At 39.2% G+C, this 144,179-nt stretch overlaps 1 protein-coding gene across 2 annotated transcripts; it reads left to right on the forward strand.

Moving 5' to 3' along the window:
* The first annotated feature begins 7,391 nt into the window (after positions 1–7,391).
* On the forward strand, positions 7,392–95,717 carry SS18 (SS18 subunit of BAF chromatin remodeling complex). Of its 2 annotated transcripts, XM_075532476.1 has the most exons (11): positions 7,392–7,549; positions 10,227–10,303; positions 20,065–20,149; positions 46,009–46,162; positions 51,210–51,431; positions 68,762–68,929; positions 69,512–69,616; positions 72,425–72,517; positions 73,230–73,352; positions 76,885–77,018; positions 93,940–95,717. In XM_075532476.1, exons 1-11 carry the CDS (start codon positions 7,481–7,483, stop codon positions 93,964–93,966), a joined length of 1,257 nt encoding a protein of 418 aa, XP_075388591.1. In that variant the 5' UTR covers positions 7,392–7,480; the 3' UTR covers positions 93,967–95,717. The 2 variants fall into 2 exon arrangements, with proteins under 2 accessions (XP_075388591.1, XP_075388592.1); XM_075532477.1 differs by lacking the exon at positions 72,425–72,517.
* The last annotated feature ends 48,462 nt before the right edge of the window (positions 95,718–144,179 follow it).

The following is a 144,179-nucleotide window of genomic DNA, read 5'->3' on the forward strand; positions in this document are numbered from 1 at the left end:
GTTCTCTAGCGAAGGAAAATCAATGAAGCACATATATTGTTGCTATTGGTGCCTTGAGTTTGCTTTGATTCAATGTGACCCTTTCTTTAAAAAAAATCTTTTTATCCCCTCTCCCAGCCAGTCCTGGGGCTTTGGGGCTCAGCTCAAGGGGAGTCCCTCTGGGACATGGGGATATAATGAATGGTGTGACCCTTTGCTCGACATGCCTACACAGTAGGTATGCTGGGCCCCTCTAGGGTTTCCTGTATGGGCTCCAATAAATTTCTTCCCTTTTGCTTAAAAAAAAATCTTTTTATCTCTTATCACAATCAATATATACATCCATTGTGTCACGCACATTTGTACATTTGTTGCCAACATCATTCTCAAAACATTTGCTTTCTACTTGAGCCCTTAACAGCTCCACATTTCCCCCCTCCCTTCCCCATCCTCCCTCCTCACGAACACTTGATAAATTATAAATTATTATTATTTTGTCATGTCTTACATGACTCCCTTCACCCACTTTTCTGTTGTCTATTCCCTAGGGAGGGGGTTATATGTTGATCCTGTGATTTGCTCCCCCTGTCTCCCCCACCTTCCCCTTCCCCTCCTGGTATCACATCTCTCACTATTGGTCCTGAGGGGGTTATCTGTCCTGGATTCCCTGTGTTTCCAGCTCTGATCTGTACCAGTGTACATCCTCTGGTCTAGTCAGATTTGTAAGGTAGAATTGGGATCATGATAGTGGTGGGAGGAAGCATTTAGGAACTAGAGGAAAGTTGTATGTTTCATCATTGCTACACTGCACCCTGACTGGCTCATCTCCAGAACAAAACACTGCCCAGTCTGGCACCATCGTCACGACCATGATCATGTTGGAGTCCATTGTTGCCTCCACTGTCTCACTGAGGGCATTCCTCTTTTTGTTTCCCTTTCACTTTACCAAGCATGATGTCCTTTTTCAGGGGCTGCTCTCTTTTGATAACATGTCCAAAAAATATGAGATGAAATCTCATCATCCTTGCTTTCATAGAGCAATCTGGCTGTACTTCTTCCAAGACAGATTTGTTTGTTCTTCTGGCAGTCCATGGTACTTTCAATACACATTGCCAACATTGTCATCCAAATACATCAGTTCCTGGATTATTTGCTAAGCATACAGATTGAGGATGGCGAAGAGTGCTTGAGGAATGCTTGCCCATGCACACATGTATGTACAGAGAGAAAGAGGTTTGTATCAAGGAAATGGACACGTTTCTGGTGCGTTGGCCCAATGTCAGACTGGAGACATCTCTTGACTTAAGAAGCTTCAAGGGCTGATAACCCAAGATTAGCACATCAAATGGTAGGCTTCTGGCTGCAGGGTTGAATGAATTCATGGTTGACAGGTAAAATGGCATGCTGCTACTGATTGCCAGGATCAGCAGGCAACATGGTAGGCTTCTGTCTCAAGTCCAAAAAACCACAGCTCAGATGATGGGCCAGATGCAGGCTTCAGACCCAATAAAAAGCAAACCTTTCCATATATTGTGTTATGTCTCATTATGGGGGACTATTAGCTCTTAAATATTAAGTCACTAAGAATCTAGGCCCAGCCAAGATGACACAAAATCTTAACTCTTACATCATTTATTTGTCAACATTATTCAGAATTTGTTATGATTTGTATACTCAAATGCTTTGTGTAGCCAGTAATACATAGGGAAACATCTTAACCTTAAGTTTATTTTTATATGTGTCAAAGACTAGTCTAAATAATGGGACTGATTTTCCTAGATACTCAGATACCTCATTTTAAAGCCACCAGAATTATTTCCCAGATGTACTTCTTTCTTCCTATCCGAGCTCCATTTCTTTCTTAACTAAATGCTGGGGATTCCAGTACTCTTTCCCTCTCACTCTTGCTATCACTCAGTCTGTGCTTTAGCTTCCTCTCTCTTAAGAAATATAAGTGAAGAAGAAAATGATGTCATAGGTTAGTTATCTTTCCCCCATATCGGGGTTTTTTAATTGAAAAAAATTTAAGAAATCATTTTATTGGAGGCTCCTACAGATATTTTAACAATCCATACATCGGTTGTATTAATCAATTTGTATGTATGTTGCCATCATCATTTCCAAAAGGGCTCCTAAATTTTGAAAGCCTCCTGTGTTAGCTAGGTTTATTGTGCCAACCTGGCCAATAAGAACGTGTGGGAATAATAAGGTCACAGTTTGAGTGGAAGGCAGAGAGATAAATGGATCGGCGAGCCCCTCCTCTCTCTCTTGCTCTCTGGTGATTGGATCAGTGTGCGGCGACTAGTTCTCTGCCTCGACTCATGAGGTACAGTACTTGTGGGATGCCAACCTGTGGATGGTGTCACTAGAGCTAGAGATTCCTTCGAGCCCTGCTTTGCCAGCTGCTGGTGTATACATCTTTGAGTTTGGGACTGTCAGACCTTGTCATCTTCCTGACTGGTGGTCACCCACCCTGTTGTTTGCTGCCTGTGACTGGACTGCCTGCATTGCCCTATGGGAGACTCAGCCATCTGCTTCCTTGACCTTGGATCCAGTGGCCTTCATCAGTTGAAGGACTTCCAGAATATTAACTGTTCCATCAAAGTGAGTTGAACTGAGCCCTTTGTACTGCTGTGTTGGCTAATAGCTTTTATATTCCTTCCTGTTGTATATATCTATTCATATATATAAAATTATAAGTGTCCTGGTTTTGTTTCTCTAGAGAACCCTAACACACTTCCATCATATAATCTGGTTTCTCTGAGGATTTACACAGCATAAAGTTGAATAAATTAGTGAGAGGATACACTCTGACACACACTTTCCCTACTTTTAAACCATGAAGTATTTCCTTGTTTTGTCTGCAAGCTGCACAATGAAATGTTCTGAAATTCTCATTCTTCTGGTTATTCATAGTTATTTTTTTTCATGATCCACACAGTTGAATGCCTTAGTTTTTCAATAAAATACAAGCAAATAAACACCTTTCTGGTAGTCTCTGCTTTCAGCAAAGTTTCATCTGCCATCAGCAATGATATTATCCCTTGTTCCTCATCCTCTTCTGAATCTTCCCTGAACCTCTGGTAGCTCCATCAATATACTGCTGCAACCATTGTTGGGTGATCTTCAGTAAAATTTGACTTGCGTGTGATATTAATGATATTGTCCTATAATTTGAGCATTTTGTTGGTCACCTTTCTTTGGAATGGTGGATCTCAGTATGGATCTCTTCCAGTCAATTGGCCAAGTAGCTGTCTTCTAAATTGATGACTGAGTGCTCGCAGTGCTTCATCAGCCTGTTGAAATTTTTCACTGAGTAGTCAACCAATTCCTGGAGTCTTGTTTTTGGTTAATGCCTTCAGTGAAGCTGAATTTCTTTCCATTTTTCCAATACCATTGGTTCTTGCTCAGTTGTTACCTCCTGAAATGGTGGAATGTTGACTAGTTCTTTTTGGTGCAGTGACTCTGTGGACTCTTTTGCATCTTCTTTTGATGTTTACTGCATTAGGCAACATTTGTCCATAGAATCTGAAAATATTGCAGCTTGAGGCTTGAATTTTTCTTGAGGTCTTTCAGTTTTAGATAGGTTGAGTGTGTTCTTTCTTTTTGGTTTTCTAACTCTAGGTCTCTTTGCACATTTCATAATATTTTACTTTGCCTTCATGAGCTGGCTTTCAAATTTTCTATTCAGTTCTTTGACTTCATAATTTCTGCCATTTGCTTTAGCTCCTGTTCAATTAAGATGTTATAAATATCCAAATAGCCTTTGACAGGATAAGGTCACCCACTCCTGCAAGGAATAAATTCCTCAGGGGAACTTGTGCAATGTTCCCAGTTGAATTCCATTCATGGTGTTGGTAAAATCTCATTTGAACAAAAGAGGAACACTAGAGACATTTCTGGAAAAAAAGTCCTGCTTGGAATTTTTTAAAGCTGGAATATAGAAATATAGATGAATGCCCTCACTGATTCATGTTGCTCTTAAAAATGTAAATATCATATAGACCTTGACTTTGGAGGCATATTGTAAGCAGATATGCGATCTACGCTGATAGTTCCTGTCAGAGTCCTGGATGGTACAAATAATGATGCACTCAACTAAAGAAAGGCTATTGGCTCAAATCCAGCCAGCAGTATCTCTGGAGAAAGGCTTGGTGATTTGTTATGAAAGGTCAGAGCATTCTCAACCCCGTGGAACACAGTTTCTTGCACACATGGGGTTGCCGTGAGCCAGAATCGATTACACAGCAACTGTCTTGTTTGCTTGTTTTAAAAGCAGTTTTTGTGTTACAGGTAATCCAATAAGAGGAAAGGTATTTTACCTATTGGTTCATTTTGTAATTTATTTTATTTTTTATTTTTTTTCATTTTGTAATTTAAAAGGACACAAAAAGTCCGGGAAATTTTATTTTTCATATTGGCTTGAAAAAAGCAAAGTGGACTGTTCTGGGGTGGTAAAATTTTTCCTAGTGAAAAAATTGCTCAAAGGAACTCAACTTAGACATCAAGACAGAATGAAGGATACCAAAGGTGATAGTTAAAGGTTTGTGTCAACTTGGCTGAGCCAGGATTCTCAGGATTGCTGGCAGTTAAGGCCCAGCAATCTCCATAATGAGATCTCCCTAAGGGTGTGGGCTGCTTCCAATAAGACGCGGTGGAGAAGCTTCCTTACTTTGGGTAGGTCTTGATTCTACAGCTGGCTCATCATCTAACCTCTGGTTCTTTGGACTTGAGCCAAATTTAATAACAGCGGCATGCTGTATTGCTTGCTGATACTGGGAATTGTCAGCAGCCTATCATCATATTTGCTAGCTTTGGATCTTATTGCCTCTGCAGCCAGAAGTCTGCCTATGACCTGGTGATCTTGGGTTTGTCAGCCCCTGTAGCTGTGTGAGTCAGGAGAAGCCTCCAGCCTGACATCTGGCCCATTAACTTGGAACTTTCCCACCTCTACAACTATGTGAGCTGTTTCCTTGATATACTCCTCTCTGTATATATACATAGGTAAGTTTCAGTGGTTTTGCTTCTCTAGAGAATCCAGTCAAAGACAGCTGGTATTGGACAAATGGTGATGGAAGAGACTTGTTTTTTTTCTGAAATCAATAGAAATTCTTTCCAATTTGATATTATACTAAATTCAAATATACCAGATTTCCTTCTTCAAGAGTTTGGGTAGTACAGAATTAAATTTATTAGAATAATTATACTCATTGCTAGAGTTATTAGTTATCTTCCCCTTATTCTTAGGGTATACTGGGTCTTTCCATCCTTTAGTCTTAGTTTAATGATAATCCTGAGAACTTCCCATCTTCACTCCTGCTAGTCTCTCTCAATATCTTGTGTTTCATAGGACTTTATAGACATAGAAAGTATATATACATATATATGAACATATGTAAAATCATTTACCCATATATATCCTATGAAAGATGGATGTTTGTAAAGTCGTACATATATATATTTATAAATGTAATTCTCTGCTTTTTTAACCCTTGAAGTATTCTGGTATATTTGAATTTAATGTAATCATATAAAAATTAAGAAGAATTTCTATTAATTTCAGAATAGGCACCAAGTTTCTTCCATAAGTAAATATATATATGTGTGTGTGTAAAGTCATATATATACATTTAAGTGTGCCTATATATATGTATATATATACTTTTATGCTTCTGTCAGCCCTAATAGAATATTCGTTCTTTGAAAGCAAATTCTATGTCGAAGTTGTGTGGACTTGTTTGATAGGTGGTTATTTTAGAGCCTAGCACAAACTGAGTACTTGTTGAATTAATGAAACTCATAACTTTTGTAAAGAACATCTATTGGAAATGTTTAAAAATATAATTTTTAAGTTTATTCTGTATAATAAATTGAAGGGCTGGTTTTTGAGCCACATTAATATTTTACATAAAATTGTCTTCTAGGTTATAAACCCAAGAATCAAACTTCTTGCTGTTACGATGATTTCAACTCATAGCGACCCCTGTGAACGTTCGCGTTGACAGAGTAAAAACCAACTACAGCAACGTATTATTCACATTTACTTTTGTTGCTTCCATAACTTGAAAACGTTTTTTACCCCCACTGTTGACTTGAAGCTTGGCACATTCGACCTAATTTACAAATCATTAGATCAGGGCAGCGGTCAAGTTGTTAAATATTTGGTTACTGGGGTTTGAATCGCTAAGCCATTGTTGACCATTTGGTGAAATACAGATGGAGTCCCAGGTAGAACCCCACCGGGTGTTGCACACTAGCCTCCTTGGCAGGGAGAAAGATATGGCAGTCGGCTTTCATCACGATTATAGCCTGGGTAATCTTATGGCACTGTCCTGTAGGGTCCCCATGAGTCAGAATCCTCTCAACAGTGGCTAAATGGCAAAAGCTGTTTCCATAACTCCGTGTGTCAAGACAACACTGCTTATCTGACCCTGAAAGGTCAGAGCCTTGAAAACGCTAAGGAACAATTCTATTCTGCACACTTTTGAGTCTCCATTAGTTGGAATGAACTCCAGGGCAACTAACAACAACGAAATATACCTTTAAAGAGGAGCCCTTGCAGGTGCCCCGTTTCAAAAATTAATTACAAATGCTTCAGTGGGAATCACTTCGCCCAAGGGCTTGTCCCAAGTGATGCTTTCCTCTGGCCTCTCTAGTCAAGTTGCTCGATCGCCCTTGAGTTCCTCATTTTGAGTCAGGTTCACTTTCTAGCTGTAAGTTAAGCTACACTTTGTGTGAGTGCGAGACCGTGGACTTGGAGGTGCGCGTTTGGGGCGTCGCCCAGCCGTTTAAACCAGCGAATCCGCGGCCACGGAGCCCATCGATCTCTGCTTCATCTCGGGGGATGCTGTCCAAGTTTGAGCCAACTCCGAGGTCCAGGTCCCCTCTTTCCGATTCCGCGGGATGCTCGCCTCGCCCGGTGGCCAGGACCCGGACAGGTCCGGGCGGCCACTTCCCTCGGGGGGTGGGGTGAGAAGGGAGTTGGGAAAACGAAGCTAGGTCGAGGGCAGAGCACAGAACGCAGTCAGTCGGCAGGTCTCTCGGGCGCGCCGGGGAGGGAGGCCAGTTGCCAGCGCGCGCGAGGGGCGGGCCGGCCGGGCCGCTCGCATTTCCTGTGACAGGGGCTGCCCGGCCTCGCTCGCCCGCCCGCGGCGGCGGGACCATTTCCTGAATCGCTGGAGCGGAGGGGGGGCTGGGGCGCGACGCTACCATTGGCGCCAGAGCGCGGGGGAGGCGCGGGGAAAAGAGCTTGCGGGATGCAGGGAAGCTCCAGAACTAGGGCGTTTCCACTGTCCCCGCGGTGGCCAGCGACCAACGGAGAGAAGACGTTCACGGGCCCCGCTTTCTTCTTGGGCCCGGGCCGGCTGACGGGCTGTTCGGGATGGAAGCCTCCCCCCTGTTCTTTCCCGAGGTGGTTCGGCCCGGGGAGGCCGGCGTCTTTCCCCAGTTTGCTGTCCCCGCGGAGCGCTCGGGACTCGGCGGTAGTGGTGACGGCGGCAACATGTCCGTGGCGTTCGCAGCCCCGAGGCAGCGAGGCAAGGGCGAGATCACCCCCGCCGCCATTCAGAAGGTGAAGCCTCGCGGGCCGGGGGTGCCAGGGCCGGCCGCCCCGTCTTTGGGAGCGGCCGGGGCCGGGGCCCGGGCCGGCGGGAGTCGGCCGGGCCGGGGGCGGAGGCGGGCCTTCGGGGAAGCAGTTGTGCGGGAGCCGGAGCCGCGAGCCGAGCCGCCGAGCCCCGAGTGCGCGGCGAACTGGGCGAGCGCGGCTTCTGGCGGAGTCCTCGCGCGCTTAGGCCCTTTCCTCCGGGCACAAAAGCCCGCGGAGCCGCTGCCCGGTTTCTCCGGGGATGGGGCGGCGTTCGGGCGGCGGGGCGCGTGCGCCCGGCGGCGGGGCCGGGCGGGGCCGGCCTGTTCCTGGGGGTCGGCGCCCCCCGCGCCCCTGCCCCTCGCTCCCGAGTTACTTTGGCGTCGCCGCCGCCGCCGCTCTGCAGTCCCGACCTGGGGTCGCCCGAGGCCGGGGTAAAGTCAGCACACTGATCGCACCCCCGCCCCTCGCGCCCCCCAAACTGCGACCGAGTTGGGGAGGTCCCTGGAGAACCCCGGGGCCGCCGCTGGGCACCTGAGGGGTCCTCGAGGGAGAGCCTGCGGACTTCGGGGTTCCCTTGGGAGTCCTCTGGACGGAGGTGCATCAGGAGCAAATACTGAGTCCCCGTTTGGGTCGCTGAAGCTGCCTCGGCGGGGCACGATCCTTGCCCACATGGAGCATACAGTCTAGGGGTACAAACTCAAGATAATCGTGGCAAATGCTAATTTGTGACAAATAACTGCGTCCCCCTTGGATGGGTAATGCGACCACTGTCGCTGTCGGGTGGCCGCCAGTTGGGGACACAAAGGTTCTTTATTGTGCTCTGCCCCTGGTTACCTATGACCGAGGCAGCATTCTAAATTTAATTCAGCCAGCCAGACACATTACTACTGAAAATTAGCAGCTTACCATAACTTTCACCTTGGCCTTAAGCACCGAAGTGAGAATGAAAGTAGAAGAAAAGTGTATCTCAGGACACATTGTATCCGCATTATAGTATGCTAATCGGCTTTTGTTTACTGTCAGGTCTTTGTAGCTGGGCATTTGACATTTGCCCAACTGTTGCTTTAGTTTATGAATAAACGATTTGGCTGTGAATGGAAATGCAGGGCTCCTTAACGAATACAGGGCTAAGTCTGCAGCCCGGCAGACACGTGCGCATACACATACGCACATCCTGTATCTGAAGGAATTCCCATTTCTTTTTCTTTCAGGGATGTAGAAGGTCTGAGTTTTTCTAGATTTTTTTCCCAATAAATTTTACAGGTTTTTCCTATAAATTTCTCTTTTAAAAGAGAGTTTAAAAAATTATTTTATTGGGGGCTCTTTCAACTCTTGTTACAATCTATACATTAAACGATATTTTTTTTCATTTAAAGATGTCGATCATTTATTTTTCATCCTTAGATGAGAAGACAAAATGGATTTCGAATTGTCGTTTTCTACAATGTGAGGGATTGGTTTGTAAAGGTGAAATATGTTAGGTTGAGGAATACACTGAAAAGATAAATTGTGAAGTTGTTAGTAATGCGTTGTAGTAGGGGCAACTTTTGGGGAACATCCTAGAATTCTATGTAAGACATAACTGTAGTTATTAGATGAGCATATTAATATTTTTTCTAGCAAGTGAAGACATACATGTAGAAAAAGTTAAGGTTAAATAGATCTTACTTATTAAGAGAGTTACTACCTATTATTGTGAGAGAATGATTATGGTGTTTTGTTCTACCTCGGTTTTTCATTGATGGGTATCTGGAAGTTTACAAGAAATACTATTTTTAGCCCCTTATTTTACAGAAAAATGAGTTTAGGAAGTTAAGTGTATCATTCTGGTAGTAAAGCTGGTACTGAAATGAACTGGCTTTCCAGATAGGACCATTTCCTCAATGCCTCTTCACGTGGATGAGTTAAATAAAGTCATACCTTAAATAAAGTCATACCCTTAAATAAAGTCATACCTCCTAGATGGAATTTTTCATGCATGTGATGCAAAGCTTACTTTGTCTCTTAACTTGTCATAACTAGCTAAATCTTCTCATATGACAAGGAGAATTAAGTATTCGAGAATCTTGGAATAGAGTTATTAAAAGAATTGTGGATTTAACAAGCTCTCATCCTAAGGTGTAAGATAACCATTTTCTGTGGTGAACTACATATTAAGAAGATGAAAGGCCCGAGTGGATTCGGCTTTTTCATAGGTATAGTGTTTCAAGAAATCTGAAGGAAAAAAATAAACTTTGAAAGTGTTGTACTTACAGTACATTTTGTTATTTTTTCAGTAGATTTTTAAAAGTTTAGTATATAATATTTGGTATGATAAAATGGAATTCATTCATCTTCCTATAAGTTATTAAAATGAATTAAAATATATGTTACATGTGTATTTGCTTTATAACACACATGTAATATGTATATGTTGCAGCAGCTGATAGCAATATTTAATGAAAAGTAATATTAAGGAAATTTAATTTTTGTATTACCATGTTTAATGTTTTTAAAATTTTGTGTATTGATTCCTTTGGGATAACAGGATATTGTTAGGGTATCTTTATACTCTAAAGTTCTTTTAAAATACATTAATTATCCCCCTACCTCCCAATTTTCTAGTTTTTATTTTACTTGATGTATTAAACTTGTAATAAACTATTTTTTCATTTTATTTCAGATGTTGGATGAAAATAACCATCTTATTCAGTGTATAATGGACTATCAAAATAAAGGAAAGACCTCAGAGTGTTCTCAGTAAGATTACTATGAAATTTCATATTGATTTTTCTGGGTTTTTTTCACTTTACTTAAACCATCAAGCTTGAGGTATAGTTTATATACCTACAGCTCATTTGTTTAATGTATGCAATTTAGTAACTCTCTGTCCTTGAGTTGATTCCAACTCACAGTGACCCTGTAGGACAGGGTAGAACTGCCCCTGTGGGTTTCCCAGACTATAGTTCTCTATGGGAATATAAAGCCTTAGATTCACAGAGTTGTGTAACTATTACCACAGTAAATTATTTACCATTTTCCTCTCAAACTTCCTCTGCCCAATCTCCAACCCATTAGCAACAATTCTCATTTCATTCCCTCTGTTCCTCAGACCCAGGCAACCACTAATCTCCTTTTGGCGTAGATTTACCCGTTGTGTATGTTTTATATAAATAGAGAATGTGTCTGACTTCATGTTTCCCAATTCATCCAGGTGGTAGCTTTTATCAGTAACGTATTCATTTTGTGAGACTTTCTATTGTATGGGTAAACCGCACTTATAGGTCAGTTCATACGCATCTGTTTTCACTTTACGCCTCGCAAACAATGTCATGTTTTTTTAAAAAAAAATCATTTTATTAGGGACTCTTAAAGCTCAATAACAATCCATACATAGATTATATCAAGCACATTTGTACGTTTGTTGCCATCATCATCCTCAAAACATTTGCTTTCTGCTTTAGCCCTTGGTATCATATCTTTATTTCCCCCCCTCTCCCCATTCCTCCCTCCCTCATGAACCCTTGATGATTTATAAATTATACGCAGTGTAGCAACTGTGAAACATACAACTTTCCTCTAGTTCTTAAATGCTTCCTCCCCCCCAACTATCATAATCCCAGTTCTACCTTACAAATCTGGCTAGACCAGAGGATGTACACTGGTACAGAAAGGAACTGGAAACACAGGAAATCTAGGATGGATGATTCCTTCAGGACCAGTGCTAAGAGTGGTGATACCAGGAGGATGGATGAGGGTGGGGTGGGAAGGGGGAATCGATGACAAGCAAGCATATATATAACCTCCCTGGGGGACGGACAACAGAAAAATGGGTGAAAAGAGACATCGGACAGTGTGAGTTATGACAAAGCAATGTCATGTTTTTAATTTTTTTCATGCAAAAATTTTTCTCTTTAGGATTGAACAAGTATTAGTTTTTTGCCTTGTAAAATAAGGACATTACATTGTATATGGAATCTAACGTGGAAAAGTTAAATCACATATGGTGTTGATATATATATATATATATATACACATATAGATATAGATATATACGTGGTTGAAAAAACAATGCTTTTATTTAAGAAGTATGGAATTGAATATCGTTCATAAGGACCAGAGTCTTATTTTGAAATGGTTTGTCTTAAGTAAATGGTATCTCCTAATAGAATCTGATATTGTGCAATACGTTGAATGTTTTATCAAAAATTTCTACATTAGCACTGTCTAAAAGAAATAGTATGTGAACTACACATCCAATGATAATTTAATTAAAGAATGCAGATGCTATTAATGGCCATCAAATCAGATTCATATCATGGCAACCCATGTACCACTTGAAGTTGTGACCTCTCCATGATTTGTTGAGAATAGACTACTCTGATCCATACGATTTTCATTGAATGATTTTCTGAAGAAGATAGTCTGTGTGTCTGGAAGCTCACCTGAAACCTGCTCTAGATCATGGCAACACTCAAGCCTTTGCTGAAAGATGGGTGGTGACTGTCCATGAGGGACATAGGCAGAGACTCAAACCTGGGGCCCTGCTTGGAAAGGGAGGATTCTACCAAAGAATAGCTACTGCCCCAAATTTTCTTAGAGCAATATTAAAAAAAAGAAAGAGAAACCATTACAATCAATTTTAATAATACAGTTTATCTAGTCCAGGACTTCCAAAATGCATTTCTTTCTGCAATCATCATAACACGAAGGAGTCCTGGTGGTGCCATGCTTCAAACATTCCCCCGGCTGCTAACTGAAAGTGTGGCACCTCGCACCCACGGGCTGCTGTGCCTTGGAAGCCTTTTGGGGGCATTTCTACTCTGTCCAATTGGGTTGCTATGAGTCACAGGTAAACTGGATAACAGTTTAAAAAAATACTTACATAAAAATGTTAATGAGCTATTCGCTGTTCTTCTCATCCTACAAAGTCTTTGGAATTCACAGCGGACTAGCCACCTTTAGGTGCAGAATAACCAATGTATCTGGTGGCGGTTAGTGCAGCCATGGAATATTTTATTCTCCCCGTTGTTGGAGGCAATGTGTTTTTCCTAGAGCGCTCACTGGGAGTCTCCTCGCAGACTGAAGTTTCCAGCCAACCTCACTTGTTCTGCAGGCTTTCATGGTTATGCTGGTGTCTTGCTATTATTTGAGTTACCCTTTTTCTAATTTTCACTCTCGCTTAATGGTTCCTAGGCGGAGCTGATAATTGAAAAGGTTGGAGATTCAACTTTTGCCAGAGTATTGAAAGAAAGACACTAGTTTTTGAAAACCTGTGGACCACAGGTTTTCTGCCCTGACTCAGATGAGATAGCCATGAGCTGGAGTTGATTGATTTTTTTTCCTGATAACTGGTTTAGGTGGTTATCTAATTTAGAATCTCTCCTCATTACTTCGTCTAGAAATTATTTAAAATTAAAAATGTATAGGGTCACTATAAAAAACACACTTTGTAGAGTTAAAATTAGGTCACGGCTTTTCAATCTTATTTCTCCTCTACAGGGCAACTATTAAAAAGATTTTATTATGTGTGTGTGAAAGTTGAATAGCTATGCTCCCATTTAACAGTTGTTAGCGTGCATTGGTGCATTATGTTGGTTATATCTTCCACAGTGTGTTCATGTTCTCATCATTTCCTTTCTGTTAGGTCAGCTTCCATTAGTTTAGCTTTCCTTGCCCTTTCTAAGCATCTTTGTTTTAGGGTAAATGTGGACGGATTTGGTCACATGTATTTGATTATTTAAGGGAGCGTAGTATTCATTGCACAGGGTTACTTGCCCCCCTGTTCTCATTGTAAACTGGGTGAAGGTTGACAGAGCTTATTCGTTTTGCGTTCAATAATCATACACAGTTTATTTCATCGTATTCATTGCAATCCCACTTGTTCCCTGTGTTTCTTATTTTCTTTCCTAAACCTTCTATATTGTGTGTACTTGCATATAAGCTGACCCGAATATCAACTGAGGCACCTAATTTTACCACAAAACTGCAAAATAATCCTGAAAATCTCCACGTATACACGAGTACATGTGGTACGTTGTGGGTAAATGCTGCTCTTTTGATCTCAAATGGCTGATTATTCTAAGGTGTGTGCACCTTACTAGCGTTCCTGTTCCCTTAGAGACCTGTCTGTTGTTGGCTGAAATTGGGGGTGATTTCATTTCTAGAGGGTTAGTGGAACTAAGGGGTATAGTCTTGGGGTTTCACTACTTGAGTTCATGCAACTTAATTTTTTAATGGGGTCACCTTATTTATGTCAGGAGCCCTTGTGGCATAAAGGTTATGCATTGGGGCTGCTAACCATAGGTCAGCAGTTCGAAACTACCAACTGCTCCATGGGAGAAAGATGAGGCTTTGTACTCTGAGAAAGAGTTATAGTCTTGGAAACCCACAGGGGCAGTTGTATGCTGTCCTATAGGGTTTCTCTGAGTCCTAATGGACCCAATGGCAGTGAATGAGCGACCTTACTTAGGGGTAATACTCTTTATTCACTGGGCCAATATGTTACTTCACAAGGAGGTGATCTTGGCATAGTTTTGATTCAGGGTTTAAGAGTATCTCAGGTTGGTAATTTCAGGGAACCTGGTAGTCTCACGTGGTCCAAGTCTGGACTTTTAAAGAATTGGATTTCTGTGTTTTTTTTGTTGCATAGCTTACAAAACACTACACACTTTATATATCAAGATGTTATATATTTAAAATTAGGGCCCATTCTATTTGGCTCACTTAACACAATCAGCAGTGCTAGTCAAGCACAGGCTACTGTTCTGATTAGTTTCCTTTCTGAGACTTTGATTTCTTTGTCCTTTGCTCTTGACTAGTAGAGACTATTAGTTATATTCTCTTTCTTACATTAGTGTGTATTTCCTAAAAGCAAGTATACATTTTTAAAAAACCCAGTGTAATTGTTAAGGTATTTAGCTTGTGCCATTTATCCCATTAATGTATTCTTTGTTTCCCTCCCTCCCTCCCTCCCCTCCTTCCTTCTCTGTGGTACAGCATAGGTTCTGAGTGACATTTAGTTGTCCTGTCTCTTTAGTGTGCTTTTATCTGAGTCTCTTTTGTGATGTAGACATTCTGTGGACTGCTCTTCATTGACTGGTGTTTCCCTGTGGTTAGATTTTGATCATGCATTTTTGGTAGGTAGTGCCATAGACGATGTGTCTTCAGTGCATCCCCAGTAGCTGCCTTTATATCAGTATATTCCAATCTTGGTTATATTTATGATCTTTTCATTAAGGTGATGCATGTCAGTTTCCCCATGGCAAAGTTACTAATTTTTTCCCTTTTCCCTTTAAATATGTATCTTGTTGAGGAGACGTCACTAGATCTTCACATGGCTTCAAACCAATTCTGTGATAGCCAATGAAACAGAAAACATGAGGATTTAAAATTTTTGAGTGATCCAGAAGGAGAGCCAAAGTGGAAATAATTACAGGTTGAAGACCTGCAATGTGAAGCTGAGAAGAGTAAAATGAGTCCTTTCATGAGTCTGATGCATGAGCGTGGATTCTTGGCAGGACTGTGGAGAACAACACTCATCACAGGGTAGTGATTGGCCACCATCTTTTAGCTGCTCCTGTTTCCGACTCTGCTCAACATACTAAATACTTTGGGCAAGAGATTTGATTGCTATGCAACATGTATACTGTCCTTGTTTTCGAAAAGGGAGATTGAGTTTCTAGCAACATTTTAAATAGTAATACTTCTTGTTCTGGTTATCATTCTGGTTCTACCCCAATTTAAAAAAAAAAAAGTTTGGTTTCTTCAAACCACTGACCCGTGTATAAATGAGCTTGAAAGAACTGGTTTTTGAAGCCCTGCTTGAAAATCACTGTTTCTCATCATACTTTCCTTCCCATTTTAGCATCCACTAATGATTATTGCATGAAGCAGTACTACTTTGTTTGTTGCTAAATGCCAATTAAATCCATCATTCCTTTTATATTTATTTGGAATCATATATGTAGAAGCAATTTCTCATTCCTTACCTCCTAATTAATTACTGTATGTACTCGAATATAAGCCGACCCAAGTATAAGCCGAGGTACCTAATGATTACCTGGGAAACCAGAAAAACTGATTGACTCGAGTATAAGCCTAGGGTGGAAAATGCAGAAGCTATTGGTGAGTTTCAATAATCAAAACAAATGAAAATAAAATTACTAAACATTGAGACATCAGTGGGGTAATGTATTTAAATATTTATTTTAAATAAAAAACATAAATAAAAGGACAGCAAGTCATTTAACATTAGTAAACCAGCACAGTAAGTGGAAAATAGGTTCAACAAAAACAATAAGGTATCAACAATGAACTCCCTGAGCTCAATCAGCAACCAAGCTAAAATGTAAAGAGTTAAAATCCTTCAAAATTGGACTCCTCATCATCATCCATATCCCAATGCAGAGCTTCAGCTGGTGTGAAGTCATCATAGACTCTGTCCTCACTGAGATCGCTGTCATCACCATCACTGCTGTCATTTTCATACAAAGCGCAGTCTTCACTGCCATGCATAGCATTACTAATACTACATTTCTGGAAGGCACGTCGCACCATGTCTTCTGAAATGTCTTTCCATGCATCTCAAACCCACTTTGCTATGAACTCTATGTCAGGTTTCATGAGATTTCCACCTTTTGTTAGTTGGGCTTGACCAGATGACATCCATTCATGCCACATCCTTCACAAACAGGCTTTAAAAGACTTATTCAAAGATACATCCAGAGGCTGCAGTACAGATGTAAGCCCACCTGGAATAACAGCTAAAGTACCGTAACTTTACTAGATTTTGCCAATATTTTTTATGTCATCCTATAGGTGGGCTCTGAACATATGCCAAATAAGTAACGATGGCTTTTTCTTTAAGGCTGCCCCTGGTCGGTTCCAAATTTCTTCCAGCCAATTTTTTGTTCCGTCTTCATCCATCTAGCCTTTAACATGTGCACTCACAGTAATTCTTGGTGGGAAATTGATCTTTTTAGGCAAGCTCTTTCTTTTTAAAATAATGACAGGATGCAGCTTAGTTCCATTAGCCAAATATGATAGAAAAACTGTAAAGTGTTTTCTTTCATTTCCTGTGGTTTTGAGAAAAATGTTTTTTTCTCCTAAACTTGCCACAGTTCTGTTGCTTGGAAGATCAAAAGTCATGGCAGTTTCATCCATATTCCCAATACCTGCCAGGTCATAATTATAAATCCTTTGTTTTATAATAAATGACTGGAATGACATAATTTTTCTTTAAGGTCTTGTGGCAATTTCTGGGAAATCCTTGTTCTTTGTCTCAAACTTAGTAGGCCAAATCTATTCATGAAGCGGGTACACCATCCTGCTGACACAGCAAATTTTTCAATGTCTGGTGCTTTATATTTGTCATCCTTAGCCATTTGTAGAGCATGTATGCGGATTCCCTTGCGTGTTATGCAGTAACTATTTTGACGACAACTCAATAATCCATGTATACAATTCTCTCTCTAGAGCCCCATAAAAAGACGTTAAACCATGACTAGCTTCTTTAACTTTTAGAATCTGTTCCAAGTCAGCCTTCATTTTCCACCACTCCCTCATTTGCTTTTCGTCAACACAAAATTCCCTACTTGCAATACTGTTATTGCTGTCTTCTGCTCTTGACACAACCGTCATTTTGAAACCAGCCTCATATGACTGGCATTTTTGTTTTGGTTCAAGAATATCCATTTCTCATAGGATAAAAAACAAAACTTTGAAAAAGAACTTTCATGGTAATGTCCCCCCTCCTCGACATGTTAGCTAGGAGGAAGGGGGGGGGGGGTCCATGCAGGTGGGGGATGCAGGATGTGAATTAACACAGAGCAGAGGGAAGAGACGAAGTGCAGCCACAGACACATCCTTACCAGTTCAGCTGCCGGCGCAAGGGAATCAGTACAGTGCTTCTGCGAATTGGAGGTGTCCACGTCATAGGATGGCTCTGATTGGTTAGATGTGAGTAAACAAACATTCAAAGCCCTGCAGTGTTAGCGGGGCTTTGAATGAACAGTGGAGAAACGGCAATCACCCGCCAGATAGCGTGCACTTGTCCATTACATCGGGGTGGGGGGGGCAGTGAGATGTTACACTTTGCTGGGGTACCACTGACCCGTGTATAAGCCAAACCCTTTGTGCTGAAAAACTCGGCTTATACATGAGTATATATGGTATGTACCTGTGAAGGGAAGTAGAGATTCTTACTATATTATGTAGGCTATTCCATTATTTCTATTCTGAAATTGAGAGTTTGGCACTCGGAATCCTTCAAGCTTTTTGATGTATCTTGATTATTTTTTGAACATTTTCTTGAACCATGAAAATGTTTTTTCCGTATTCCTTTTGAACATTTTTGTGCTTCAACCTAGAATTTTCTATTTATTTTTCTAAGACCTGATTCTTTTTATTGTAGAATGACGAGAAGCTAAGATCTTAGTGCAAGGTTGACAATTTAGAGTCACTTATACATTGTGCATGACTTTCTGTATATTGTCTTTCTTAGAAACTCTAGCGGTGCCACCACTGCTCCTCAACTTCTCTCCACGGCTTACTTGAGGCAGTGATCTCTGTAACACTAACGGTTACCTTTAGTGAGGCCAGAAAGTGGGTACACTAGTTCATTCATTTTCAATCATAGGATCAAATACAAGCAGACAATATTCTTTAGGCAACAATATAAAACCAGGTACCAAGGACTCTTTTCTTTAAAAAAAATTTTTTTAAGGACACCTTTCTTTTTTAAAAATCATTTTATTAGGGACTCATACAGTTCTTATCACGGTCCATACATACATCAATTGTGTAAATCACATTTGAACATTCATTGCCCTCATCATTCTCAAAACGTTTGCTCTCCACTTAAGCCCCAGGCATCAGGTCCTTATTTTCCCCCTCCCTCCCTTCTCCCTCATGAACCCTTGATATAATTTATAAATTATTATTATGTCATATTTTGCCCTGTCTGACGTCTCCTTTCACTCACTTTTCTGTTGTCCATCCCCCAGGGAGGAGGTCACATGTAGATCCTTAAAACTGGTTCCCCCTTTCCAGCCCACCCTCCCTCTACCCTCCAGAATCGCCACTCACACCACTGGTCCCGAAGGTATCATCTGTCCTGGATCCTCTGTGTTTCCAGTTCCTATCTGTACCAGTGTACATCCTCTGGTCTAGCCAGATTTGTAAGGTAGAACTGAGATCATGGTAGTTGGGGGTGGAGGGTGGGGGGAGGAAGAATTTACGAGCTAGAGGAAAGTTGTATGTTTCATCGTTGCTACATCACACCCTGACTGGATCATCTCCTCCCCAAGAAGGACTCCTTTCTTATTCTCGGTGACCCTATGTGTTGAAAAGTAGAACTGCTGATACCAACGGCTCAAATAGGAAGGAGCAACTTTGAAACGGATGATGCAACACTTATACAAATGTCATCGGTACAATTGATGTACGGATCAATTACATCTTAAGAGCTGTAAGAGCCCTCAATAAAACAATAAAAAAGAAGGAAAAGTAGATGTGCACCCTATAGGTTTTTCAATGGTTGTGACTTTTTAGAAGAGATCACTATTAATTTTCATCTTGTTTAACTTAAACTTCTGAAGAAAGGTTTGTTGTTGCTGGTGACTGCCATGGAGTGGGTCTTTGCTTCATGGTGACCCCATGTGTCTCGGAGTAGAACTGCTCCATAAAGCTTTCCTGGTTGTAAGTTTTACCGAAAAAAATTGCATGTCTTGAAGGCTTAGGTAAGCTGCTGTAATGTAATGTATCTAAGATTACAATAATCATGATTAATCACTTGAAGCTTGAGGATTTTGCTGTATTTTTAATCTTTGCTTTATTGTATAATAATTATTTCCTTTGGAAGTGGAGGGGTTATCTGTTTATTGCCTTCTCTGTGTGATGAGCCCTACCTACTAGTTGTGTAGTGTAACTGCATTGACAAATGTAAGTTGTTGATCACTTTTGCAAGAGTGGGGTGTCCTGGTGACACTTTGGGTAAGGCATTTGGCCGCGAACTGCAAAGCCAGTGTTTCAATTTCAGATCCATCAGCTGTTCTGTGAGGGAGGAAAATGAGGCTGTCTGTTCCTGTAAAAATATACAGTTTCAAAAACCCTTTGTAAGACTTGATGATTTGGAAACCATCTCAATAGCAGTGGATTTATTTTCTGCTGCAAGACTCAGGAAAAAATGTATAACTCTTACTCCCCTTCTAGCAGTTTATCAAAACATACTGATTATCCTTGGGTTTGAGATTCTTAGCAACATGAAAATGGCAGCGGAATGGAAAAAGTCATCAATTTTGTTTAATTCCTTCCCTTTAGTTCTCTTTATACAAATGAACTATGTGTAGAGCTAGACTATCTCAGTTTACTGAGTTGTCTGCATCTCCATTTCTTAGCTATGGAATCTTGGACAAGTAAATTTTTCATCCCATGGTAGACGTGATGAGAGTGCTGTTTGTATTTAAATACCCAGGAAGAAAATTATTTTCTAATAATTGACATTTCTTTTGTTTTAATAGGTATCAGCAGATGTTGCATACAAATTTGGTCTACCTTGCTACAATAGCAGATTCTAATCAAAATATGCAGTCTCTTTTACCAGCAGTAAGTACTATTGAAATAGTGTGAAGCTGCCAATATTTGTAGGATTGTGTTACATGGTACAACTCAATTTTATTTAATGATTTTTGAGATTTATTTAATATATCCTTTCTGTTCTGATGTTATGAAGCCTTTCTCCTTTATTATCTAAAAATTTTGTTGTGCTTTCATATTTAATTTTAATTAATTCATCTACAAATGATTTCCTCCCAGAGAAGTTAATAACCATCCTTCCACATACGAACCCACCTACGTACGTACTTAATTACTTTTCATTTTAATTGTAAAGTATTTCAAAGCAAATACCAAACATCATGATTTTACCAGTAAATGCTTCAATATACATTCCTAGCATTTAATCACAATCATTCTCTTCAACAAAATTAACCATAATTTCTTGGTAATTTAACAATAACCAATTTTCTCCTGATTTCATTAAAAAAAGAAAACCTCTTTTAATTGTTGATTATTTGCCTCAGGATCCAAACAAGATCTATGTGTGTAGCACATTAGTTGATTTTCTTCAGTATCATTTAAACTTTATCAATTACTCATTTTATTTTCCATTTATCTCAAGAACTTGGGGCACATGCTCTAGTGTTTTTCACATGCTGCATTTGGCTGATTGGCATTCTCGTGGTCCTTTACCATGTTTTTCTTCCTCTTATAACCTATAAGCTGAGAGTCTTGATGGTCAAGTTAAGCTTCCTTTTTTGTCAAGAGTATTTTCCTGGTGGCGCTGAATGGCTGTTCTATGTTCAGTAATGTTACAATTAACCAATGGCACAGTTGACTTCAGCCAGGTCAGCCCACTATAAAATCTCCTTACTGGTTTTGGCAATTATTGATGCCTGTTGACACCATCTCGGGATTCTGTTGTCACCATTACTCTTGCAACATTGTAACAAAAACTTTTCTTTCATCAGATACTTGGTTATCTTGAAAAGTTTCTACTAGAAAACTTCCCCTCTTGAAAAATCAGTTTTCAGAGTAATAAGTTGGTCTTTAAACACCTGTAAAGGTGACCAGTTTTTTTTAAAAAGAATTATATGAGTTTACAGATGTTGGGTTTAAAACCCATTGCAGTCATTCTTTTAAAATGACGGAATGATCTTAATTTGGAGCCTCATCTTTTGACTTTTGGCATGCCTCCTGAATTCTTAATCTCATCTCCTTTGCTCTAGAATTTGAAAGGGATCAGTCTGACTTTTTATGCGTTTTCTACCCTAGAACTGGAATCCTTTTTCTAAGGAATATTTTAAATTTTATTTTATGGGAATTAGTATGAAGAGACCACAGTGTGGGTGTGTGGGGTATTTATTATTACAGAACTTTCATTGTTTCTAGGCCTTTAGTGGGCAAAACTGTAAACTTTTTCTTTTCGTTTTTAAAATGAGCAGTAAAATAATTGAATTTTTTTAGTATTCTTTCCACTTTAAATGAAAGATTACAGAGTTTTTAATTTTTTAAAAAAATGCTTAATCATTTTATTGGGAGCTCTTACAGATATCATAGCATTCCATAGCTCAGTCACATCAAGTTACCACGATCAGTTTCAAAACATTTTCTTTCTTCTTGAACAGAGTTTTTTTTAAGCAACATTCTAAGATAGATTTTTTTTAATTAAAAAAAATTTATTGGGAGCTCTTACATATATCATAACATTCCATCAATCACATAGAACAGTATTGTACAATTGCTACCACAGTCGGTTTCACAACATTTTCTTTTTTTTTTTTTACATTTTATTAGGGACTCATACAACTCTTATCACAATCCATACATATACATACATCGATTGTATAAAGCACATCCATGCATTCTTTGTCCTTGTCCTAGTCATTTTCAAAGCATTTGCTCTCCACTTAAGCCCTTTGCATCAGGTCCTCTTTTTTTCCCTTCCCTCCCCTCTCCCCCTCCCTCATGAGCCCTTGATAATGTATAGATTGTTATTTTGTCATATCTTGCCCTATTCAGAGTCTCCCTTCACCCCCTTCTCTGCTGTCCGTCTCCCAGGGAGGAGGTCACATGTGGATCCTTGTAATCGTTGAACAGAGTTTGTAATTTTGATTTTATGTCTTAATATCTCTTCTTTCTCTAAAATACCTAGGTTCCTTAATGATATTTCTGTACTGCTTTGTATATATCAAACAATTCTATAACTGCTAATATGAAAGACGTTACTAATTGCTTTAGATTTGATCTGATCCATGGTGACTCCCTGTGTGTCAGAGTCGAGCTGTGTGGCAGAAGGTTCTCAGTGACTGCGTCTTAGTAAGTAGATTCTTAGGTCTTTCTTCAGGATCCCTCTGGGTGGACTTGAAGCGTTGGGCGTTTTGTTTAGCAGTCAAGTGTGGTTTCAATTCTCGTTGCCCAGGAATCCCATTACTGCTGACAGTACGTTATTTGTTTTCAAGGTGTATCGCACTAGAGATAATCAGTTAACCTTTTTCTCTACTTAAAGTTGTTCTTTTTTATGTGTTTATTGTCCTGAACTTGATTTACCAGTACATATTGTGTGCCATTGAGTCAGTTTTAACCTATAGTCACCCTAGACAACAGGGTAGAACTGACCATCGACTTGTCTAGTTGTGAATTTTCAAGCAGATACCCAGGTCTTTTTCCCTGCAGAGGTGCTGGTGGGTTTGGAACACTCTCTCAGCTAGCTCCGCAGCACTTAACATTTGGGTAGTCTTTAATTTTGTGAATGATTTAACTTATAAGTTCACTAATTAGTTTGCATGTGAATAGTTCTCATTTCAGCATTATTTGTCTGAAACACAAAACATGGTATCTCTATGCATGTTTTTTGTATTGAATGTTTATGTGTGGATTTGTTTTATCTTCATTCTGTTCAATTGTTTTTTTAATAAATGTTCTCTCGCTTTTTGTAGTCTTGTAAATCCTGATATATTTCAGAGAAGTTTCTTACTTAGTCCTTTTATAAAATTTTTTATAGTCCTTATTTTTCAAGACTATCTTGGCCTGCTAGCCTTGTGCATTTCCATATGTACGCATACTTAAACCAGGAACGCATAAACTTAAGTACATATACATCACCTTGTTGTTTTTTCATTGAGATTACCTTGGCTCTAAATCACTTTGGGAAGAGTGGCTGTCTTTACAACAGTGCATCTTCCAAATCTTGATGATTGTACATCTTCTCACTTATTTCGTGTTTAGTGTCTGTAAAGACAGTTTTATGACTTTCCCTTCAGAGAATTTGCACATCTATCATTGAATTTATTGATAGTTATTTCAAAAAAAGTGTTGTAACAGTTTTATTGGCACATCATTTACATGCATATAATTCAGTGGCTCAGTCATTCAATCATATCAAAGAGAATGTGCAGTCATTACTGTTATCAATTTTAGGACATTTCCCCCCCCCATGGTTAAATTGCCTTTCCAATGAGTTGTGCAGCCCGTCATTCTAGTGCTGTTTCCTCCCATTTCAAAAATGTTGCAGCCACTATCCTTCAAGTTTCACATTCTAACTGCTACTGATGTTTATGTGGACATCCTAGTGTTTGAATCTTCTCAGCTCTTAGTTCTAACAGTTTTTCTTTGGGTGCTTTCAGTTTTCTGTATTCATAATCAGACATTTTTGGATAATGAATGTTGTTTCTTTCCTGCCTATCCTTCCACCTTTTATTTCTTTCTCTGGCCTTACTTCTCTGGCTAGGACCTCCAGTACAGTCCTGACTAGAAGTGGTGATAGAGGACATGCTTGTCTTGTTCCTGATCTCAGAGGGAAAGCTTTCAGTGTTTGACCATGAAGTATGATGTTGGCTGTAGTTCTGTGTAGATAACGTTTCATCAGATTAAGAAAGTGCCCTTTTTCTGGTATACTACTAATAAGTAAGAGTTTATGTTTGAATAGTTGTTAAATGTTACCTCATTCTATAATGAGATAATATGGCATTTCTTTTTAAATCTGGTAAATTATATTGATTTACTTTCCAAGGCTCAGTCAACGTTGCATTCTTTTAACTAACTCACTTGGTTATAGTGTTTTAAAAATATTGCTATATTCAACTTGTTAAAATCTTGATCAGGATTTTAGCATCTTTGTTCATGAATGTGATTAACCTCTAATTTTCCTTTCTTTATAATGCCTTTGACTAGTTTTATTTTGGGTCTGTGCTAAAGAGAGCTGCCTATCTTTCCCAGTTTCTTCTGTGCAAGGATTTGCATAAATTTTATGTATCTGTCGCTTCCTTAAATGATTGTCATCATTCATGGGAAAGCCATCTGAACCCGGCCCTTTCTTTGTGAGAAGGGTTTTATTCACTCATTAATAATTATCAGAGTTCATATATATCTAAATTTTATATATTGCCTATTTTAGTAAGTTGAATTGTTTGTGCATTCTCTCAAATTTATTACTATTAAGTTCAATAATCTTTCTAGTCTATAAGATCTATGCTGATAATTTCTTTTAAAATTTTTTTAAATTTTTTAAAACAATTTATTAGGGGCTCATACAACTCTTATCACAGTCCATGCATACATCAATTGTGTAAAGCACATCTGTACATTCATTGCCCTCATCATTCTCAAAACATTTGCTCTCCACTTAAGCCCCTGGCTTCAGGCCCTCACTTTTTCCCCTCCCTCCCCGCTGTCCCCTCCATCATGAACCCTTGATAATTTATACATTATTATTTTGTCATATCTTGCCTTGGCCAACATCTCCCTCCACCCACTTTTCTGTTGTCCATCCCCCAGGGAGGAGGTCACATGTAGATCCTTGTGATCGGTTCCCCCTTTCCTACCCACTCTCCCTCTACCCTCCAATATCTCCACTCACACCACTGATCCTGAAGGGATCATCACCCTGGATTCCCTGAAACACTAGTTTGCTGTTTCTCTGTTGTAACCATTTTTAGGCTTCTTGGTGTCAGAACCTATTCATGTTCTTAAAAATTACTGAAGAGTCTGAAAATCGTCATATAGATTATATTAATTGACACAGATGATATACTTTATATATATATATATATATATATATATATATATATATATACATTCATCTATAAAAATTAACCTCTATATAGATAGGTTTGATGAATAATTTACTTATATAAAATATTATATTTTTCTTAGCTTCCAAATTAAAACTTAGAAATTTAAAAATGTTAATTAATTAAAAAAAATCAAGAATTAACTCATTGCATGTTAATATACTTTTTATGTAATAAAAGATAGCTATATCTTTGAGAACAGTTACTAAGTTGACTGGCATTCTTTTACGTGTTTGCCCGTCTCTTTTCAATGTAGGATTTCAATAATCTGTGTTCTCGTAATTCGTTTCTGTACTTGATCTATTGTAGTGTTTTGTTTGGTTAAAGTAGAAGTAGTTCTAGTCAATTTAATAACCTTTTCAGGACCTGATGCAAGGGGCTTAAGTGGAGAGCAAATGCTTTGAGAATGATTGGGGCAGGGAATGTATGGATGTGCTTTATACAATTGATGTATGTATATGTATGGATTGTGATAAGAGTTGTATGAGTCCCTAATAAAATGTAAAAAGAAAAGATGAGAAAAAAATGATTAGGGCAAAGAATGTACAGATGTGCTTTATACAATTGATGTATGTATATGTATGGACTGTGATAAGAGTTGTATGAGCCCCTAATAAATTGTTAAAAAAAAAAAAGATACAATAGAAAAAAAAAAGAAAATAACATTTTCAGATTCTTATGGGTAATCTTTTTAGTTACGCAAATTACAAAAAGGTTTTTGTTTTCCCCAGTTGTTTGTAGTATGGAATCTGGAATTATATCAGTAAATTTTTGCAGTCTGGTACATTAAAGTCCACTGGTCTGTCTTGTTCTTTGGATGGATTATTTACTCACGCATGATTTTATAGCATCATTCTTTGGCCATTAGGTCAAATTCAGTGAGCTTTGCAGATCTTTTTTTTTTTTAAGCTGAGTAACCATTTTATTTAATCAATTACAAGTCAACACAATAGAGAAGAAAACAAGAAGTGAGATGTAATTACAGAAAATAAGAGTGTTTTCTCCACAATATAACACCTTCAGTGTTGATGAAGTATGAAGGCATTGTCTAAATATTCTGAGTAATAATAACAACTAGGAGATACTATTTATCCTTTTACTTAGCTAGCTAGCTAAGGTAGATCCCATATAAACATCTGATCAGATGTAATAGTTATTGCTTATATGATGAAAAGAATTTATAGAGCGATTTTTTAAAAACATTTTATTAGGGGCTCATACAACTCTTATCACAATCCATACATATACATACATCAATTGTCTAAAGCACATCTGCACATTCCCTGCCCCAATCATTCTCAAAGCATTTGCTCTCCACTTAAGCCCTTTGCATCAGGTGAGCTTTGCAGATCTTTTAAACGTTGACCTATTACATAGTTCATTATACCCATAGCCATTGAGTCTATTTTGATTCCTAGATATCCTGTAAAAGGTTATCAAGACTGTTCATCCTTACTAGAATATTCAGCCTCATCATTCTCCTGTGAGGTAGTATGTGGGATATGATATAAGAAATCATTACCAGTCTCATCAGAAAAGCCTGTATTTAATAGGATGCCTTCAGTTCTTAGGTAGTAGATACAAATTTGCCAAATTTCCAGTGCTTGCTTAAAACATGGACTTGATTACTAGTAATAAATGCTCTAGGTTGTTTTTCTTCAAAAGATAGTCTCATTTTGAGAAAGTCTGCCACACACCTAAGTTTAAATAAATCTAGTGTGTCTATCATGCGCATGTTTTCAGGTAAATATGGTGTATTATGAAAATGAGGCCCTGGGTCGCTAGCAACTTGCTCACAAAATGCCTTTCCTAGAGCATCTTGGTTTCTGTTTCCATTTGCCACATAGAATATTTAAATGACATGTAAAATTCAATAAGTTGTGTTATTTTTCTGTTTTATTGGGGCACCCTAAGTGAAAGACATTATTCATTTATGTTAATTGTTATAGTGTGGTAGTAAAAATTACCTCTATTACCTTGATTATTATATATATATATATATATGGCAGCAGCAGTCACTACAGTTTTATGCGAGCAACGTGCTTAAGGAGCCCTGTGTTTGGCTACTAATTGCAGGGTCAGCAGCTCGAATCCAGGCTAGAGGAGAAAGATGAGACTTTCTATTCCTATAAAGATAGACAGCCTTGGAAACTCAAAGGGGCAGTTCTGCTCTGTGCTGAAGGCCCTCAAACCTGCTTGCTGGTTTAACATGTGCTTTATGCGTTTTGTGTGCCTGGCTATCCCACATGTGTTCTTTTAATAAGCATGCTCACCTATAGCTTTGACATGTTCTGACTTGAGTTTCACTTTTTTCCTGTTCAGTGAATTTGATAAGGAGTTTTTGTCATGCTGCTTGTCACAGAGGTTTCGTTCCCAATAGCAGATCCTCCTACCTTTACGTTTCTAAAGAATCCTCTCTCGGTGGGATTCCGGTCCAGTTCTGCAAATCTCTTTCTCCAGTGCAGGAAGTCACTTTTCTGCCCTAGAAACAGCCCTTGCCAAAGTCAGGCCTGGGCTTGCGAGGCCACTGAGGCGGATGAGGCTGGGGCACCATGGTTGCACTCATTTTGGCCTGCCCTCCAGCTGTGCTCAGGCTGTTTGATTTTTCCACCTGCAGTCAGTCAGGCTGCAGAAAACTAGTCTTGGAGGGCGGGTCTGCCCTTTCCTCAGAGGAGCCTGAGCCCTTGGCTGTCTGCCGCACCTCCTGGCCAAATGTTGCGATGACCTGGGAGCAGATCCGCTACATGGAATTACGCTGATCTCAGCCCTGCCCTGGAGCAGTCACACAATTGCTTTCAGTCGTTTATTTTCTGTTTACTGGGCTACTCCCTAACTAGATCTGTGACTTCCTGATCATGCCCTATACCTTTAATGGGCAAATAAAACTGTGGAAAAGAAATGAACAGATAATGGAATTTTTCTATGAACGTTTTGGAGTTTCCTAATAATCAAAAGTAACATTTTCAGACTGTTGAATGAGGTGAAATTAGTTTGAAATATTCGAACTGTATATGCTCATGGTGGAATATGCCAGAATTCTTTAAAGCATAATTTTGTCATTTTCCTTATTAATGTGGGTGGTGTGCTATTTTCAGAAAATGGGCTACTTGGCTCTTGTTCTTAAATTCTTGACATAGGCAGATGTAAGTTTGGGTAAATAAAGACTCTTATTTGTTTAATTGAAAAGGGCTATTTAAGAGTAGTTTAGTATTTGAGTTTGCTGGACCTGAGGGCTTTTTAATCCTTTAAATAAAGTATTAGTTATATCACTAGTGTCCATGCATAAGCTGGGCAATGATTGAGGAAGATTGAAAAAGAACTTATACCTTTGCATTACAGTGTTGGTGAAGATTATTAAATAAACTGTAGACTATCAGAGGACCAAACAAGTCTGTTGGAAGAAATATAGCCAAGATGTTCCTTAGAAGTGAGGATGGGATATCCTGGAGGCCCTATATTGCCTCGCATGGACTTGTTTTACTTTTCTTCAACTTCAACTGGAACTTAAACATACGAGCATTTTATAGTCTGTTCTCCAGTCAGCCTCATTGCCTGCCATCGAGTTTCTCCATTGCCTCTTCTCACAGATGGAGTCCGTGTGACTTCTCTGTATTCTGTCAGCTGAAGTCCATGTGCACAGTCACTCTTTGTGTTTAAAGAAGTCATTTTCAATGAAGTTATTGGTCTTGCAAAATTCTGTCATGTGTACTGCAACCTGGTTTCAATCATAAAACCCTCTGTTCCAACCACTGTCCCTCTTTGTTTCCAACTTTTGCATTCCATTCATCAATAACTTTTCATTACATCTTGATTACATGTTTTATCAATTTCAGACTGAGGAAATTGGTGAAATTCTTCAGTTTTTTCATCACTGTCTTTTGTGGTTGGCGTATACATTTGAGTAACACTTGTGTTATTAGTACTAGATTTCCTTGTATGTGTATCGATATTGTTGTGTCACAGACAGCATTGCACTTCAAGATCTTGAAATGTCATTTTTCATGATGAATAGGATGCTATTCCTCTTGAATTTGTCATTCCTAGCATAGTAAATGATCTGATTTTCTGATCAGTTGACCAATTGCAGTCCTTTTCAGCCTGCTACTGCCTAGGATATTGATCTTTATGTATTCCGTTTCATTTTTACTACTTCCAGTTGCCCTAGATTCATACTTTGTACATTCCAACTCCAATTATTGATCAATGTTTGCAGCTGTTCTCAATTTGAGTTGTGTCCCCTCAGCAAGTGGAGGTCCTCAAAGCTTTAGGCTGTCCACACCGGTATGGTCCACTCTGCTTTGAGAAGGTAGTCCTTCCACAGCCGCATTTTGTGTGCTTTCCAACCCGAGGGACTCATCTTTGGGACCCTCGCTGTCGTTGTTCTGCTGCTAGTCAGGAGGTTTGCAGTGTCTGACAGTGTTGTGCTACTATTCATAAGGCTTTCTGTGGCTAATTCCTCAGAAATGGACAGCCTGTTCCGTTTTCGTAGTCTGTCAGCCTGGGAGCTGTGCTGAAGCGTGTTTATTTTGGGAGAGGCTGCTAGTTTGAAAATATCAGTGACATAGCTTCCAGCATCACAGCAACAAAGAAGCCGCCATTGTGGAGCAAACTGACAGCTGTCAAGATAGCACAGGCTGTAGTGCATGGACAAGCCTGTTGAAAAGACCTCTTTAAAGTATTAGAAAGCAAAGATGTCATTTTGTTTGAGGACTAACATGCACCTGACCCATGTCTCAATAACCACCTTATATCCATGTGTGAATAAGGAAGACTATAGAAAAATTGATATCTTTTCATAATGTTGCTTGCAAAGAATATTGAATATACCATGGGCTGTCAGAACAATTCTATCTTGAAAGACACATTGCTGGAGTGCTCCTAACAACACATATTTTCGACATGTTACCAAGAGAAACCAATCTCTGAAGAAGAATATCAGGCTTGGAAGAGTAGAAGGTGAGAAGAGGAAGACGTTCACTGTGATGGACTGACGTGGCTACACAGTGTACTCGAGCATAGCAACAACTGAGTATGGGGCAGGTCTGGAGAGCTTTTAGATTCACTGGCACCAAATGGCAACAGAACAAATTGACAGCTAAAGCATGGTTTGGTAAAAAGAATTGCGTACACAGGGTCCAAACTAAGAAGTAAAAGGCCTAAGTGTGAATCTGCTGACTTTATAATAGTCATCTTTCTCCTCCTTAGATATTAATTCTTGGTTTTGTGATGTTCGGCTTTCTTTCAAACAGGAAAAGCTGTCACATCTAGTCAACTCCAGATATAGGAAATATAAATGCATAATTCTTCTTTTGGAGGAACATAGGAAAACATTGAAAGCTGAAGTTTCATATGGTGATAAGCATGTTTTGAACTGTCACAGTCATTTAATGGAGTAACTACAATTTGACAAACTTCAGTAGAATCAACCCGAAGCATTTTCAGGGCCAGTAAGTGGTAGTCCCTCCACTCCCTTTTGGTAGATTGAGTGTGCTCACAGTACATTATGTTAGCTTCATTTGCCCTTTCTCCTGATTTCACTTTTAAACATTAGCTAGTTTACCTTCTTTAGTCCCACTTTTATTTTCCTGGTTCAGCCCTCTGTTCTTACTTCTACTAGGAGGATATATTTGTTTTGTAAGCATTGTAAAATTTCTTCTCCTTTGTTGACTCAGCTCCCCAAACAATGTGATTTACAAAATGCCTACATTCTTGGTGATTTTTTTTTTACAATTTATTGGGGCTCATACAACTCTTATCACAGTCCATACATATACATACATCAATTGTATAAAGCACATCTGTACAGTCTTAGCCCTAATCATTTTTTTCTCCTCTTTTCTTTTTTTACATTTTATTAGGGACTCATACAACTCTTATCACAATCCATACATATACATACATCAATTGTATAAAGCACATCCATACATTCCCTGCCCCAATCATTCTCAAAGCATTTGCTCTCCACTTAAGCCCCTTGCATCAGGTCCTCTTCCCCCCCCCTCCCCTTTGCCCCCTCCCTCATGTGCCCTTGGTAATTTATACATCGTTATTTTGTCATATCTTGCCCTTTTCGGAGTCTCACTTCCCCTCCTTCTCTGCTGTCCCTCTCCCAGGGAAGAGGTCGCATGTGGATCCTTGTAATCAGTTCCCCCTTTCCAACCCACTCACCCTCCACTCTCCCAGCATCGCCCCTCACACCCTTGGTCCTGAAGGTATCATCCACCCTGGATTCCCTGTACCTCCAGCCCTCATATGTACCAGTGTACAGCCTCTGTCCTATCCAGCCCTGCAAGGTAGAATTCAGATCATGGTAGTTGGGGGGAGGAAGCATCCAGGATCTGGGGGAAAGCTGTGTTCTTCATCGGTACTACCTCGCACCCTAATTAACCCATCTCCTCTCCTAAACCCCTCTATGAGAGGATCTCCATTGGCCGACACTTGGGCCTTTTTTTGTTTGCTTTTTGGTGCATGATCTGCTGTGTATATTCTCAGCAACAAGAGTGATTATTAAAAACTAGCAGCCAACCATGAAAGGGCATTGCATGTGTACAGCCAACCTCCTGTCCTTCAAATATTTCTCCTACAATGAGAAGGTTCAATCCTGTTAGTCGCCATTTGGATGTCTGAGAGGATCTGATTGGCTGAGCCTGGACAGGTGCTCCTTTTGCTGTCCAATCAGATATGAGCCATGTTGGTCACATGATTTGTCAGCCCAGGGTCAACATGGTGGTTCTTTTTGATTTTGTTCTTAATTTTTATTTTATTTTATCTATTTTTAATTTACATTTTTTAGGGGCTCATATAACTCTTATCACAATCCATACATACATCAGTTGTGTAAAGCACATCTGTACATTCATTGCCCTCATCATTTTCAAAGCATTTGCTCTCCACTTAAGCCCTTTGCATCAGGTCCTCTTTCATTTCGCCTCCCCCCCTGCTCCATCCTCTCTCATGAACCCTTGATAATTTATAAATTATTTTCTCATTTCTTACCCTGTCTGACGTCTCCCTTCACCCCTTTTTCTGTTGTCCGGCCCCCAGGAGTTCACATGTAGATCCTTGTAATCGGTTCCCTGCCAACATGGTTCTTTGGGAAATTTTGACAACATATTTTAAACTAAACTTTGAACAATTTTAAAATAAAAAATTTATTTTGAAATATACCAAGCAAATCATAAAAGAATATATAAACTGTTATTCTATATTAAATAGATCTCAGAAATGCGGATGGTGACATTGTGCCTCACATGCTTTAGACACGTTAGCAGGAGAGACCAGGCCCTGGAGAAGGACCTCATGCTTGGTAAAGCAGAAGGGCAGTGGAAAAAAGGAAGATGCTTTCAGGAGTTGAATTGAGATAGTGGCTGTAAAGCTGGGCTCAAATATAACAATCATGAAGACAGTGCAGGATTGGACAGTGTTTCGTTCCTTTGTACACAGGGTTGCTAAGCAATTTGATGGCACCTAACAGCAGCTTCGATGGGCATTGATACAAGTAAATTAATCTTGAACATCATGTTACTGCTTATTTGTCTAGTTGTGATGATTTTTCCCCCCTTTATGTTGAGGTGTAAATCACACTGAAAACTGGATTCTCTGATCTTTATTCTGAAGTGCTTCAAGTGCTCCTCACAATCAACAAGCAAGGTGATATCATCTTCCCTTGTTTGATATCTCAGTTGATATTCCATCAATTCCTGGAGTCCCTTTTTTTTTCACTTAAGCAGCTCCATCTGTGGTCAAAAGCAAGTTTCAAGATTCTCTTCTGACGTTGATGTTGATTTTTCCCTTTCTTTGCTGTGTTTTTAATGGGTCTTTCCTGGCTTCATATATGATGTCATCCCACAACTTGTTTATCTTGGTCATTAGTGTTCACCGTGTTAAATCTGCCTTTAAAATTGACAGTAAGTCAAGGTGGGCTATCCTCAAGCTATTTCTTTAGCTTCTATTTGAACTTATATAGGAGTGATTTTGTTCTGTTCCACAGCTAGTACCTGATCTGGTTCTAATCGATGATCATGAGCTTCTCCATTGTTCTTTTCCAGAGATGTAGTTGAGTTGATTTTGGATATTCCACTCTTTGACATGGTTTCTGTTAACAAGACCTTATTTTCCAACTACTGATCCTCTTTATTTTAAAATTTTTGCCCCATTGGTTTAGGAAAGAATTAGGAGTAAGCAGTTTAAAATTAGAGAATTTTATATATTTAATTTCTTTGATTGAAAGTTTTGGGGAAAATAGGCTTTCTTCTTTAGTTCACATTGCAGTGGTTCACTTTAGGCACATAGTCAAGAAATATTTTTTATAGAAAAAAATGTTAGAGCTGAAGGAAAGATAGCATAGTGCTTCTCAATTGTGGCTGCATGAGAACTGTCAAAACGTACCAGTAACTAAATTGATCTGCAGGGTTGTTTGTGTCTCATAGTGTTTTCAGAACTTCCCAGCATCTTACATTTCCATGCTTTACATAAACGGCCTAATATCTCTGTGGATATGCAAAAGTTCATAAAAGTAGTTCATACTCTTGATGCTGAGCAGCATGAATCATTATCTTTATAACAGGAGAAAGAGGAGACTCATGTAAAGTCATTTTATGAGATTAAGTGAAATTTTTAATAGTGCATGTGGAAGAACTCGGCAAATGCGAATGATAAAGATGAAGGTAGTGCACAATTAGAAAATAGAAATGGAGAAAGGAGCCTGATTGGAGATTTATTTGAAGTGGAAATAGCATGAATTATAACTCAATGGATATGGACGTAAGTCAAAAGAAAGCATTTGGAAGACTTGGCTGATTCTGTTGCCGTCCGCTAAGCTTGAACAGGTTTCGAGGTTATGTGATGAGTTTAGTTTTGACATAATAGGTTTGAATGGCTGAGGAGCGTGTAAGTAGACCAAGGGATAGGTGAAAGGATTGCTAACCTGCTGTGCGTGACCAGCTAACGGCTGCATTTGGTACTCGTAATCACTTTGTCTTTTTTTCACAACTCTATGGTGTTTATTGCTACAGGCAGAAGATTGAATTAATTTATTTGTGTTGAGTTGGAAGTTGGCAGTGGCAAAATTCAGAGATCTGTTTCTTTAGATTAACTGGTTAATGAAATTGGTGCAGGCAATATTCCAGTGTTACAAGACCGCTTCTTGAAATTTGAAGAATAAGGAACAGCCTTGGATGTGGAGTATGTGGTGTAAGCATTTAAGGGTTAGTTTAATGAGAATGCAGACTAGTTGCTGACGGAACAGTGGTATAATATGGAAATGCTTTAAAAAAGTTTTGCTACATAAGTGTTAAGAAAGTCTCATTAGCAAGAAGTTGTTTTGAGAAGTGCACGGAAACAGTGGTGATGTCGGGGCTGGAGGAATTAACCTGCCAGGGCTTTGCTGTGTAGAGTATTTCCTTTACTTTTCATGACCTGTTAAAGTTGATTTTTTTCCAATGAGAAAATGGAGACTTATAGATGTTAAGTAACTCCCCCTGGATACTCCTCTACCACTGATGGGGCTTTTGTCTTTCCTTTTTATTAATTTGGGTTTACTTATTTGGCAATCAGGAGCCCCAGTGGCGGAGTGGGTACATGTTGGGCTGCTAACTTCAAGGTCAGTTTGAAGTCACTAGCTGCTCTTCGGAAGAAAAGGCTTTCTGCTCCCATAAAGAGTTAAGCTCAGTACATGCTTTGAAAATGATGAGGGTAAAGAATGTACAGATGTGCTTTACACAATTGATGTAGGTATGGAGTGTGACCAGAGTTGTATTGAGTCCGTAATAAAATGTTAAAAAAAAAAAAAAGAGTTTAGCTCCGAACCCACAGGCGCACTTCTACCCTGTCCTATAAGGTTGCTGTGAGTCAGATTGACTTTACAACCATGAGGTTGGTTTTTCAGTTGGAAATAGTACATGCTGTGTGATTTTATTTAATGAAGGATATATAGCGTCTTTAAGTAATTTTGTTTCTTTGTACAGAAGAGCACTAACCATTGGGAGGCATTTTAAAGTAGTATGTATTGCTTAGTATGTATTAGGGTCTAGGCTTTGCCGTTGTAACAAGACCTTATATAAGAGTAACTTATTTTTGAAAATTCATTTCTCTGTAAAGTATTGGTCTCATTGTAGTATTTTAGGATTGAGTGTGAGGCTCTGGTTCTTTGCATTACCATTGTTTGCATGATTGAAACTGTTACCATGGAATGCACACTTCTAAGTAATAGAAAGGGGGCTACAGGAAGTAGATGCATTTTGCTTCACTTTTAAGAGTTTGTACTTCATTGTACAAGAGTCCTGGTGGCATAGTAGGTTATGCTTTGGGTTGCTAACCACCAGGTCAGTGGTTCGAACTCAGCAGTGGCGTTGAGGGTAAAAAAATGAGTTTATATAATCAGAGATGGAACATATTTTAAAAACCAAACTCACTCCCATTGAATCAATTCTAACTCATGACGACCCTATAGGAAGGGGTTGATGGACCCACAGATTTCCAAGACTGCAATGTAAGTCTGCGGAGTAGAAAGCCCAGTCTTTCTCCCATGGAGTAGGTGGCGGTTTTGAACTGCAGACCTTGCAGGTCACAGCCCAACCTGTAACCACTATGCCACCAGGGCCCCTTGGAACATATAAAAAGGAACATAAATGTTAGCACGTACACACACTCTTGCACATTTTATTACATGGTTATATTACAATTAGTGAAAGTATCATAGAAAAGTATGAGGGTCACCTAAAGATTATTCCTTTGATATTAGTTGAAAATTTGTATGGCTCACTTCCACTGCATACTGGAAGTTGAGTAGATCTTATTTGCACAAGTTCACCTAAGTACTGTATATACATATTTGTACAGGGTCACTTATTGAAGCATTATATTAACAAAAAATATTAGAAACAGATAATAGTATTGGGAATGGGTTAAAACCTATTGTGGCTATTCATTGGACCCTACACTTTTAACAAGTATGTATTGTGCTTGCAAATGATAGTCTATTTTTTATTTTGAAATGTACCTATTGAAACATCTACCAATCCAACAGTATTTCCATGAACAAGCCGTCGACATCAATTATGTTCATCATACACTGGAAATGTGACTACAGCTGTTTTCCAGAAATTTGCTCTTCCTTAAGCAATAATTCCTTCTCATCCTTGATAGCTACTAATAATCTTTGGTCTCTGTACGTTTGCCTGTTTCATGTAAGTGGGATCATAACGAGGTTGCCCTCTTGTGACTGACTGATTTAACTGAGCATGAGTTTTTAATGGCGATCCATTTCGTAGCATTTATCAGGACTTTATTTCTCTATAGCAGAGGAATATTTCATTTTATGTGTGTGCCATATTTTGTTTATCTATTCACCTATTGACAAATGAATAAGCACATACTACTTTTATGATTTGATTTTATTAGTAGCTCAATAAAAATTCTAGGAAAGTAACTTCAAAATTTAAAAAATATCTTTTTGTTTCTTCATAGATAATGCTGTTACAAACAAATAAAAGGTTTAGAGTCTTAACAATATTTCTGGAGTTGATTAGTAATTTTAAAGTATATTCCAGAGAATATAGTGTGAGGAGAGGAACACATGTACTTTTTGTTAAAGGTTTATGGATCTGGAGTAACTGTTGAGCAATTACATTATCCAGATTGTGTAGATTTGATTTTTCTGACTGAGATAAACTGTAACTGGTGGACTTATTTAGGATCTCTAGTTTCTCATAAAATAGGGAAAGTCGAATAAATGGGGAACCAGATAGTTGGACTCTTAATAATAAAATTGGAGAGAGCATAATTAGTAGTTAATTAAATTCTTGGGATCTACTATCTCAAACTCACTACCATCCAGTTGATTCTGATTCATAGTGATCTTATAGGACAGGGTAGAACAGCACCTGTGGGTTTCTGAGATTAGCTTTATGGGAGTAGAAAGCCGCCGCTTTCTCCTGAGGAATGACATGATTTCGAACTGGTAACCTTGTGGTTTGCAGCGTAACTCATAACCACTGTACCACCAGGCTTCCTTTGTTAGAGCCTGTGTCCTTAGGAAATTTGAGTAAGCCTGTTTCCTTGGAAATTTGTGGCGGCTTCAAAAAGTTCCTGGAGAAATTCTGTTACATTTCAATTGCACTTTTCCACAACTTTTTTTTTTCACAAGAGAAAAGCTTGTAGTTAGTTCAGGGATCGTTTGCTGGCCCTTAGGAGCGTTTTCCAGTCCAGTCTGTTGGGGCACCACGCCCTGGCCCCACAGTTCACTTTCCACAACTTTTTAAAGCCCTCTTGTTCGTGGAAAGTGCTATTGATGCAAGGTAATTTAGTCAGGTGTTTTAGTCTGGGTAGACTAGAGAAACAAATTCAGAGACACAAAGATCTTTATATAAAGAGTAATTTTAAAGAAAGCATCCAAGCACAGTCCAGATCAAGTCCATAAGTCCGATATAAGCCCGTATGTCTGATAGCAGTCTATAATTTCCTCACACAACTCATGCAATGATGTCGAATGCAGGAAGATCACAGGCCAGTGGGTGGAAAGTCTTGTGGATTCAGTGGCAGTGGAAGCATCTCAGTGCTGGCTTGGAGCTCTTTGTGGCTCCTCAAGCTCCAGGGCTCTGGTTCCGTTAGCATAGCTCCATGTGACTTGACAGCAGGAAGACAAAGCAGACTGTATGGGTCTGACTTTCAGTGAGCTATTTATCTCCTTAGTGCCTCCAAATGAGGTCATCAAGCTGCAACCTGACTGACAGATTAAATTCCACCCCTTTACTCTTAATAGTCTGAAGTTAACACCAAATTATGTAACTACCACATCAGGTTTTTTGGTACAACTGAGTTCTCTCTTAGCTACAGTTGATGATTATTAAATTAGGAAAATCAGTGGGCGTTATTTATTACCTGCCTGAATTTTAGACTAATAATGATGGTATCTTGAATTTCTTGTGAAAATCAGTGAGGTATATGAGAGCTTCTAACCTATTTGAGATATGTATAGATATTTTGGGGTACTGATTACGGACTAGAAAGTAAGGTAGCTAGAACACCTCACAGGGCTTTTGGAACCAGTCTTACTTAACTAATCAAGACTTTGTGTATATTGATGCCTTTTATTTATCAGCCTTAGTAAGTTTTGTTTATATCTTATTTGAAATAACATATCTTTCTGAATGTCCTGTGTGTTTCTCTGTGTCATTACAGAGCCTCCTTGTGGAGAACTACACCATCTACAGCTTTAGTGATTATTACACAAATGAATGATTATTAAAATTTCTGTAGGAATTTTTTTTACATTTTAAAGAGGATCATTTTATAATCATAGTCATTTTTAGTTTTATGACAAACATTTGAGTTTATTTATTTACTAAAATCTTAAGTGGCTTCTGTTTCAGGCAATATATAGCCATTTTTGATAACACCAGTAAACAAATCAAATAGGGGACTTCAAAAGGGAGGTTAAAAAAATGGAATGAGAAGGTAACAGGATTTTGTTGCATACTGCTAAGGAGCCCCTTTGAGTTTCTAGTTTATGAAAGTCAGGAATATAAATATGTAAATTCTATGTTAGATGATAAAAGATAAGGAAAAGAAAAACTAAATAAGCAGATGAAGTGGGCTAGGAATGCTGAATGAGAAAGGGACTTTGTAGTGTGAAATAGGGAGTGGTCAGCATAGACCTTTGAACAAAAACTTGAAAATGCGTGTTTTCAGCAGAAGAAACAAGCAGTAGAAAGGTCTCTGGACTGTAACTATGCCTGGGGTGTTTAAGGACAGCAGGAAGGTAATTGTGGTTGGGGCAGAATTGGGTAAGGGGGGATGGATGACATGGCCAAATGCTGAAAGGATTCCTGGTGGGCTGTGAATTGGCTGGCTAACCACAAGGCCAGCTGTTTGAACCCACTAGCTGCTTGACTGGAGAACAATGAGGATGTCTGATGTCATTAAGATTTATGATCTCCGAAAAAGCACAAGAGCTCTTGTACTCTGTCCTACGAAGTAGGGATTGACTTGATGGCAGTAAGTGGAGTTACTGTTGTAAGGACTTTTCATTCTGAGATATGAAGCCATTGAAGGATTTTGAGCAGGAAAATCAATTGAAGGTTATTCTGACTACATGCATTGTGGAGAATATAATAAAGAGGCACATGTGTCAAAGCATGTAAGCCAGTTAGGTGAGAAATCAAATGATCAGGAGAGAGAGATGATAGCTTATAAACTTTTCACAAGCAGAGGAGATGGAAGTGGTCAAATTATGGGTATGTGTTAAAGTTAGCACTTAAAGACCTGCTGAAATTGGATATGTGTGGTGAGTATGAGAGAAATAAGGGTTTCATGGTTTTCAGTAGAACAACTGGACAGAGGGAATTGCCATTAACTGACTATGACTAGGGGGAACAGTGGGGAGTCCTAAGATTAGTTTTGTAGATAGTAAGTTTGAGATGTCTGAAAGAAATCCAAATAGAGATGTAAATGTAGAGTGGGCAATATGACAATTAAAACATTTGGAAGATATAAAAAGGACACATTTACTTTTGAAATGTTCATATTTCAAAATCATTCATTAGCAACTATTTAGTACTTCTGTTTGATAATAAGTGATTAGATCTAAAGAGACAATGCAGATATAAATAATTACTTACCTTCTATTAACTGTCAGCTTGTTTTGAAAAAAATTAAAAAAAAATCTTTATTGGGGGCTCGTACAACTCCTATCACAATCCATACATACATCCATTGTGTCCAGCACGATTGTACATTCATTGCCATCATCATTCTCAAAATATTTAAAAAATATTTTTTAATTGTTGGGGCTATGATATTAAGCTTGTGTTAGACAGGGTTCTCTAGAGAGACAAAACCAGATTGCTAATAATTTTATATATATTTATATAGAGAGATAACACAAGAATAAACAATTAAATTATAAAGCAGTTATGCAGATAAATATATAACACAAGAAATAAACAGTTAAATTATAAAGCAGTACAAATGGCTCAGTTCAATTCAAATGTGTTAGACAGTTGTGAGACACTGGCAATACCGCCACAGGCAGCAAACAGCAAGGCAGGTCAACAGTCAGCCAGGTCACCAACAGTCAGTCCCCAGCTCAAGAGATGTAAATTCCAATTGTGTGGCGAAGCAGGTCTTAAAGGAGCCTCAAATTGTTTTTTTCCCCTCTTGCTGATTTGTAATTTTATAGTGTTGTGATTTAAGGAGATGCTTTGTAGTATTTTGATGTTTTAAAATTTATTGAGGCTTTGTGGCATGACATGCGGTCTGTTTTGGAGAATGCTCCATGCATACAGGAAAATAATGTGTATTGTGTTGTTGGGTAGAATGTTCTATCTATGTTGGTGATGTTTAAGGGTGATGATGTTCAGTTTTTTTGAGTCTAGATGAATTTAGCATATCTGTGTATCTGCTACTAATACTCAAGATATAAAACAATTCTATTACCTAAAAACTTTCTAATACCTTTTTTTACAATTTTAAAATTGAGTTTTTTTTCTTAAAGACTTGTAGGAATTATAGATATATATTCTAGATATGTTATTTGTTGATGACTATATATATGTATACATAGTATATATGTGTATACACACACACACACACACACACACACACACTCACTCATATACTACCCCCGCCCCCCGCCAAAATGGGAAAAAGCTTCACTGGGCAGAGCTTTTACAGTACGCATTTTCCCCGCTAGGGGAGCATCCAGCAACTTGCTTTGAGTTAGTGCATCCAGTAGCATTGCCTGGGAAGATTCTTTCTGGTCACAGCGAATTTTTTTTGTAAAAGCAATTTTACTTCAATCTTGTTTTTTTGATGACCAATTTAAAAGTACAGTGTGCAGTTGTGAAATTTTATTCCCTGCTTGGGAAAAATGCCACAACCTATTTTGATGTTGAACACAGCTTATAAGGATAGCGCTATGCAAAAAACTCAATTGTATGAGTGGTTTTCTTGTTTCAAAAATGGCGAAATGCCAACATGACAAACCTCATTCTGGATGTGGATCAACTACCTGAATGGACACAAAATGTCAACTCATAGTGTATTTTAAGTTCTTTCCACCAGGTCTATTTAGAGCAATGATTACCAACATTCCTAATGCCACAACCTTTTAATACAGTTCCTCATGTTGGTGTGGCACCCCCAATCATAAAATTATTTTCGTGGCTACTTCATAATTTTGCTACTGTTATGAATCGGATGACCCCTCTGAAAGGGTTGTTTGACCCCAAAGGGGTTACAATGCACAGATTGAGAACTGCTGATTTAGAGGTTCTGAAAATATAGTATAACCGCATTTGCCACAAAAGACCTGATTTGTGGCAGATTGGGGACTACTTTTGCCACCACAACAATGCACCTACTCATGCAGCCATCTCGGTGTGCCAGTTTTTGGCAAAAGACAACATGCTTCTCTTGCCCCACACACTTGACTCACCTAACCTCATTCTGTGTTACTTCTTTTTGTTTCCATGAATGTATATATATACATACACTTGGATGTGGGTGTGTGCATATTTCAAGCACCTTTTCCCAATTTGAAAATTAGTTTTTATTAATAGTGCCTTTAGATGAACACAGTCCTTAATTTATCAAGTGTTTTTCTACTGTGTGCAATTCTTTCGGTATCCTGGGTAGGAGGTATTTTCCTATCATAGTGTGATAAAGATTAGCTTGTGTCTTTTTTTCAAGAAACTTGTTTCCCTGTTCTATCACAAATTAATTTTGAGTAGGATTTCAGCTGGGATTTTTTTATATATGACATGTAGTTGACCTGGCACCATTTATTTGATAGATTTTCCTTTCCTCTTTGTCATTTTTCCTGTAAGTTGAATGTTTGTTTAGATGTGTTTCACGAATGTATTCTGTGCCAGAGATATCTTTGTCTGTGTTTGGTGTTAGCCACATGCCCCAGTTACTGTTGCTTTAAAGTAAATATATCTGAGAGTGTTCTTAAAGATTGTCCTTGCTATTTTTAGTCGTTTGCATTTCCATATAAATTTTGGAATCAGTTTGTGAATTTTTGCAAAACTCCTGTTGGGATTTTGTTACAGGATTTCATGGAATCTCTAATCAGCATGAAGGAAATGACAATTTCATCATATGGAATTGTCCATTTGATGAAAAGTTAGATCCTTTACTTTTAGTCAAATTCTCTGATCAATATTTCAGTGTAGAAGTTTGTACATTTTTTGTTATATATATTTATAGCTATGTTACTTTTGATGGTATTATTAATGCTTTTGGTTCTTAAATATTTTTCAATTTGAAATTTTTTTATTGGGGGCTCATACAGCTCTTATCACAATCCATCCATCCATTGTGTCAAGCACACTTGTACATATTTTGCCATCATCATTTTCAAAACATTTTCTATCTACTTGAGCCCTTGGTGTCGGCTTCTCATCCCCCCTCCCCACTCTCACTCCTTCATGAACCCTTGATAATTTATAAATTATTGTTTTGTCATGTCTTACACTGACTGTTGTTTCCCTTCACTCACTTTTCTGTTTTCCGTCCCCTTGGGAGGGTTGTATTTAGATCATTGTGATGGGTTCACCCTTTCTTCTTCCACCTGACCTTTCCCCTCCTGGTATCACCATTCTCTTTATTGGTCCTGAGGATTCCCTGTGTTCCCAGCTCTTATCTGTACCTGTGTATATGCTCTGGTTTAGTCACATTTGTAAGGTAGAATTGGAATCATGATAGTAAGGGGGTGGGGGTGGAGGAAGCATTAAAAAACTAGAGGAAAGTTGTAAGTTGTATGTTTAATTGATGTTATACTGCACTCTGAATGGCTCATCTCTTCTTTGTGGCCCTTCTGTGAGGTGATGTCCAATTGTCTACAGTTGGGCTTTGGGTCTCCACTCCTCTCCTGCTCATTCACATTGATATGATTCTTTTGTTCTGGGTCTTTTTTGATGCCTGCGAAACCTTGATCCCATTATTTTCTATTTTTCAAAGTATATAGGAATACCATTGGTTTTTACATACTGACTTTCTAACAACCTATAAACCTTTTCTGCTTTCTGTTATTTCTCTTGGCTATTCATTTATTATTTTATTACTGAGACTAAATGTCTATTACATAAAAGACACCATTTTAACCAGGTTCATCTCTGGTTTTTAGTATACTTAAAATGTGAAACCATCACTACTATCTAGTTAATAGTCCGTTCTGGTTTCTCCTCTTCTACCCATCTCAAACAACTGCTTTCTCTCTTTATGGATTTGTCTATTCTGGCCATTTCTTTAAAATGGGATCAAACAATATAAGGCCTTTTTTGGTCAGGCTTATTTTATTTCGCTCATCTGTGTTACAGCATCAGTACCTCGTTTCTTTTTGGGATACATTAATCCATTATGTAGCTCTGTACTACATTTTGCATATCCTTTTTGTCATTGTTGATAGAACCGGAATTGGCTCTATTGACTAGAGCTCCTGTGAACTCTCATGACCATGCTTTCCTGTGTGTTCATTTCCCTTCCATGTATAATATGAGCAGAGTTGCTGGTTATTTGCTGTCTCCATGTTTAACTTTTGAGAAACTGCCAAACGGTAGACGAACAAGTCTCCTGTTGGTGATATTTTCCTTTAAGAAAGATGAAGCTTATCATTTGGCAGGCAGATTAGTTCCAGGAGATGATCTTGAAACTGCTGTTGGGAGGTGATTTATAAACTGTACTGTAGTAGGGATGAGCTCTTCAGTTTTGCCCTGAGTCTTCTGCTCTTTAAACTGTTCATTGAAGAAATCTAAGTTGGACTCTGCGTTCCTCTGTTTGTCTCCCTAGCACAAGGCAGCATTTGAACTCTGCATTTCGCTAGGCCCCCAGTCTGCTGGTGTTCTTGTACATCCTTTTCCTAGTGATTTTCCTGTTTGGAATTCCCAATTCTGGCAGCCCCAAATGGACTCCTTTTCTCCCTAGTCTAGTAGGACTGCTGCTTTCTTCCTCTGTAACAAAGCAGAAGAAAGAAGAAAGCCCAGGTAATTGTGGAGCTGATCTTAGAAACAGTCCTTCTTAAAATAATTGTAGTTCCCCTCTTGCCTATTTTAGTTGCTGTTCAATACCTTTGAACAGTTTAATATATATTTTATTTCCATTTTATAATTTTTATTAGCCAGCGATTTTGTTTTGTACAAACTACTCTATCACAATATGGGAAGTGTGGATTATGATATTTTATAAATTGAGTTAAAAAAATAAAGACTGATAGCTGTTGAGAATGAGAATATGGGGTTTCAAATTGTCCAAAAGAGAGAATATTTGGACTAGATTTTAGGGGGAAGATTTTCATTTTGAAACAGACTTATCGAGGTCAGCCAGGTTTAAAGGATGATGATGAAGCAAGGAAAATTTAAAGTAAGCCATTAGTTGATTTGATACTTTGTTTTTAAACTGAATGTTATTAGCTATGTAAAGAGTACAAGTTGGGTACAGAATTTAAGATGAGAATTGAAGTGTTAATACTGATTTTTGAGAAAACCTTTAGTAAAGTTACTGTGTCGGATTTAATTAATGAAGAAATTAAGTTTCTGGACTTGAAATGGGACCATCAGACTATCCTAAACCAAACCCATTCCTAGTAACCCAGTATTGTAGAGTAGAACTGTCTATCAGATTTCTAAGGCTGTGCTTTTTATGGAAGCAGACTGCCACATCTTCCTCCCATGGTGTTGCTTGTGGGTCTGAATCAACCTTTTGGTTGGCAGCTAATGTTTCAGCCCCTGTGGTGTCAGGCCCCCTTGCTATTAGAGGGTATTACTTGGTTATTTCTGCAAATACCACAGTTATTTCTCTTAGTGCTTATGAGAGGTTTAAGTATTTACATGTGATGGCTGTAAGCAATGTACATATGTTAAGTGTGCCAGAAGGAATTGTATTTGCAGATATGGACAGGTACAGATACAATAAATAACTCACTATCTAAAATACAATCTAAAATTAGTAGTGTATATTTTATTCAGATCATAGAGAAGAAGGCAGAAATAGATGCCTTCTTGCAGGTTTAAACATGGAGGTTTGGAAAGAAACCATTTGCTTTTTCTACCAAAATATCTCCCAAGAAGAAAGCCAGGTTGCAGACCCCCTTGCATCTGGTTTTTTCCTTTTGCCCTTTTTTGAACTCTCAAGGTTAGTCAGTTATTTTCTTCACAATTTCATTAGGAAATTTGCCAAAGGCATCCTTTTGAGGCAGCTGTCTCTGCACCCTTGGAGGCCATCAGTAACGTTGCCAGTCTAGGAATATTCAGCACAAAATTGTTATACTGAGCTTGAGCTGGGTCTTCATGTTTGAAAGCACTTCTCTGCCGCCACCACTGTGTTTTCCCCTTCAAACAATATGGAGTATATATTTTAAGACTACTGAAATCTTTTGTTTTGCTTTATTTTTACTTTATTGTTCCTTTTTAAGTAGAATCCATCACTAGTAAAAACATTGGCATGTTAATAATTTAAATTAAAATTTAAAACTAATTATAATAAAATATATTTATTAAGACTTTCTAATATTCAAATAAATGACAATTTCTTCTGAACAGGATATTGAGAATATTATTTTCACTCTTGAGTGTATAAAGTAAAATGTGCTGTAATTATGCTATTCTTTTGGTCTGTCTAAGGTACTTTGAGGCCGTGTTCATGTTACCCATCTTGTGAAGTCTAAAGGATATTAAATAATGATGCTAATAAGTCTATGATTAAACTGTATTAGAATATGTTGAAGTGCTTTTGTGTTTTTGTTCCTATCCAATTTAATAATATAGGCAACTGTTATACCATCCGCATCTTTAATGCATTAGTCTATTTCTCTTGTTTTACTAAACTGTTTCCTTTCAGCCACCCACACAGAATATGCCTATGGGTCTTGGAGGGATGAATCAGAGCGGCCCTCCCCCACCTCCTCGTGCTCACAACATGTCTTCAGATGGAATTGTAGGTGGGGGTCCTCCTGCACCACACATGCAGAACCAGATGAACGGCCAGATGCCTGGTAAGTTTTTCTCTTCTAAGACATTAACACCAGAGTTGCTTAGCAACTGAAACGACATGGGGGCTCAAGGGATACTAGATTGTTGATGACAAAACTGCTTTGAATGCCCCGGAGTACAAGCTCTCTTAGAGTTTGTTAGCTACAGAGCTACGTGACCTGTATTCAGTGTTTATCAGGCTGCCCTTGGGCTTTGATGTAGCTGACACACAGCATTCCTCTGATGAACAGAACTGGCTAAATTTAGTCTGTCTGGAACTATGTAATACAGCTGGCTTTAGAAGGGTTTTGGAGAAAAAGCATAGTACCATGTCTTAAGATTTCAGATCTGTTTATGAAAAGGTATTAACAACATTTCCCTTAGTTTTGTTATTTACTGAAATATTTATTGAGCTAATAAATGGTATCACTGGGAAAAATCTATGAAGAAAAGAAACAAACCATTCTCTAAAGTGGTAATGTGTTTAGTATTTCCTCATTAATGTAATTGAAGCTGAATATATTTTTTATGAATATGTATTTGTATATCATAACAAGTACAAAATTGATCATAGGTAAGCTTAAAACCTGAAAAACACTGTGTCCTTTCTTAGAGGAGGATGCTGAGGCACTCCTTTGATCAATTATCCATCTTAGGTTTAGAGCCATTAGAATATCTTTCGGGCTATTGAATGCCTGTTTAGTTACATTTTACGGGTGTGGATTTTTAATCTTAAAAATATAGTTAAACTTTTGCTTTTGTAGCAACAGCAACAACCCACACATGTCCTTGATTTTTAGTGCAGCATAGTCACTACATTAAGTATGAGAATAGTTTTACTTTCTAAAGGAAATTTTTGTTTGTTAATAAGAAAAAAGGAATCTATAGACAACAAGGGAAATACTTAAAAACAATTTATTTTTAGAATTAGTAGTTAACAGTTTTAATGGTGGTGTCTTTCTCTAGCTGATTTTGTTGATTTGGTTACATTGGTCTTCAGGAATGATGGTGCAGAAGGAGGCAAAGGGCAGTCTCTGGCTGAGCGGCCTGGCAGCCAGGCTTAGGGAAGACGGCAGTTGGGTCTCGGTTATTTTCTATTTCTTGCTAAGGTTTTTCCCGTTCATGATCCATATCCAACATGGAATAAAACCATAAGTATTTTTCCGGTTCTAGACAGGAGAAAGCTGCTTGCTGAAGCCACAATTACCTCATCAGAGCATGTTTGTTAGAAGATGTTGGGAGACTTTTTATGGTAGTACCTTTAATTAAGATTTTGACATCTCCATGTACTTGAACCCAAGATTCAGGAGGCAGTTGAGTAGCTATAGTTATTGATAAAGTTTTGGTTTTTATGGAAAGCCGTCTAAAACATTACATTCTTTTAGAAGCCAAAAATGAACCACCATGCATGACCTAACTCGTCTAGAACACTGTATAGCTCCCAGAAGTTGGAGAGTGACCTGATTTCTTTTCCTTACAGCGTTTCCCAAGAGATTTTCTTATACTACAAATTTGCATCTAGTCTCCTATTTTAGTTTTTTAAATATCCCACTTTGTAATCTTAAGTGGCAGAGTTACGTAAATGCTATTTGATTTTGGACAAATCTTGCAGTCTTAATGCCTTTTCAAAGCAGTTCATTGATTTTTCAAAACTAGATAATACATGCACATGATACTCAAATAGCCTTATCTGCAGATACTTGAGGGGCATTGGCTTCTAGTTAATATCATGCTATATTTGAAAGCATAGAAATATATGTATACTTTTTCATTTCATCACAAATTGTAGTAGACATTAAGTACTCCATGTATATTTTTTCCCTCTCATGGTAGTGTTTTACAGTCGTTCCTTTTTTGGGTGGTGTTGACATATTTTTTACAGGTGTGCTCTAATTTAATTGAGAGGTTTGATGGAGGCATAGGTTGTGTTAAGTCCTGCTATGTACATTTATATATACTGGGATCTATGTCTAATTTGTGTGTGTACTGTATGTATATATATATATACACACATATATACAAATATACATGAACACATAGACATATATCTATAGGATAAACTCCTCAAACCAAAATTCCTGTTTCAAAAGTGTATCCTTTCACATATTTTATTGGTATTTACATTTATACCCTCAACAATGTGTCAGAGTGCTTTTTGTTACAATATGGTTGAATCCAACCTCCCTCTCTTTCTTTTTTGAACACCTTCTTTAAAACTTTTAATTGTAAATTGAGTGAAGGTGTACAGAACAAATCAGTTTTCCATTCAGCAATTCACATACATCTTGTTTCGTGTCTTTGTAATCTCCACAGTGGAACATCACTGACTCTATTTCCGGTTTCCTGTTTTCATTCTTCCTTTTTCCTAACCCTTTTGAATTTTATCCTTGGGTGAAACCTTTTGATCTAAAATGGCTGATTATTTAAAGCTACACATACCTCCCCGTGTTACTGTTTGCTTTGACTGATATGTCTGTTGTCTGACTGAACATTGTGCCATGGGTGAGAGTTGAGTTCCGGCTCCGAAGGGTGACTGAGGGGCCAGAGTCTTGGAGAGGTTCCAGGAACCTATCTGACGAGTAAGCCTGCCCTTTTCCGGTCTTTTTTATGTGGATCAAAACTGTTGATCTCTGCAAAACTGAGAAATGAAAAGTTGACTTCATTATTTGAATTTTCCTTTTGTTATGGACGCAGTCCATCTTTACATGTGTGTGTGTGAACCTCTTATCCATTTTGCATTGTTCTTCTCCTTTGTTTATTCTTTTACTGGTGGTGTGTGTGTAAGTAAATTATAGTTTTTTATTTAACTTTTTATAGTGAATTAGGTGGGGGTTTACAGTTCTGTATTTAACAAACTAAACAACTTATCAAAATTCTCAATAGCTGGTCCAGTCCCCCCACCTTTTTTCCTCTCTCTTCTCCCTCTTAAACATGTTGCCTTCCTTTCCTACCCTCTAGCCTGTTCCTTCCCCTTCCTGCCCTGTCCCCCTTACCTCTGCTAACCATCAAAGTCTCTTTTTTTTCCTGATTATTTGTAAGAATATCTTTTGATATGAAAACCTTTATTTTGATTTTTTTCCTTTGATAACCATGATCTCATACAATATTTGTCCTTTTGTGGATGATTACCGTATATACTCGAGTATAAACCGACCCAAATACCAGCCAACGTACCTAATTTTACCACAAAAACTGCATTAAAAATGTCCTGAAAATTCCATGATGCTCACCTTCCCGACACTATTCCTGAAGACAAATGGGTGCAAATTTGGTGAAGAAAGCTGATGGTACCTGGCTATCAAAAGAAGCGTCTGTGGTCTTAAAAGGCTTGAAGGTAAACAAGCTGCCATCTAGCTCAGAAGCAACAAAACCCACATGGAAGAAGCACACCAGTCTGTGTGATCATGAGGTGTCAATGGGATCAGGTACCAGACATCAAAGAAGAAAAAATCAGATCATTGCATATGAGGGGTAGTGGGGAGTGGAGACCCAAAGCTCATCTGTAGGAAACTGAACATCCCCTTACAGAAGGGTCGCGGGGAGGAGACGAGCCTGTCAGGGTGCAGTGTAGCAACGATGAAACACAACTTTCCTCTAGTTCTTAAATGCTTCCTCCCCCCACTATCATGATCCCATTCTAGCTTACAAATCTGGCTAGACCAGAGGATGTACACTGGTACAGATAGAACTGGAAACACAGGGAGTCCAGGACATGATCCCTTCAGGACCAGTGGTGAGAGTGGTGATACCGGGATGGTGGAGGGAAGGTGTGGTAGAATGTGGGAACTGATTTCAAGGATCTACATGTGACCTCCTCCCTGGGGGATGGATACTAGAACAGTGGATGGAGGGAGACATCGGACAGTGTAAGATAGGACAAAATAATAATAATTTATAAATTATCAAGGGTTCATGAGGGACAGGACTGGGGAGGGAGGGGGAAAATGAGCTGATACCAAGGGCTCAAGTAGAAAGCAAATGTTTTGAGAATGATGAGGGCAATAAATGTATAAATGTGCTTGAAAAAAAATGTATTTGATGAGGGCAAGAAAAGTACAGATGTGCTTGACCCAATGGATGTATATATGGATTGTAATGAAATGTGTATGAGCCCCCAATAAAATGATTTTTTTAAGTGCTGTAAAACCTTGGCTTATACATGAGTATATACAGTAACTTCACTCAGCATAATGGCCTTCAAGTCCATTCATATCATGAGGAATTTCACAGTTTGACCATTAGATATACTTTCTACATTAAGCATTTAGTCCAGTCTGCTCAGCTATGTCTGCTAAGGCGCCCTGGTAGTGCTCTTGGGTAAGTGTTGGGATGCTAACCTCATAGTTTCTCTTCATGTTTTTAGTATTGCATATTATCCATCTGAAATTAATTTTACTGGAAGGAATAAGATAAATCAATTTAGTCCCCCCCCCATTGTTAGTATTTATTGAATCACCTTTTGTCCCAAACCAAACCCACTGCCATCAAGTTGATAACCAACTCACAGTGACCATATAGGACACAGTCGAAAGAATTGTTTCATAGGGTTTTTTTGACTGCTTCATAGCATTACCAGAGCAGACTCACATCTTCCAGTGGAATGACTGGTGGACTTGAACTGCTAACCTTGTGGTTAGCAACTAAGTGTTTAATCCAGAAGGCCCATTTTTCTTTTTCACAACTTACATTACCATTGTTACCATCTATTACATGATGTATCTGGCTCTGTTTTCCAGACTGTCTGTTCTATTGATGTGTTAGTTGTTCTATTTGTGTGCAATATTACACTTACTTAGTCTAGCGCTGCGATGTTTTACTGTCTTGTAAAACTCTTCTTTGTTTCAGAATGTTCCGGGTTTTTCAGCGTATGTTTCTTAATCTGTAAAGTGGAATTATAAATGACTTTCTCAGAGGTTTGGTGTCACCCATGTAAAGCATTTACTTTACTACTGATTGAGTACTATTGATGTTGTCAGATTTCTATTATAACAGTAGTGCCAAAATAGAAAGCTTCCTTAGGTGCACACGACTTAACTTTCATGTTTTGCTTCTGATCATTTTTCTTCAAAGGGCCTAACCATATGCCTATGCAGGGACCTGGACCCAATCAACTCAATATGACAAATAGTTCCATGAACATGCCTGCAAGTAGCCATGGATCCATGGGAGGTTATAACCATTCCGTGCCATCATCACAGAGTATGCCAGTACAGAGTCAGATGACCATGAGTCAAGGACAGCCAATGGGTAATTACGGCCCAAGACCAAATATGAACATGCAACCAAACCAAGGTAAATATATCATCTTTGATTAATTACCATGTCTTTGAAAGTAAGACAGTTTTATGTAGTTGTTAGCTGATAAAAATATACCAGTTTGAAATGATATCCTTAAAAAGGGAAAGTACACTTTGGAAATAGTTAATTTACTATTTTTTTAGTAATTAAAAATTTTGCTTACTTTGGTTTTTAAAGCTCATTTATTTTTATTTCAATTCCATACTGTTGTTTATTAAAGCTAGCCAGTGAATAATGAAATGTTTGGATAGTAGGTAAAAACATTGAGAAAATAGAATTTTAAAGTAACTTGGTTTATGCATTATATTTGCAAGTATAATCTCTTTAAAAATGTCTACTTTATGGTTAAGTTACTTTTGAAAATTGTGTTAATTTATATGTATTTCCCTTGATTCCTAAGTATGTTTTCTGATGCTAAGGTTTAGCACTGAAAGGTAATTCTAGCATAATTTGCTGTTAGATGTGCAGTGGAGGGATTGCTCTATTCTGGTTTTCCTAGAGTGGTATGAGTCTATTAAATTTACTACCAGTCTCTGAATGATAGTGTTATCTTGCTTCTCTTAAGTATTCATGTGACTAATAACTAAAAACCAGTAAGTGGCGCTCTGTTCTGCTAAGTGCTTGTTAGGATGTTTGGCATATTGCCAGACTAAATCTATTTCAATTACAAAATGTGGTGAGGTTAAGAGTATAAAATATAATTAAATGTATTTGTAATACAGTCGTCTAGATTTTGCTTATGATAAACAAATCACTAAAGTGCACTCAGATAAAGAAAAATTAAATTCTTTTGTTGATAATACTCATGATGAGATACAATATTCTATTTTGGCAGTATTAACACAGATAAGTTTTTCTGATTTTGATAATACATATGGAAAACAAAAGGAGAGAAAAGAACAAATGGTCAGGAATTGTAACGTCACAAAACTGCCTCGAGCACCAGGTTTTTCTCTTTCTTTTTTCCCTAACTGCACTACATTTATTGAAGATTACTAATAAAGACCAATAAGAACTAATACATTTCTCTGGGAAATAACAGTAAAGCATGAACAGTCTTCTAAATTAAAAATTTAGATTATTTAAAAAAAACTGACAGGTACACTAAAAGGCATATCCCACACAGGTGATAGAAATCTTTTGTGTGGTAAAGTTCTACGGGGAAGCAATTTAGCAGTAAGTATGAGAAGTTTTCGAGCCATGGAGAATAAGATTCAGTGCTTTGATCTAGTCGTTCCACTTCTAGGCAGCACAATGTATTTGGAAACAGATGCTGGTGCAGGTGAAAGGACAGTTTCTGCAGGAATAGGAGGAGGGCCTGATGTTGCTAAGACTCCTCCTGGTCCAGGTTCATCCAATTGTAAACGTTCATCAGTAGCTAGTTGGGCTGCATTAGATTGAGACTGCTTTTCATTTTGCCCCTGTCCAGTCTTGCATAGAATACCATCCACCACAGCACAACATGCTGTGCTGGACATGCTCCCGTAACATTACCTGTTGGTACAGTTCCCTTAAAGGTCAAGTTTGCATCTGGCAAACTGGTGCAAAGCAGACATAGGCTTCATTTATTTTGTAAAGGGGAAAAATGGTCATTTTTTAAGCTTTTCATATTAAAATAAAATGAACTCAAATCTAAGTATTGGAAATTGAAACTTTTCGTTGAAAAACCCCGTGTTTCTGCATACTTATTTCTATATCAAGAGATATTGGAGGGTGGGAATTACTTACCATCTTTAAATCATACTAGGATCAGGAAAGGAAATATTCGTGAATTACTTAAATTAAGCAAAAAATGGAAAAATACTAATTCAGATAAATTTTTTGATAATTAAAAAATAAGTTAAGTGACAAGTATGTAAGACATTTTAATTTAAGTGGCATTTCAAAATAAATTTGAGCTGATTATATATTACTAGTTTTCCAAATAAAACATTGTAAGTCCAAATCTAGATGCATTAGTTTTGGTACTTTTGGGATGGGTTTGTGTTCTTGTCACCCTTCCCAACTCCCATCCTTACAACACAGACTCTCTGTCTCTCTCATTTTCTGCCCACCCACACTCCCCTTACCACTTGCAAATGGAAATGTTTGTTTTTTCTTTTGCTTACCTTTAAAAATGAAATTAAGGGTAAATAATTACCTATTTAAAATCTTTTCTTTGTAATTAGGGATTTGATTGAAATGAATCAAAGAGCCCTGGTGGTAGAGTTGTTTTATGTATTGGGCTGTTAACAGCAAGGTCAGCAGTTCAAAACCACCAGCTGCTCCACTGATGACACCTGAGGCTTTACACTCTCATAAAGAGTTATGGTCTGCATTTTACCCTTTCCTATAGGGTCACTGTGAGTCAGAATTCACCTTATGGCAGTGACCTGGGATTTGAAGTTGAAATTAATCTTAATCTATAGGGCAGATATTAACACATATTTGTAATTTAGCATTCTGATTTTTTAGAGAATCTGTTAATTTATGCCACCACCTCTACTATAATAAGGCACATTGTATATTAGTACTATTTTTAGGATTATAATTTTAAAAGCCTTTTGGAATTTATTCAAAGCTATTTTTAACTTACAAATTTGTATTCAAAATAAAAAACAAACCAGAGATCTTTGCAAACTGTATATAATTAAAACATACAGACTGATCACCCAACATAATTTCGTTTTAAAAAGGTGCACAGATATTTCCTCACCATTAAATTTACTAATTATATATTACTGTGTTTATCAGTATTCTCTTTTTGTTTGCTTTTAAATCAATATTTACAGTTTCTTGAACTTAAAAAAATGAGCTGTGTGTCAATGACATAATAGTTGGTATTGATTTTACGTGACTTGTAGTGTTTTATATATCTGAATTGAGAAGACTCAATTTTTGTTTTCGTCTTCCAGTAACAGCTAGTAGTATGGCAGAATCTCTTTCTGTACTGATTTAAAAGGGCTACTGCTTCTAAGTGAAAGATTTAATAATTTTTGAATGTTTTGCTTTTTAAACAACTGGCAAAATGTTGCTCTAAAAGTATGGAAGTCAGTCCAGCATAAACTCTGCTATGTGATTTATTTTCACTGTTATGCAGACAAAGCTCATCAGTTATCACTTTGAACCTTCATAGTAAGAACTGTGTTCAGAATGAACCACCGGTTTCCTATATTCTCAGTGTATGTAAATATTGCCATGGGCATGCGTGTTTGCATAAGATCCCCTGCACACTGTTCTGTAAGTGCCAAGTGTGCGCTGCTGTTGGGTGCTGTCAGCTGTCAAGTCACCTCTGACTCGGAGAGCACCTTTGTACAACTCAGTGGCAGCATGTTTTCTTCTCTTTTTTCTTTGTGCCTAGAAAATTACCGGAGAGTAGTCATTCAAAATGTGTTTCTGGAATGACTAGGAAATAAAAAACAATGTCATATAGTAAACTGGAAAGTCAGAAGGAGTGTTTAATAAATTAACAAGTATTAAAATATAAAAAAACAAGTTAGAATAGACTTTCTGGAGACAGCCAGTGGTTGTTAGACTCAATATATTTTTTTATTCCTTTCAATTAGTTATTGTAGTTTTCTCATAAGCAGAATTGCTAACTTTAATCTCAAATACAAGGAATTTCACATACTGTACCAGGGTAAGTCGAAAATATTGCTACAAATATGTATAGACACTTTTATTAAACAAGACTATTAAAATGTGAAGCTATTGCTTCTGACATTTCCTCAATGTAGGGTCTTCTACTTTTGAAGGTGATGATTACTTATCTCTAACCTTTTGCATGGAAACTGGTGGCACTGTGGGTAAAACACTGGGCTGCGAACTACAAGGTTGGTTTTTCAAATCCACCAGCCATTCCTCGGGAGAAAGAGGAGGCTGTCTGTTAAAGATTTACAGCCTTAGAAACACTGAACATCAGCTTTACTTTGTCCTATAGTATGAGCTGGTATCAACTCAAGGACAGTGTATTTTTTTTAAACAATTTATTAGGGGCTCATACAACTCTTATCACAGTCCATACATATACATACATCGATTGTATGAAACACATCTGTACATTCTTTGCCCTAATTTTCTTTTTTTCTCCTCTTTTCTTTTTTTACATTTTATTAGGGACTCATACAACTCTTATCACAATCCATACATATACATACATCAATTGTATAAAGCACATCCATACATTCCCTGCCCCAATCATTCTCAAAGCATTTGCTCTCCACTTAAGCCCTTTGCATCAGGTCCTCTTTTTTTTCCCCCTCCCTCCCCCCCCCTTATGTGCCCTTGATAATTTATACATCGTTATTTTGTCATATCTTGCCCTATCCGGAGTCTCCCTTCCCCTCCTTCTCTGCCGTCCCTCTCCCAGGGAGGAGGTCACATGTGGATCCTTATAATCAGTTCCCCCTTTCCAACCCACTCACCCTCCACTCTCCCAGCATCGCCCCTCACAACCCTGGTCCTGAAGGTATCATCCACCCTGGATTCCCTGTGCCTTCAGCCCTCATATGTACCAGTGTACAACCTCTGCCCTATCCAGCCCTGCAAGGTAGAATTTGGATCATGGTAGTTGGGGGGAGGAAGCATCCAGGATCTGGGGGAAAGCTGTGTTCTTCATCGGTACTACCTCGCACCCTAATTAACCCATCTCCTCTCCAAAACCCCTTTGTGAGGGAATCTCCATTGGCCGACACTTGGGCCTTGGGCCTCCACTCTGCACTTCCCCCTTCATTCAATATGGTATATATACACACACACACACACATATACATACACACACATATACACACACACACATATACATATACACACATGTATCTTTTTTTTTGTTGCATGATGCCTTATACCTGGTCCCTTGGCACCTCGTGATTGCACTGGCCAGTGTGCTTCTTCCATGTGGGCTTTTTTGCTTCTGAGCTAGATGGCCGCTTGTTCACCTTCAAGCCTTTAAGACCCCAGACACTATGTCTTTTGATAGCCGGGCACCATCAGCTTTCTTCACCACATTTGCTTATGCACCCATTTAAGGACAGTGTATTTTTTTTAACATTTTATTAGGGGCTCATACAACTCTTACCACAATCCATACATATACATACATCAATTGTACAAAGCACACCTGTACATTCTTTGCCCTATTCATTTTCTTTTTTTTTTAAACAATTTATTAGGGGCTCATACAACTCTTATCACAGTTCACACATATACATACATCAGTTGTATAAAGCACATCTGTACATTCTTTGCCCTAATCATTTTTTTTCTCCTCTTTTCTTTTTTTACATTTTATTAGGGACTCATACAACTCTTATCACAATCCATACATATACATACATCAATTGTATAAAGCACATCCATACATTCCCTGCTCCAATCATTCTCAAAGCATTTGCTCTCCACTTAAGCCCTTTGTATCAGGTCCTCTTTTTTTTTCCCCTCCCTCCCTGCTTCCCCCTCCCTCATGTGCCCTTGATAATTTATACATCGTTATTTTGTCATATCTTGCCCTACCCGGAGTCTCCCTTCCCCCCTTCTCTGCCGTCCCTCTACCAGGGAGGAGGTCACATGTGGATCCTTGTAATCAGTTCCCCCTTTCCAACCCACTCACCCTCCACTTTCCCAGCATCGCCCCTCACACCCTTGGTCCTGAAGGTATCATCCACCCTGGATTCCCTGTGCCTTCAGCCCTCATATGTACCAGTGTACAGCCTCTGCCCTATCCAGCCCTGCAAGGTAGAATTTGGATTATGGTCGTTGGGGGGAGGAAGCATCCAGGATCTGGGGGAAAGCTGTGTTCTTCATCGGTACTACCTTGCACCCTAATTCACCCATCTCCTCTCCAAAACCCCTCTGTCAGGGGATCTCCAGTGGCCGACACTTCGGCCTTGGGTCTCCACTCTGCACTTCCCCCTTCATTTAATATGGTATATATATATATATATGTACATATATACACACACACACACACAGACATATACATACATACACACACATATATCTTTTTTTTTTTTTTGCATGATGCCTTATACCTGGTCCCTTGGCACCTCGTGATCGCACTGGCCGGTGTACTTCTTCGATGTGGGCTTTTTTGCTTCTGAGCTAGATGGCCGCTTGTTCACCTTCAAGCCTTTAAGACCCCAGACACTATGTCTTTTGATAGCCGGGCACCATCAGCTTTCTTCACCACATTTGCTTATGCACCCATTTAAGGGCAGTGTATTTTAAAAAAATACTTTTCCTTAAATAATTTTGCACTAGTTGTTTAATACCATTAGAAAATGACACTTTTGGCACACTGAGTTTTTGGCAAAAAAGTCTGAAGGGGCACTGTGACGGCTATCTGATAAGGTTTTCCCAGGGAATTCTTGTAGAACAGCTCTTGCTACTGCCAGGGAAGGAGCAGCTGCATTGTGGGGATGAAAAATAATTTATTGGAACAACTTTCCCGGCTGTTTTCTCACTAATTCAATTTTCTTTAAAGCCCCTTACCCCCTTTTTTCCATGATTTTTTAGTGTCCTTTGAGAAATACCAGATTGCGCCTATGAAATCCCCAAATACAATTGCTGCATCCTTTTGAGCTGACCTCTGTACTTAGATTCATCTTTAGATCTACCTGACCTTCCTTAAAACATTTGATTCATCAGAAAATTGCTTTGTGTGATGGAGCAGCATTCCTGTAAACCTACAGCAAAAAGCGTCAATGATTGGGAAATTTGAAATAATTGGCAATATTGGTAATACTGGAAGTAAACCTAAAATCAAATAAAAGAAGTTTAGATATTGCCTATCCTTGATAACACAAAGGACAAAATGTTGGCAGTTGATCCATACTGTTATGGATCCAAATGAATGTTACTTACCCAGGTCATAAAATGATGCTCATTTGTTGTCATCATTATATTATAAAAAGACTACTCCCAATCAAATGATATTTACCAAAAATGAACCCAAACCAACAGTAGTTTTCAATCTTTCTAGTGTTTTAACTCCTAGGACTTTAGTGTTCTACTCTAATACTAAAGAAATACTAGCTTATATTTTTCATTCCCCTCTGCGTATATAATGGACAGTAGTAGAGGTTTAAATATTTTGAGAAAATTAACATTGCTTCTTGCCATTGAGCAAGTCATAGGCCATTGAGCAATTATAATTTCCCCTACTGATCATTAAGATTGTTTCCCATAGTTAGTTTGCACAGGCATTCATGTGCTACTGTGCCAAGTCAGAACTTCTGATAATGTTTTATAGCTTCAAGATATGCTATTGAGTTTCTTACTTTTTACGAATGTTTTTAGATAAATGGCTTCTGTTTTGTTTTTAATGAAAACTTCACGTACTCATCGAGTTGACAAACAGGAAGGTGAGGATGTATGTGCTGCATCGGGGCGCGGAGGCTGTGAGTAGATAGGAGAGAAAGAACAGAAAGTCAGAGCGCTGCGGTTGGAGAATACTTGGTGTAGAGTAAAGAGACCAGTCTAGCTGATGCTTGAGGGAAAGTGGGGGCCGGTCTCATGAGATTAGATCCAAGAGGTAGCTGAAGGCCAGACCATGAAAGACCTTATATTATATCTCATAATATAATCCCATCAGGAATTTAGATTTAAATCTGAGGGAGCAAAAACTGCTTAAGAGTTTTGAATGAAGGAATAATACAATACAAGGGAGCTTCTAAAAGCTCTAAAATGGAGTAAACGATAGTGAAATTTTCCTGAGAACTTTTTGAAGGCTCTTAAGATACCTTTGGTTGCTGTGTGGACTGTGGTTGAGTAAGGCTAGAAAGCATGGGAACATACCCACGGTCTCTCATGCCACTGAATTATCCATGCAAAAACTCCCTCACTGGCAAATAAATAGTTTATTACTTAACATTTAAAACAAGATTTATGCTTTAAAATACTTCGATAAGGGTTGTGAAATCTTAATATTTTCTATTTTATCACTCTGGGTTCTAATATCCATTGCAATGGCTATGCAGAATTCAACAGGCAAAATTTGTGTTTAACGGGTTTACTAAGGAAGTTAACAAGTTGTAATGTCAGTCATCATTGCTCAGTGTGTTGTTTATCAGGACGCATTAACAAGGTTTTGTCTAGTCTGCTAACGTCTCAAAGCGCCTGCCACTCTACTGTAAGCCTCAACCTGGAGGCATTTATTGTAAGCTCTGTAGGTTAGCAAACTCAGCTCCCTGAATTATGTGCCCAGAGGCACCCCACTCCAGGAAGTCACCCTAAAGGTATTCAGCTCCACTTCTGTGGGCTAGTAAGCCCAATTTCCCAAATTAGGTACCCAGAGGCACCCCATTCCACAAATCAGATTCCTTTGCGGAAAGCACTCCCCTTACTTGCACCATGGATTGGGAAGGCTATCACTTTGTTCCATGCTCTGGTCCTGCTACTCCAAAGTTGTAGCTGTCATCTGGATCCAGGAGGGTCACTGCGTTGGAATCTCGGTTCCAGAGATGAGCTCCATTCCTGGCTCTTGCTGTAATGTGATCCCTCCCCCTGATTCTCAGAGGGCTCATTTTATACACAACAGGATGCCTCTTAAGGAATCCTGTTGGAAATTACTCACAGGTGAATTTTATCAAATGTCTTCCCCCACCTCCTTATAAGACCCATGCAGGGAAAAGTCATTTGGTAATAAGAAATAGTTGGGGGATATTTAGTATATATTTTGAAACTAGAGCTGTTAGGATTTGTTGCAGAGTCAGGATGTTTAAAGCCATGGGATTAGAAGACATCTGGTAGAAGTAAAGGAGAAAAAGGTCTGAATTCATTCTCTGACCTCGTCTGCATTAGGCAAAGATGAGAGACTCAGGAATACTGGGTAGATTGAGCAGCAATCGCAGGAAGTTTGGAGAGAAGCCAAGCAAGTGTAGTATCTTAAAAGCCACCCAAAGGAAATTGTTTAGAAATGAGAGAATCATCAAATGGTGAAATTCTCCTGATAAGTAACCTGAGGACTGAGAACTAATCATGGAATGTGGTGGCCTTTAGCAGTTTGGGTGGAGGGAAGGAGACCTGGTTGGAATGTGTTTTGAGAGAAAATGGGAGGGAAACTATAAACAACCTTTTCCAATGGTTTTTAGACAGGAAACCAAAGAGGAAAATGTAAAGCCAAGGTTTTATTTTTTTAAGATAGAATGTATTCAATTGTGTTTGTGTGACACTAGGAATGATCCATTGTTCCTCCTCATACCATCAAGTCAATCCATGATGTAAGAGAGGGGGAAAGGGTTAACAGTGGCGGCAGAGCTTCTGAGTTGCTGTGAGTAGTTAGTACAATCCCACAGCTTGCCTTTGCCGCTGGCATTAGCTGTGAGGGTTTAGGCAACTGCACCATTAAAAGGCTCAGTCCACAAGTGCACCTTTACTGCAGGAACAAGGGGCACTTTCAGGCACAGTGCATGGGGCAGATGCAGGTGGGTTGGTTGATTTTATTGGCAGGGGTGCTTTTCATGTTCTCATGGAAATAAGCAAGATCATTGGCGGAAATTGTAAAGAGGGTGGAATAAATGTTGGAAGTTTGAGCCTCTTATTGAGTATTGAGAGAGTTGACCAGGAATGTATGGAATTTTGATCCAGCTCAATTATCTTGAGGTTTGTTAATATATTTAAGGATTTCTCAGTGTCTTCCTGTTTGATATTTGCATTTAAAATAGTCATTTAAAAGTTTATAAAAGGTCTATTAGTTAATTGATAATCTTAAAGTTCCTAATGTGAATGCAAGAAGCAGTGGAGGGTAAGAGTTAAGAGTTGAGACTCTTATTTGTCAGAGATCAAGGTTCAAATTCCTATTGCCAACTTACTTGCTATGTGACTTGGTTGTTACTTTTTAATTTTTTTAATCATTTAATTGGGAGCTCTTACAGATTTTATAACAATCCATAATTCAATTAGATCAAACATAATTGTACAATTGCTGCCACCATCAGTTTCAAAACATTTTCTTTTTTCTTGAACTCTGATATCATCTCTACTTTATCACTTCCCCACCCTATTCCCCAGGAACCCTTATTTTATATATATATATAATTATTTTTTTGCCATATCTTAAACCATCCAATGTGTTCGTTCCCCTATAATTCTGTTATTCATCATGAGTGGGGTTATACAGTCATCATTGCTATCAGTTCCCTTTTCTCCCTCCCCCCTTCCCATATCCTGAGAGAATCCTTACTCTCGTTGCTGCTTAAGGGTTTATCTTTGACTTAATGCATCGAATGATCTTAATTATACAAAGGAAGTTACACAAGCTTAATAAGATTAATGAGGTAAAACTCAGGCCACAATAATAGTTCTCTAAAGAATTAGAGGATAGTCAAGTGTTTGATCAGCGCTGTCCTGCAACCTGGATACGTCATCCTTCTGTGTGGCCCTTCTGTGAGGGACTGTCCAGTTAGCTCACAGGTGGGTTTTGGGCCTCCACTTTGTCTATGTTCCTTCATGTCAATTTGATTGCTTGATTTTGAACTTCTGATACCTCTTCTCATGGACACCTCATGATCACACAGGTTGGTGTGCTTCTTCCATGTGGGCTTTGTTGCTTCCCTGTTTTGGCTGCTTGTTTAACTTCAAGCTTTAAGACTCTAGTCATTATGTCTTTTAATAGCTGGGCAGCATCAGCTTTCTCCACCATATTTGCTTATGCATCCATTTTGTCTTAAGCAATCGTTTTGGGAATGTATCATATATTTCCACATTATTAGGACAAACCGTTCTTCTACGGAGGTAAGATATAAGTATAGGCCCAAAGTCTGTCTGCTTCCTTAATTGTATTTACATATATGTGTGCGAATATATATGTATATATACAGACGTAGACAAAAACACCTCTTTATATATTTATATATTTACATCATACATATCTATATACCTATACACACACACACACACACATATATAAGATTTTTACTTTCTTTACTCTTTCTCTTTGCTCGTGCTCCACTATCATGTTTAACCATTGGTCACCTCTCAGTAGTTCCTCTCGCATACATTTCAATTTCTCAGTCACGAGCAGGAACACTATACCCTCTTTACTGTCAATTTTAGATCCCCTGCTATTCCCCTGTCCCTGCCCCTTCCTCCTCTCCCATGCCCCCAGAACCGTTGGTCCCATTGGTCCTGTTGCTATCTCCTTGGGATTACTTATCCTGCCTGGTTTATGTGGATTGACACTGAAAGAAAAAGGAAAAAAAGAGAGAGACCCATACTAATAGTTCCAATAATAGTTCCAAGTCTAACAGAGTCAATGAGTATGTTGTTACTTCTTTAAGCCTTCCTGCCCCCTTTTTATTAATTGAAGAGGTTAAATAGTATCTGACAGGTAATGCTCTAAGGATTAAATGTCAAAAATACCTGTCTATTCTGAACACCTGGTGTGCAGAAAGTGATGGGTGAGAGTAAAAGCCCATTTTCAGGCTCTCCTAGGTGGATTTAAGCCTCTGTTGAATCCCCTATGACTGTGGGCGGGGACGAGAGTAGCCTTCTAATCCGACAGATCATTGTAGGGTGGATTACTGTAGTTGTAGTTAGGTTCAAATGTGACACCATGGGGCTTGATCGCACGTTGGATCCAGTGTCCATTCTAATGTCTGCTTTTTCCGTTGAGGTTTTTCTCTGTTATTGTTGGGCTGGTTTTGCTCGTTTCTTTTGATTATTGTATGTTTTTCTGTATATGAAACACCCAAGATCATTAGATCTAGCAAGTGGGTAAGTCATTTCTTAGAGACGTTGGTGGATAATGGGGAGCTAACAACGAGTATAAGGAAATGCCGTAAATTGTGGTGGTATATGCACAACTGTCTTGTATATGATATGTTAAAATGTATGATATATGATTATATGCCAATAAAACTGTTAAGCATGCATTTTGAAATGCCTATTGAGAATTTACCAGGTATTTTTCCCAGTAACTATTTGACATGTAGTAAGTACTGGGTTGTTCAGGGATGAGAGCATCCACTATTTTTATTATTTGTCAGTGATATACTTTTGGAATAAAATGAGTCAAATTAATTTTCATCTATTTTGAAAAATAAATGATCTTTTATTATGTTTATGACATGCGGTTATATACTATAAAATAGAATATCATGGAAGTGGTTAACTAAACTCCCTGGCATCAGATCTAGTTTCTTCACATAATAGGAGTATAACTTTGGAAAAATTAAAATCTCTCAGTTTCAGTTTCTCTAGCTTAAAATGAGATAAATCTTCATGGTGGTATTGTGAATATTCAGTGAGTGAATACAAGAATATATAGTTAATGTTCAGTAATATTAGTGTTTATTATTATTACTAGTAAGTAAAATAGGTAATAAAAGATTCTCAATAGAAATACAGTTCTTTGATCTGGGCCCAGGAGCAATAGGAATTGCTAATGGGGGATAAGTCTTCAAAAATAAAAAAATACCAAGCATACTATTAAATGTTTTTTATCCTCCACTACAATATAAACCCATTCCAAGCTAAGAGATTGTCTTAGATTTCTAGTGCTGTTGGGAGTGCTATGTAAATGGAATCATATGTTGTCTGTCCATGTCAACTAGGCTTTTATTAACCCCTCAACATAAAGCCCTTAAGATCAACCCAGCTTTCTCTGTGTCTTAATTCATCCCTCCTTATTGCTGAGTAGTGTTCCATGGTGTTGGTGTATCACAGTTCACTCATTCACCTAAGTGAGACATTTTGCTTGTTTTCAGTGTGGGGCCAGAGACAATCTTGTATTGGGATTATAGGCTTTCTCTGGGGTAAGTACTCTGAGGTGCAGGTGTTGTGTAAATGTACACTTTGTTTTGTAATTTTCTTCAGAAAATACTGAGCTACTTTCCAGGGTGGCTCTACCATTATACCACTAGCGTGGGTAGAAAGGTCCGCCGTCTCCCTGTTTCTGCCGTAATTGGATTGTTACTACAGCTCGAAGGCAGTGGGGTGTGCAATGGCTAGTGCTGGGAGCACTTTTCACGCGTCTGGTTCCATCTATGTTAGGGTTTGCAGTGCATCGTCTCTTGGTGATTTTACCCTTTTCCTAGTTGGCACGTTTAGCTTTCTACTGTTGAGTTTGAAAAAGTATTCATATATCTTAGATAAGAGTCTTAAGGACTGATTTAAAAATGTAAAACTTCTTTTAGGTACAATTTCAAACATGGAAAATTTTGAATTATCCCTGTATCCGCGCCTATCCTGTATCCTACAGTTCATAGTTTATCGTACCACATATACCCGAGTATAAGCCGACCCGAATATCAGCCGAGGCACCTAATTTTACCACAAAAACTGCAATTAAAAATGTGCTGAAAACCTCGGCTTATCCACGAGTATATTGGTATTTGTCCTTCCATCTACTTGTCCAGTGGGTGCAATGCACAGACTTTGCAGTTATCAACACACTTCATCCTTAGAAACTTCAGCCTACTTTTTGTTAGAGTTTTAATATTTTAAAATATTTTGCTTTTCCCCTCACCTTTGGTGGACACAATGGTTATGTTTCTAACTGGAAGGCTGGCCGTTTGAGCCCACCAGGCACTTAGTGGCAATCTGCTTCTGTGAAAGAGTCTTCGCCCTTGGAAACGCCGTGGGCAGTTCTACTCTGTCCTGTAGGACTGCTGTGAGTTAGATCCCTCCTGAGTGTTGTGTGTTTGGATGTTTTTTGGTTTGTTTTTCCTTAGTAAAATTTTCATAAAACCCCTTAGAATTCATTTTGTAGCTAATTTATCACAGGATAATACCCGACTTAAACATTTTATATGAACTATAATCTAGAAGGGGTAACTCTCCCGTAGAAGACCATATTAATGCATGTTTCTAGGACTGTCTGGGTCAGAATCATCTTGGGTACTTATTAAAACAAAGCTTTGTTTGTCCTGCCACATGACTGCTAAACTAGAATCTGTAGAGGTAGGTTTTAAAAGGTATATTTTAACAAATACTGCAAATGATGTTATTCCTAATTCAGTCTCTCAAAAAATGTCAGGATCATCTTTGTGCCAGATGGTTCATAATGCTTCAGCTTTCGTGTTGAGGGGCCAAAGCCTGCCTGTTCTAACGCAGCCCCTCCCCGTGGCTTTCTGCTGGGTGGGCGAGGGGTTTTACTCACACAGCCTGTTGTTACCTGCGCCATATAAATCCATAGCTCTTTGCAGTTCTCTTCAGTCTGAAGTAGACATATACCAATGATGTGGGTTTGAGCTTTTCTTACTGTATAATGGAAACAATTGCCTCTTAGGAGGGAGTGTTTCAGGAATTGCCTAAACTTGTGGTTTGTTGGATTCATTAATCCACAGGATTCCTTCTCCAATTTTTGATCTCAAAAAGCTGAATATATAATCTAGTTCCCTGAATAGTTAGTAGAAATGCCTGTGATCTAAAATTATCCTCTGGAGAAACCCAGGATTTCTTAACCTTGCCACTCTTGACATTTTGGGCTGCATAATTTGTTGGAGTGCATTGTAGGATACGTGTAGCCGTATTTCTGGACTCTACCACTAGATGTCAGTAGCAGCCTCTGTCCTTCGTAGGACAGCCAAAAATGTTCCCACACTTTGCTAACTGTCCTGTGGTGGCACAATTGCCCACGATTGAGAACTACCACATTTATCAGTGTTTAATGTGAGTAAATACATAGAAAAGTCATCTGTATTACTAACGAAACAAATGATACTGACAAACTGCTATTGTGTAATGGTAAGTCAGAAAGTATTGCCACTAGAGGTCTAGTTCATACACGAGCAGACTTATTCCAAGCAAAACATGCTTAAATGTCTCTGCCATCAGGGGATGGCTGTGGATAAGCTCTCCCAGTAATATACTTTTCTTATTCTAGTTAGGGTGTCTTTAATAAAAAGTCCAATAAGCCTAGTGACTTTTGAACCAGTTACATTTAAGGAGAGGTCAGTTAAGAAAATGACTCTTTTTTTAATTCTGAAGGAGTAATCTGCATATATATTTTTAAGGGACATAGGGCAATCACAGGGGCATACCATGAAGAAGAAGGTGTAAGAAATTGAAAACTGCATTGGTGAGGAAAAGGCCAGGAAAATGGTGCTGAAGAATTGTTTCCCTCCCACAGAGCACCTGAGCATTCTACATGAGTAGCAAGGACTGTCTTATGGGAACTTCGTTGGGAAACCTTACCCATCTACCATACAGCCATAGTCCTACCTCTTTATTTCTTTTCCCCTTCAAAACCAAAGAACATTTCAAGGACACTGATTTGAGCCTCCAAGGAGTCAAAAGTATCATTTTTGATGTGGTGCAAATCATAGAGCAGAGAGTTCTTCAGGGAAGGAGTAGAGAGATGGAAACAATGCCTCTAGAAGTGTATAGACCTAGATGGAAGATATATCCAGCAACTGTAGCCTCACATTCTTGATGTTTATGTTTAATAAAGGGCTCTGTAATTTCTATAGCAATACTTTTTTGATACACCCTAGTATGTGTGTATGTAGGTGTTGTGTATTTAGTGGATAAGTCTTCAACGAAAGAACGAGAGGGCCTTCCTGTGGTCGCGCTTCCATCCTGCACTCTCTGGGCTCAGGTTAAATTCTGCGCGGTGTCGGGGCCCTTCCAGGGAAGGGGAGCGGCGGAAGGGACAGAAGGCTGGTGCTTGAGCTCCTTGGCGTGAAACTGCTGGCAGTCCCAGAAGGTGCAGCGCGCGGCACTGTCTTGTCTAAGTCTTCAACTAAAGTGACATTTCGCATTGAGAGGAAGCTTAGAATTTTATTATTACTTAGAAAAATCCCCCCACCCCCATGGCTACTGTGTTTTTGCCTTCTCCTTAGTTCCAATGTGTTTTATGTACTCAGTTTTATAGTTATGTTCTGTTAAATCAGGTATCATTTAGTATTCTTGGTGCTTTTGCACAAAACCCTAATTTACTGAAAAGTCTGTGAATGCCCAATCACGTCACTTATGAAATTATGAATTGGAATGTCCTCTAGTGAAATATCTGTTCAGATCCACTTCCCATTTTGTTATAGCTTATCTTTGAGTAAAGATAGTGAAGGATAGAGGAATACATAATTGTGTTAGGATCAAACCTGAGTTTTGTCTGATACTGGGTTCTTGGTTTCCTCCATTGGTAACTTAAAAATAGGATACTTACCTCTGGTTGTAGTTAGTGATTTACATGAAATAAATATCTTACTTGAGTGTAGGTAAGTTCTCTTCCATTTCCCACTGCGCCTCCTTATCTCTACTAGTAAGAGTATCTTTCCTCTAACGATCCCAGAGCAACCCTTGAACAGTGTATATTCCTAACAATAAAATTAGAAGTAAAAAGGAGTATGAAAAGAACAGGAGAAGGTAAATAGGGAAAGAGCTCAGCTAAAGCACTGTAGCCAAACCAGTTCTTCAGGTTGAAACCATGACGGTCTTTCTGCTCACATTGCGCTGTTGTGGGCCAATAAGACATTTCAGGAGCGGGGCTTTTGCTTTGTTTCTAATTGCTTGTTTGAATAGTCTTTCGGCTCTCTCAGTGACTCTGCCTAGAAAACTTTCCCAGTGTTTCTTTTCTGTGTGTTCTTTACTTTTTCCTTCAATTGTCCCCAAGTTAGTAAAGGGGAAGTCTGTAGCTGTCTTAGCAGTGAGCTGGGAGATGACTCGTCCGTACTTTGAGACAGTAATGGTTATAATGGCAGAAGGATGAGCTCCCCCCCCCCCCCCACAGTAGCTCGGACCAGTCCATCTCTGAGGAGCTGGTTACATTGTTAGATGCAGCACAGAACTTTATGACCATTGTTGATCATTTCATGGGATGGACGTTTACGGTTGCCAGTGTGGAACTAGCGGTGATGGTTGGGTGCTTCTGGTATTGCTCACTTTGGAAGGGGCGTAGAGCTGGTTTCTGAGCCTCTGGTTTTTATGATGGTGTGTTTGATTCATTGTGCGCGTGTGAGAGAAACTAAGAAGAGCTGCAGCTCTTTGAGGTGAAGAAAACCCGTTTGGCTTTTAAGGTATAGTCGTAAAGGGGAAAAAAGACCCTGGAAGTTTTACCCTCAAGTTAAGGTTTATGAAATTCTGCTGCAGAAATAATCCTTGTAAAACGTTGAAGATTTCCCTGTATACCTCAGATTGGAGTTTGATAAGGGGAACAAAATGGAAAACCCAGAAATTTGTTTTCTTTTGCTTGGTTTGACTGCTCATTTTGCTGTGTATCTACCATGTGTTTTTAGTTGTTTTAGTTTTTTGTTTACAGCATATTTCAGATTTAATGAATTTTTTAAATTTAAAGCTGACTTTTATTTTATTTCATTTTATTTTTTTGGATTATATATTTGATTTCTCTTAAAATTTAACATTTATATGGAAAAATATTGTATGTGTAATGCTGTATCTGTTTTCAGGTCCAATGATGCATCAGCAGCCTCCATCTCAACAATATAATATGCCGCAGGGAGGTGGACAACATTACCAAGGGCAGCAGCCACCTATGGGAATGATGGGTCAAGTTAATCAAGGAAATCATATGATGGGTCAGAGACAGATCCCTCCTTATAGACCACCTCAACAGGGTAAGATTCCATTTTGAAAATGTCCTGTTTAATATAAGGAAGGCCTTATGTTTTAATAAACTTTTGGTTTTTAAACATAATTAGATGCAAAGTTGGGGTCTTTTTCCCTGACTCCCTCTCCCCCCAAAAGATAGTCAATAGAGTAGGTACAAAGGGTCATGTAATGGTTCGGAACTTTATAGCTTTATTTTATTTATCCTTTTCTTGGGAAAATTTATATACCCATATACTCGAGTATAAGCCAAGTTTTTCAGCACAGTTTTAGTGCAGTTTTTGTGGTGAAATTAGATGCCTTGGCAGATATTCGGGTCGGCTTATACTGGAGTATATATGGTTTTTCTGAATTGGTATTGTTTGATACTGCATGTATGGTCTTCACATTAATTTTAGTGAAATGTGGTTTTGGAGCTATGTGTGTATGTATGAATGCGCATAAGAAGAGTTTAAAATGTTTGAAATGGCAGAGAATGGGCGGGGAGGCTACAGCTGAGAACTAACCTCTCATAACATCAGCTTAGAAAGCAAGCCTTTGATGACATAGAGAACAAATTATTTACATCTTGACTGGTTGTGGTTTTTCAGGCCCACCACAGCAGTACTCAGGCCAGGAAGACTATTATGGGGACCAATACAGTCATGGTGGACAAGGTCCTCCAGAAGGCATGAACCAGCAATATTACCCTGATGGTAATTTCTCCTAATGTTAACTTTCCCATTTTCTATCCCTGCCCAATATTAATGGAGATAGCTATTCAAAACATTGTAAGGGGGATGAAGAAACTAAGTATCTGTTTCTTCTAAATTTAGAAAAACTTTTAAGTAATCGACAACATCAATGATAGCATTTGTTTATAAACTATATTTTGTGTAGCTATTCCATATTAGTACCATCAGGAATCATCTTCTCATTAGAATCCTTTCCTATATCAAAGAGGGCCCTTTTATATGATTTCTTCATTTCAAGCAAAGCAAGTATTAATTTACTGTTGTTTTAAATAACCATATTATTCAGAAATTGTTTTTATGTACCATTCATTTACATTTATTTATGCATTGTATGAACACATAAAGAATATAATCCTTGCATAGTTTCCAAAATTTATGTTATATACGTCTCAAAGAACAATGACTTAAATACATTAACCGTTGAGGAAAAAAATTGGAAGCTAAATCATATGTGCAGCAGGATGGGAAAGGCATTTAGAAACCAGATTTCAATATTTAATTTTCTAGAATTTTATTTTCAGTGACTTGTGAAAAGTGGTCAGTAAAAGTGTATGCTACACTTTAAGAAAATCTTTAGCGGTAATACATCAATACACATAAGAGGTTTTCATTGTATAGTTCTTTACATTTTCTTATGTTTTGAAAAATTTAAACAAAATGTTGAACAAAAATGATTTGATTCAAACATATAGAACTGCTAAGCGTTGATTGTACAAAGTGAAAAAGAGCTCACACTGCTTTGAAAGTGATTGCCAAAGCTTTCTCTAGCTAGCTCCCTGGGTGCATTTCCTTAACAGAAACACTTGGGAAACTAAGAACTTTTAAGGTGTTGGGAGCCATTGATAAGAAGTTAATATAAGGCAGCAAGATATAATTTGGTGTATTTAAAAAGTAATTTTGCCCACCATTTTTTATAAATGCATAAAGGATAATGGTGTATTAGTTTACTTGTTTTTCCTGCAGAGGCTGTGACCAGTTAGCAGAGCAGACGCTCACTTGTAAAAGTTGTTTGCTCACAGTAGAAGTTTATTAGTAGTGGTGATGATAGGTAAGGGATAGTAGTGGTTTGAGAACCGATGCATATTTTTACAGAGTTTTTATAACACTGAATTATTCAGGATGTTTTTTCTTTGCTTTTTTCCCTTCCCATGTAGATATGCTATTAAGCTTTTGGAAAGAGTAGATTACAGATATTTGAAAGAGACAAAATTTACTGTGTTAAATTATATATATGTTAGAAAGTCTTCTGAAAACTTAATGCTTAATTGTTTAATTATTAAAATGCATATTAAGTAATTGAGTTAAGCTTGATATTGTTATTTTAGTCCTACCTCCTGATATATGTATTGTTATGAATGTACTCTTTTGGTTAAAATAGATACTATTTTCCTAAACGTAATAACTTTGTCTATTACAATAGTTCATATTATCTTATAGTCAAGGATTATTGATTTAAAAGTTATCTTTTTGTATAGGTGTTCATTCTTCTATATCTGACATTTATTATATTAACATCAAGTAATTTTCATAAATGGCTATTATCTCTCATTTTGTCTAGATATTTATAATAAAATATTTGGAGTTAGTAGGTCTTTGCTGTAAAGAACTAGATAGTATATTTTTAGTGTTTTCAGCCTATCCTTTTGGTCTCAACGACTAAACTCTATACTTGTTAGTGGAAAACAGCTATAGACAATATATAAGTGAACAAACATGCGTACATGCTAATAAAACTGTATAAGAACAGAACAGCTACTATTTAATGTACTGGTTATAGTTTATAAACTCTTGCAAAGATATTTATCAGGTGATTTGGGAATGTTCAGGCTCTAGGATACTGTGACGTGTGCGTATCACATTCCTCATCGTCACCACGGTCAGAGGTGGCTTGACGACAGTGGGTGTCCCTCCTCAGGCATTTTTGTAACATTCTGACTTAGTTAAGTGCATGGTTTCCTGAATTTTCTTTGGGAAGTTTAATTAAAAATCTAAGAGGACTATTTTTTAAAATCAATTTCTAGATTATCTTGCCGATGGCATTTATTGGTCTTGGAAGCAGCATATAAGGGGTTTTTCTTTTTTGGGCTTTTTCTTAGGTGTTGGAGTGACTAAGCTAAAGGTATATGCTAGTACTTAAAAATATTAATTTTATAAAATTGTATGCTTATGGTACTTAAAAAACCTTTTCTAATGACAAAATGGCAACATTAAAACTAGTTTTTGCATCAGAAAATACTTTGGTGTGTATATATATATATATATACTTTATGCAGGTAAATAGAATGTAAAAAATATGTTTTAGTTTCTTTCAGGGGAAAAAACTTTCAGAGCTCTTTTATATTTTGCATTGTTTTTAGCATATGCTGTGGAATTGGAGATCAGCAGAACAGGTGTTTGACAAAATATGATAATTGCTTCCTTTGTTCATTTTAATTTAATTCAGGTTATTTACATGTGAAAGGCTTAGATGCTTTCATTCTCTTCTTTAAAAATGGAGGATAAGGCCCCCCTTGAGTGAGGCTTATCATAGTTAAGACAATAAGTACAATGTTTCTAAAACTAGTGAGTGCTCTTTGCTAAAAAAAAAAAATGCACGTTGTCTCTATATGAAAACAATCACATTGGTAAATATTTGGCTAATGCAATTGAAATTTTTAAAATGTATTTCCAGTTCATTTTCTCAATTTTATCTGAAAAGTTTAAATATTGTTAGGGTTTTCACTCAGTGGCCATTAACGTTTCTTCCTGTCTCTTGTCGAATTGATGTAGGTCATAATGATTACGGTTATCAGCAACCGTCGTATCCTGAACAAGGCTACGATAGGCCTTATGAGGATTCCTCACAACATTACTACGAAGGAGGTATCTATATACCTTCACACACACACACACACACACACACACACACACACACACACACACACACGCCCCCCCTTCTATAGGAACGCAAACTTGCATAAGACCACTTCTCCCGTGCAAGCCTCCTGTATAGTATAGCGCTGGCTCTCTCTACAACCAAAACCATGTCCTTACACATATTTACGTCTGTAACCATAACTTGTCATTTCTAACAACAGTAAAAAGACTAAAACATTTACAAATAATTTTCCTCAGTGGAAATTTTCTGTTTGAACATAAACCCATTGATCCAATTTATTTTTCTCGTGTGTGTTTACATATATATAATTTTGCATACAAGTATAGTGCCTTTAGGAAACAGCTTGCTGATCTTGTGTAGCTAGTGTGTGCTCTTGTAGCTGTCTTTAATTTTGTCTTTTTTATTTTATTTAGCATAGTCATGATCTTATGACTGTGATGTTCCAGTAAATGTAATGCTCGTATGGCAGAGGCGCTGAAAATGCTGCAGTTCAACCTTGCAAAATTGGCTTTAACTGCAGTTTGTTTGGCCGAAATCCTTCTGTTTGGTTTGAGTTTTTCCTTTGTTTTGTTAACTTTTAAAAATCAGTATGGCATCTCATTTTGTTCTTGTGTTGTTGGCTATGCATTCTAGAAGAAGAGAGTTAATTAAGCAACTTTCTCAGGTTGTTTTTCCTCTTCTCCGATTATCCTGTAGGAAACTCACAATATGGCCAACAGCAAGATGCCTACCAGGGACCACCTCCACAACAGGGTTACCCGCCCCAGCAGCAGCAGTATCCAGGGCAGCAGGGCTACCCAGGCCAGCAGCAGGGCTATGGTGAGTAGCTTTCTGCAGTTCATTTTTGTCACAGGAACTGTGGTCACTATTGATGTAAGATAATGGAAATAGATAGTATTTCTTTTTCTAAGAATTACCACTTTGGAAAATGCACAAGTTTAGTTAGCTTATAATTCGAATATTTACTTAAAATGCTATTCTTAGGTAAAATGGATAGTTCATTTTCAAAGAACCATAAACTACAGTTGGATAATTGACCAAGAGTAGGTGTATAGTTACTTAAAAACAAGGGAGGGAAAAAAATCCTCAAACCAATTGGTCATTCATGACCCAGCAGTACCTTTGTATGTTCTGAGAAAACATTGACAATTTGGGTGAGTGTTAACCACATCTATATAATCTGCTTAGCAAAATTTTTTACTGTTAATATGAAAACACAACATTGCTTTTATTTTAAGTGTAAATAAACATTCTATTCAGAAAGCATAAAGAAAATGGTTTTATCATCTGTAGGTAGAAAACACTATACATCTGTAAGTTACTTTTCTTGCAGAATGTGGGGGGAAGTGTAGCCATATCTTTAATACACTCACAATGCCCTGGTTGCACAATGGGTAACAAGTTGGACTGCTAACCACAAGATCGGTAGTTCGAAACCACCAGCAATTGAACCGGAGAAATATGAGGCTTTCTGTTCCTGTAAAGACAGCCTCAGAAACCCATAGAGATAGTTCTGCTTTGTGTTATAAGGTATTATAATTTTAAATATGTGTTGTATTATAACTTTGTATTATAACTATGTGTTGTAATTGACTGAATACAGTGTGAATGGATAAGTGAGAATGTCTGTTTAAGGACTTGGCTTTGCTGTCAGGTAAGTGTTGGACTGTTAACTGCTGTCGGCGCTTTAGATTCATCAGCCACTGTAGGTTATCTGCACCTGTAAAGGTTTAAAGCCTCAGTAGCTGTGTTAGTCCGGGTTGACTAGAGAAACACATTCATAGACACTCCTGTGTATAAGAAAGAGCTTTAGGTAAAAGTGTAATTGTCTATTAGGAAAACATCCCAGCCCAGTCCAGATCAAGTCCATAAGTCCATTATTACCCCATTTGTCAATACTAGTCCATAAATTCCCCTTTTAGACTCACGCAGCCATGCAATGATGCTGAATGCAGGAAGATCACAGGCTAGTGGGTGGAAAGTCTTATGGATCCAGTGGTGGTGGAAGCATCTCATCGCTGGCATGGGTTTCCATGTGGCTTCTCTAGGTCCAGGGCTCTGGCTGCATCAGTGGCTGTTAGCAGGAAGACACAGTAGAGAGTATCTCCAGTCTCCAGGGAGGGATTCCAGAGAAGGCCATGCCCACACAGAGGCCTCATTGGCTATGGCCTGATTGACAGGCTAGACCCCACCCCTTTGCAACTTGATAGGAGATTATCTGCCACAGATGCCCTACCTAAGGTGGGTCCCTATGAATGAGAATTGACTTGTTGGCAGTGGGTTATAATGTTTACTAGCTGGACATAAGTGGCTTTGTTTTAAAATGATTTCTAATGTATGAGGTAGGGTGAATGATGCACTATGGGGGAATTACCTGAGCTTCCAATCTCAGGCTCCTGAAAGCAATGTAGAGATAGGAAATGCAGTTCTAATGATAGTGAAATATCTGCTTACTAACACTGACACCTTCTTTTGGTAACTTGATCTCATTCATAACAGCAGTGTCTTATTTATCTTTGATTGAAGCTCAGGTGTTTAAATGTTTGTTTAAATGTTATAAAAGTGTTTCAGATCACTTTTGTCTACTTATGATCAAATTACTAAACTAACTGCCATTGAGTCCATGCTGACTCATAGTGACTCTGTAGGACAGGGTAGAACTGCCCCCTGTGAATTTCCAAGACTGTAACTCTTTATGGGAGTAGAGCAGAAAGCCCCGGCTTTCTCCAGAGGAGTGCCCGGTGGTTACTAACCGCTCACCTGGGGTTAGCAGCCCAGCTTACAACTGCTACGCCACTAGGGCTCTTTCTGCCTATGCCAGCAACTACATGAATCAATGCCAGGCAGATGTTCTTCTGCCCCCTCATAAACACATTGAATGTATTTCCTGAAAGATGAGTTCTGCTTCTTAGATTATTGATAGAGCTTTAGAAATATGCCATGGATATTTTGTTTTCACAATGAACATTTACATTTTTCACTCTTTTCAAATAGCATTTCCATTTCATGACTGTTTAATATTATACTTTTAAATACATAGGGTGTTCTGGTTTTATTGCATTTGCTTGAAAACAAATATGTGACTAAATCAGATAAACTCACTTGACTGAAGAGAAATATCTTCAGTGGGAAGAAAGGGTAAAAGAGAAGGTAATGTTTTTTTTTGTTTGAATAGTTAAATGATGTTTTAAAGGAGAGAAGTGTCCATTTTGTTTCTCCACAGGCTTTCTTTTTGTTGTTGACCTTCTCATAGGAGAAAATGTACTTTTAACAATTAAGACTATTGGAGCTTATTTAAGGTTTAAAATGTATTTAAAAAAAGAAAGAAAATATATGTGCATTTCTTGTTTCCCTGAGAGCTATATTTTTGTGCATATGTTTGAATACCAATGTTAAAACTTTCCAGTTTACACTTTCTAAAGCATTTGCTTTTATTTTAGATATTACGTTATTTGTTTGGAAAACCAAATCAGTCTCTTGCCATCTCTGAATTTTGAAATAGTTTTTTTTCCCCAAAAAAGTTTTATTGGCACTTCATCCACATATCAAACAATTCAATATTTCAGTCATATCAAGAAGAGTTGGACAATCATTATTTAAAATCACAATTGATTTTAAAACATTTTCTTCTTCCTTTTATTGATTGTTACTAGTGTCATTATTGTTTGTTTTTTAATTGTGGCAAAAATACACACAACAAAACATTCTCTAATTCAACAACATCTACATGTAGTTTTGATGGGTGAAGTATAAAAGATCATCTTTTTTTATTACAGTGTAACTTTTAAATTTAGTCTTTTTCTTCACATGCATCCTTGGGCTTTTGCAGGTTCCCTCAGTCTTTAGTTTGAATGATTATAATAGAAAGTTAGTTTGTACAGAGCATAGCCATGCTCTTCTTTTGGTAATTTCAAAATTCAATCTCATGGACTCCAGAGTTTTCGGGAATTATTTCATTATTTTCATTTGATTTACTCTTTGCTTTTTGCTACCCTGGTTAACTCCCCAATCAGAGCATCAATGAATTCTGTTAATATCACGGAGTTGACCTACTTCACGGCTCTTGAATCCCTCTTACTGTTTTGATATGTAAGTTTTTAATGGCTAGATGATGATAGCACAGTAGTTACAGTGCATCAAAGCATCCGGCGTATGGTAGTGGCATTACAGTATTTTTATTCTTAAAACCACAAGAATTATTCTAAAAAGTCCTGATAAAATTGAGGTGTACTAAGCTATCTGTTTAAATTTAGAAATAAAAGTATAGTGACATCTAGATCTAAATTTTTGCCAGTTCTAGGGACTTCTTTTTTGTCTGTTTGGACATTTGTTTGTGTTGATTATTCTGCAGGTCCTTCACAGGGTGGTCCAGGTCCTCAGTATCCCAACTATTCACAGGGACAAGGTCAACAGTATGGGGGATATAGACCAACACAGCCTGGACCACCACAACCGCCCCAACAGAGGCCTTATGGTTATGACCAGGTAAGTTATTTAGTTGTCTTGTGAGAGTAAGGGCTTGTTTGCTCCTGATGAGGTTAAGTATTTTTTTTCATGGAGGCCTCATTGTCTCTCCATGAAGCATGAGTTAAAATAGAAAGTACATTGAAGTCTCTTTAGTGCAATGTTGGCAGAGTCCATTCGTGTTTCTCCAACATGTAAACATGCATCACCTCTAAACACCAGCATTCATCTTCTTTTTGTCTCTCAGTCTCTCACTCTTGTCTTCATTCCTCAGACTATTCCCGTAACGATGCTAAGCATCATTCTCTCTCCTAAAGCCCCCAATTTCTCAGTTTTCTCTTGTTTATTGTTAGAGACTGTGCCTTAAGTTCTAGAAATATGGAGTCCAAATATGGAGCACTCATCTTCATTTCACCATATTTGCCACACTTCCTATCTGCTGATCCATTTCTTTAAATTCATTTTCATCTCTCTCTTACACTGCCTTCCATACACATAAGTACTCTCAAGTATTAACCTTTCTCCCTTATTATCATTCTTTTTAAATATGTAGAGATGAACTTCATCCTAAGACAACCATATTTAACCATTGACAGAGTTCAGAGGGTTAGGAAAGGAGACAGAAAAGCAGGAAGCACAGGGAGGAAATGGAGTAAGTTACCCTGGAGAATGCCATTAATGACCTGAAACAAAATGTGTATGAATTGCCAAGTTTAAAACTTATCTGCTCTTTACACCTCTCAATTCATAATAGAAAGAAACAAAACACACCATTCATGAAAACAAAACGAAACCTCTTATCTTTTCATCCATTTTTCCATGAACTTTTTGAAACTCTCTCATAGCCGTGTCACTGAGTTATCTGTGTAAACATTGCTGAACTGGTGTATAATGTGCTATGTGTAGATTTATATAGTTTTTCTATTGCCTTGATCATCTTCAGGGTGGTTTCTGTCTTTCAAATGAAGAGCTCAGTAGATGTTTGTGCACCATAGGTGCATACAGTTAAACATAAGGCCACTGTGGGAGACTACTGATAAGGCAGTAACGAGGCCTTCTTTGGTAATGTCTTTTTTTTTTTTTAACAATTTATTAGGGGCTCATACAACTCTTTATCACAGTTCATACATATACATACATCAATTGTATAAAGCACATCTGTACATTCTTTGCCCTAATCATTTTTTTCTCTTTTCTTTTTTTACATTTTATTAGGGACTCATACAACTCTTATCACAATCCATACATATACATACATCAATTGTATAAAGCACATCCATACATTCCCTGCCCCAATCATTCTCAAAGCATTTGCTCTCCACTTAAGTCCTTTGCATCAGGTCCTCTTTTTTTTCCCCCTCCCTCCCCTCTCCCCCCTCCCTCATGTGCCCTTGGTAATTTATACATCGTTGTTTTGTCATATCTTGCCCTATCCGGAGTCTCCCTTCCCCCCTTTCTCTGCTGTCCCTCTCCCAGGGAGGAGGTCACATGTGGATCCTTGTAATCAGTTCCCCCTTTCCAACCCACTCACCCTCCATTCTCCTAGCATCGCCCCTCACACCCTTGGTCCTGAAGGTATCATCCACCCTTGATTCCCTGTGCCTCCAGCCCTCATATGTACCAGTGTACAACCTCTGCCCTATCCAGCCCTGCAAGGTAGAATTCGGATCATGGTAGTTGGGGGGAGGAAGCATCCAGGATCTGGGGGAAAGCTGTGTTCTTCATCGGTACTACCTCGCACCCTAATTAACCCATCTCCTCTCCTAAACCCCTCTATGAGGGGATCTCCATTGGCCGACACTTGGGCCTTGGGTCTCCACTCTGCACTTCCCCCTTCATTTAATGTGGTATATATACACACACACACACACACACACATATATACATATACACATATATACACACACATATATATACACACACACATATATATATTTTTTGCACGATGCCTTATACCTGGTCCCTTGGCACCTCATGATCGCACTGGCCGGTGTGCTTCTTCCGTGTGGGCTTTTTTGCTTCTGAGCTAGATGGCCGCTTGTTCACCTTCAAGCCTTTTAGACCCCAGAGACAATCTCTTTTGATAGCCGGGCCCCATCAGCTTTCTTCACCACATTTGCTTATGCACCCATTTGTCTTCAGCGATCCTATCATGGAGGTGTGCAGCCAATGATATGATTTTTTGTTCTTTGATACCTGGTAACTGATCCCTTCGGACCACTCGATCACACAGGCTGGTGTGTTCTTCCATGTGGACTTTGTTGCTTCTGAGCTAGATGGCCGCTTGTTTATCTTCAAGCCTTTAAGACCCCAGTCACTATCTCTTTTGATAGCCGGGCACCATCAGCTTTCTTCACCACATTTACTTGTTCACCCACTTTGGCTCCAGCAGTTGTGTCGGGAGAGTGAGCATCATAGAGTTCCAATTTAATAAAAGAAAGTATTCATGCATTGAGGGAGTGTTTGAGTAGAGGTCCAAGGTCCTTCCGCCACCGTAATACTTAACCTATAAATATAGACACATAGATCTATTTCCCCATCCTCCTATATATATTTGCATGTACATGTCTTTGTCTAGACCTCCATAAATGCCCTTTGACTCCTAGCTCTTTCCTCCATCTCCCGGTAATGTCTTTCTAATGCAGTAGGAGATAGACCGGCAGCCATCCAAACTCCATGACTTTTTATTCACAGCACAGCCCCAAATTCCTGACAACTTGACTAAAGTGACGGTGACCATCAAAGGAGAATGAAACCATATGGCTATTCACCACTGCCAGGTGTCTTACAAACATTGTTTACAACTCTTCACAGTTTCCATATTGATCTCAGGATTAAATCTAAGACCCTGAGGATGGTTCTTTAGAGCCTTGATCTAGCCCGAACATCTCTCTTCAGTCTTAACCTCTTCTTCTCCAGGCTTTCCGTGAGTCCTTTGTAAATGTTCTGCTTTCTGACTGGACTGCCCTTTGCTCCTTCATTTCTACCTGGTTCGTGCTCCTAAAATACTACTGTCCTTTGGATCTCATGCTCATGGTTTGTAATACTGCGACCCAAGGAATATTTTCTCTCAGTATTTACCACACTACAATATAATCATATATCATCACATAGGAATTTGCAAAGGTAGAATCCATGTCAACCCAATATAGTCTCTATTTTTAGCATAGTAACTGGTGTTAATTACTGCTCAGTAAACATTTGCTTAATTAATCAGGAATTTAAAGTTAGATTGATTTAAGAAGCAAAATGGTCATTTGAGTCCGTATCATGCTGACGTTGAGTGGATAACAGGAGATCCAAAGAGAGATCAGTTGGAAAAGGAAGCTGAAATTGGATTGAAAAATGAAGTACAAAATAAATAAATAAATAGATAAATAAAAATAAAGTACAGATTCTAAAAGTATAAGACAGCATAAAAAAACAGACATGAAAAACAGGATCAAGGATTAATATTTGGTAATAAAAAGAAGAGAAGCCAGTTAAAAAAAATCACAAGAAACATCTTTATCTTGTTTGTTATTAAGATTAAAATGACCTCATAAAATTGGGAAGAATTCTACCTTTTTAGATTTATGGAGGAGTTTGTATAAAACTAGTATTCTTTCAACTATATGTAGGCCAATAGTGTTCTTTATGGACAGGTTTTTGATTGAAACCTGTAGTTCTTTATTGCCTACAAGGATATTTAGGCTGTTTCTTTTTTGAGTAAACTTTTCTTGTAATTTTCAAGGAATTTTGTTTGTGTTGCTGAATAATTTCCGTGTTATCCCTTTACTGTTTCTAGATTCAGTAGAGGTGCCACGTATCTCACTTCTCATACTGGTAATTTGTGTCTTCTTTCTCATTTTAATCAATTGTCCTAAACTTCTCAAAACACCAGCTTTTGTTTTTATGACACTTTCCTCTACTTGTTTGTTTATTTCACTGATTTCTATTCTGATCATAATTAATTCTTTTCTTCTGCATGTTTTGGATTTCATTTGCTCTTTTCCAATTTCTTAGAGTGGAAGCTGGAGATCTATTGGTTTAAGATCTCCCTTTCTAATGCTAGTTTATTGCTATAAATTTCCCTCCAACTACACTTTAATTTTTATGAGTTGTTGAAAAAGTGGTAGTAGGGCTACTTTAAAAAAAAATTTTTTATTGGGGGATCGTACAACTCTTATCACAATCCATACATCCATCCATTGTGTCAAGCATATTCATCATCATTCTCAAAAAATTTGCTTTCTCCTTGAGCTCTTGTGATCAGCTTCTCATTTTATCCCTCCCTCCCTGCCTCCTGTCCCTTTTGAGTCCTTGATAATTTATAAGTAGTTATTATTTTGTCATGTCTTGCACTGTCTGACGTCTCCATCCACCCACTCTTTTGTTGTGTGTCCCTCAGGGAGGCGGTTATACGTAAGTCCTTGTCATCGGTTCCCCCTTTCTAGCCCACCTTCCCTCCATCCTCCTGGTATCGCCACTCTCACCACTGGTCCTGAGGGGTCATCTGTCTTGGATTTCCTGTGTTTCCAGTTCTTATCTGTACCAGTGTACATGCTCTGGTCTACAGTAGGGCTACTTTGGCTATACAAAGGCGAAGGAGAATTCTCTTCCAACCCAAGGTTGATTGGTCAGACATGCCTCTACTCTCCATCCCTGTTTTACCTACTCTTCTGATACCAACCATTCCTGCTGGGTTAGACAATCCATTACAGTGGCCACACAGAACTCACAGACAATACTCATGCATATGTGGCTTATGAAGGAAGTTAACAGACTACCATAATCCAGGCTCAGAAAACATTAAGGATAGAGCCATTGGTCTACAGCAGAGACTCTTTGCAGCTTGCAGGCCTGTCTTTCTGGTTCTCTGCCTTCATGGACAGGAAGCCCACCTGCTATTCTGTCACACCGTCTCAGTGGTGCTGCTACTCTGCTCTAGTGCCTCTGCTGCCTCTGTCACTTCAAACAGGAATCTGATAACTCACTCCACTGGTGACTCATCCGAACCCTGAGTTAGGATCCTCTATACCATGTTTTCGTGATCTTACTCAAATCATTTGGTGGGAGTTAGAAAAGCCATGAATAATTAATTTCACTTCACCGTGGTTGCATTTTTATTTCCAGTCACTTTTAAATACATTCTGACTTCTCTTTAATTTGACCCAAGAGTAAGTTGTTTTTCAATTATCTGGAGATTTTACAGATATTTTTCAGTTACTGATTTCTAATTTAACTTAGCATCATAATAGAACATACTTAATAATTTGAATTTTTTTTACATTTTTGAGACATTCTTTACAGTGTAGAATATGGCCTCTGTGGTAGTGTTCAATAATATCAATTAGATCAAGTTGGGGATAGTGTTTTCAAGTTTTTGTTATCTTAGATGACTTTTCTTTTTCTTATTTTTAATCATTTTATTGGGAGCTCGTACAGTTCTTATCACAATCCATACATTCATCCATTGTATCAAGAACAAATATTATTCTCAAAACATTTGCCTTCTACTTGAGCCCTTAATATCGGCTGCTCATTTTCCCACTCTCCCCTACCTCATGAACCCTTCATCATCCATAAATTATTATTATTTTGTCATATATTACACTGTTCGACATCTCCCCCCGCCTTCTTCTCTGTTGTCCCTACCCCCAGGGAGGAGGCTATACGTAGATTCTTGTAATTAATTCCCGCTTTCTACCCCACATTCTCTCCACCCTCCATGCATCGCCACTCTCACCACTGGTCTTGAAGGAGTCATCTGTCCTGGATTCCCTGTGTTTCCAGTTGCTATCTGTGCCTGTGTACATTCTCTGGTCTAGCCAGATTTGTAAGGTAGAACTGGGATCATGATAGTGGGGGGAGGAAGCATTTAAGAACTAGAGGAACGTTTTATGTTTACTCGTTGCTACCCTGCACCCTGCCTGGTTCATCTCCCCACAACCCTTCAGTAAGGGGGTGTCCGGTTGGCTACCATTGGGCTTTGAGTCTCCACTCTGCACTCACCCACATTTTCAATGATAAGATTGTTTTGTTCTTTGATGCTTGATTCCTGATCCCTTTGACAGCTCGTGGTCATACAGGCTGGTGTGTTTCTTCCATGTGGGCTTTGTTGCTTCTGAGCTAGATGGCCACTTGTTTATCTTCGAGCCTTTAAGACTCCAGATGCTATATCTTTTGATAGCCGGGCCCCATCAGCTTTCTTCACCACATTTGCTTATGCACCCATTTGTCTTCAGCGATCCTATCATGGAGGTATGCAGCCAATGATATGATTTTTAGTTCTTTGATGTCTGATAACTGGTCACTTCTGCACCTTGTGGTCAGACAAGCTGGTTTGCTTCTTCCATGTGGGCTTTGATGCTTCTCAGCTAGATGGCTACTTGTTTATTTTCAAGCCTTTAAGACCCCAGACGCTATTTCTTTTGATACTGGGCACCATCAGCTTTCTTCACCACATTTGCTTATGCACACGTTTTTCTTCAGCAATTGTGTCGGGAAGGTGTGCATCCTGGAATGCCAATTTAATAGAGTAAAGTTTTCTTGCATTGAGTAAGTGCTTGAGTGGAGGCCCAATGTCCATCTGCTGCCTTAGTACTAAACCTGTAAATACATGCATATAGATCTGTTTCCCTACACTCATATAAATATATTTACATATGTACATTCCAGTAGATGACTTTTCTTTGTAGTCCATTAGTTTTCGAGAAAGGGATGTTAAATCCCCGATGAGAATTGTGTATTTATCTATATTACTTGAAGTTCTATTTGTTTTGTTTCATGTGTCTTAAAGCTATGTTATTTGGTGTTTAAGTGGTTAGAATTTTTATGTTCTCTTAATGAATTATTCCTTTACCATTATAAAATGCCATTCCTTCGTCTTTATTCCTGGTAATATTCTTTGCTCTGAAATCTGTCTGATATTGTTGTAGGTACACCAGCTTTCTTTAGTGTAACATTAGCATGATGTGAATCTATTTCATGTAAGCAGCGTATAATTGGGTCTTACTTTTTTATCCAGTCTGACAGTATCTGCCTTTTAATTGGTTGTTGTGAACATTATGTTTAATATGATTATTGGTATGGTTAAGTCTTCTCCTGATATTTTTTATGTTATGTTATTTATTTTTATTTTTCTCTTCTTAGTGGTTTGGTATTTAAAAAAACAAAAGTTTTGAGATGTAATTCACACATTATACAATTTACCATTTTAAATTACATGTACAATTCACTAATTTTTATATTCACAAAGTTTTTCAACTATTACTGAAGTCTAAGCTTAGATCATTTCACCATTTGGAAAAACAAAACAAAACGGATAGTTACTAGCACTCATGTCTCACTTCCCACAAATATATTAGGCAACAACTAGTTCACTTTCTGTCTCTATTGGTGTGCCCATTGTGGACATTTAAGAGAAATGGAATCTATAAAGCGTAGTGTTCTGTGATAAGCTTCCTTCATTTAGCATAGTATTTTTATTCACCCATGCTTTCACATATATCAGAACTTCATTTCTTTTTATGGTCTGTAATAGTCTATTGTATAGATAGACCACATTTTGTTTATCCGTTCATCTGTTGGTGGACATTTGGATTACTTTAATCATTTGGCTATTTGTGCTGCTGTGAACACCGATGTACAAATTTTTATTTGAGCGCCTGTTTTTAATTCTTTTTGTTTGTTTGTTTATTGTTTTATTTTTTGTGTGGTGATGATTTTATAACTTTTATTTTAATTAGGGGCTCATACAAATCTTATTACAGTCCATGCATACATCAATTGTGTAAAGCACATTTGTACATTTATTGCCCTCATCATTCTCAAAGCATTTGCTCTCTACTTAAGCCCCTAGCATCAGGTCCTCATTTTTCCCCCTCCCTCCCTATTCCCCCCTCTCTTGTGAACCCTTGATAATTTATAAATTATTACTTTGTCATATCTTGCCCTGTCCGACATCTTGCTTCACCCACTTTTCTGTTGGCCGTCCCCCAGGGAGGAGGTCACATGTAATTGGCTCCCCCTTTCCAACCCACCCTCTCTCTACCCTCCCAGTATCGCCACTCTCACCACTGGTCCTGAATGGATCATCCGCCCTGGATTCCTTGTGTTTCCAGTTCCTATCTGTACCAGTGTACATCCTCTGATCTAGCACCTGTTTTTAATTCTGTGGGTTTATATACTTGCAAGTGGTATATAACCACTAGGTCCTATGGTAATTGTATATTTAAATTTTTAAGGAAATATAAAATGCTTAGCTCCAGTGACTGCACCATTTTTACAACCCAGCCAGTAATGTACAAATGTTCCAGTTTCAACTCATTGTTACAAGCACTTGTTTGCTGTTTTTCTGACCATAGCCATCCTTGTGGGGCAAGTGTTTTTTTATTGTACTTTTGATGTATATTTCTCTAGTGTATAATGAATAGGAGCATTGGTGACAATGTGGGTTAGGCATTGAGCTGCTAAACTCAAGTGTGGCAGTTCAAAACCTAACAGCTGCTCAAATGGAAAAAGATCAGGCTGTCTGCACCCATAAATATGTAGTCTCGGAAACCTCACAGAGCATTTCAACTCTATCCTACATAGAGTCTCTGTGAGTTTGAATCAACTTGATGACAGTAGCTTAGTGTCTAATTACCCTGCGCATGTTTTTGTGAGCTCATTGATCATCTGTATATGACCTCGATATTAAATTCTTCACTACTATTTAGTCCCTCAAACTTCTCTGATCTTTAGGTTGACTCTTCACTCAACTGATGAAGTTGTGTGGTGCACAAATATTTTTAATTTAGATAAAGTTTAATTATTTTGTTGCTCTTGCTTTTGTTGTCATACCAAAGAATTAGCTATTACAAACTAGTCTTTGAACCAGAACCCTTTTGTTTTATTTTAATCATTTTATGGTTTTAATGCTTACCTTTAGGTCCTTGAAATATTTTGAGTTAGTTTTGTGCATGATATAGAGTGTGGATCTTGTGTTTTTTTGCCCACTGAAATTTAGCTGCCCTAGCATAATTTGTTACAGAGATTATTTTTTCACCATTGAATGGACTTAGCATCCTTGTTGAAAATCAATGGATCATATATATCTGATTTCATTTCTGAACTGAAACTCTCTGCCATTGTCCTGTATGTTTATCTGTATATCAGTACTAGATTTCTTGTTCCTGTAGTTTTACATTACGCTTTGAAATCAAGAAGTGTGAATTCTTCTACTTGGTTCCTTTTTTTCCAGGATTGTTTTTGGTTGTTCAAGGGTATTGCTGTCTTATATAAACTCGATAATTGACTTTTCCATTTTGAGAATGCTATTAGAATTTTAATGGAAGTCACATAGTGAATCTTATGGATTGCTTTTTGTTGTATCAACATCTTAGCAATGTTAAGATTTTCAATCTTGAACCTGGCATTGTCCCTCTATTTAGGTGTTCTTTAATTTATTTCAGCATTGTTTTGTAGTGTTCAGTATACACATTTTTCATGCTCTTGGTTAAATGCATTTCTTCTGTTGCTAAGTAAGTAAAGCACCCGAATTAATTTCCCTACTTGACCTAATGCCCTGCGACTTTGCTGAGTTCATGTATGAGCTGAAGTAGCTTTCTTGGAGATGTTTTCTGGTTTTTCTCTATAGGCTAACTTTATCTACAAATAAACATAGTCTTACTTTTCCCTTCCAGATTTGGATACCCTTCATCCATCATCCATTTATTTATATTTTCTATCTGCTCTGGCTAGGGCCTTTTAAACATTATTTATATTAATGGCTAAGATTTTAATATAGTATTGTTAAGGGCAGGAATCCTTGTTTTGTTCTTGATCCCTAAGACAAAAACATTTTCTCTTTTGAGTGTGTTAGCTGTATACTTTTCCTAAATAACCCTTCCTTATATTAAAATTTTTCCTTTTACTTCTTGAATAGTTTTATTAGGAAAGGGTCTTGGCAACTTAATTTTTTAAAGCTCCTTTCCTGGGTGTACAATTCTAATTTGACAGCTTCTCCACACCGTCATTAGGATGTTGCTTCATTGTCTTCTTGCTTACATTGTTTCTAAGGCCATGCCTGCTTTTCATTCATATCTTTGTTTTCTTGTTGTTAGTATATCTTTTTTCTTTGACAGCCTGTTAGATTTTTTTTTTCTTGATCATATGGTTGGATTGGGGACAAAATTCCATTCTCAAATTGCTTTGAGCTGCCTATGCCAATTCCTTGGCGCATCTTTCTTCATATTTCCTATGCTTTGGATATATTGAAGTTCTTGAACCTATGAGATTATATTTTTAATCAAATTTGGAAAATTTGGACATCAGCGAAAAGATTCGTTTTTATTTATTTTTTTGTTTCTTTTTCCCAAAATGCTTTTCCAGTTAAGGCTGCTGAGGTTCCGTCATCGTTCCTGACCTGCTGTTCAATTTAAAAAGTGTTCTTCCTGCCCGAGCTCCTTTCCAGTTCCTTTTGGGTAGTGTATTATGTTGTATATTGAAGTTAAGTAATATTTTCCAGGTCACTATGATCTGTGTGTGTGTGTGTGTGTATTTTTTTTCTGACAATCTGGGTTCCTTCTCTTGAATTCAATTTAGGTCTGTCTTTTATCTTCCATGTTCCTGCTTAAGTTTTGTTTTTTTTAATGTATGGTATTCAAAAAGAAATATGACAGCTTCTTTTTCTAATTTTAACAACTGTATCAGTTTCTAGTCTTATTTCAATTATTGATTCTCTCCACCCCCACCCCCCCTTCAGTATGGGTCATATTTTCTTCCTCTCTGGTAATCTTTGATTGGATACTAGACATTGTGAATTTTAATTTGTTGGATGGTAGTTGTATTCCTAGAAATATTGTTGAGCATTGTTTTTGGGTGAAGTTAAATAAGTTTCCAACAGGTGAGTCCTTTCAAAAAACAGTTTTTTACTTTTATGTCTTTGTATTGAGACTTTTTATTGTATTGTTGGTTCTTAAGGAAAGGTGCTTTGCCTACAAATCATGGTGGTCTGGACTTAATAACACTAACCTATTTTTGGCCAATTGAAAAGCAGGCCAACTGTTAGTTAAGAGGCACTTAACTAATGATTTCTTACATATAATCTTGAAGAACTCATCACCTGCATTGATTATGTCCTTAGAGGTGAGGAATTGGTGGTAATTCAGATGGACAGCTCTGAAAACATTTGTCAGATTCCTGTCTCACTTTTGCCAGACTTAAAAAAAAAATCTTGGGGAAAGACAGAACCCTGTGGGGTAATGCATTGGGCTGTTACCACAAGGCCAGCAGTTCTAGATTTGCTGGCCACTCTTTGGGGGAAAGGTGAGGCTGTCTGCTCCCAGAAATAGTTATAGCCTAGAAAACTCCAGGGAGCAGGCTTTCTTTGTGCTATAGGGTCATTATGAGTCAAATTCAAATTGATTGCATTAGGCTTGGTTTTAGTTTTTAGAGAAAGACTGAAATTCTCCATCAGTCTGATACTGCATTTGAATTTTTAAATTATTATTTGGAAAAAATAAAGATTCCCAACCTGGTGCCAAATAGGCTCTCACAGATAAAAATCACTGGCTAAATGAGTAGTATGAGTCATTGCAGTAGACAAATACCTTTTTATGGACTTCAAAACCAAAACAAATAGACACTGCTTAATCTATTTTGGAAACTTTAAGGGTCACCATGCCTTGGTAATACGGTCTAATTTCAAAACACTTCAGGACCTGGAAATTGTAAGTGTTAATTTCTCTTGATGCTTATGGTTTTGAAACAGTATTTGAAGTCTTTCCAGTAATTTCTATTCATGTAAACACAATGGCCACAGTGTAAGTTGCAAACTCTGGGCACTGACATGGTTGCAGAGAAGGCGTGACAAATCCTCCCATAGACCAAACGTTAGGTGCCAGAATAGTTGTGAGCCTCAGTGGGGCTATATATGGTTTTTTTTGGAGGGGGGTGGGCTGGGGGGGGTGTAGACAATAGATTTCTTGATGCAAGTTTCAGAGTCTAGCTTGCTTGGACTTCATTTTAGATCCCCAGATTTGATTCTATACAAGTGGTGCTAAAAGACTTTATGAATAGGAAATGTTACTGCTATGTTTTTGAAAGCTGCATAGTAGCTAACACGAAGTCACGCTTTATTTGACTAACATTTAAACCTCTTTTCATGAACTCCGGAATAGATCTTCTTGCTTAAGGTCTTTGTTCTTGCAGATTTTTATTTAAACCTGTAATACCATCTGGGTGTTTGGCAAATGTGATAACTTTTGGATACTGTCTCAACTTTTCTCTTTGTTATGTATCTGTTGAGTTCTCGCTTGATCCAGTTTTAGTAACTGGATTTCACGTGGCTGTAGGTGTCCTGGCTCTGTGCCTCATAGTCACTAGTGTCAGGTTGGTTTCTAAGAAAATCCATGAGTCAGTGCCCACATAGGGATTGTTTTTAAGATTTGTTAGGCAGGCACCAGAGTATATTAAGTCAAAGGTCGAAATGTCCCCATCTCTGAGATAAGCCTTATTGAGTCCCTAGTAATCCTGCAAATTATGAGGTTTTTTAATCTGCCTGGTGGGGGTAGGAACTATTTTCTTTTCATATGAGTACCAAGTATTATTTCTTCTAATAATTCTGGGTATTTTTCTCCAGTCTGGTGTATTTTTCTCACCCATATCTACAACTCCTTTGTATATTCCTTATCAAAGAGAAGGGTATTACCACCGTGCAGGATTGCCACGTGTTATAGTCAATTTTTAAGTCTCTATAACTCACCCTTACAGACCTAATAAAAGGCAAAATCTTGTTGATCCTCCTTTCTCCAAAACTCATTTTACCTGTAACCTGCTGCCTGGTCTTCGTTTGGCAATTTCTCATCTCTTGTCTTCCTCTCAGCAGGATTTGCCATGCTCTGCTCACTGTACCCTTTGCTGGAGTCATATTAATGGGTACTTGTCACTTGCAAACCATTTTCATGTTTTTGAATAAGTTTCTGGGTTGCGATACTCATTACTCCCACTTCTGTGAGGAAACATACACCCAAGAAGGCATATTTAAGGCTACTTTTCCCAGGACAGTATGCTGTTAAGTAGTAGAAATTGTTTTTTGGCTTCCAAACCCATACTTTTAACCTTCAATACTACACGAGAATTTGCCAATGGTTGCAGATGCTTCTGGTTTGATCATGGTTTAGTCCTATAGTATGATCAACTGTGCATAAGTCAAGTTATTTAATCTCTCAGTGCCTCAGTTTCTTCATCTGTAAAATAGGGACAGTGATTACTGTATAGATTACATAAGGGGGCTTCAAAAATGTTTGGAAAAGACTTTTTTTATTTTGACACACTCCCCCCACAGTTTTTATTGACATATATGTCAAATATGATACAATAATTTAATCATTCAGTCATATTAAGAGTTGCACAGTCATTGCCACAGTCAATTTCCGAACATTTTCTTCTCTTAATCTTACTGTTGTTAGCTCCATATTTCCCCCCATCTCCTTCTGCCATGCTCCTAGGTAATTATTAATTCAGTTAATCTCTCTAATAGATTTACTATACTGGATTTTATATACAGGAAATCATACAAAACACAAACAGTAAGCAAACAAACAAAAACCCCAACAATAATGACTAAACAACCATCAATAAAAGAAAAACCTCAATAGAAAATAAAGCAGAAAATAATAAGTGAAGCTCAAATGATAGGTGTTAAATTTTAACTGCATCTGCTGCCATACTCCACCTCACAGTGCTCCCTGTCTCATACCAAGGCTGTTCATGTCCCTGTACGATGTTCAGAGGGGTTCACTGGGGCTTAATCCATGCACACACACATTTAGAAACTCCTGTGTAGACGCATAGGAAACACTAGTACAGCGGCCAACACCTGCTTGAGCTCTTAATTGCTGTGATGGATGAGGATGGTGTGTGGAGTTACATGTTGGACGCGAAGATCAGTGTTTCAAATCCACCAGCTACTCCTCAGGAGAAATAAGCAGTTTTCTCTGCCCCTGTAAAGATTTACCTAGATAGAAACGTAAAAGGGCAGTCTTCCTTGTCTTATATGGTTGCTATGAGTTGAAAGAGTTTTTAATATTGCTAATATTAACAAGCCTTCTTATATTCTATAAAATTCTAAACTTATTTGGTTTACCACTCCCTTTTCAGGGGGAAAAAAATTACTTGGTGCCCCTCTGGCAATTTAAAAAGCTTTATGCTATAGCCCATAATCGAGAATTAAGTTGAAATGTCTGCTTTTGCAGCCTTTCCGAATCATTCCAGGCTCCCCCCCAACCCCCCACCCCCGTAAGGTGGTGTCACACTTTGGGGAACACTGTTTTATTCCATTGTGCATATTCTTGCATAATCTGGATTCATTCTTCATATGCTTAATATTTTTTTCTCCATGCCTATTTCTTGTTTGATTTGACCTTTTCTCTTTGTTCTTCAAACCTTACTATTCGCTCAAATATTTTTCTAATTATTATATCCCTTGTTAACCTTTTCTTCTCTGAACTCTCATAGTACTCTATGTTCTGTCATTGCTATTTGATTTTTTAAAACAAATTTTATCCTCCTTTTCAAGTTTATTGTTATGATTTTGAGCATATAATATTTGCTCAAAAATGTATAACCCAAAAAAATGTATAACCACTTGAGTTTTATTTGGCATACACGCTGAAGGCATCGTATGTGTCAGGGATATTTGAGGCATGAGGATGGGTAGGATGTGTTCCCTGCCCTCATGATTCAAAGCTGAGTTGAAAAATTACAGCTGGACTTTGTCTCACTCCTTAGCTCTCCACCTCTCTGCTGCTTTCACGTCACTTGTGTGTGTGCACAACTCACTCTCCGTGGGCGTATTTCACTGAACACATTCACGCTTTCCTTCAAGATTGACATTCACTAATTATGGTTTCCAATTAAAAAAAAACCCTTTCTTGTGTTCTCTTTTAAGTGGTATAACAAACAAATTAAGTAGGAAATAAATATAGGCATTAATAAGAAGGAAATTGAAATCCAGAGAGGTAGATGCTATTATCTCACATTATAAGTGAAGAAACTGCTTCCCAAAAAGGTTTTTCTGTTCAGAGTTAAATAGAAAGCAGTAATGTTGTAACTCAAACTCAGCTTTAGCATCTAGGTAATCTAGGAATTGAATAAGTTCCTATTTGTGTCAGCTAACAGCAAAGTAAACACTGACTCATTTAAACGCTCTATTTTAGAAGCATGTAAGCGGATACCAAACCTGAGGGTTAGAATAATGACGGTGTTGACCACTCCACCAGTTAGCAATGTTGTGCCAATGTTGTTGTATTTATCCACTTCTCTCTCACACATTTTTTGAAGACTACTTTAAAGCAAATCCAAGATATGATACCATTTTACCTACCAAGATGTCAAAATGCATTGATTTCAGATTTGGCTGACTACAACTGTATAAAGTACATGAATATAAAATCCCCTAATTCTATGAATAGGGCATTCTTTTTAGATATAGCATGCTAATCCACAGATTTCCAAGTGTGTTTACTGTGTAGGATTGTAAGTCTTTTTTAAAAGTGTAGTTTCTTATGGTACAGGAATAGTTTAACTCTAGAATATTTTCTTGATATAAAACAATTAATCTCTGAAGGCAATTTATCCTGTGGAAACAATGTGCTAGTTTGTGCTCCTGGTAAGCACTTTTCTTGAAGAATAGGTGCTATTCACAGGACTAGAGGGTTGCTTGGTTATGTGAACGGAACATTGCCCTAAGTGGGAGCCCACTCAGCTGCAACTAACAATAGTTCTAAACACTTTGAAGAAATAGTGGATGAAATATATTTGTATATCTCTCTCTCTCTCTTATTGTACCTCTGTGGTGGAGAAAATGTTCCTGCTCTCCTCCCTCTCAAAGCTAACTAACATATGCATATTAGGTATTATTTACCTCCTATAAGGGACTTTTTAAAAGTTCTATTTAAAAAAATTTTTATCAGCATATAAGTTACATCTCATACAATTTAATAGTTCATTCACATCAAGAAAGGTTGAAACATCATCACCAAAATGAAATTTAGAACATTTTCTTCATTCCTATATTCATTGATATTAGCTCCCCTTTTCCCCCAACCTTCCTTGCCATTTCCTCAAGGAACCATTAACCCAGTTACTATCTCTATAAATGTAACCTGTCATGGATTTCATATACAGAAAAACACAAAACTAACAATAATAACAAAGTATAGCAGATATGAAACTCAATTAGAAAAAAAGGCAGAAATATTAAAAACGAATACAAACTGAAATGTATCATTAGGGAGGTCAGTTGATAGGGTGCTAAATTTTAACGTAACTGTATCTTTAACAATCCTGTTTCCAACTCCTGTGTGGGATTTGCTATTTCACACAACATCTGTACTCTCTTTTTCTTTCCTGTCCTGTCAGTTTATGGACTTTCAAGTGCACTCTTGTTGGTCTCAGGGAAAGGCCCAAATTCTTTAGTATGAATAAAAATTTTTATCCTCAGCCTCCAAACCCCCTTCCCATTCTGACGTTCCACTTACCGTTGCTATTACACCTTTCCATTGTTAATGCATAATGGCAATTACGACATGCAGTAAAAATACTGTCACAGCAACAGATACGTACTAACATGTACCACATCACTGCTGAGAAGTTCAGCTTCTCATTTACTCCTGCTTAATTCAAATCCACAGAATTCACCAAGCAATCAAATTATGCCATGTGGTGGACCTTTGCTAGTCTCTTGCATGTTTACAATTATGATGTCAATAATTAATTTGCAGTTTAACGTAGTTTCATAGGAAATTAGAATGATCCTGTATACCAGAATACCTAAAGTTCTTGTTTTTGTTGTAGGTGCAATTGTTTTCAATAGTATGACAGTGCTAGAAATACTGTTTTATGACTTAGGATTTTCTGTGCTAAACTATTATGATCAAACTATTGTTTAATGATATTTTAATTTACTTTTTAGGGACAGTACGGGAATTACCAGCAGTGAAAAAGTACTTACATTCCAATAGCCAGTACCTGTTAGCAGCCCTGTTGCCACCTCAACACTGTGGACACCTCCCTGTGACGAGACCCTTTCATTCCGTCTAGTTTTTTGGAAAAACTGTGGATAAGTGGCTGTTCCTTCAGTAAGCGGCCTTTGTGGCTTAGTTGTAAAAGGCTTTAGTAGCTCAAAAGTACTCCTGACTTCACATTTCTACTCTAGATGGCAACATTGGACAGAAAATACAATGACATAACCAATTTGCAACGATTCCGGAACTGTTTCAAATAGACTGTTACAGACTGAAAGGTGGGAACAGCTTTGTATGTTTGTGAAGGTTAAGGGGATTTAATACTTTTCCACAGATTCTTTTGTAAGGGGAAGAGGGAAATGTACACTTTTTACAGCAGCAATATTTTGTATATTATGTTTATTTCTTGTGAATATGCAAGGCAGTACACTACGCACTGGGCAGAATCAGAGATCCTCTGTTGATGTGGATTGGAACATGGTAGATGCTGGACTGTGTTGGTTCAAGATGGTGTACTATAAAGAGCGAGGTGAGGGAGAAGACAAAGCACACCATATGTCCACTAGTGTGTTCTTAAAAGAGGAACTTTAAATCCCTTTATCTGTCAGATAGTCAAGGGCACTGTGATACCGTTTCAAGTAAAAGGACATTTTTAAAAAGCCTTCCATTTTTGTGGATTAAAGATCTTTTTTATAGAGCTCATTTATAGTGCAGTTTTAAAATGTGAGGCAATAATTACTTCATATTGGACCTGAAGAAGCTTTGGTAATCATTTCATGTAAGTGAAATGGTAATCCTCCCCTAAAATAGCAATAACTGAAAACAAAGGATGAATTTTACTTTGAGCAATCAGGGAATTTAGTAAGTAATATCAAATAATTTTATAAGTACTATCAAAGAAGAGTCAACATTGAGTAATTTTATCTTTTAACATTACAAGGATAATTGGTTTATATAATAAAATAGTATAGAAGACTTCTTTAAAACCTTTGTTTCAACTTTTTTAACTGGAACGAATGCCATTTATAGAGGGGCATTTTTATACTTTTCCCTTTTTTATGTTGGTTCATGTAAGACAAAGATGTTGATAAGGTTTTTACCTTGATCTGTATTAAAAGCATGTAGGCCGCATGTTAGATCACTGTGTTTATTAACATGGCATCTTTAATCATTATTTGAGATCATACTGTGCCTGATTATTTTAACTAAATTCAGGGATGTTGAAATGAGCAGGAGAGCGCGCATAGAGAAGTTTTGAAAACACAGTTATTTAGGCATAATTTGAAAACATCCATCCCAAAGGTAAGTTGCTATTTTCATCACAGTTGCCTATGCCCAGGGAATAGATCTTCTTTATAATTGAATTTGTTTTCCCCCACTTCTAACTGGAAATGAAACAAAAGGGGTGCCATAAATTTGAATAAGTGAAATGTTCTGGCCTCAACATTCTGTAATCAGAAGGAAGGATTTCAGTATGTCTGTGTGTATGTGTGTGTGGGAGAAGTTTCTGTATGGGTTTTAAGATCAGAATAGGTTTGCTCCCCACCCCTCAGCCCCCAAGTTGGTCAGTAGAAAATGACATCAAGGTTTGAACAGATAGAGCATAGACAGCCTTATTGTGATTGAAGTACTTGTAGGGTCTGTGCCAAGTTTCCACCACTGTGTACTTTGTTGCTATTTAAACTGTATCAACTCTAATGGAAGAATAAATTATTTGTGATTTTAATTTTCTCATTTGTTTCTTTAAATTAGATCTCTTTAACTGTCTTGTTGCATCTGGAGATTATACTGTGGATTTTTAAAAAAATTAGTCCAGTATAAGCAGACAATATTTGTATTCTAGGACTTTATCAAAATTCTCTTGCCATGCCCAAGTTAATTAGAATTAACTGTTCTGTAATCAGCATGTTGTGTAGGCTGTTTGTTATAGAATTCTTTCTCTGAAAATGAAGTCCGTGAGGCTATAATCAAGATGACTGAATTAGATAAATGAGTTGAGGAGACAAAATTGTACTGAACCCAACCTGGTGTAGCTATGTTATCTCATTTGAAATAAGCTCAACTGACATTAAGAAATAATTTGTCTTGCCAGCCCATCTTCTGTTGTCTTATTCTCCTTTTAATGGAAACTAAAATTGCAATTTTAATAAACAGAATTTCCTCTAGGACTTTGTTCCCGGAGATGAGTGCATTGGCAAGGTTTAATTGTTTTGTAACAGTCCTATTTTGTGAAAGTTTTTAATTGGTGGCGACAAAAATTACCTTACTCCTCTGATACCTGGTAAGCAAGGAACTTTACCAGTAGCTTTCTACAGAACATGACATTTCCATATAGATGATATATTCTAAAGCTGTTTCTTTTCCTGAAATTTAAATTTTATCAAAGCGTATTATAATAAGTATTACACATTCCCTCAACTTTGATCAGCAGATTAATAGATTACTAAGAAAAAAGCCAGGCAATCATTGTTCAAAATTTTAAAATACTTAACTATGCTAATTATTGCTCACATTTAAAAGTACTTAACTGTGTTAGTTTAGTTGTTTGATAAATAAATTAGTATTATCTTTTAGCACTATGGTGACAGATTATTTTTTGTTTTTTTTTTTTCAACTGCTTTGTGGATTTTTCAGACATACACCAAAGTGGAGAATGCCTCATGTCACACTTAGCAACTTGTGACCAATCTTGTGACATCTGTGCACACCCACAAACTAAATATCTTTACTGGGATCTCTAAAAGATAAGTACTCTTTTAAAAAACTTTATCTTGGAAGACCTGAAAGAACATTCCTATTCCCCAAATTCTGCATTTTCAATGTTATCATTGAGCGAGACACCATTGTGAAATCTGCAGAATCCTGATAATCTTCCAATATTCTTTCGTTAGTAACCCCCAATTAATACCCGCCCAGATTTTAGGTGGATTCTCAGATGCCCGGAGACCATACTTAACAGCTTCCTTTGTAGCAGGTATGACTTTTTAAGTGTAGATTGATGAGCTGAAGTGGTTGTTGGCAACATTGAAAGCATGCTTCATTTTCATTCCATGACCTGGAACGTGATAAATTGGTTGGGCGTTTGGGCCTTACAGCGTTTTAAAAGTAGTCTAGAAATTGGCAATAGAAAAAACTTGGAAGTCTGTTGGATGACCTCATAAAGTCTTTTCGTCTGTACTGTCCACTAACTTCGGACTTTCACAGGGGAGAAAAATAACACCTCTTAATAAGTTCCTGTGTTTTGGGGGCCTTTGATTATATTAGCAAAGACTATACACTAATGTGGGGTCATGTAGTGGAGAATCAGCTCATACTACCATCTGACATAACCTGTATGGTATCATATTTAATAGAAATAGTATATTGTATATATGATGTGCTTCATAACAGTTCATATTCTTTATAATAAAGTGGAGCAGAGTGGCTTAGCATTTCAACATAACCATCACCACCATCCCTGTCATCACTTGAATGAAGCAGAATGCTATAAGACCAATTAATTTAGTTAATTTCAGAATATTGGCCAACTATATGCTTAATGTTTTTAATAGTTTTGGCATCTGTATACTTTTTTCTACATGGCATGTTTTCTAAGCACTTATATGAGAATTGGGTGAAAATACCTTCTAAAGTCTCTTATTTTGTTTTTGTTTATAAATTTATATATATACACACACACACACACACACACACACATATATAATGCTTTGTGATTTGTCCTCAAACACTTCTTGTTGTTTTTGTTTTTTACTATGTGATGTGTATATTTTGATTTTCATTTCCCTGTAATTTTTGGGGGGACGGGGTGCAGAATTGATATACTAAAAGTATTTTTATACCTTTAGTAACTAAAAAAGTACTCCTTTGAGTTGATGCCAACTTACAGCCCCCCAGTAGCACTGTGAGTTTCCGAGACTAGCTGTTACAAGGGTAGGAAGCCCCCATGTCTTTCGCTCCTTGAGCTGTTAGTGGTTTCCAACTGCTGACCTTGCAGTTAGCAACCAAACTTTTAATCACTACCCCACCAGGGTATACCTGTTATGGCCCTTACTATTTAGCTTGTATCCATGTAGGGAGGTTTGTATTGGTTTTATCTAAAGAGCTATAATACTATTAGCTATGGAATGATTTGTTTTGGAATAAATATTTTCGCCGACTACTGTACACATTTGGGAAGCTCAGGTAGTATAGTGAGTAAGCATTTGGCTGCTAACCCCAAGGTCAATTGTTTGAACCCAGTAGCTCCTCTACTGGAGAAAAGTGTGTCACTTTGTGTCCATAAGAATTGTAGTCTTGGAAACCCATGGGGCCAGGTCTAGCCTGCCCTGTCGTGCTGCTCTGAGTCAGTATTGTGTCGATGTGGCCAAACTAACTCCGGAATTCCTGACATCAGTGTATCAAATTCTGTTTATAGCTAGCTAGGTAGGATTTTATCTTCTCTTGTATGAATATGGTTATCCGAGGGAATGGTTTCTGTTAATGTTTAGTAAATTAAGAGCAAGGAAGAATGGTTGCACCTGTTTTTTCAGTACTAAATAGGGTTCTGTCCATCGGAATCCTATTTCCTGCTCAATTTCAGTTTCCCATTCTTTCCCAAGATCTTGCTTCACAGCAGCTTTCATACTCCAGGTTCCACATGTCAGTGCTCATTCCCACACAAGCACACCATCCTGAAACCATGAACGGATATTCATTACCCCCTCGGCACCAAAACGTCAGCATTTCCTGATGCGGCACGCTAATGTAAAATGCATTAGTGCAAATGCTGGCTCCGAGGGGTAATACTCTCTAAATAAACACAGCACTGTTTTCCTTATTCACAACTCTCAGGCTATTCTGAAAGCCGTTCATCCTCCACACCCTCAAAAAAGAATTTTGAGTTTTAATAAGCCATAACTGGATTTTCAGAAGAAGGAATTAAATTTCAAGCTGCAAATCAGTGGTACTTAAGTCTTTTTGGTTCCTTGAAATAAAATCTTCCTAAATGTTCTGGTGATTAAATGACCTTGAACTGTAATTTGCAATAATCCATTGGAGGGGAATAATAATGTTTTATGTTTAATCATTAATATCACTAAAAATGTAATACATGGTCTGACTTAATTTATTTGGAAATGGAAAATTAACTTTTGTTCAATTTTTATTTCACTCACTTAAACCCAGAAACTATGTGTATGGGTTTTATTTATTTTGTCTTGTGTGTGTGTGTGTGTGTGTTTGATATTCCATATAGACTCTGGTCAAGAAGGTTTTATTTTATGCTTTCTCTCTCTCTCTCTAGTCTGGGTTCTTTAGAGAAACAAAAACAGCGATATATTTAGCGAATGAGAGAAACAGTTTCATCTGAAGGAAATGGTTCACATGATTGTGGAGGCTGTCATGCCCCAAATCCGTACATCAGGTGTCAGACTGGAGGCTTCTCCAGACTCACATGGTTGCAGAGGCTGACGGACCCACAAATGGCTGGTTAGATGACACACCCTTTATTTACAGGTCTGTAGACATGGGCAAATCCCAAAGTCAGCCGGTCAGATGTTAGGTTAATGGCTCAGAGAGTGGCAGAAATTGGCAAATTCTAGAAGTCCTGGAACTTCTAGATCAGATAATGATGAGCTGTATGCCAGATCCAGAACAAGAGAGGATCTTGCTAGGCCACACACCTGAAGGTTTTCTCCATACATCAGAGTTAAGGTGGGACTTGAGCAAGGATAGGATTAATAAGGCTACAGTTCCAGATGCACTCAACACTAATCCTACCTCACTACCATGTTATAGAGGATTTATAACATGGAATGGGAGATAATTTCATCAGATCACTAGAGGACCATCATACAGCACAGTGAATCATGGCTTACCAATTTGACATGGTAGCTAACACACCTCTACTAATGCATAGTGGAGTAATAGATAAAGCTAAAAGATCAAGTCTAATCGGTAATTAGACTCAAACAAGCTAAACATCCTTATGGAACAGAAATGAAATTTAAAAATATGAATTGTTAAGACTAAATACCTCTCCAGGGTTCTGACTCTAGACACTGATAGTCTAGAAGCACTTGGAAAATTAGTTCCTTGGAATAATACCAAAATAAAACAAAACCCATTGCCATTGAGTTAAATGTCAACTCACAGCAGTCTTCTATAGGATATATGACACTGTTAACCAACAACTAGGGGATTTGAACCACTGTCTTGGTACACTCACAGTGCCACCAGAGATCCTGTGGAGTAGAAGAGACTACAAATATGCAAACTCAAATACTGGAGTTAGTTTTACACCTTGAAGCCAGAGGGTAGAATGGAGAGTTCCCTTTACAGTTTCCATTTATTAAAACAGAAGCTTTAAAAAACCTTGCTGCTGCTAACCACTACAATGAGACCTTGTTTTGAATTCTGAGCCTAATGATGCTTGTTGCTCACCGCTGTTGGGTTGGCCCTTAACTCACTGTGTCTCTGCGTACAATGACAGGAAATGCTTCCCAGTTCGTCCACATTACATGATATATGCTGTACAGTGGAGCATTATGATCCACAGGTTTCCACTGGCTGGTTTCTGGAAGTAGTTCATCAGACATTTCTTCCTAATCTGCTTTAGCCAGGGAGATCTTCTGAAGCCTGTTCTTCATGACTAAACACAGTCCACCACTGATAGAAAGGTGGTCATTGTGCATGGAATGAATTGCCAGGGGTCGAACTTGGGCTTCTGTGGGAGGTGGTGAGCATTCTATTGAGCTTCGCAGGGATTATTCACTCACTGCTTTGGAGTTGGTTCTGTCTCATCACAACCCTCCTGGACAGAGTAGAACCGGCCTTTGGGTTATTTCTCCATATTGATGATACAAGATATGTGTTTATTCTGTTGGCCAGCAGCTGAACCAAACTGTTCTGAGGGGCTCTGTAATTAGGTCTAAGCTATTGGTAAAAACAATGCAGTGTTCAATAATTTGGTTCTGGAGTTGGTCGGGGTCCTGGGGACAGTTGGAAGCACAGAAGCAAGGGTGGGCATGAAAAAAGAAAAATCAGATTGGAGCTTACTTTTCAAATATAAGTTCATGAGCCAGGTTTTCAAAATATGTTAACAAAATTGTTTTGTGAAAAGTACATTCGTGCTAGGTAAATTTAATTTTATGGAACGGACTGATAGCCTTTAAAATATGTATGTTTAGGGTGCTCAAAGGGAGATTCATCCATCAACAGTGGTTCTCAAACAGATTGGAATTACAAAGCAGAAACAAGGAGAACGTCAGCCACAGGTGCATCTGAAGATCATTTATAAATCTCAATAAATTAAAAATTAGTCAATAAAACAAGTTCAACTGGTGGCAAAAGCTGTAAGCTGAACACAGTTGAAAAGGGAACCTGTGAGTTAGATGATAACAAAGGAAATTTTTCCAGAGTCCAAAGAAACAAAAAGATAAATATTGAAGGAACAGTTGAGAACTATGGCAGTGAATTCAGTACTCTTACTATGAGATCTCAAGGAAAACAAGAAGAGATTGGTGGCAAAGCAACATATATATGTTTAATATGTAAATTAAAGCTGATTGTTTCTCACAATCCATATAAGTCCATCTAGTTAAGCAAGACAAATAAATATTTATCTTGACACATTTATTACTGGCTGTTCAGGAAAGAAAAGGAAAAAACCCAAACCTGAGAGAATAACAGTCAAAAGAAAATGGGAATTGTCTTCAAAGTATTGAGCAAAAATGGTATACCCAGCTAAACTAATCTTTTTTTTTTTAATTTTAACAATTTATTAGGGGCTCATACAATTCTTATCACAGTTCATACATATACATACATCAATTGTATAAAGCACATCTGTACAGTCTTTGCCCTAATCATTTTTTTCTCCTCTTTTCTTTTTTTACATTTTATTAGGGACCCATACAACTCTTATCACAATCCATACATATACATACATCAATTGTATAAAGCGCATCCATACATTCCCTGCCCCAATCATTCTCAAGGCATTTGCTCTCCACTTAAGCCCTTTGCATCAGGTCCTCTTTTTTTTTCCCCCCTCCCTCCCCTTTCCCCCCTCCCTCATGTGCCCTTGGTAATTTATACCTCGTTATTTTGTCATATCTTGCCCTATCCGGAGTCTCCCTTCCCCCCTTCTCTGCTGTCCCTCTCCCAGGGAAGAGGTCACATGTGGATCCTTGTAATCAGTTCCCCCTTTCCAACCCACTCACCCTTCACTCTCCCAGCATCGTCCCTCACACCCTTGGTCCTGAAGGTATCATCCACCCTGGATTCCCTGTACCTCTAGCCCTCATATGTACCAGTGTACAGCCTCTGTCCTATCCAGGCCTGCAAGGTAGAATTCGGATCATGGTAGTTGGGGGGAGGAAGCATCCAGGATCTGGGGGAAAGCTGTGTTCTTCATTGGTACTACCTCGCACCCTAATTAACCCAGCTAAACTAATCTTAAAGTGAGGGCAAAACACAAACATTTTCAGGTTTACAAAGAAATGTGAAGAAAGCTGATGGTGCCTGGCTACTAAAAGATACAGCGTCTGGGTCTTAAAGGCTTGAAGATAAACAAGTGACCATCTAGCTGAGAAGCAACAAAACCCACGTGGAAGAAGCACACCAGTCTGTTTGATCACGAGGTGTTGATGGGATCAGGTATCAGGCATCAAAGAACAAAAAATCATATTATGAATGAGAGGGAGTCCAGATTGGGGACCCAAAGCCCATCTCTAGGCGACTGAACATCCCCTTACAGAAGGGTTGTGGGGAGGAGACGAGCCAGGGTGCAGTACAGCAGTGATGAAACATACAACTTTCCTCTAATTCCTAAAAGCTTCCTTTCCCCACCCCTCATGATCCCAATTCTACCTTACCAATCTGGCTAGACCAGAGGATGTACACTGGTACAGATAGGAACTGGAAACACAGGGAATCCAGGGTAGATGAACCCCTCAGGACCAATGGTGAGAATGGCGACACCGGGAGGGGGGAGGAAAGGTGGAGTAGAAAGGGGGAACCGATCACAAGGATCTACATAAAACCTCTCTAGGGATGGACAACAGAAAAGTGGGTGAAGGGAGATGTCAGTGCAAGACATGAAAAAATAATAATTTATAAATTATCAAGGGTTCGTGAGGGAGGTGGATAGTGAGATGGGAGGGGAGAAATGAGCTGATACCACGGGCCCAAGTAGAAAGCAAATGTTTTGAGAATGATAATGGCAACAAATGTACAGATGTACTTGACATAATGGACGTATGTATGGATTGTGACGAGTTTTACGAGCCCCCAATAAAATTATTTTTTTAAATGACAGTGTATCATTCATCGGAGATGTGTTTCAACAAAAAGGAAAGGTATATGATGCAAAACTTGCCAAATATAATTCTTGATAGAAAACATTTTCTTTTGGGTGAGGACAACAGGTAATGTGATGGGTTGATGATTGCATTAACCTATCATGCATAATTGCATGAATGGCTTCCATTCTGTCCCCTCCAAAAGTCGGTGTCTGTGCCCTGCAGTGATGTAGTGAGCTATGTGGGATCAGTGGTTGGAGCCTCCCTCTCCAAACTAGATTGGTGCTTCTCTAGCTGCTGCTTCATCTCCCACACTCATTTTCCACTGCCCTTTCAATGCTGATTTATCTGCCAGGCTTTCCCTTTCAGATACTTTCTCTCCCCTGCTTCATCAGTGAGCCCTGCAGGGTTCTCACCTCTGTCCCTCCTTTTGACTGCAGTCTATTCAAACCCCAGCTCACTCTGGTTCACATCAAACCAGTGGTGAGAGTTTGTAATAGCATATGAAAGTTGATTGGCAAGATTTCAGGAATTTTGTTAACATTAAAGCAGCATAAACTTATGTTTAAATATTATATTAAAGGCGACAAATATCACAAACTCATAGCTTTCTATTTTCCTACATTTTTCTATGTATACTCCTAGAATTATTAATGTCTGTTATATCTAGATGGTGGAAATACTATATACTAGAAAATTTCAAGAAAATGTTAGTGTGCATTAGATTTGAATAATGTGTGTTATTTGGTGCTTATAGTTGTTACATTCTAAATAACACAAAGCATTGGGGAAGTATTTTAAAATCTGCACCATCAAAAAAATTGGTTTATGATCTTGATGAATGAGTAAAGATGTCTGACCCCTTTTGTTGTTTCATGGCTTTCTGTGCTCTTTAAAGTATTATCAACAGAATTACCAGTTACACTCATTTGTCCGGTGCAGCCATAGGCTGGCCATTGGCGATGTGAATTGGCAATAATCAGCAAAAACATTTTGGGTGAATTGATTGGTGGTATGGAATTAAAATGTATTATTAACTGGATACCACATATCTTTTATGACTGAAATGAATGAAAAAATATATGCATACATTTACCCCACAGAGTCAGTCATTAAAAATTTACCAGTACACCACTAGTTGAGACCCTCAGGATACTGCGTATTGACAGTTTAGACTCAGTATGATAGGCATCTCCGACTGAACAACATGCCCCCAACAATGCCACGTTCTCCCAACATCTTTACTAGAGAATGGTGCAAGTAGTTCCACGCTCAGCTGCTCACTGCAAAGTTGGTGGTTCAAGTTCCCCCAGCGGCACCTTGGAAGAAAACCTGGTGCCCTACTTCTGAAAAAACAGCCATTGAAAACGATGGAGCACAGTTGATGACACACAGCAGGAGTTGGGTCAATTTCATAGCATCTTTTCCTTTGTAATGACGGCCAGAAAGAGAACTTTTAAGATTGCGCTTGAATATGCACCTATGAGTTGCTTAACAACCACAGTGTATTTTGAAATAAAACGTTATGTGATTTGGACATTGTATAAACCGTATTAAAATCTTTTGGGATTTTGAGAGAAATGGTGAGGGCAATGAATGTACAAATGTGCTTTACACAATTGATCTATGTATGGATGGATTATGATAAAAGTTGTATGCGCCCCTAATAAAATGATTAAAATTTAAAGAAAAGCCAAACAAAAAAACTTTTGGGAGCCTGCTTGCAGTCATCCTGGTGTCCTCTGCTGCTGCTGGAACTGCTGGTGGGGGCTGGAAGAAGGGAGCAAAGTGAAAGGAAGCGGGCATTGGAGCAGAGCGCATCTAGCCCAGACTGCTGTTTATAACCAACCACCTGGTGCAAGTCAAAAAGCTTGAGATTTGCACCCAGACCCATCCCCTCCAACTCAACTGCATGTATCTCACTGGTGGTCCAGTGAGCAAATCTGCATTTCGAGGGTCTTTAAAACCATTCTAGGAAAATCGTGCAAGAAGAGCAGTGTTCCCCTTTAAAAACAAGCAAACCAATCTTGTGGAACCATAGTACATGAGGTGGAATGTTGTGCCTGAAGAGACCTTCAGTGGTCCATACCTGTATTCATAGGGCAAGAGGTGATGGAAATGAGCACATTTTTGAAGATGCATGAGAGTGATAGTTGACAGCTCCAGGTCTCTGATGAGAGCAGGATCCAGAGTGCGTATTGGCCTCAGACAAGGGGAGCAATGTTTTTGACAGGATTGATCTATGTCTTAGGTCGCTTCCTCTGTATTAAAGCAAAGAGGCAGAAATGCATGCTCAAGTGGTTGGAGGGGCAGTACTCAAAGGGCAATGAAGCAGCTAGCCTTGGACAGAAAAATGCTAAGCAGGAATGTGAAACTAACATTAGTTTCTAACTAACATAGTTAGAAACTAACTCCAGGCTGATCCTGGAGCAAAGCTGAATAGCAAAATGCACTGAAGGTTATTCCCAGGTGGAGGCAGAAGACCAGCCTTTTCATCCTGTGCTGACACTCTGCCCACCAGTAGCGTGGGACATAGTCTTCTGGGCCGGTTGGTTCCTATTAGGTGGAAAGCAGTTCTCTAGTGAAGTGTAGCAGAGTTTAAGACCATCAGAACAAGTGGCACTTGATCGACAGCAGCACCTGGTAGTAAAGAGGAGTTGTAGGATGGGTATCAGAGAGAGTTACAAGTGAGGTGGGATGGAAAAGAAGGAATTGAGGCTGTTCTTGATGACTGGTCTATCTTTCTTTTGAAGCATAACCAAAAATAACTACAGGCAGTCCCCAGGCTGCAAAGGATATATGTTAAGTGCGCTTTTAAGTGCAAGAATTTCCTAAGCCTTTTCAGTGATTCAACTCAATGGCAGTGAGTTTGCTCTTTTGAGTATATGTACAGCAAGTGATTGTTAGAAGGCACTGAAAATACTCTTAGAGCTGCCTCTTCCAAGTAGAGTCACCCCTAGCGAGCAGAGCTTAGGGGGGGGGGGGCTTCATTTGCTTTTGGGGAATGACTAATAGAAGAACTGCAAAAGTGGATTAATAATTACAACATGAAATGTACAAAGTATGAATGTAGGAAATTTGGAAGTCATCAAACGGGAACACCTGAAGATCAATACCCCAGGCATTAGCTGAAATGGACATGTATTGTCCATTTTGAATCAGATAATACTGTGTTTGCTGAGAATGTCAAATTCAAGATGAATGGAGTTGCATTCATCAGAACTATTTAGAGGGAGGGGGCAAATGAGCTGATGCCAAGGGCTTAAGTGGAGAGCAAATGTTCTGAGAGCGTTCAGGGCAACGAATGCACAAACGTGCTTGATACAGTTGATGTATGTATGGATTGTGATAAGAGTTGTACAAGCCCCCAATAAAATGATTAAAACAAAAACTATTTCAGTACCTTTTCTCCACTATTTTGTGTTATGCCCCTTAGGCTTCTTTTATAGTAGGAGTCAACACATTGTTTCTGTAAAGGGCCAGTGGTAAATAATTTTAGGCTTTTCAGCTACACAGACTGACAGGTTTTCAACTTTGTGGTTGTAATATAAAAGCAACCATAAACTCTGCCATTGAGTTGATTCTCACTCATAGCGACCCTGTAGACAGAGTAGAACTATTTCTTCTGGGTTACTAAAGTTTTAAATCTTTGTGGGTACCAAAGTCTCATCTGTTTCCCTCACAGTGAATGGTGGGTTTGAACCTCTGACCTGTAGTTGGCAGCTCATTTTGTAGTCCACTGCATCACTAGGACTGAGTATAGCTATGTTTCAGTGAAACATTAGTTAGGGATCCTGAAAACGGGGGGGGGGGAGGGAAATGAAGCTGGTGATCACTTGTTAGAATTTGAAAAACTGACTACTTCATTGCAAATTATCTTTTCCCAACAACAAAATGGGTTACTGTACACATGGACCTCGCCACAAGATGCACAAGAATAAAATGGATTCAATCTGTGAAGAGGCGACGGGAAGCCCAGTATCACCAGCCAAAGCAAGGCCAGGGGATAACTGGACCAGATCATCAACTGTTCATAGGCAAGTCCATGTCGAAGCTGAAGGAAAAACGAGGCCGTGAGAGCCAAATATCACGTTGAGTCTGTCTCACAGTAATTTAAAGACCATCTCAAAGACAGACTTGACACATTGAACACTAACGACCCAAGACTAGCTGTGGGATGACATCAAGAACATTATGCATGAAAGCAAAAGGTCCATTAAAAAGAGGAAAGAAAGGCCAAAGTGACTGTCAGAAGAGTCTGGAACTTACTCTTAAACGTAGAGCAGTTAAAGCAAATGGAAGAAACGAGGAGTAAAAGATCTGAACAGATTTCAAAGGGCAACATGAGATGCAGGACACGGAAGGAATACAGTCACATACCAACCACTGGAGAAAGGTGGGCTTAGTTCTTCACTCTTCCCAGCATTCCCACTTTAATGGATACTCATCTTGGGCAGTGTACTTCACCTCACTTGGCCATGTTCCTCACCTTGGGTAACAGTAAGTGGTGGAATTTCTAGTGTGTGCCTGCACTGAGGAGGAAAGCATATTTTGATGTGAGAAAGGTAAGAGATACATGGAGTAGATCTGATCTCACATGTCACCAGAACCGGGCCAACTGATGGAGAGATTGGTTAAAAATAAGCACTAATGGGTACATTCCATTGTTTTTTTCAATTGTTGGTTATGCATCATTATTTTGGTAATCCTTTAATTTTGTTTTGTTAAGTTTGTGCTCCTATAGTTTTGTCACTGAGTTTAAGATTTGGCATACCTACATCTAATGTGTTTTCTATTTATCCCACACAGTTTGTATTTTGTACAAGAGTTCCTTAGTCAAATCACAGCCCAAGAGCAAATTCACTGAACTCTGTTACCTCATAGTATCATTTTTCCAAAAAATGATAAAGTAAGCTTAACTTTATTTTCCTCAAATTCCTGTTTAATTGTAAATAAACTTTTGCCCTTTGAAATTTCCCCTTAGAGTCACATTCATGAAAAGTGATACTGGGATTCTTTGTATGTCTCCTCCTTGCATTTAGTTTCCGAATTTTTTGTATGTCAGGCAGATCTGAAAGGTTAAAAATAAGTGTCTCTCCAGAGACAACTTCTGGGTCTGTGTACCTCCTAAGGATCCTAGAAGCTTTGTCCACCCAAACTGGCTCATCATCCTAATTTTAAAATTTCCCAGATCCAATGCTCTACAAAAATCAATGAGATCTTTCTCACCAGATAATTCCAGCAGCCACACATCTATTCTCTGGTTTGGTTCTGCATGAGTTTGATTTTATATAGTCTATTGTCATAATTTATTAACTTGATAAAATCTGCTGACTCCTCATGGAAAATATTGTTTATATTTTATGTTTCCCATGGCTTTCTTTCCATAGCCTTTATTATTGTGATTATTTACATGAAAAAGGGTCTTTGTTTTCCTGAAAGTTATTCTGTGCCTGCTGTTTCTCATCTCCCTGGAAGCCACAGCCCTCTGTTACATCCGTCGTGCTTACCATACTGAAAGCACTCAGTGAGCGCTGAATAATTAATCTTCCCATCATGCCTATGTGTTACTTAGATGAGCGGAATTAGCCCCATTTTACAGGCAGGACAAATGCAAGAGATACAGAAAGTGGTCACTTGAAGATGTCCGAGAACATCTCTCTTTGATGAAAGCCCTTTGCCGTGGCTGCCGTTAGTGGTATGGGATAGTTGTCCAATGTATTAAAGTCAGCTTGCTTTTTCCTATAACATTTCTGAAGGAAAGTGGGTGGGGAAAGATAACCACAGATGGTCACTACAAATTTTGTCAGGGAATTATTTGCTAGAAAGATGAAGCTGTCTGCACCCGTAAAGACTGAAAAGCTCAAAAGTCAAAGGGGGTAGTTTCTACTCTGTCCATCAGAGTTTTTATGAGTTGGAATCAACTTGGTGCCAGAGGTGGATTAGCTGGAGAAGTGGTTGGTAAATCTTGACAAATCTTAGGCTTTACCTAAGATCATGTTTTCATGTTCTGAGGAGCAAATTCTGACTTGGCATATGCCTTCAACCAATTGTTGAGTTGACTCACAGGTGCTAAAGTAGAAGTGTACTCCATACGGTTTTTAAGGGCTGGATTTTTGGAAGTAGATTAACAACCTTTCCATCTGAAGCACCTCTGGGTGAGTTTGAACTGACAACCTTTTGGGTCGCAGCAGAACACTTAACTCTTTGTATCACCCAGGAACTCTTGGATTTTCTTTGTGCTTTGTCTATTGGAGGGATTATAACTCTGGGGTGAATTGGTAAATAACAAAATGAATCATGAACAGAAAATTTAGTTTATTCATGGTAACCATTTAGCTAGCTTGATTCATTCAAGTTATTTTGATTGTTATGCTTAAATGTTGCTGTTCTTGTTAACTGCTATTGAGATGACCCCTGACTCTTAGCAGCCTCACAGAGTATGTGTTAGCTTGACTGTCAGGAGTAGATGACTAGGCATTTCTTTCTAATTGATCTTAGTGTGGAAGCTGTGCAGACACCTGCTCAGCGTCATAATAACACCCAAGCCTCCACTGACAGATGAGTGGTGGCTACACTGAAGGTGTGTTGGCCAGGATCAAACACAGGACTACTGTGTGGACAGTCAACCCCCGAATCACCACTGTCCCCTTTGCCTAGGTAATATCAAAGTCTTACTTACTGATTGGTGATCAACAGCAATGAGGATTAAAACAAAACAAGATAAAGCCAAATAAAAATCCATGGAGGAGTTTTTAATTCAGTTTGGTTTTGCAGAGAAGTCCTGGACTTCTAGATAGATGTTCAGGACCATGAACAAGAGGGTGGAGAGTGGTGCTTTTCTGCCTTCTGGAATGCCCTACATAACTCTCTATTCTTCCCTCTCCCCATGATATCTTCCTATGAAGGTCTCCCTTCTTGACTGCAACAGCCTTGCTCTGCTCACTCCTACCCCATTGTTTCTGGAACTACTGAAGTTTTATTGATGTAGCTTACACAATTCTATATATCTGTTCACATACAATTCTGTTGTTCAGTCCCCTCGAGAGGAGTTAATACAATCATCACTGCTATCAGCTCCCCACCCCCTCCCCTTCTCCTCCTGTACCCTCAGCACCATTACGCCTGTGAATGTTTCTGAGGGGTTATCTAAAGGTTCATGTACCGAACGAACAATCTTACATATACAAATGAACATGCAGGAGCCTAACATTAGTAATAAGGTAAGACAAATAAATACATCGACAGTAAGGGGAGGAAATATGAGGAGCTGGAAGATAATTATAAGGTTCATCAGTACCATACCACATTCTGTATTTATTATTATTATCTTTTCAAGGTGGCCCTTCTGAGAGGGACTGTCCAATTACTTTGCAGATGAACTTTGGGTCTCTATTGCCTCCATGCCCCTGTACATCAAGTTGGCTGAGTGTTTTATACAGCCTCAGAAACCCCATGTAAGGGCCACAATGAGTCAGAGTTGACCCAGTGGCTTTTATGTTCCCTAGTCATCAGGGCCACCACTTGTCTGTCACTCAATTGTACTGTGGTGGCTTGTGTGTTGCTATGATGCTGGAAGCTATGTCACTGGTATTTCAAATGCCAGCAGGGCCACCCGAAGTGAAGGTTTCAGCAGAGCTTCCAGATTAAGGACAGACTACGATGAAGGAATAAACCATCCACTGCTCAGGAACTTGTCACTGAACATCTTATGGATAATTACACCAAAACCTTGTCAGATGCTCACCTTCTTGGCACGATCTCTGAAGACAAACGGGTGCACAAGCTAATGTGGCGAAAAAGCTGCTGGTGCCCAGCTATTCAAAGATGTAGCAGCCGTAGTCTTAAAGGCCTGAAGTTAACTAAGCGGCCACCTAGCAGGGAAGGACCAAAGTTCACATGGAAGAAGCACACCAGCCTATGTTATAACAATGTGTTGACAGGATCAGGCATCAGAAGACCCCCCAAAATCATACCAATATGAACGAGTGATGTCTGAGTGGAGACTCAAACCCTACCTGTCGACAATTGGACATCCCCCTCAGAGAAAGGTCACAAGAAAGGGACGAGTCAGCCAGAGTGCAGTATAACACCAACAAAGCACACATTTCTCTAGTTCTTTAATGCTTCCTCCCCTCTACTATCATGACTCCAGTTCTACCTTACAAACCCAGCTAGACCGGAGCATGCACACTGATAAAGGTAAGTGCTCTTGACACACAGAATCCAGGACAGATACCTTCCCCCACCCTGCCCCTCGGGACAATAATGGGAGTAGTGATACCATGAGGGTAGGAGGAAGGTAGGGAAAGATGGGGGAGAAAGGGGAAACCAATTACCGATTGCAAAGATTGATGTTTCCCCCACCCCCCATCAGGGGGATGAACAACAGAAATACAGGTAAAGGGAGACAGTGGATGATGTAAGATATGAAAACGATTATTATAATTTATCAAAGATGGGAGAGTGGGAGAGGGAAGGGGGGGGAAAGGAGCAGATACCAAGGGCTCAAGTAGAAAATGTTTTGAAAAGGATGATGGTAACTATAAATGTGCTTGATACAATTGATGTATGGATTATTATAAGAGCTGTAAGAGCACCCAATAAAACAATTTATAATTAAAAAACCCCAAAATAAAACATTTTCGGATCCTGAAAACCTCATGAATAAAAGCAGAGCATTGTCTGTCAGAGATGTTCCAGAAGGTGAGCCCCTCACGTCAGAAGGCACTCAATCTATGACTGAGGAAGAGCTGCCTTCTCAAAGTAAAGAGCTGCCTTCTTAAAGTTGACCCTAATGACATGGATGGAATGTAAATAAAGCCCATGGGGCCTTCATTCACTGATGGAGCGTTACTCAACATGAGACTATGTAGCTGAAAACATCATTAATACTTGCAACTTGGAATGTATGAAGTATGAATCTAAATGGAACGGGTAATGATTGATATTCTGGGTATTAGTGAGCTGCAATGGATTGTTATTGACCATTTTGAATTAGAAAATCATATGATTTACTATGTTGAGAATGACACAATCAAGGGGAATGGCATTGCATTCATCCTCAAAAAGGACATTTCAAGATCTATCTTGAAGTACAAGGCTCTCTGGATAGGATAATGTCATTCCAAATAAAAGGAAAGCCAATCAATACAACTATTATTCAGATTTGTGCAGCAACTGAAGAATTCTAAGGTCTTCAGTATGGAATCTATCAAATATGTAATCAAGATGTGTTGATAATTATTGGTGATTGACGTGCAAAAGTTGGAAACAGAGGAAGGAACAGTAGTTGGGAAATATGGTCTTGCTGATAGAAATTAAACTGGCGGTCACATGATAGGATTTTGCAAGAACAAGGACTTCTTTGCAAATACCTTTTCCAACAACACCAAGGGCCACTATACACGTGGATACACAGTAATCAAATCAAATGGACTACATCCGTGGGAAGAAATGGCAGAGATGCTTGATATCTCCAGTTAAAACCAGGCTATGTGCCAACTGTGGAACAGACCACCAATTGCTCATATGTAAGTTCAGGTTGATGCTGGAGAAAATTAAAACGAGGTCAGAGCAAGCCAAAATATGACCTTGAGTATATTCCACCTGAATTTTTAGAGTATTTCAAGAACAGGTTTGACTTAATTAGTAGTTATGACAGAATACCTGATGGGCTGAGAAATAAAAACACCATGAATAATGAAAGCAAAAGGTCATTAGGAGACAAGAAGGAAGATATCAAAATGGATGTCAGAAGAGACTCTGAAATTTGCATTTAATCATAGACTAGCCAAGGCAAATGGAAGACATGCTGAAGCAAAAGAGCCAACAGAACATTTTGAAGGACCGCCCAAGAAGACAAAGTCAAGTATTATAATGAAATGTACAAAGACAGAGTTAGGAAACCAAACACGAAGAACATGCAGCATATTTAAATGGAAAGAACTAAAGAAAAGATTCAATCTCCAGTTGCAATATTAAAAGATTCTATGGGCAAAATATTGAACGATGTAGGATGCATTCAAAGTAGATGGAAAGAATATATAGAGAATGTGTATCAAGCTCACCTTCCCGACACAATCGCTAAAGACAAAGCGAGTGCATAAGCAAATATGCTCACGAGGTGCCGAAGGGATCATTTATTAGGCATTAATGAACAAAAAAATCATATTGTATGCTCACCTCCCTGATACGATTGTTGAAAACAAATGGGTGCATAAGCAAATGTGAAGAAAGCTGATGGTGCCCGGCTATCAAAAGATACAGCATCTGGGGTCTTAAAGGCTTGAAGGTAAACAAATGGCTATCTAACTCAGAAGCAACAAAGTCCATATGGAAGAAGCACACCAGCCTGTGCGATCAAAGAGGTGTCGAAGGGATGAGGTATCAGGCATCATCATTATCATTGTGAATAAGGGGTGTGCAAAGTGGAGACCCAAAGCCCATCTGTAAGTAATTGGACATCCCCTAATGGAAGGGTTGCGGGGAGGAGATGAGCCAGTCAGGGTCCAATGTAACAACAATGAAACATAAAACAAACATACAACTTTCCTCTAGTTCCTAAATTCCCTCTCCCCTCCCCACTATCTGCCTTACAAATCTGGCTAGACCAGAGGATATACACTGGTACAGATAGGAACTGGAAATCCAGGGAATCCAGGGCAGATGATCCCTTCAGGACCAGTGGTGAGAATAGCAATACCAGGAGGGTGGAGGGAGGGTGGGGTGGAAAGGAGGAACCAATTACAAGGATCTACATACAACCTCCTCCCTGGGGAATGGACAACAGAAAAGTGGGTGAAGGGAGAAGTTGGACAGTGCAAGATATGACAAAATAATAATTTATAAATTATCAAGAGTTCATGAGGAAGGGGGGAGCAGGGAGGAAGGGGAAAATGAGGAGCTGATGCCAGGGGCTTAAATGGAGAGCAAATGTTTTGAGAATGATGAGGGCAATGAATGTACAAATGTGCTTTACATAATTGATATATGTATGGATTGTGATAATAGTTATATGAGCCCCTAATATAATGATTTTAAAAAGAATCTGTATCAAAAAGAACTAATATCGATATTCAACCATATCAATAGGTAGCATATGAACAAGAACCAATGATACTGAAGGCAAAAGTTCAAACTATTGAAAGTTTAGCCAAAAAACAAGGCTCCAGGAATTGATGGAATGCCAATGAAATGTTTCAAGCAGCTGATGAACCAGTGGAAGCACTCATTCTTCTATGCCAAGGAATTTGGAAGACAGCTGCCTGGCCAACTGCCTGGAGGAGATCCATATTTGTACTAAACAAAATGCTAAAATTACAGAACAATATCTATTATTAATGATCACATTCAAGTAAAATGTTGCATAAGATCACCCAACAATGGCTGCAGCCATGCATTGACAGAAGTTGTCAGTGGTTCAGACTGGGTTCAGAAGAACTGAAACAAAGGATACTATCACTGCTGATACCAGATGGATCTTGACTAAAAGCAGAGAATAGCAAAGCTATGTTTACTTGTGTTTTATTGACTACATTAAGGGACTTGACTATGGATTATAACAAACTATAGATAACATCGAAGAAATGGCAACTTGGACATGGATCAAGAGGCAGTTGTGTGAACAGAACCAGGGAATGCTGCATGGTTTAAAATCAGGAAAGGCGTGCATCAGGGTTGTCTCCAGTCACCATAGTTACTCATTCACCCTCTCTACTGAGTAAATCACCAGAGAGGCTGGCATGTATGATGAAGAATGTGGGACCAAGATTGGAGGAAGGTTTACTAACAACCGGATACACCCAGAGGACACAAACTTGCTTGCTGAAAGCGAGGAGGACTTGAAGCCCTTCCTGATGAAGATAAAAGATAGCAGCTTTCCATAAGGATTACAAGTCAATGTAAAGAAAATCCAAATTTTTACAATGGACTAATAGGTAGCATCATGGTGAATGGAGAAAATTTTGCAGTTGTCAAGGTTTTCCTCTTGCTTGGATCCACAATCAATGTTCATGGAAGCAGCAGTTAAGAGACCAAGGGATGCCTTGCCTTGGGTAAACGTGCTGCACAAGACCTCTTTAAAGTGTGAAAAAGCAAGGAAATTACCTTGAGGATTAAGGTGCACTTGATCAAGCCTGGGTATTTTCAGTTGCCTCCTATGCATTTGAAACTTGGACATTAAATGAGAAAGATCAATGAAGAATGAATGTATTTGAATTATGGTGCTGGCAAAGAATATTAAGCCGTAGTTTGCCAAAAGAATCAACTAATGTGTCTTGGTAGAAGTCCAGCCAGAATGCTCCTTAGCGGGTATGATGATGAGACTTTGTCTCATGTACTTTGGGCATGTTGCCAGGGGAGACCAGTGCCTTCAGAAGGATATCATATTTGGAAAAGTAGAAGGGCAGAGCAAAAGAGGAAGGTTCTAGATGATATTGATTGACACAGTGGCTCCAACCATGGGCACAAACATAAGAACGCTTGTAAAGATGGTGCAGGACTGGGGGTTGTTTCATTCTTTTGTACATAGAGTCACAGTGTGAGTCGGAACTGACTGACACACAACAACAACAACAACAAGAAGGCATTAAGGTATGTTGTTAATTGCTGTTAGGTTGGCTCTGATTGATGATAACATGTACAAAAAAACAAAACACGGGGATGCTTATTTCAGAGGTGCAAATGCAATGGCATTCTGTTTGTACAGTATTCAACCAAATGCTAAAGCAACGAGTGAAATATGGTACATATACATGTAGTTTCAATTTCAGGAGAATCAGGAATCTTCGTAAGATATCAGGGTCTGTAAATAGCTCTATTTGAGTGCCATCGATAAGAAAAATACTGGATGGGATAAAGTAGGTGAATAGCAGTGGAATTGATTCTTGAATCCATATCAAAATTTTTATGAGAATCCAAAGGAGAATTCTCACGCACTCAGGAACTAATTCTACTGCTGTTTACTTACCTTTAGGAATCTGGACATAATATCCCTGTTAGCTATTTCATTAAAACAGATATAAAATTAATTGGTCTAACTGACAATACTTGGTCTGCTTTTTCCAGAGAAAGATTTTTAAATAATTGCTTACAGAGTATAAATCACAAACAAGTCCTCTAAATTCCATTATAGGTAGTCTAAAATATTGTTATTAAATCACATTTACTTATGTTTCCTCCTCTAATGAATGCTTTTAACCTTCTCCAAGGAAACACAGGGTTATTTTTCCTGCATAGTAAATCTATTTTGGAAGGCACCTTTTGGCCCACTGAATTGGGGCCTTCTTGGGAGCTTCATAAGAACAAAAAGTATGATTTGAATAACCAGCTACTGAGCTGTCCTTCCGAGGTCTGAGATGCCTGTCCATGGCAAAACCAGATATCAAGGTTTGCTGTTGTTAATTGCTGTCAAGTTTGTGCCAACCCATGATGCCCTCATGCACAACAGAGACAAATGCAGGCATCCCCATTTGAGAAATGCATATCAAAACAACCGTGAATACCATAGCAAGGTTCAAAAAGCAGCCAAACCTCTCTCTGACTATAGTTCTGGGATGGACATTGCTTTGCTGTCATACAGAGAGCATTGTACAGTCGATTATGGCAGATGGAGTTAGGTTAAACCGACACCTGCAGGGGCAGTGAATTATTTAATGTGGCTCTATTAGCCAAAGGCTCTAACTCCCACCTTTCCCTACATGGGTCTAGTAAAAAGGTAGGGGGAAGATACTGATGGGATTCACTGGTGAGTAACTTAAGAACAGAATTCCCAGGGAGTGCCTTCCGGCTGTGTATTAAGTGAGCCCTTGGCTAAGCAGGAAGTGTGGGGAGGGAGATCCCATTACCAGCAAGAGCCTGGAGTGGAGTGTGTCTTCCAGACCCAAGAGCCCTGTGCAGTGAACGTCCTGGATCCAGATGACAGCTACACCATTAGAGGAGCAGCAGCAGAACGAGGAGTCGGTGCCTGGAACAGAGCGATGCACTTCTCAAGTCGTGGAGCAAGGTGAGCCCTTTTGGGTAGGAGGCTGGCTTGCGGAGTGGGGGGCCTCCGAGCACTTGACTGGGGAAGTTGGACTTGCTGACCCACAGAAGTGGAGCTTTCGGCGGAGGTTTCCTGGAGTAGGTCACCTCTGGGCATTTAATCCAGGGAGCTGGGTTTTCTGATCAAGGGAGCTTGAGCGAAAGGGGAAGGCAGTACACAATAAGATGAATGAGTTATCATTTTCTGGTAATGATAAAGAAGCCCGACCTTATAGAGGAATATACAGAAATCACCGCAGTGGAGGAGTCCGTCAGCGAGGTGCCGTTCACTAGCTTGTGTAGGGAAAGAAGGTGCATATATTTAGATTTCAGAAAGAAAAGCCCATTTTGGAGATTCCACAGTTGAGGCAATAAAGTAAGATTCTAGACAAAGGGAACAGAGACTTGGTAATACGCTTAGTGAACTAAAGAGAATTGGCTCTGTGACCCTAGGCAAGTGCCTTACAGTCTGTGAGCTTTAGTTCTGAAAACTGCACACACAAAAATTATTTTTGGTTAAGTAAAGAGAACGGAGCAAGGAGAAAGTATGTCGGTGTGAGCTTTGGGTGCACAAGCTGAGCTGGAACAAACATGTGGAAGTTTGGTCAAGGCTATGGGAGGTTGGTCAAGTTCTGAAGACCCTAGCCCTTAATAGACAGTACCAGCTGCTGGAGGAAGAGTGACTGAGGAATGGGAGAGGGACCTGGTAACACTGAGCTCTCAGCAGCCTGAGAGGGTAAGACTTTCAAAAGGAAGGCAGATTGATCATTGAAAGACAAAAGTGAAAAATCCTGATCAGGACTTAATGGCCGGGCGAGAAGAATTTCAGTGGTTGAGTTTGGCCTGCAGGGAGCAGAGTCCACATGGTCGGAGCTGAGGAGGGAGCGTGTTGAGGAAAGAAAGGGTTGTCGTGATTAGGTGTTATTAGTTACCATCATGTCCACTCTGACTCATGCGTGGAGATTTTAAGGATGGTGACCTTTGATTTCACAAGGCCCCTGAGTGGGTTCCAGCCACCAACCTTTGGAGTAGAAGTCAAACGTTAACTGCCCCACCTAGGGAACCAAAAAAAAAGTCATAAACCAGTCACTTATGAAGCTGCCTGGTAATTTCCAGTCAAGGATAGAGTCCAGGGACATTTTTTCCCCTCCGACCTCAAATGGTTTTATACAGATGAAAATGAAAAGAAACATTAGATTCTCTCGCTCCTACTGGGGCAAAGTCTAGGGGCAAGAATACAGGGGAGTGTAGGCTTTATACTGACGGTGTGGTTGAGGAAGCATGTGTATGCTTGATGTTGATTGAGTTGCATGTGCTCGTCGATGCGAGAACTATTCGTGGAGTGTGTCTCACTTGGAAGGCACTGTTCTAGGAACGGGAGGCTGGGCTGCAATGGGGAGATGAGGCAATGATCCTTTTCCGCACGGTGCCTGCATTCTGTACAGAAATGCGGGAGGGAGACAGAATAGGCGCTGTAGAGAAAAAGGAAGCGGCACAGAGTGGAGGCTTATAGAAGGAGGGTGGGCCTTGCCAGTTTCAATAGGGTGTTCGGGGAAAGCCTCCCGCAGATGGTGGCAATGCAGTGACCCGAAAGAGGTCAAGGAGTGAGCTATTTCACGTCTGTTTAAAGAGCGTGTTAGGCAGAGGAAACAATCCTATGAACAGCCCAGGACATTTAGTTATTTATTTTTACACGCGTGCTCAAACTCACACTCACTGTCATCGAGTTGATTCTGACTCACCCTGACTACAGGAGAGAGTAGAACTTCCCCTGTAGGTTTACAAGACTAAATCTTCCTGGGAGGAGAAAGTCTCATCTTTCTCTCACCCAGTGACTGGTGGTTTCGAACTGCGGACCTTGCGGTTATTAGCTCAGTGCATCACCACTACACTAACAGGGCTCATCTGAGTCGGTTTCTTCCTTCCCGAATTATTCTGGAACATCAGCATAGGGTGCCGAGTCTAGAGCCCTCTGAAAAGAACGAGTTCTACTTAGGGGGACACGTTGCTGGGGCCACCCAGCCCTTGTTTCCTAGGGCAAGTGTGCTGGTCCTGGGGCATGGCGGGTGGGGGTATGTGTGTAAAACTGTCCAAAAGAGAAAGGTCTAGTTACGCTCAGATGTTAGGGCAGGAACTGTAGATAGAGCCTGGTGAAATTTAAAATATCAATTTCCCTCTCAACTTTTGTGTGTAAATTTACAATTATATTTCACTAGGCTGAAATGAGTTCATTTTGCCTTTGCTCAGAACCAGTTTATGAGAGAAATGTTACAAATCATCCTCTTGTATTTGCTAAATCTGGACTTAATTTCATTCTTCAAGAAATTGTGTTTGCAGAAATAAGGCCACATGGAAATGAACAAATAATGAAAAATTGAATATAACAAACCCCCGATGTCCTAGAGAATTAAAACTCTGCCAGAATTATTTATAAAATGTGCGCCAGTATCCAAAAGTATTTACAATTTGCTCCATGGTTTGTGAAATCTAGTACAATCCAAACATACTTGGGAGTTCCATGAGCCCCCAAACATGTTTCTGAGATGCTGTGTCCAACTCCAGTGCGAAGCAAAGAGTCCCATATGGCAGGTCCAGACTCCTGACACACAGGAGTCTTCATAACTGGAGACCTCCAGGGTCTTTCAAAGAGAAGATTTCTGCATATATCTCGGAGTGACTCCCTGGTACACATCTAAACATGAGGATGGATGCGTATCCAGTGTTCTGTGTCATAATAAAGTTGGTTCAAGGCAGAGAGTTACAACTTAAGAATTTGGGGTTGGTAGGAACTGTGTGTGTGTGTGGGGGGGATGTCCCTGCATGGCACCAAGGGTTTGCACTTGACTATTAACCCAAAGGTTGGTGGTTTGAACTCATCCAGTGGTGCCATCGAAGAAAGGCCTGGAGGTCTGCTTCCATAAAGGTTTCAGCAAAAAACAAGTAAGCAAAACCTAACAAAGCAGTTCTACTGTAAAACACGGGGCTGGCATGAGTCAACGCAATGCAATGTGGGTTTTTAGGGGGGGTGGCGGGTGTTGGGGTGATGGTGAGGGATTGAGCTTTCACAGAAGTCAGAATGCGGGGAGTGAAGCGAAGGGCGATCATAAGGCCTTTTGAAACATAAAGGGATAGCTCAACACTAAACAATCAAGTGGTTTATTACTGCTCCAGTGATATAGAATCAGCCCACACTCCAACAGCCCCGGCACAGAGCGGTGCTGGGGCAGAACTGCCGAGGGATTTCAGTGGCCTCCCTCCACTTCCGATGAAACACACCTTCCTTGCCCCTGTGCCCCTCTCAGATGGTGGAAACACAGTGCCATCCATCTGTACCTCTTTGAAACCAGAATCTCACATTCAAGCGTCCTTTTTAAATGGTGGAGACAAGAGCCAACTCTTGCTGCTCTCACAAGGTCTCACAAGGCTGTTAATCATCAAGTACTGATAGCTAGTGTTCAGCGTTGGATGAATACCAATGAGAGCGATGGGGCGGCCTGAGGAATGAGAGGAGTGAGAACAGTGGGGCACTGGCTTTGTTGTTTTGGGGAGGGGTTGCCAAAAAAATATTACCTGGGGCGCCAGTGCTCTTCTCGCCAACCCTGAGGGGCGACTGATGGGGATGGCAGACTAATTTGCAAAATGAAAAGAAGGGGATGCATCAGAAGCAACTCATTATTAATAGGGTTAGGTTTTGTGGTTTTCCAGATAATAATGGCCGAATCTTATTTGGTTTGTTTGTTTGTTTGTTGTTTGTTTTAGAGTCAAGCAGCCTTTGTGCAAATGTTATTGTTCTGTTGGCACTTTCTCTCATGATATCTTTGCAGAGGAGAGGCCTGAGCTCCAGCATCAGCTCAGAAGAAACAACGCTTAGCAAAGACAAAAGAGAAGAATTTACTGGGAGACAATGAAGAGTCCTTTCCAAAAATGATGACCTCCACAGGACACCCATTCCACATGCGGCAGGTAGCTTGCATGGTTGGTGCTTTCATTTTGAAGGAGCCTATTTGCTCCTGTCTGTCCACTCAGCCAGTGCTCAACTTGGGAATTTGCTTTCTCGAATGCCTTGTGAATCGCTGTCTGCTTTTAGAATGTTCTCAGCCCCTTCGGATGCCTTCAGTGGGGAGTGATTTTTCAATATGATCATAAGGTTGCTTGCACGGATCCTATATCAGCAGCAAACTCGCAGAGGGCCAGCTACAGACTCGGAAGCAGGGGAAGAAAAACATTTTCTCGCAGTTGATGGTAGAGCTGTCTTTCCCCATCCCAGAGTGCTGAGAGCACAGCCTGGAGCCGCTCAGCAAACCTGATTAGGTCCCGCCGTGCTCAGCGCAGAGCGTTTCAAGAGCCTGGGAAATCGTTACGCTGGAAGTAGTATGAAAAAGGGCCTAGGTAGGGGGAGGGAAAAATTAAACTGAGATGGCTAAGAAACAGATTAACTAAAATTATGTTTGATTTGCCATCAAGTGCCCTACTCTGTTAGAGGCTTGGGTGAGTGCCTCCGTGGGAGTTGAGAAGCATTCAAGGCCTCTCCTGAATTGATAGTCTTCCCAGGGCTGATGCGAACCTTTCAGGAGGGCAGGGGGAGCCACAGAGACCTTCAATTAGCTGCGAGGCCCTTGTGATAGGACTGGAGAGGAAACAAGCTTAAAAGAAATATGAAAAAATGGTTTGGCTGTAAGAATTGCTCCTTTGTTCCTTGCATATAGTAGACCCTCAATCAATCCTTGTTCAATAAAGGAATGCTTATTCTAACACAGTAAACTAGTATATCATTTGAAACCAAGCGGTGGATATGGCCAGGAGGCTGTTTCTCAGACTCATAAGCCATGTCAAGGAACACCTCACCCTGTGTGAAATTTGAGTCAAAAGACGGTAGAAACTTCCCCTGGATTTGAGCTTATTGTTTCATTACTTGCTGCAGTGACTCATGATCTTGAGATCGAGGAGGTCATCGTCATCCTGAACCTGCCAAATAGGCATAGCAGCAGCTTCTTGTATTGCACATGATCATGGAAGCAGTTGGCAAGCAAGTTTCCTTAAGGCGATAGGGAATGGGAGAAGTGTCTACAGAGGTGCCTTGAATACAGAGCGGAGGTTGATCTTTCGGTTGATTAACTAGTTACAATTGTGATTGTCTGAATTGAATATTTTTATATCTTTAGCTAGTTTGCAGCTAGTTTTGTTTTGCTTTTCTTAAAGATCAGTGAAGAGTCGATGTCCTCATGTACTTGTGTCCTTTGAAACTGTCTAACAAGATCAAAAAGAATGGGACACATTATTTTATCTTTGTTAGTGAAAAGCTAGGTGTCTGAGAAGGCCTTTGGAAGTGTTCTGGAGGAAGACTCATTGCTGATTGACTTCATCTATAAAGGACAAGTGTCACTTTATAAAGACTTGCCCTTTGCAGAAAGACTGCCAGATCAAAACGGATTAAGCCGAGGCAAATGAAGAAAAAAAGGAGAGTTTCAGTAGAAGAAATACTTGAAGAAAAATAGAAAACGTCATAAACTTGAGGTGCCAAATGGCAGCGGTTTGTGAGATCAGGGGAGATATATGTCAGCTATGGAGAGAAACACAATTCATCCTAACAGCCAGCGCGGTGTCGAGAGATCAGTCTAAGGACCCAATTGAAAATATAGCATCAATATCATGTCCATGTAAGGGGCTCTGTGAAAGCCGCTCTTCTGGAAAGAAGAGAGGAGATTGAGTCCTCTAGATGAATTCAATGTTTGTGAAGACTTCTTAGAAGCTGCCAAAACGGAGTGTAACTTTTGGGATCTCGGTTACATGGTCAAAGTTAAAGGAGCGGTTGACAAGTGGGGAAAGAGAGAAAGAAGTAATATTGAAACACCACTGTAGAAGGACTAAAAGGACTTATATATTGAGACCACCACTTGTTTGGCAGTGGAGGTTGGTACTTTGTATGCTCCAGCAGAAAGCTATGTTGTCGGTAGTTCAAATCCCACCAGGGCAAGTTCCAGCAGATCTTCCTGACTTGGACAGGCTCTGAAGGAAGGTCTGGTGATCTCCTTCTGAAAAGTAGCCCAAAGATTCCAACAGAAGATCGACATCGTTCTGGGAGATGAGCCCCCTCAGTTGGAAGGCACTCAAAATAAACAGTGACAGCAACAATGGACTCGTGAGTGGTCCTCATCATGAAGAGGGGGGTGGGGTGGGGAGACTGGGCTGTAGCTTGCACTGCTGTACCTGGGATCTCCAGGGACTCCAAGCAGCTTGAAGTCTCCGAGCAGCAATGGGTACTTGAAAGCAAAGGGTCTAGATAAGTGCTTCTTCAATTTAGACAGACTTCATCGCAGCAGGATCCTGGGAAAACGTTGATTCTGCTTCAGTAGACCTTGGGCGAGGTCTCAAACCCGGCACTTCCAGCAAACTCCTGGATAATGCTCACGATGCTCTTCCAAAGATCCCACTTAGAGGAGCAATCATCACGATGATATCTTTTAATTTCATTAGGCTCTTCCTTAACATATGTTTAATGGTTATTATTCTGCGTGTATTGGATTATACAGGTTGCTTAAGCTCCCTCTGGCAAGAAGTATCCTCATCAATGTCCTACTCATGACTCTGACCATTTGTAGGTTTGGTTGTTGCGAGTTGATCCTCTTGCTCCAGATGGTACTACATGGGGTGAATGCTGAGAAATGGCATTACCTTATCTCATCCTAACTGCCACAGGATATATTGGGTCTCCTTTCCCCCTCTTTCTTTCTTTTGATTGCTTTTTCTAAAAACCACTACAGAGTCCATGGAATCCAGCCAGATCCCTGGAAAGAATCCAGACTCACACATTTCTCTTGCCCATTACAACTCAAACTGAGGTAGCGAAATAGAAAGAGCTCCACTTACAGAAATGTTTTCTCTATTCCATTTAAGATTACAAGTGGCATGCTGAATCAATATGGGGGACACGTTTAATATCCTTATGTATCTGGGGTGGGGCGGGGAGTAGAAATGACACGTTTTATTTCAGAATCAATTTGAAGGGGGCTGACTTCATCCACTGACTGGAGATCTCAGCCCATAATCTTGGGTTCCTTAGCACACGGCACCAGTTTAGCTTCTAATTTACTCTTGGGTGACTTAATGGTATTGCTTAATTATAACAGTTGCAAATTCCATTCTCCAAAATATATCATACGTAGCCAAACATCTGCAGAGTTTTGTAGCAGGGACGATGCCAAACGAAATGTTCATTTTTTGTATTATTTTGCTTTTATTAGTTTTTAATACATATATGTAATAAACAAGATGAGCAAGACAGCACTTAAATATGCACCAATGGTAATCAAATGTAAGATATTAAGTTGCAAAAAGGCCCATTCTATGGAAAGGAATATGCTCCTCAGGAGAATCTCAGCGGTGACAGGGGACATTTAAAAATAACATTAACTTTTCAGTGATAGAAAAGAAGTCGGAAGACTTCTCAACATAGGAAGTACAGATCAGAGCCAGAAAAACTCTGCCGAATGTACTGGATGCCAGCAGGAAATTTTGTGTATCTGTGAAGAGGAGGCTGCACTGCTGACTAACTGAATATTGGGTCTTCTGGACAGCGTACCGAAAGGCAAAGAGGTGTCAGTAAAGGAGGAAGTTTCGAGTGAAGCTGGTTCTGGCTGGTCTCTAGCTGGTGACAGAGAAGCAATAATGAAAATGAACTGTGTGTGTTTCCAACAAGAGAAAAAATTATGTTTTAAAGCTATGTAGAGAATAGGTAGCCATCATGTCCAGGAATTAACTTTTGATTTTATGTGCCAATTCAATGAATGATACTATTTTAAATGTGCAATAGTTGTTGAGAACTGTTTTTTTTAAAGCTATGTTTTTGATATTTTGCTACACAAAGAACTCTTACATCATATATGTCAAAAAACCCAACTCACTGCCACCGAGTCGATGCCGGCTCATAGTGACCCTATAGGACAGGCTAGAACTGCCCCCTATGGGTTTCTGAGACTGTAACTCTTTATAGGAGTAGAAAGCCTCATCTTTTCCCCCTATCATCTCTCTATATGGATAGGTGGGTACTGAATAGGTCTAAAATGAGGATATTCTTGACCATAATATCTTAAAAACATCCTAACAAAACTTCACGGATGACTCATCATCTCCCTTGTGCAATTCTATTTGTGTAAATTAAAAAAAAGGGGGGTAGTGTATAAAATATTAAAAAAAATAGCCAATTAAAAAAATTGCTTCTGTGTATCCTCAGCAGGGATCTGGTAAAAATTAAGCCGAGGCTAATGAAGCTCCAAGCCCCTGCATACGGCCACCGAGGGAGGAAGGCGAATATTGCCTGCTATGAGGCAAACTGCTTAAGGAGCTCTGCGAAAGTCTCCCAGAAACCACCTTCGCTGCTGCTCCTGTCCCCTGGCCTTTGCGTTCATCTGCAATCCAATAATATTGCTGCGCCATGGAGCGAGGTGTGACTCCAGTGCATGCTTACAACTTAGTCACCTCAGCGAGGTGCTCACGTCCAAGTCCAGGGAGCCTGCTAAGTGCATCTCATTAAACAATCCAGGACTGTAGGCTCATACTGATACCCAGGTGGGTGCTCAGCATATAGATGGTTGCTTATTAGACTCACCCATTCCCTTTGCTGAACCCAGCTATGCCTGTTGGTTGGGCAACTTCCAACAAAACTGAGGGTTCCGGGGGCCCTGTCTTTCCTGTGGAGTTCCCTGGAGGTGAATAGTTAATGGACTCACCTGTTAACTGAAAGGCTGGTATTTGGACTCTGAAGAAAGACCTGGAGATACACTTTGGAAAAACCACCCATTGAAAACTCTACGGTCACTTGCAAGTTTTTAACCTTTGAGGCCCTGCACCTCAGACGAGGAGGTCAGAGTCCTGTGCATGCTATCAGGCAAATTATTTGGGAAGACCGATGAAGGCATGCGTTGAAACCAAGAAGCCAAACTCCATGAGGTTTTTGGTTCTACAACATCTGCCTCAGTGGCTGGCTGGCTGGCTTGCTTGTCTGTCATTATTGTAAATAAATCTAGCACACTTTGCCAATTAAACTTCCTAGATGTGTGCAACTTATTAACAGCAATTACCATAATGACACATGGTTGTGCAATCTGACCTTTCATCAACACAGTCTTGCCACCACTGGCAACCCCCAGGACCTGCTTTCCCTTTCCCTCCCTCTTCTGGCAACCATGAATGATCTTTGGTCTCTATGCATTGACCTTTTCTTGTCAGTGGTAGTTACAAGTGGTGTCCACTTGTGGAGGTGTGGAGTCTAGCCTGTCAATCAGGTTGCAGCTTGATGACCTCAGTTGGAGGTGCTAAGGAGATAAATCGCTTTCTGGAAGTGGGATACTCATTCACTCCCTGCAAGACATTACTGATGATGAGCCTGATGGAGCTACACTGATGCAGCCAGGGCCCTGGACCTGGAGGAACCACGTGGAGACCCAAACCAGAGCTGAGATACATCTACCGCCACTGGATCCACAAGACTTTCCATCCATTGGCCTGCGATCTTCCTGCATTTGGTGTCATTCCATCTGTTTAATGAGTCTGAAAAGGACTTTATAGATTGGTTTCAGACATATGGGCTAATATTGGAACAATGGATTTGATCTGGACTGGGCTGGGATGTTTTCTCAATATTCAATGTCCTTTTATTCAATTTCTCAATATTCAAAAGCTCTTTCTTATACACATATAGAGTCTCCCTGGATTTGTTACTCTAGTCTATCAGACTAACACATTGTCTTTTTATATAAGTGAGTTCATACAATTTTTGTCCTTTTGTGATGAACTTATTTCTCTCCATATAATGTCTACTAGTTTCATCCATATTGTAGTTTGCATCAAGACTTTGTAGGCTCTACTGTCTGAGTAGACAGCTTTATGTATGTACCATTATATGTATGTTCCACATTTGGGTTGCTTCCATCTTTGGACTCCTGTGAATAGTGCTGCAATGAACACAGGTATACAAATCTATTTTAGTCTCTGCTTTCAAGTCTTTGGGAACCACAGGTCTTAGGAGGGTCAGAAATAGGAGGAGAATGTGGAATATGTGACTAACTGCCTTCATGGACAACTGCCTCCATTGCCATGACACCCGAAGAACTGAATAGTGCCAACTATCGTTACTAAACATTTTGGTCATAGACTCTACAGAAGACTTCTGAGGCAAGGGGGGAATTCAGAAGAGAATCTCTTCAGACTTTCTGGAGTATCCTTTGAAATGTCTTCATATCACAAAAACAGTTTAGTTTAACTACTAAACATGTCTGCCTTGAGTATCACGTTCAAATCGACCACTCAGGAGATTCTCACTGCCGTCCAGTTGATTCCGACTCATATCAACCCCAGGGGAAAGAGCAGAGCTGCTCCTGTTGGTTCCTGAGACTGACTCTTTACAATAGAAACCCGATGGTTTCCAAGTGCTGACCTGGGCTAGCAACCCACTTTGTAACCACTGTGACACCAAGGCTCTACTTGAAAGATCAGGGGCAATTATTGGATGTTAACGGTGGAGGAACAACATAGAAAAGGAGGGGAAGAATGGTTGTATAACTTGAAGAATATGATCCCTGTTGTTAAATGGTACACACAGAAAGAGTTGAATTGTTTTACTCTATAGATTCTATCAAATACACCCTATGGAGCATCGTTCTACATTGACACACATGAAGTCACCATATGTTGACACCATCTCAAGAGCAATTGATTTGGCCTCCTGGCCACATCTGGGTCTTTCCTATAGGATTTCCAGAGTCACCTACACCAGGAGTCCCACAAGACGTGGCCTCTGTGATTATATAGCTGATGCTGATATTGAAGGTCCACTCCCACCAACTTTCTGCATCATGTATTGTGTCAGTCCAGGTAGACTAGAGAAACAAAGCCATAGAAACTCATATGTGTAAGAGAGAGTTTTATATAAAGAGTAAATTGTACATTAAGAAAGCATCCCAACCTGTACACTGGTACAGATGGGAACCGGAAGCACAGGGAACTCAGGATGGATGATCCCTTCAGGACCAGTGGTGAGAGTGGCAATACTGGGAGGGTGGAGGGAGAGTAGAAAGGGGGAACCAATTGCAGGGATCTACATATAGCCTCCTTCCTGGGGGATGGACAACAGAGAGGTGTGAGGGGAGACATCGGACAGTGTAAGATATGACAAGATAATAATTTATAACTTATTAGGAGTTCATGGGGGAGTGGGGAGGGAGGGCGAGAGAATAAGGAGCTGATGCCAGGGGCTTACGTGGAGAGTAAATGTTTTGAGAATGATGAGGGTAACTAATGTACAGGTGTGCTTTACACAATTGATGTGTGGATTGTGATGGGAGCTGTGTGAGTCCCCAATAAAGTGATTAAAAAAAAAAAGAAAGTATCCAACCCAGTCCAGTTCAACCCCATAAATCCAATATTAACCCGTATGTCCAATGCCAATCTATAAAGTCCTCTTTAGACTCACAAAACACATGCAATGAAGCCAAATGAAGGACGATCACAGACCAGTGAGTAGAAGGTCTTTGGATCCAGTGGCATTGCAAGTAGCTCAGCACTGGTAAGGAAGGGTCTCTACATGGCTTCTCCGGCTTCAGAAGTCTGGTTGCATCAGGGTAGGTCCCTATGGCATCTCCAGCACTGAGCACTAGCATAGTTCCATGTGTCTTGTCAGCTGCAATGTCTCCCAGGGAGTGAGCAGAGAGAGTCTCCTGCCTTTAAGTAGGAAAAAATGGGAATTCCCAGAATCCTCAGGAGAAGGCCATGCTCACACAGAGGCCTCATAGCCTATGACCTGATTGACAGACTAGACTCCGCCCCTTCACTCATTATCCTCTAAAGTCCCAAATTGACACCAGATTATGTAACTACCACATGTATTCTAGTTCTAAGCATTTGGGGGAGGCTGGTTTGCTAATCTCAGATAGACTCCTCGCACCGTGCTCCACAGAAGAGAAGCATCAGCTAAGCCCGAGAATTTGTGAGCGATGTGGAAACGCAGGCTCCACCTGAGAATTACTGAATCAGAGGCTGTGTTTTCACCTGAGGCCAGCGTAGTGGCTCTGCATTATTTTGTGAAGCACGGATTTAATTCACTTGGGAGGCTTTACTAGCTGAATGAATTGGCCTGCTAGAGCATTTGCACCAGAACCAGGGACTTTTGGCGTACACAATTTTATACCAAAGGAGCAAATGTCTGTGACAGACAGGAATCCCTATATAAAGCCTTTTGGAAATTGAGTCCTTTTCAGCCTGTTCTGCTTTAGCCACTCCTAAGTCTCATCCACTTGTGGACCCTCCATCCCTTCTCAGCTCCAGGCTTGTCTTGGCAAAAGGCAGGACAGTCAACCATAATCAATCATGACCATACAATTGGATAGATTACCTTTGGAATATGCATCTCATTTTTTATGGGGCAGGAGATTCAAGCAATCACTTAGCAAATATGTATTAAATCTTTAGGATATTAAGAGCTGTAAGCAACTTGGCAATGACAGTGATAAGACTGGAGTTGGCATTTGGAGATTTAGGTTCCAGTCCCTGTCTGTCACCAACTAGCTGTGTCATTTTGGAGAAATGGCTTAATTCAACCAATGTTGACCGAGTTCCTTCTACATGCCAAGACAGAGTGGTAAGAAAGTAAATACAACCCGATGGACATTGTAAGTAAGGGTGTTGCTCTAAATCAGGTTTTTGTTTCTCTTTATAAAAGAAGAAGAAGCCTTTTTTTGGAAGCCCCCAAAATGGCACAGATGAAATTTGAGCTGTTCTGTTTGAAGTTGAAGTGCAGGGTGCTGAGTCACCTGCTCAGGTTCCTCCTTATTCTTGGGGGGATCCTGAGGCCCATCTTCGGACTTTCATATTCCCAGCGTTTAGGGACCGGGGATGTGATGACAGTGAAGGCCAACTGTGACACTGCTTCTTTTAACACTCCCTGTTTGCCCTTGTGTCGTTCCCCTCAGGAATTATTCTGGTTGCGCCAGAGCTAGTTCTCCCTTCGGATTTTCCCCAAACACATTATGCCACTCTCCTTTAAAAATGGTGGGCGCCCCAGGCAGACACTGCTCAGGAAAAATGGCAAATTCGTCAAAAGATGAAATAAAGCCAACAATTTAAGAATTCTTCCTGGCAAAGGAGAATGCACTGCAACAAATAGTATTAAAAGGTTACCCAACAAACGAGAAAGCCAAACACTTGCACGTGTTCGGGGCTAATGTACTTAATACATAAAGAGCTTTTGCAAATCAATGGAAAGAGTTTCAAGAGAAAAGCAGACAAAAACAGGCAGGCACTACATCAACTGATAAATACAAATAGGCAAAGATGATTTAATATCTATTTAAAATGTAGTAATATAGTATTTTCAATTTCTCACAGTGGTAGAACTTAAAACAATGCTATATTCTTTTATTGGTAAGGACATTACCAATTGGATCAAAAGCATTTTCATTGGCTGTAAACATTCTTTCTGGAAGAAAATTGGCTTTATGGTCTCAAATATATGTATGTGAAGCAAAGGCCAGGCCAAGAGGTTGAGGGCCAGAGAAAGCCCTGCTTGTAGGCCTGGAAGGAAATAGACTTTTCTGACCAAAGAACTATATTTTAGACATTCCTTTTTAAAAAAATACTATTAATTGGGATTTTATGCATATATCATTCCATATTTCATTTACATCAAGTAGAAGTGTACAATTGTTACCACAATCTGTTTCCAGACATTATTTTTCTATATGGAGTCCTTGACATCATCTCACTTTACCTCCATACCCCCACCCACTGTACCCCACTTTCCCCCAAACCCTTATTCTACTTGTTGTCCCTGTAAGTTCCTCTATCCTGGGTTTCATACACCAACAAACAGAAAGAATATATCACAACTTCAAGAGAGTACACTCCAATGACATAGCACCCCAGAGATACATCTTTATATGAAGAAACATTTTTAAAATTAGAACATCCTGAGTATGAACACACGATTCCCTCCTTCAACTTCAAATGATATAATTTACAATCCTTTGGTGGCTGATGATGGTGTGCTTCTTCCATGTGGACTTAGTTGATATCTCACTTAGGTGTCTGCTTGTTTGGAGACAAACCTTTAAGGCCCCTTTACTGGGTGGCTGGGCGCCATCTAAATTATTCACCAGGTTTGGTTATAGCACCTATATTTTCTGTGTTTCCTTCCTGAGGGCGAGTATTGAGTAGGGACATGTTGTAAGAACTAAATGTTCTTAAGTTGGACCTAGGATTTAGTGCAAGCCCATATTGTGGACATTTCTGATCCTTAATTGTAACCCGTTAACGTCCCTAATAAGCCCTATAATCGTGAAGAAATATATATGGGAAATTCTAAGATTTTTTCCATGAAAATGAAATCATAAATGTATAAAAAGATACAAAGATGTATGCACAAGAATATTCACAGGCTAAACAAATAAGTTAGAAATAATATGCAATGGTGAAATATATTTTGCTAAACAAGTCCAGTGGAATATTTTAGAGTGATTAAAAATAAAGTAGGCTTAAATATGGTTGGAAAATTTGACTCTGGAATCTCTTATAATTTTCATCCAGGAGGTAGGGAAGACTAGCTCTAGGCAGAACAGATTTTAAGGACCGTACAGGCCCCTGGATGGTTAATGCACTCAGCTGCTAATCAAGAAGTGAGTCCACCTGGAGGTGTCTTGCAAGAAAGGCCTGACAATCTATTCCCAAAACACCAGTCGTTGAAATCAGTATGGAGCACAATGATCCTTTGACAGATCTGAGGTCTCCAGGAGTTAGGAGGTCAACTCCACACCAACTGATGTAAGCCCAATACCAAATATAGTTGCTTTATAGCTGACTCTCCTGTTTGCTTAAATTAAGTGTCATACTTTAAGAAATTAATTTAATAATTCATTAATAGATTCCCTTTTGACAGTATACAAAGAGTGTTTCAGACTCACGTAAACAATAATACTGTCCAATTTTTAAGAGTGAACCTTGTAAGTTTAATAGATGGTCACCTATATTATTATGGAGCATATAATTGGCCAACACACTACTGAAAGGTAGTAGGTTATGGATTACATTCTCTTAAAACTTCCCAAAAGCAGCTAGTTGGTGATTCTCTAAAGCATCGACTAGATTTGCCTTGAGTCATGAAAAAACTGCTTTGACCTTTTTGGGCTTATATAACTCAAAGAGCTGAAGCCATAAACTTCAAACTGAATGAGAGTAGAGTCCTCATTGAGGAAGGAAAATGAAGTCACATTAGAACAAAATTGGTCTCATATTTTTTGAAGGAGAATATAAAAAATGTAAGCCTGTGTCCAGACATTTAGACAATTCATGCGATGTGACTGGAACAAAGCACCATTTATACTGGCTTCTAACTTGGCCTTCTTTTCTACTGAAGATTTTTCTTCCTTAAAAACGAAGTGCAGAGGACACCAGGTCTCAAACAACAAAGGCGGGGGTGGGGGTGGGTGGGAATCACATCACCGTGAATGAGGGGGAGTGCGTGATGGGGACCCAATGCCCATCTGTAGACAGCTGGACATCCCTTGCAGAGGGGTAGTAGGGAGGAGATGAGTCACTCAGGGTTCAGTGTAGCAACAATGAAACTCAAAACCTTCCTCTAGTTCTTGAATGCTTCCGCCCCTCCCATCTATCATGACCCCAATTCTACCTTGCGGACTTGGTTAGACCAGAGGATGTACAGCGGTGCAGTAGGATCTGGAAACACGGTGGGAGTGGCGACACCAGGAGGGAAGGGGGTGTAGAAAGGGAGAACCGATCTTGGAGATCTATGTGTAATCTCCTCTATTAAGGGTGCTTTGCTCAACCGATGTATGTATGGATTGTGATAAGAGTTGTATGAGCCCCAATAAAAAGATTTATTAATTAAAAAAAGAATAATCACCATTTAAAACAAAATGAAGTGCAGTTACATGTTAATATGTTTGGAGTGGAAAACGAAGCACAGCACTTTGGTTTTAAATTTTGCTGAAGTTGAAAATAAAAATGCAATGATTAATTTGGCCAAATTGCTCACATTTTATGATGAGGTCCTCCTTCTTTACTATAGAACTTCTTCTAAAGGGCATGAAGAAGATGCCAGCCCATTCTCCAAGATGTTCATGTGAAAAGTAGGGGCATTTTTAAAAAGTCATGTTTTCCCAGTAAAAGAAACATCCTTTGATGCTTACAAGGTTTCAGCAGCTCTTCCAGACTAAGAAAAGAATAAGCTGTCCACCTCATAGGAATTAGCCACAGAAAACCCTATAGATAGCATCGAAACATTGTCAGTTACTGTAAACCCAATGGACAGTAGTGGACCATTGTCAGAGATAGTGCCAGGTGAAGAGTTGGAAAGCGTTCAAAGTATGACTGAGGAAGAGCTGCTTTTTCAAAGTAGGGTTGCCCACAATAACTTGGATGGAGTAAAACCTGTGGGAGTCAAGCATTTAGGACTGACATTTGCTGAGGGAGACAGCTCAAAATGAGCAGGAACAGCTGCAAACATCAATAAGTAATTGGAACTTGGAATGCATGAAGTGTGAATCTAGGAAAATTGAAAATCATCAAAAATGAAATGGAACCCATGAAGATAAACATGCAAGGTGTTAGTGAGTTGAACTGGTTCTGGCCATTTTGAACTAGCAAGTCATATGGTTCATTATGCCAGGGATGAGGTAGTCCAGAGGAATAGCATTGCGGTCACCCTCACACAGGACATTTCCAACTTTAGTACACGTGCTGCCGAAGCGAGCACCAAACAGAACATTGCAAACTCTATCTTGAAGTACAATGCTGTCTGTGATAGGATACTGTCTATCCAAATAAAAGGAAATCTATTCAATACAATTATTCCAAGTTATGCATCATCCACTAGAGTTAGCAATGAGGAAACAAAGCATTCTACCAATGTCTTCAGTCTGGAATTGAAGAAGCATGTAATCAAGATGCATCGATAACTATTGGTGATTGAAATGCAGAAGTTGGAAACAAGAAAGAACAGTAGTTGGAAAATATGGTCTTGGTGATAGACATGAAGCTGAAGATTGCATGACAGACTTCTGCAAGACAAACAGCTTCTTCATTGTGAAAACCCTTTTAAAGTAACACAAAAGACGACTTTTAAATTCACGTGCATTTCTTCAGATGGAACAGACAGAAATCAAATCGACTACATTGATGGAGAAACTCAATATCAGTCGGTTAAATGAGGTCAGGGGCTGACTGAGGAAAAGACTATTAGTTGTTCTGTTGAGGTTGAAGTTGAAGAAAATGAAAAAAAGTCCATGAGAGCCAAAATACCACATTGATTCTATCCCACTTGAATTTCAATGACACCTCAATAACAGATTTGATGCATTAGACACTAATAACAGAAGACCTGATGATCTGCGGGATGACGTTGCTTACTTGGAACGTCGCTTTGAAGGCACCTAATGACAGCATCAGGGATGGAACGGGACTGGAGAGAGGGGAAGGAAGTCACTGGCTAGAGAGTAAACAAGTGAACTTGGGTGAAGAGAGATTGGCCAGAAATGATGGCATCCCGGAGAAGACACAGACGTTTGCAAGCATGAACGCTAACAGGCGAATACTGTTATATATACAATCTTGCAATCAGTAGATGTTTGTGTAGACATGCAGGCCGAATAGGTGTGAGACGGAGAATGAGATATACCGTGTTGTTAGGTGCTGTTGAGTCAGTTGCGACTCACAGTGATCTTACATACGACAGAAAGAAACACTGCCTGGTGCGACACCATCCTCACAATCGTTCTTATGTGCGAGCCCATTGTTGCAGCCACGGTGTCAATCTAGCTTGTAAAGGGCCTTCCTCTTAGTCTCTGACCCTCTAGTTTACCAAGCATCATGTCCTTCTCGAGGGTCTGGTCACTTCTGACCAAATGTCCAAAGTACTTGCGATGAAGTCTCACCAATCTTGCCTCTTAGGAGCATTATGGTCATGCTTCTTCCAACACGGATCTGTTTGCTCTTTTGGCAGTCCATGGTACTTTCAATATTCTTTGCCAGCACAATAATTCAAATGCATCGATTGTTCTTTGATTGTTCCTTATTTAATGTCCAATTTTTACATGCATAGGAGGCAATCACAATTATGCTCTTGGGTCAGGTGCACCTTAGTCTTCATAGTAACATCTTTGTTTTTCAACCCTTTGAAGAGGCCATGTGCAGCAGATTTACCCAGTGCAATGCATCCTTTGACCCCTTGGCCTCTGCTTTCTCTCTCTTTAAAAAAAAAATCATTTTATTGGGAACTTGTACAATTCTTATCACAATCCATACATCCATCCATTGTGTCAAGCACATTTGTATATTTGTTGCCATCATCATTCTCAAAACATTTGCTTTCTACTTGAGCCCTTAACATCAGCTCCTCATTTCCCCCTTCCTCCCCACTACCCTCTCCCTCATGAACTCTTGATAATTAATAAATTATTATTATTTTGTCATATCTTACACTGTCCGATGTCTCCCTTCACACACTTTTCTGTTGTCTATCCCCCAGAGAGGAGCTTACATGTAGATCCTTGTACTCAGTTCCCCCTTTCTGTTCCACCTTCCCTCAACACTCCAGGTATTGCCACTCTCACCACTGGTCCTCAAGGACTCATCTGTCTTGGATTCCCTGTTTCCAGTTCCGGTTTGTACCAATGTACACCCTCTGGTCTAGGAGGATTTGTAAGGTAGAACTGGAATCTTGATAGTGGGGGGAAGAAGCATTTAAGGACTAGAGGAAAGTTGTATGTCTCATCGTTGCTACCTTGCAACCTGACTGGCTCATCTTCTCCCCGTGACCCTTCAGTAAGAGGGTGTCCAGTTGCCTACAGATGGGCTTTGGGTCTACACTATGAACTCACCCTCATTTACAATGATATGTTTTTTTAATTCTTTTTTAAATCTTTTTATTGGGGCTCATTTTTTAATTCTTTGATGCTTGATACCTGATCCATTTGACACCTGTGGTCACACAGGTTGGTGTGTTTCTTCCATGTGGGCTTTGTTGCTTCTGAGCTAGATGGTCGCTTGTTTATCTTAAAGACTTTAAGACCACAGATGCTATATCTTTTGATAGCCGGGCACCATCAGCTTTCTTCACCACATTTGCTTATGCACCCATTTGTCTTCAGAGATCGTGTCAGGAAGGTGTGCATCATGGGATGTCAATTTAATAGAGCAGTGCTCTTGCATTGAGTAAGTACTTGAGTGGAGGTCCAATTTGACTGCTGCTTTCATGAGCAGTGATTGTGGATTCAAGCAAGATGAAATCCTTGACAACTTCAATCTTTTCTCCATTTATCATGATGTTACCTTTTGGTTCAGTTGTGAAAATTTTGGTCTTCTTTACGTTGAGTTATAATCCATACAGAAGACTGTCATTCTTAAAAATGATTTTATTGAGAGCTTTTACAGATATTATAACAATCCATAATTGAATTAGATAAAGCATAATTGTACAATTGCTGCCACCATCATTTTCAAAATATTTTCTTTCTTCTTGAGCTCTATGTTGTCAGCTCTCCTTTCTCCCTTCCCTCCTTCCCTCCCGCACCCTATTTCTCATGAACCTTTATCATATTATATATCATTATTACTTTCCCCCTGTATTTTACACTATCCAATGTATCTGTTCACCTACTATTCTATTATTTGTTCCTCTAGGGTGGGGCTATATAGTCACCATTGCTATTGGTTCTCCTTTCCCCCCTTCCCTGCTTCTCTTCCCATAACCTCAGGGCATCATTACTCCCATTAATATTTCTGAAGGGTTTATCTCTCTTGGATTTCATGTATTGAAAGACCTTACTTATACAAATGAACATACACAGGTCTCACAAGGTTAATGAGGTGAAACTAAGACGATAATAGTAAGGAGAAAAATATTAAAGAACTAGAGAATTGAATTTTTTAAAGAACTAGAGAATATTTATGTTTCAGCAGTGCTATACTGCACCCTGGATATATCATCCCTTCCATATGACCATTTTGTGAGGGACTGCCTTGATCCTCATCAGCAAGTGCTTCAAATCCTCTTCATTTTCAGCAATCAATGTTGTGTTATATGCATGTTGCAGGTTGTTAATAAACGTTCCTCCAATTCTGATGCTGCATTTTGTTCCTATAATCCAGTTCTCTAATAATTTGTTCAGCATACAGATTGAATAAGTATGGTGACAGGATACAACTCTGACACACCCCTTTCCTGATTTTAAACCATGTACCATTCCCTTGTTCTGTTCACACAACTGCCTCTTGATCCATGTACCAGTTCCTTGGGAGCACAATGAGTGTACTGGAATTTTCATTCTTCTCAAGGCTATCCAAAGTTTGTTATGATCCACACAGTTGAATGAAGTAAACATTACTTCTGGTACTCTCTGCTTTCAGCCAGGAGCCATCTGACATCAGCAATGATGTCCCTTGTTCCACATCCTCTTCTGAATCTGGCTTGAACTTCTGGCTGTTAAAGTACTGCTACAATCATTGTTGAATGCTCTTAAGCAACATTTTACTATTTTGTGATGTTAATGATATTGCTCTATAAGTTGAGCATTCCCTTGGGTCACCTTTCATTGAATGGGTATATATATATGGATCTCTTCCAGATAGTTGGCCAAGTAGCTGTCTTCCAAATTCCCTGGCATAGATGAGTGAATGCTTCCAGTGCTTCATTAGCTGGTTAAAACATTTCCATTGGCATTCCATCAATTCCTGGAGCCTTGTTTTTGACTAATGCTGTCATTGCAGCTTGGACTTTTTCCTTCAGTACAGTTAGTTCTTCCTCAAATGCTACCTCTCAAAAGGGCTGGATGTTGACTCGTTCTTTTTGGTACAGTGACTCTGTATTTTCTTTCCATCTGCTTGTGATGTTTCTGGAATCATTCAATGTTTTCCCTTTCGTGTCAGCCTTATTTGTCCCAGCCTCCTGTCACAGCACAAATTAGGGGCCAGTGGCTTTTGTAGATTGTCCTGCCTATTGAACTTCTTTGTTCCAGTGCATTTGTCTGCACTGAAGTTTTCTTCTATCTGGTAGGTTAGAGTTAAAATAAAAAGGAGGGAGAATCTCATTCTTGATGGAAAGGGATACACTGGTAGAAAAAGGTTAAGCTATTTTAAGTGGTTCCTAGAAAATGGTTGGTTCATGCAATCCCCAGTAAACCTAAGCTCAGGATCTGCTTCGGTGGTTGTACTACAACTTGTACCCAGGGTGGGTCTTGCCGTTTCTATTTCTATTAGCAATGTTCTCTCAACAAGTACTAGGGGATACCCCCCCAAAAAACCACAAACAGGTTTTCAAAGCTATGTTTTTAATTTAATTTTTTTTATACAAAAAGTACTCCCCATTATACTTAATACATTTGTCAAATCTGTGATTCTGTTCTTGGAAACACTTTTCAAACTCATCTGTTTGGATGACTGACAGCATCTCCCTCGTTTTTTTTCTTCACCTTTTCTACACCCTCAAATCACTGTCCTTTCATGTCCCTCTTCACTCCCAGAAACAGAAAAAAGTCTCACAGAACAAGATCAGGTAAGGACGTTGTGTGGGGCATGGAAGGCATGCTATTTTTTTTGTTGTTGTTGTTGCTAAAAACCAACACTGAGATGGCGGCTTGAGCAAGTGCATTGTTGTGGTGGGAAAACCAGTCTCCTCTCTGCCACAAATCAGGCCTATTTGTTGCACACTGTTACACAATCTTTTCAGAACCTCTAAGCTTGATTAACAGTCTGATGTGGTGGGATGGACTACAAATGCACTATTCCCTCTCACATTAAAAAAAATAAAGAATATCTTCTTGATGTTTGATTTCACTTGATGAGCTTTTTAGGGGAGAGGTGATGATGGCATCTTCCACTGGCTTGAGCGAGGTTTGCTTTTGAGGTTGTAAGAATAGCACCATGTCATGTCACCAGTAATGACCTTGGGGGAAAAGTCCGGGTCGTTTTGGAGCTGTTCTCTCAAAGCATGACATGTTTCCACTTGATGCTCTTTTTCCTGGTCAGTCAGAACTCAAGGCACACATTTCCCATCGATCCTTCTCATTCCCAAATTTTCCATTAATATTCGCTGAACTGAGCTCCAAGATAGTCCAAATAACTCCCCCCATCTCTTCAATGGCCCGTCATCAGTCTTCGAGCACAAGTGTACAAATTTTGTCAACATTTACATCCATTTGACAAGTTGACACATCCAGAACTAGATTTGTCATCAGTTGAAGTTTCACCTTTTTTAAAATGAGAAAACCACTCATACACTTGAGTTTTTCCCATAGCTCTGCCCTTTTAAACTGTGTTCAACATCACAACAGTTTCTGCGGCATTTTTCCTGAGCAGGAAACAAAATATCATAGCTGCATGCTGGTCCTTCTTCACTCACAGAAACAGAAAGAAGTCCCTTAAATCAACCATCACAAAAAATGAGGTTCAAGTGAAACTGCTTTCATGAAAAATTCACTGTGACCAGAGAGAATCTTCCCAGGCGATGCCTCTGGGTGCACTAACTCAGAGCGGGTGGCTTCATGCTCACCTCGTGGGGAAAAATGTGCACTATGAAAGCTCCACCCAGAGGAGCTTTTTACCATTTTCTTTTTGTTGTTGTTGTTGGGGAGGTACCCCCTCGTATGTTTAGCTTAGTTATAGAGAGTAAGCAGAAATCTTCCTCTCTGAAAGGTACTGCTGTTTTTTGGGGGGAGAGTTTTTGGGTAATGCAAGTGGTTGATAAATTGGCTGCTAACCAAAAGGTTGTGATTTTGAGTCCATCCAGGGATGTTTTTAGAAGAAAGGCCTGAATATTATCTTCTAGAAAAACCAGTCATGGAAGACTCCATGGAGCACAGTTCTATTTGGACACACAGGGGTTGTTCTTAGTTGCAACTGACTCCATGGAAACTGGCAATGTATGTTGTGGGCGAACAATTCTTTCTTCTGTTAGTATATTTTTCCTTTTCTGAAATAGGTATGCTTCTGCTGTTAAATTTTGTTTATTGCCAAATATTGCTAAAAGGCATATGATTGCATGGAGTTAAATGTTACAGTTATATAGTTTTACTTTCAAATGTTAAAAAATCTACTCTTTATTTTGATGTGATTTCAGATTTACAAAGAGCTTGAAAGTGTAATATAAAGAATCATCAATACTTATCAGTTACCTTCTCCAGGTGTTACGATACCACATTTGCTTAATATCCCATTCCATTTCCTGTATATTGTATGAGATATATTGGAATATAGCTTTTATACTCACATAGATGGAGGAAAAGTAAACCCATCTTAGAAGAAGTACAGCCCAAATTCCTAGAGGCAGGGATGGGCCGATTTCGTCATACATACTTTGGACGTGTTGTCAGGAGAGACCAATCTCTGGGGAGGGCATCGTGTTTGATAAAGTAGAGAGGCAGCGGAATAGCGGAAGCCCTCAGAGAGATGGACTGACACAGTGCCTACAACAATGGGCTCAAGCACAGGGACAATTGTGTGGCTGGCACAGGACTGGCCAGTGTTTTGTTCTGTTATGCAAAGGGTCACGATGGGTCAGAACTGACTCGATGGGACATCAATAACAACAACAACATATATGTGCGTTCTCCCCTTTGGACTATTAGAGAATAAATTGTGGATGATGCTCTTGAGCCCGTAAATCCTTCGGTTTATTGTTCCCAAAGGCAAGGCATTCTCTCATATAGCCAGAGTATAATAATCAATATCAGAAATTAGCATCGATATAATACTATCTCACTTACAGACCTTATAAAAAAATTTAAAATTTCTCCAATAATGTATTTTATAGTGAGAGAAAATCCCAGCCCATCGATGAAATTCACGTTCAAATCTCTTTGGTCACCTTTTGTCTCTACAACTGTCTTCTGTCTGTTTCTGTAAAACATTGACATTTTTGAAGAGAACAAGCTAGTTATTTTGTAGAAGGCTTCCCAATTTGGGGTTGCCTGTCTATCTTGTGAAAGTGTCGCATATTCACTTTGGAAAAGTCGGGTCATTCTCGTGTGTTCTTGAAACCCATCATGTCAACATGTATTGACTTACATGAGTGAGCCCAGTTCACCGCGGAAAGACATGGAACACTGACAGGACGGACTCTCCGCATTTATACTTGTGGGAACCGAGGCACTGCACATGCGTGTGCATTCTTCAGCTCTGTACACTTCGTTCTTGAACAAAACGAGCAGATAGCCCCCATTTGAATGATTTCTAATTAAATTTTGAGGAACGAGTATTAGTCATTATTGCTGCAGAGCTTTGTTTGTTTCCTCTTTTTCTGTATGGGTTATTCGTCTCACTTTGTCCTGCATAACACAAAGGAGTGAAGAGTTTCCACTGAACGATTCTGAAGAAGTGTAATCTGTAATTGAACTCCTTTACTAGAAAAGTCCGTGAAGACGTGGCAGCAACCAACTAAAGGCCTCTTTGAAGGACAGTTAGCCCATTGCCCTCCAGGGATTCTTTGTCTTTCTATTGCAAGCTCTCTCTTCTTCAGTCATTCCTTTGTTTGGGGGAGTCTATACAGCCAGGCCTGCTCCATACACATGGTTTCTGCAAAAGATGTTAAAGAATTACTTTTTAACCATCAAATCAAGTTTGGAAGCTCAAGCTCCCTCAAATTTCAGGGAAGTGTGTGCAATCACCATTCTTTCTCCTCTCCTGAGGTAAACAAGCTGAAGCCTGATGTCTCTCTCAGGAATCAACTCTGCTTAAAGAATAGATTTTTACTGTAAAACTGGGAAAGGGCTCTTTGGGTAACACAAATGCTGTGTTAAGACCATGTCTGAGAATTAAAACTCTCACTGGGATGCAACTTTAACTCCTAGGATATAATAAGTTGTTGCTATTTTCTTAAAGAATTGCCCAAAGGAACTATAATAAATAAATAACTGGGGGAAAAAACCCATAAATAGCAAGTGACATTCAATCCCCAGGAGGCTGTTTATCGGGTGGATCTGTGTGTGGGAACTTCGGTAGGTCTTGTGCCTCTACTACCATCAATTCCCTCTCTCCAAAGATTTTCTTTGTAACAGCGGACAGTTGGGGTAAGAATTATTGAATAACTGTCTTGGAAAAACAATTGTAGCCCTCCGCACCATTAAAAAATGTGACCGGACACTTAACAGGCTGTACAACTGATTAAAAAACCAACAGCAGCCTATTGTACACACCTTTCTTTTGGATTTATTCTTTACAAGTGGAGCGATTAATATTAGGGTTCTTTTAATTGGACTCCACTATTGCAGTAGTTCTCATCCAGAAAATCAATGCAAAAACCCAACCAAACAAAACCAAGTCCCATGCGCTCCTGTTAATTGCTATTACGACCGGCCTTCTGTCGGGGGCTGAATTATATTATTTTTCTGTGGTGGCTTCATTTGTGCCTGATGTGGAACCACCCTGGAGGAGTTTGCCCCTTATTGACTGCTCGCCACCACAGGTCTTCTGGAATGTTCTTGCTGAATCAACTTTTTAAGCTCTCAGCTGTCTTTTCTACTGTCTCACCTCTGCTACTCATCTGTCAGGCCTAGGGATTCGGCTTTGTTGCACCAACGCACACTTCAAAGCCGTTTCAGAATTCGCACTTCAAAATTAAAATATACATTTTCTTTTCAGTGACTGCGCCATGAAGCACAATCACATGGGATAAGGAAGTGGTAGAGTAGAACAGAAAAAACTACAGCACACAAGCAAGCACTTCCCAGGGAATTCACTTTTTCAAACATGTGTTTCCCAGAGCTCGGGAAACACTAATTTCTGTGTTGTTGGTATTGTTTCTTTGTTCTACTCCGCCACTTCCTTATCCCACATGATTTCATTTCACACCTCAGTCACCAAGTTAGAAAATGTATATTTTAGGTTAGAATTTTAACTTTAAGCACATTCTTGAAGTTAGTCACCAGCACTGAAAATGCTAGCAATTGGGGTATGAGCTGGAGGCAGAATGTGATCGGGAGGACTTCTTGCAAGCAGAAAAGCTCACATACGACATTGCCTGGATACGTAAGAGACTCCTCACAGGTAATTTAACTAGAGTGCTGTTGGGACCAGTAGCACCCCAGCAACCATGTTGGCTGATGTCTAACAGGGGAAAGTTCAGCCCCTGGCTGGTACACACTGTTCATGTGCTCAGCTGTTAGCCAGAATGTTGGAGGTTCAAGTCCACCCACCCTAGACGCCACTGGAGGAAGGCCTGACAATCTACTTTTGAAACTAACCATGGAAAATCCTATTGAATTCTCTGTTCTGACACTTAGGGGGTGACCTGAGTCAAAGTTGATATGATGACAACAGATGATACAGGACCTGTCAGGGTGAAAGATGGGTTGTAGAAGCCTCCAGAAAACATGCGGGGAACCCATGGTTAACTAGTCATCGTTGGAATCCGGTCTGGCCCCAGAAGACCCACTTTGGGTCTTTGGTTGAAGTCCCTGCCCTTTGGAGAATTGGGTGTTGATCATGGCTTGTTGGTTTGTTTTGATTTGTTTGTTTGTTTGTTTCCCTCCAGCAGCGGCATCCAGAGTTTGTAAGCTCCTGGGAAGGTACCTGGAGAGCACGGTTGGGACAGACCTTGAGGACAAACGAGCATTTCTTCCAGGACTAGAAGAATCTGTTGAACTTTTGGAGGACCATTGCCAATACACTGGCTGTCCCTGGCCTGCCATCTGGTACTGTGGGAATGCAGTGGTCTCCCTGGGAAGGTGGCCCAGTTCTGCCAGTGACTCTCGGTGGAGTGGAGTTGGTTCTCTGAGGGGAAGATGATCCTGCCAAGAATGAGGCTATGGCTCTCAGAGAATCATTTGTGTGCCTACGTGATACTTCATGCACTGAGGTATTCTTTGCGTGGACAGGCAGCCAACACCTGT

This window comes from Tenrec ecaudatus, chromosome 15, assembly GCF_050624435.1.
Source record: "Tenrec ecaudatus isolate mTenEca1 chromosome 15, mTenEca1.hap1, whole genome shotgun sequence".
Taxonomy (NCBI): domain Eukaryota; kingdom Metazoa; phylum Chordata; class Mammalia; order Afrosoricida; family Tenrecidae; genus Tenrec; species Tenrec ecaudatus.

Excerpts from the sequence above, each read along its gene's own strand:
- SS18 (XM_075532476.1), top strand. The coding sequence starts at position 7,481 with ATGTCCGTGGCGTTCGCAGCCCCGAGGCAGCGAGGCAAGGGCGAGATC. Across the intron at positions 20,150-46,008 it reads TGCAGTCTCTTTTACCAGCA|CCACCCACACAGAATATGCC; the intron begins GTAAGTACTATT and ends GTTTCCTTTCAG. Across the intron at positions 77,019-93,939 it reads GGCCTTATGGTTATGACCAG|GGACAGTACGGGAATTACCA; the intron begins GTAAGTTATTTA and ends TTTACTTTTTAG.